This window comes from Heterocephalus glaber, unplaced genomic scaffold (assembly GCF_053883595.1).
Source record: "Heterocephalus glaber isolate CG9 unplaced genomic scaffold, H.glaber_assembly_v1.0 deba00001555, whole genome shotgun sequence".
Taxonomy (NCBI): domain Eukaryota; kingdom Metazoa; phylum Chordata; class Mammalia; order Rodentia; family Bathyergidae; genus Heterocephalus; species Heterocephalus glaber.
This window is the reverse complement of record NW_028258346.1, coordinates 3,049,210-3,193,388: the sequence shown is the minus strand read 5'-3', so window position 1 is coordinate 3,193,388 and position 144,179 is coordinate 3,049,210. Positions and strand designations below refer to the sequence as shown.

The 144,179-nt window shown below is 38.6% G+C and overlaps 1 long non-coding RNA gene across 5 annotated transcripts; it reads left to right on the top strand.

The window, feature by feature from the left end:
* Positions 1-41,246: 41,246 nt before the first annotated feature.
* On the top strand, positions 41,247-134,707 carry LOC147824065 (uncharacterized). 5 transcript variants are annotated; one of them, XR_015442842.1, is made up of 6 exons: positions 41,247-41,328; positions 50,863-50,944; positions 94,828-95,072; positions 131,134-131,222; positions 132,282-132,382; positions 133,232-134,707. It is a non-coding gene; the product is annotated as an uncharacterized LOC147824065 (long non-coding RNA). The 5 variants fall into 5 exon arrangements; XR_015442840.1 differs by lacking the exon at positions 94,828-95,072 and having other exon boundaries at positions 133,249-134,707; XR_015442839.1 differs by lacking the exon at positions 94,828-95,072.
* The last annotated feature ends 9,472 nt before the right edge of the window (positions 134,708-144,179 follow it).

The window sequence follows — 144,179 nt, the reverse complement described above, 5'->3', positions numbered from 1 at the left end:
ACATCGGGTGCAAAGTGTTCTCCTTTGCTAACACCCTACTCAGGCCAAATGGAGTTTGACTCCCCCTACCCCCTGCCAGCACTTTCCCACCCCAACCCCCAGCTTGGACCTTCCCCTCTGGCCAGACATCTTGGTCTCTGTTCTTCCTTTACCATGGGAAGGATGTTTATGTTGTTCAGCCCCCTAAAAGAAGGCTTTAGGACTGAATTGCTCTGAAAAGAAACTGAGAAAAAGAGAAAACAAGCATTTCTTATACAAATGAATAAAAAATAGTCCCAAGTTTCTTCAGAACAGAATGTTTAACAGCATTGCACAAAGATTGTTGTGGTGTCCATAACAAGGAGATCTACTTTGAACTGAAGTACAAGTCACAAGTCATATCTCTCCCCGAAGAGCTTTAAAAATATCCGTCCATAATCACAGTTCTCTGTAGATAGGTGGCTAACCTGTGTGTTTGAGTCCATACCTGCTCCAGCTGCTGAGTTCCCTAGGCCAGGGTCAGGATCTCCGGACCATAGGAGGTGATTAGACATGTAAGCCCTAGGTTCCTGCATTGGAGCAGGGAATGTTAAAGGATATTGCACAGGAAGTATTGGCTGCTATGTTACTAGGGATCCATTTTCAGCTCATACTCCATGCAGGAAGTGCCTTTTCCTGTCAAAAGGATTTCTAAATTTCTCCTTCGTTATAGTATATGTGACACCAATGAGGCAAGAGAGGGAAGAGGGCCTATAATGATCATTAAGGGGCTGGATCACTGCACAGCCTCATTGGTTAGCAGGTATAGTATGCAGCAGACAGTGTGCAGGACAGAGAGGAGGTCAAAAAACCTTGGATGGATGTTATGGTTTAGATTTAGAATGTCTCCCCCAAAGGCTCATATATTTTGAGGGGAGCTTTTGGAAGGTGATTGGATCATGAGTGTACTGTATTATCAGTGCATTAATCCATGGATGAGTTCAGAGTTGAATGTGCTGTTAGGAGGTGGGGCCTGGTCGGGAGAGGTGGGTCCCTGGGGATGTGACCTGGGAGGCTGTATCTCCCTCCCCGGCTCCTCCCTTTACTCCTTGCTTCCTGGCTGCCATGGGTTAAGCACCTTTTCTTCCACCATGCTCCTCTGCCATCCTGTTTCTGTCTTGAAGCCAGCCAAACATGGACTGAAACCGTGAGCTAACATAAGCCTTTACTCCTTGGGTGGAAAGGTTTTGTGTCCAAAGATGGGAAAGTGATTAAGACAATGGAGATCCCAGTGAGTATTTACAGGCTCACTTTGAGCAACGGGAAATCACAGTTTGTAAACTTAAAAAGAAATTATAATATAATAATAAAATAAAATAGAATCAACTGTACTCAGGTGGAAAAATCTAGACCCTGCTAGAACTATTCCTGTAGTCACACTAGATGAGTGGAATCACTGATTCATAACTCCAAAGTCAAGACTGTCTCTCAGGAACTCAACACTGTTTTCTCTTTCTATATTATGTCCTCTAATAGATGAGTCAGCTGCTTGAAAATCTCTGTCAATAAATTCTAGATTTCAGTTTCTTCAATGAGAGGCACTGTATTAAAATGTTAGTTTTAAAAATTACTCAGTTATGGTGAGAGAAACAAATCAAGAAATAGTTGTCACTGCAAAGATAGCTGTATTGTATTTATTATGGAGGGGCATGCTATGCCACGGGAGCTCCAGGGGGAAGCAGACAGAAGGCAGGTAGAGTGGGTGAAAAGTGAACAAGATCCTTTACTGTGAATTCTGTGGGAAGAAACAGATGGGGCAGAGTAAGCGGGTGTAGGATTGGCTAGTTTGAACAATTTCAGCAACTCTGAGTAGGAGCTCTCCTTAGTTGTTTGATTTCTGGGCCTGGAGTGATGGTGGCAGGTGGACAGTGGCCCAGAGCATGGGAGGGTGTTTATTAAATAAGTTAGTTAGGGACTGGGCTCTGGATTTGTCTGATTTGCACATGAAAGGTGCACTCAGGGACAATTTGTTTGCATCACTAGGAATTAGCCAGTCCTTTGGAGTCAGCAAGGGACCAAGTTACCAAAGTATCAGAAAATGAAGGCATGGTTGATACAGACACTCACGTGGGACCGGGAAGGCTGGGCAGGGGATGAAGTCAAAAACAATAAGCAGATGCATAGGCTTTGGTGAATGTTTGGGCAACTGCAGAGACATTTCTTGCCAAATGCCCAGCACAGCGATGTGATCATTGCCTGTAGTTTCTTGGTGTTTCTGCAGTTTGTTGCCATCCCTAAAGCTAGCAACACCCCTGAGCTGTAGTGGTGGTCGTCTCTGACCTTCTTTTTGCCACTTTTATCAGTGGTATTTTAAGTATCCAATTCTCCAAATAAAAATCTTCCTTTTAGAAATACCTAGAGTGATTTGCTTTTCTGATCTAATCCAGAACGATAGCACCAGAAAGTTATGAAAATTATTGTGCATCTTTTATAATTCACTATTGGTAAGTATGCTTGTGCTAATTATACTTCCATTGAGATCCTGGTGCCTAGAAAGGGAAAAACTTGCATGCAGTTGCCTTTCTGGGATTTGGCTTTAGGGTTTATTCCTCTCTGTATTCCCAAAGCACTGCCTCTATTTTCATAGTATAATAACTTAGTAACGTAATAATTTATGTTCATGACCATCCTTTCTGCAAGATCTATAGGACAGGGACCTTGTTCCTCACTGTTACCACTTCAGAATTTTGTCCAGTTCTTATCACACTGCCAGTGAATGGTTATACTTCACAGGAATCAGGCATGTCCAGCCTGGCTACCAGCAAGAAGCACATATGAATAATCATAAAATGGCTATTGTTCACTGGTTGTACTCTATACTCAGTGCTTTCAATTGTTACTCTGTTTAATCCTCACCAAAACTTTGTAAATATCTGAAATTGAAGCTTAGAGAGGTTTGCTTTTGTTCAAAGTCACTGCTGAGAGATAAACCAAGTTCTGACCATCTCCAAGGCCTTGCTTTTCCACTATACTATTTGCCCTCCCTGAGAACAAGGTAAGGGTCTAGTACTAAGGAAGTGGCAGTAAATATAAAGGTCAGAGAAATCTGAATGGCAGAAGAAGGTGCAGATTCTGTTATATGTCTTCCTCCATAATGAGAACGAGGGGAGGCTGACTAGCAGAGTAACTGACCGATGTCTGAACAAAAGAACTCACAGTCCAGGAGCTGTCAGTGAATGCGGGAAGAGCGTAGTGGGAACAGTTGCAGGAGATGGTGTTAAATGGAGCAAGACTTGATAGCCAAGGCAGTTTGCTGATAGGGCTCTTTCTCTCTTATTCTGTAAAAGATCCCAGGAGGAGAGTGGAGGCAGTCCCCCATTACCAGGCAAAATTCTTTAAAGAGACCCAACCCTCATTATCTCCCTTCAATATTGAAAAACAAAACAAAACAAAACAAAAACCAAAACCCTAAGAATTCCCTAAAATCAGTTGAAATACCAACATGCTTTGAAGAGGGGTTTTGGGCAGAGCAAACTCTGTTACCTGCTCTTGATGTAAGAATGAGGATGAACATGAAGAACTTGGCTTGCAAGGATTTACAAAGTTGCACAGAAAAATAAATTCCCAGTTGAATGGGGATTTGTTTTCCCTACTTATCTGAGATCAGAGATACCTGTTCCATGGTCCTGAGAGTCCTGTTTCTTTCCATTGGGGTGGAGCTGTTTGGCCTATTTGGAACTGGATGAGCCTTTTGTAAACCATTTTAGGTCTCAGTGGTTGCCACCTGGCTCCCTGAGAGCTCTTTGGAGGAATAGGTAGATTCTCCTCACATTTCAATCACTCAGCACAGTTCCTGACTTGTGCTAGTTGAAGAAATGAATAACCTTACATGAATAAATAAACACAAATAAACAAATGCAAATGAAGTCATTTCCCTGAGATAGATCTTAATTTGTTTTGTATAAAAAGACTTAAACAAAATACTGTGTCTTAAGTTTATAAATTATAAATGTAAATGTTGGACAGATTTTGTAAAATATTCCTGGCCAGTAAGGTTTAGGGACTGATGGCTTCAAAAACTTGATCTGCAAAACTATTTCCTATTTGGTGGTCTGGTGAGACTGTCACAGGCAGATAACATGAAGTTTTCTCCTCTGGCATTAAAGTACAAATGAAATTCAATCTTAGGGAGATGATGAGCACTGACAATCAACAAGAGGGAAAATTGTGCATGCAGTGGATTTTAAAACTGCGAGTATTACTTCTTCTTACTTTTTCTGCCAGTTTCTCACAGAGCATTACACCCACATTACCAAGGTGTACAATAATGTGTATTTGTTTTCCAGGAGAGGGTATCAAAGGCTCTCAACAGGAAAGAAAAGATTTTTGTAGAATGACACTGGATACTCTAAACATTCTTATGTTCTCTGCCTTCTAAAACTGGAGCTCTTGTTTGATCTGATTTTACATTTGAATATTTTGAATATAAGACATTCAGGGCAGAACAGTGTCCTCATTTTGCTAACACTTTGATGTGTTTTAGGAAAAGGAAGGAAATAAGAAAACCTCATGGGAAAAAAGAAATCTCCCAAAACAACCAGGAAGGAATTTCTTATACGTCAGACAGCAATCTTGCCTTTACCTTGCTCATCTCCTATACTACTCTAGATCAACTCTGACAGTGACTCATCTTACTCTGTTTAAAATTATGTAAGTAATTTACAACAGAATCATTTCTACCTTTCCTGTGGGGACTGAGACAGAAACAAATACTAGGCTTGAGGTTTAGGACTTTTAAAAAAATTTGACTAGTGTAACAGGTTAAACTGAAATAATTTGAAGTTATGCAAATTGACTTGTGAATTCCATTACTGAGTTCAATTGACTTATTTTTGAAGAGTGAATACTAAGGTGACAATTTCCAACGTAGCTCTTATGAATAAGATTGTTTCATTAACATTAGAAATCTTTTGCTCTATTGGCTAGAAGTACTCTCCTTGTTACTTCCTTTCCAGTAAGCTCTCAGAATCATCTATTCAGAAGAGAAGAGTCCCAGAAATAAGGTCTGGTAGAGCACTGGCATTCTGTAGGACCGTTATTCTCAAAGGAGACTTCCCAGATGTGAATTGAGAGCACTAATCAGTAATCATTAGGTCAGAACACGAATGTCCCCTTAATTAATAAGTGTTCATGAATGTTAAAATCAAAGACTTTGAAATTGAGAGCAGCCTGTTTCAGCCTTTCAACTAAATCCATAAATAACCTTTCTCCACTCATGTGTATTTGTTTTAGAATGCTTCAGCCTCCAGAAGAATTTAAGAGCATGAGTTTTGAAAATGAGATGACTTCAGATGACTGAATAGTCAAGTGAGGAAATTAATGAGTGCTGACTTTCTTGAATATTCTATGCATCTAGCGATATTTTTACCAATCCATAATATTTTGTCAATTCTCCTATCTATGTCACTCCTCTAATCTCCCTACTCCTGACAGTCAGTGTCCCCCAAAGTGGTCCAACTCTTAAAGGAAACAAAAGATTTTATGCAAATAGAAAAATTATTTTTAGCGATTCTTAATTTTCTTATTTTCTATCTTATACACAGAAAATATTTGCTAAAATAGGAATCCAAAAGAAAATCCGTTTTAGAGTTTCCTATCATGAAGGTAACTCTAATTAAACAGGGAAATTAATGAGTGTTCTTCTTGGCCTTTGCTCTCTGGAGCCTATAGCCCAGTGGCCATGAACTGTGAATGTGCAGCACCAGGCTGACATGACAAGTAGCAGTGAAGAGAAGGGAAAGTGTCCCGCAGATGCTGTGGAGGAGACCATAGCATATTATAGTGGAATCGGGCGTGAAGTCTTCACAGAAGGGCTGAAATTCAAATTGGTTTCTCAGTAACAGTGTATTTATGACCTGCAACAAAAATGCCAAAAGCTGGGAGGCTAGAGACTAGAAATCAAAGTGTCACTAGGGCCATGGTCACCCTGAACCCTCCCAGGGAGAATCTTTCCTTATCTATTCCTGGTGTCTGGTATTTGCTACCAATCCTCAGAGGTCCCTTTTTGTGGCAACCATAACTGTAATCTCTGCTGCTGTCATAACACCAAGACTTTCTTCTGTGTGTTGTTGTCTGTCTCTGTGCCTCCTCTCTTCTGAAGACACAGTCCATTGGTTTTAGATCCTTCCAAAGCCAATACGGACTTATCTTAAATTGATTGCATCTATAGAGACCCTATTAAAGGTCACATTCATGGGTTCCAGATGAGCAGGTCTTTTTGAGGGACACAATTTAATCCAAAACACACAGGTTTCCTCAATCAAGTTTCCTAGAAGCAGAGCCTGAAGTGGGGAATCTTGAGAAGGTGAGTTTTGGAGAAGGTGTCTCAGGAGATGGAATGAGGTAAGCCAACTACAGCAGGGCAGGGAGCCAGCCAAGAAAGTGGGTTCAGCAGGAGTCCAGTCTCAGCCTGGTCCCAGGAGGAGCTCTGGGGCACAAATGACACCACAGAGTTGTCTCACCTCGAGGTAAAGGAGCCAGACTTTACCCCTATGTTTATCAGTCCCTGGTCCCTTGCTGTGGTCCCCCAGTCCCTGGGGAAGGGGAATTAGTAACTTTCTGGTAAGGCAGCTCCCATTTGGTTCAAGTTAATTCCCTGGAGAAGGAGACGGCTGTGAGCTGTTAGTGGCCAGCACACACTGGGACTTGGAGGCATCAGCCTGGTGAAGAGAAGCTGACAGGACTCCAGCATGGCTTCAATCCTCAGATCTGCTTACTTGTCACATTAAGTTCCCTCCATGCAGTCAGTTTCCTCTAGATTCAGTACAGTATTTTATAGGAAAGCTTATAACAAGAGGATTAGTAGTTCGAAGCTGTGGCAGTGGGTCCTGAGGATACAGCTGACTCCCTTTATCTCCTTCCCTTCTACACTCCCCTGACTTCTGGTCTTGACCTCCTTTTAGTCTAAATGGCTTGCCTGGGTATAGGGCAGGATCTGAGCATCTTTCTGTCAGGCTTCCATCGATGTACTTGGTTACCTACAGTGAAGGCCTAGCTTGGAGTACTAAGAATGACAGAGTAGGTCCTGGGGCCCAACATATTTCTTCTGCCTCCCTAAGGTAGCAGAAGTCCTGCCTCCTCCTCATGGTTAGAATTAATGACTCAGGCTGGTGAGGTGATTCCTTTCTGCACCTGCCAGTCCACTGGCACAAGCAGCCCAAAGGGATGAGGCAGCAGGTTTAGCTGTAAGTTTAGCAGAACTTTTGCTTTATCCCCAGATAGGCACATCTTTTCTCTAGGAGAGAGAAGTTCCAGACACATATAACCTAAAGTTGTGATATGGGAAGCACAAATTCCTCAAGTAGCTCCCTTGGAGAAATGGTCAGTTGTGCCATCTGTACTTCCTTGTCTTGGTTCTCAGACCTATGCATTCTTCCCACTGAGGACACTGCACCATATGAGGACAATGGTTAAGATATACACCACATCTTTAAGGATGCCATTCTCCCACAGCAGGGACAGCTCCAAGCAGAAGCCTTGCCTTCCCCTTCAACAGGCCATTCCAATAAAGCTGATGGTTTCTGGATGGTGCCTTATGTGGAGAGGCTAATATATCCCACTGTCATGTGTCCTCCTCTGCCATCTCTCCTTTCTTCTATAGTTGGTCTTCACTCTGAGGCAACATTGTGAGTGGTCCCATGCCAAGATAGACACTGTGTGAGCCCTTACAGAGTGATGGTGGCTGAGGCAGTGCAGCAGGAAGGACAAACCCAAAACCAGAGCATGTGTCTGTTTCTGTTAGGATAAAACATTTTGCTTCCCTTCCAAGATGGAAGGTTCCTGACATAGTCAACTTGTCACCAACTGGATGATTCACCTCTTCAAAGAATAGTACCATATCACAGATCAGCTTAGTTTCTGTTCCTGGTGTTTTAGATGTTCAGTTATGGTAGTAAGTATTCAAATTTGGTGAAAGGAGTATCTTCTAACATCCCAAAAAACCCTAAGGAAAGTTGCTTAAGCAAAGACCACTGCAAATTTTTGAACAGTGAAAAAGAGGAACTGATGAGTTGTTTTTAGGAAGATTAACCTGGATATATCTTGCATGTATGTTAGTTGCTTACCCACATAGCTCTTTCTCCCTTATTAGTAGTCAAATCCCAATTTAGTTCAGAGCTACCCTCTTGCCCATTTCTAGTCTTGGGTCATGGTTGTCTAAGCCAGCCAGGAAAATCCTGACTCACATACAGTCGCTTTACAGATCTGGCCAATGAAAAATAATGAAAATACTGGGAACGTTCCTAGGAATATTTTTGTTTTGTTAGAAGTTTACAGGTGCATCTGCCCATGTCACTCTTCATGCTTTCTACTTTGAATATGGATCTGATGGCTGTAACTGTAGTAGCTGTTTTGCTATTATATAGGAAAGTTTAAGAGATAAAACAAGAATGTCAGTTTTAACATTGTCTGTTAAATTAAATCTGGCAATTGACTACCTCTGAACTTTATATAGAAGAAAAATAAGCCTGTATTTGTTCAAGTCAGTATGATCAATTTGAAGCTAATTTGATTCTTAAATATTAGTTTTGTTTAGAGTAGGAGTAAGTCATTAGAACTATTTAAAGGACTAGTGGGGTTGAGGTTAAGACGCTGGTAAGGTAATGATAAATGCAAGAGAAAATTCAAAGAAAGTATTCAGAGGATTAGTACAAATTCATAGATACCTGTAACTGATAATGAATTTATTATTATCCCACCATGCCATAATAAAACTAACAACAATTCTTCAATATCACATAACACTCTTTCCATATTCACATTTCTGCAGTTGCTTCACACACCCACCCTGCAGGCTGATTAGTTTGAGTCGGGATTCAAAATCCACACATTGCATACAAATTTCCCTTAAAGTACAATAGTTTCTTTACTACCTTTTTTCCAAGTTGTTGATTTGTTGGAGAAACCAGGTCATTTGTACAATTGACTGTCTGTATTGTGGATTTGGTTCATTACTTCCTTCTGCTGTTGTTTACCTTGATTCTTCTATTTCCCCTATTTCTTTCAAATTTATAGTTAGAAAAAAAATTTATAGTTAGAATGAGGACTTATTAGATTCAGTTTTAAGTTTTTATGCAAACAGTTGTGTACCATATTCCCTACAACATCGTGTTATGACATATATAATGATCCTTCCATAATCAAATTTCACTTAGTGGTTTTAACATCCATTGAGGCTCATCGGCTGGAACCATGATTTTCTTAGCAGTGATCCAAGTGAAATTCTCTAATTCCATTATTTTTTTCTCTTTTTTTGGCTCAAATTCCTCTATAAAGAATTATAAAGAAGAACATTATCTTGACTTGTTTTTGACAATACCAAAGCCTAGCTTGTATAGGAAAGGTTAAATAAATGTTTGATACTTTTCCTTTATAAGGTCTCACAGCAAATCACTGATGTCCCAGCACTCTAAATAATGACCAATTAAGGTTCTTGGTTTGTATGTTTATTTGTTTTCTTGCTTGTTTGCTTGCATGTTGTTTGCAAAGTAACATTACCAGCTTCTAGAATTTTATGTATTTTGTATGTTAAAATCCATTGTAGTCATTATTCTTTGTGAATCGTTTTTGTCAGTGGAAATTCCCTCAAGGTGCCCTTTTGACATGACCCCCATTAGTCTTCAGTAGTTTTCTTCCTTTCTAGCACAAAAAGTTCCACAAACAAGGAGTCATTCATTTCCTTAGAGATCTCTTGTTTCTCCTTGTTGGAAATGGTATTACAGGTTAAACTGGTTGTTAAGGATCTTCATTGCTATTGGCTTATCAATCCTTCTGAGTCTTTTCAGTGTACAGCACTAAGATATATCTTTTTTTCTTACAGAGAAAAAAATCACGAGATAATTTTAATATTTTTCATCCAAATTTAATATTGTACCTGTTATACTGTTTACATATAGTACATTTTTAGAACAGGATTAAAACGTCTATCATATGTTGGAAAGAGTTAGATGACATAGTGGAAAAAAATAATGACCAGAAGCCATGAGACTTTAACTCTATGCCTCAACATAGCAAAGCTAAGATGGGTTTGCTTCTTCTCACTTAGGTTTAAACTTCTCTGCACTGAGGAACTTAGACTCTACAAATAGAATAAGCATTTTTATTCACTTCAGCATTTATTGAAGGAATAAAAAATGGACATTGGGGCTGAGGATTTAGCTCAGTGGTTCCGCCACCTGTCTCGCAAGTGCGAGGACCCGAGCTTGATCCTCAGTACCAAAAAAAAAAAAAAATGGACACTGTATTTTAAAAATCAATACTTTTATTAAACTCATTTATTTTTAATGTTTTGTGACTTACATTTGTTGAATGATTTCTTCGAATTATTAAATGTACTGCATTATTTTAGGTACTCTGAGAAATGCAAATAATAGAAAGAATCCATCTCAGGGAAATTTGGGCCTGGGACAGGAAATATGACATGTACCGGCTGAGGCCGTGGCTGTGTGTTAGTCAGGGGGCTGGCTCCGTAATGGGTGTAGCTGGAGAGCACAGGGTTTGGAGTCAGATAGACACGACACATTTCCGTTTACTAATAGCTGCCAGATCTGTAGTGCTCAATAGGTAATGGGTGCTAGACAGTTAGAACAAGACACAGAAGAGGAGCCTTCCAGCATCGTAAGAGATGTTGTGCAGAGAGAGAGAGAGAAAGGAGCTAAACTGAGGCTTAGGTAAGGGAGTCAAAACTGTGACTCAGTAGGGTCTTTGAACTCAAAAGAAGAAGCTGACAGAGCTAGGCTAGGGGTGATTTACTGTGGCATCCAGTTGAAATATGTGACCCACTGCTGTGCCCTATCACCATGCTTCCTCTCCCCAATTAAGGGAAATACCATTTCCCTTCACCAAGTGGTGCATGGCATCCCCATGATCCCACAGTTGGGGAGACTCTATGGGGGTCAAAGGACCAAGATCAAGGTCAAGTGGTCAAAAGTTATTTACAACCCATTTGTCACCTTTCATGTCAGCCAGGCATATCCTGTGTAGCTTTCCTAAATGAAGTCGATATGTCAGACCTCAGGTTTTCAGCATGGATCTGTGGCCAGATACATTTATAAGTGAGCCAGGAAATGAAAATAGCAACAGCAAAAAGTGCTAGATTGCAACGCTCCAGACACATGGTTAGGAAGCACCCACACCTTATTACTGACTAAGGGTCTTAATTTTTTCAGAGAATTCATCAAATGTTAATTCTGGAAGAGGCCTTAGTCAAATGCAGTCACAAACTGACACCTGTCAAAGCAGGAAGATGTATCCAAGGTCACACAGGCCATTACTGTCAGAGGCTAGGTTTAAAAATATGACATTTTGTCATTTCCTTACTAGTGTTACTTTAGAAAATGTGGAGATCCAAGATTACTTAATAAGTGCCATTGGAATAACTGAATATTAAGTCAAGGTAAATCCTTTTCATTTTTATCTAAAAACATAAAATAAACTCCCAATTTCAAGAAATAGTAGAAAATGTATTTATTTTATTGGTAGATGCATGATATTATTATGTCATATTAAAACAATAAGATAATATATTTGACCACATGAAAATGTAAAGCTACATAGTAAAATGGCAGAATATAATCAAAAGAAATGTAATAGATTAGAAAGCCATTTAATGATATCACAAAATGTAATAGATAACAGGAAAGATACAGAGAATTTTCCCTGGTAGGATATAATTATTAAACACATAGGAAAATGTTAAACATCATTAGTAAGCAAAGTATATGTTAACTAAAGTGAGATATGATTATATACAGTAAAGCTTCACATAACACTGAGAATACATTCTGAGAAATGTACAGTTAGGAGATTTTTGTCACTGTGTACATCAAAGAGTATATGTGCACAAATTTACCTGGGGTAGCCTACTACACACCTGGGTAGTGTGGCATAGCCCCTGTCACATATGTGGTTCATCATTATACACATCATCTTTATGTATGTAAAACCTGTCACAAAATTTTGTTATTTCAAAATATTACTGGTCTCTCCTTCTTCATGTATTTCTGTCTGTGTCCCCTTTGGTTCATTGTCTGATTCCCATATTTCTCTCTTTCCTCAAACACACCATGACAGTATAATCCCAATTTATCAGTATTGATTAGAGATCATTGCTGTAAGCAACAGAAAGCAATTCTGGCCAATTTAAGGAGTAAAAAAGGATTTGTTGGAAAATTTCAAGGGAGTTCATAGAATGGGAGGAAAAATTGATGAACCAAGTATCAGAAAGTTGAGAAACTGAGGATGCTCTCTGGATTTCTGCAACATGGATTTGCATTCAGATGATGATCTCCCAGTGCTTCTTAGAACAGTAATTATTTCCTTAGGGTTTGAGATATCGTGCTTTCCTATAGTATTAGGAGCCAAGCAGCAAGGATTGTGTAACTTATTTCACAGCTTTACATAGTATTGACCACCCACAGGACAGTGAGAGGAAAGAAAAATGAGCTGGGCTTTTGGAAGAGTGTGGGGCAGGACACTGGGGAAAAGCGACTCCAATGGGAAGACTTCAAATCCCAGATTGCCGATCCTAACCCACATCTACTAAAACTATTAGAGAAAGAAAGATTCTGAAAGAAAACTCCATCTGTTATTACTAGTTAACTCTGGGTTCATATCACTTTCTAGCCTTCTGCTCCAATGAACAGAGCTATATTGTATGTGAGATGGGAGAATTGTTTGATCCTGTCAGCCAGGAGCAGGCCTAGGAAACCTGTATCACATATTTCCTCCTTGCAGCAACTATTGTGCTCCTCAGAAGACTTGTGAACACAGCATCATCCCGTAAAGAAGAACAGGAAGAAAAGATCCCCATCAAACAACTCAGCAGGAAAGGCTTCCAGAAAGGTGAGAAGGTGACCCTCTAAAAGGCAATCACAGTGGAAGTTAAAGCTTTTTATTGATTCATATTTTTTCCATTCCCCTCCCCTCCCTTTTACCCCTCTTCCCCTTCTTGTTTATAAGATCTTTGTTTCCATTTTATCTTTCTTTTCTCATTTTTTCCCTTTTCCTATCCTTCCTTTCTCTCTCCTCCTTCCCTTGTGCCTTTTTCCATTTGAACATTTTCTTCCTATTTCACAATATCTATTATACATTTTGGTTCTTAGTTACACTTTCAGTTTCTCACTCCAGAGAGACAATGCAATGTTTACACATGTGTGTCCAATTTATTTCACTGAAGAGTATGGTCTCATGTGCATCCATTTACTATGAATGTCTCAAATGTATCCTTCTTTATGGCTGAGTAGTACTCCATTGTATAAAAAAATCACATCTCCTTTATCCATTTTTCAGCATTTGGGTTGTTTCCAAGATTTAGCTATTACAAACTATGCTGCTATTAACCTGGGTGTGCATATATCACTGTAGTTGATACTTTTTAATTTGGAGGGAAGATATCAAGAAGGAGGATAGCAGGGTCAAGTGGAACCTCTAATCCTAGTTCTCTGAGGAATCTCTACACTGATTTCCACAGTGGTTGCACCAGTCTACACTCTCACCAACAGTGGAGAAGTGTTCCCTTTCTCCCACAGCCCCTCCAGCATTTGTTATTGGTTGATTTCTTTCTTTCTTTTTTTTTTTTTTTTTGGTACCGGAGATCAAACTCCGGACCTTGTGCTTATGAGGCAGGTGGCAGAACCACTGAGCTAAATCCCTGGCCTAATGGTTGATTTCTTGATAGCAACCATTCTTTCTGGAGTGAGATGGAATCTCAGCATTGTTTTAATTTACATCTCTTGAATGATCAGTGATGTAGAACATTTTTTCATATATTTATTTGTTGTCTCTACTTTTTCATCCAAGAAGTGTCTTTTCATCTCAGATGCCCATTTTTGGATTGTGTCTTTAAATTTGGGGGTTTTGCCTTCTTCATTTCTTTATATATTCTAGATATCAGTCTTTTGTCTGAGAAAGAGCTGGCAAAATTTTCTTCCCAATTTGTTGGTTGTTGTTTTACTCTGTTGATGATTTCTTTTGCTGCCCAAAGCTTTTTAATAAGATGAAATCCCGGTTGTTGATTCTTTGTAACATTTCTCCAGCGATTGGGAGTTTTGTTCATAAAGCCTTTGCCTGCACCATATCTTCAAGAGTTCCACCTATTCTCTCTTCTAGAAGATTTAGTGTTTCTATTTTAATATTTAGATCTGTAATCTATTTTGATATTAGTTTAGTGCATTGTGAAAGACAGAGGTTTAGTTTTAATCTTCGGCAAGTAGAAAGCCAGTTTTTCCAGCACTATTTATTAAAGAGGCTATCTTTCCTCCAGTGAAGGTGTTTGGCCCCTTTGTTGAAGATGAGGTGGCTGATGGAACAGAATAGAAGATGCAGAAACAACTCCAAAGATTTTTTTTTCTCTTTGCTCCTATCAAAGATTCCCACCCATTGCCTTGGTGGAACTGAGAGACTTTAATGCATGTTAATGCTTCTCTTCCTGGAGAAAAGTTTTACTGATCTTACTTTTCCCGGGACAATGGTTCTCCAAAGGGCTGTGCATAAGAATTACTCACAAAGAACAGTAGGATATGTGCTCTTTTCCTGGTAGAATTCTGGGGATGGACCTACCAGCCATATGATAAGAAGTTCCCCAAATGATTTTTAGACAGCCAAACCAGAATTAGCACTTGGGTTTGGAGAACTACTTCCTGGAATTAGGACAGTACCATGGTATTCTACCTTCTATATTTTCATGGGTCAACACAAAGACAACTGGGTTCCATGCCTAATCAGATTTGTGAGTTGTTTTTTATTAAAAGGATTATCAGAAAATTACTGCATACAACATTGTGAGTACACTTTTTCCTTACTGTTGATCTTATGTGTTCTGCAATAAACAATGAATCTAGAATATCACTAGAAATTATTAGTTCTTGGTGGATTCCAGAATATAGTTAATATATTTACATGAGGAAAATACATTTTATTTATGAAACAAATTTAATTTCCAAGATGTGTATTGAAAGTATTTGTGTTTTTCTCCAAAATAATTTATTTGTAAAACTGAAATACATTTCCTAACAAAACAATTTATTTAATCATATTCAAACTTTATCTTTCCTCAGCTTTTGATTTTCTGTGCATATGATACAATTGCAGATTATATTTAATGAGCATTTGCTATGAATCAGACACTATTCTAGTTGCCTTAAATGTTCTAACTACTTTAATTCTTACAAAACTCCACAAAGTTTATATAATTTATTCTTGTATAGATAAGGACATTGAGACAAAGAGAAGTTAATAATCACTCTGTTAGTCAACAGTGATGCTAAAATTCAAATTCTAGTGGCCCTGGGGCCCAGGTTCCTATTAGTTAAATTATGCTCTTTTTGAAAGCTTTCACATGTCAGTATCAACACTGATATTTCTTCCTGGAAATGTCTCTTTTCACGTTAAAACAGAGTCTATCTGTTCCTTTTGGAGTAATAGTTTCATTTCATAGTCTCAGGATTTGTAGTCAGTTAAAAAGAAGAAGGAACATTGAGAAAGCAAATTCCATGCTGTCCACTAAACCAAGAGCCTGCAGCTAACTGTGCCTGGAAGCTACGACTGAGCTCTTATTAATGCTAAGACCAAGTCCTGCTGATTTTTATGAGCTATCACCTAACAGTCCCAGCAGCTGCACTTACAGGTAGAGAATCCGGGTTAATAGCAGACTCCGTCTTTTAAAGTCTCCCCACAATTTTTCTGGAACTTCGCTCCTGTGAAGGCAATTTGTTTTGGCTCCAGAATGAATGACTATCCCCTCTGACACCAGATTACTTCCACTAGACCCTCTCCCAGTGCAAGAGTCTTGATTCCCACCTGGGAATTTGCTGAAGAAGTTGAGCTGTTATTGCAGCATGAAGCCCCCAAGTGGACCTTCGCCCGGATTCTCATTCCTCATGTCGAACATTCACTCCGACCTGCTGATCCATGCCAGAGACTCTTCATGATGAATGAGACAAGCCTCCCAGACCTGGAAATCCTCAGCCAGCTGCCTTCAATGGGTTTCAGTGGAAATGTACAAGAGGGGTTAGACAGACAAATGAACATTTTTGTATAGCCAAAATTTACCTGCAGACCATGTAGTTTGGATGGAAAACACTGTTGTGTTTCAGAAACAAACTTAAAGCCACCAGTAAATTAAAATGGAGTTCCGGTCTTTAGGTTCCAATGCACGTTCACGGAGACTGGGGAAACACTTGTTTGAATCCCCTTGGCTTTTGTCTGTGCAGCTTCTCCCAGTTTTTCTCCATCCCAGTCTTCCCTTTGCCTCCTCCAGTCCTGCACCTCCTTTTGACTGCAGCTCCTTAAGGAGATCAACTTAGCTTTGGTCCCAAGAAGAGAGACGCCTCCCTCTGTAAGAGTGGACCTGAGGTGTTGGAAATGCAGCTGACAAATAAAGGCTTTTCTTGACTCCTTGCCTTTGAGGATTGAATCTCTGAACTCTGCTCTCAATATTATCACCTCATGAATTATTAATTGGAACATTTTACAAAATAACTGTATGTAAATAACCCTCTCCTCATTAGCTAGTTTGGATCACAGTTGAGCTATGGAGACTCATTTTGTCTCAGTCTCCACAGCAGCTAGATGGGCAGAAAGAGAAAGAAAAGCGAGTCAATTCTTAGAAATGGTTTTTCTAAGAAAGTTAAGAGATCAAGGGAGATTTTGAAAAGAGAAAGACCCTGTAGTGGGCACCCAAAGGCAGGAAGAAGAGTTCTGAAGCTCCTTGCTCTTCCCGCCAAATGCCCAATCTACTTGCCTTGCTCCAATTTGTATTTTTGTTTTGTTTTATTTTGTTTTGTTGGTACCGGGGATCGAACTTAGGTCCTTGCGCTTGCAAGGCAGGCGGTAGAATTACTGAGCTAAATCCCTGGCCCTCCAATTTGTATTTTTGACCTACAAATCACAATGGAACTTCTTCTTCGGGGCTTCAGGGTCTGAACTCTGTCTAGAGGCTGAAGAATGCCAGTAAGAGAAAATCATTTGTGTGTGTGTACATATATACACCTACGCACAAATGTAATGTATATGTGTGCATATAAATATCAGCCGCAGCTGGAAAAAAGTCAGCTTGAAGAACTATGAGAATAATAAAGAAGCTGTAACTTAGTCTAGCCCAATAAATCAAAAAAGGCTTCATAGGTAAGGTAACAGAAGCAGTTAGTGAGTGGTTTAATGAGTATATGATACTGCTCTAGTTTATATCTGAATGTACACGTTTTCTTATTGTGCATGTTTGAAGGTGCACATAAACTATAGTCTCCATTCTGTTTGGGGCATTAGACATCTCTTGATTCTCTTTCTGGAATGTCTCTAGGGTTTTCTTTACCATTCTCCTTCTAATCTGGCTGATTTTGTGCAAGAATGCGTGGCTTCCTGGGATACTGTGTATGATTGCAGTCCCTTGGGCTCTCTGCTGGACAGGTACAACTTCAATTGATGCTTGCAATCTTCCAAAGAGTTTGAAGTCTCCAAATAGGACCAAATATTTTGAAATAGGATAATGAGAGAGGAAGAAGCAAACTGAAATCTATCTCCTGCCCATACTTCCTCCATATTAGCTTTAAACAAAGCCATGTTTAGAAATGAGGAGCCACCCAACAAGAAATGCAGGGTGGTTCTTTTCTTCCATGATGTGGGAAATAATGGATTTGCTTTGAATGCTGTGTGCTGGATGTGGGTGATTGTCAAGGAATTAAACCACTTCCCAGGTTGTTTTTAACTAAACTGTTGCCCCAGGGTTTAAGAAATCTCCCTCTCTAATTGATGTCTTTCGTCAGGGGTGCTTATAATCAAGAAAATTGCACTTGAAAGGTATAGAGGCTGATCTTGTTACTGGCATTAGAAGGTTTTGCTTTGTAATTACAAGCCAGAGAGTCTAGAACCAGTGCCTAGGCTGTTAGGCTTCAGATCTCATGCAGAGATGATGGTATGTATCTTTGGGTAAACTGTTCATCCTCATCAAGAAAAACTTTCCTGTGCTATGCTATTTCTAGCAAAAAGCACCATTGATGTTTCATCATCCAAGCTTCTATTATCTTATCCTTATAATGAAATGATTGGTTATAGTCATTAAGAATCTGGTATGAGAGTTTGTATCTCAATCTATGTTAAGAATCTACTATGTTCCAGGCACTATATAAGAAGCTTTATAAGCAAAGAGCTGAGGATACAGGCCCAGGCAAATAAAACAACTGTTCTTGAATTTAAGACAATATGATCTGGAAGGCTTGGGGAGGATACATATCAGAGGTCAGCAAAGTTTTCCACTAAAGGCAAGATAAGAAGTATTTTAGGCTTTGTGGACCATGTGGTCTCTGTTACAACTGCTCAGCTCTGCTCTGATGATGTGAAATCAACCATAGACAACACATACATGGATGAGCATGGCTGTTTTCCAAGAAAACTTCATTTTATCTATGGACATTGAAATGTGGATTTCATATAATTTTCATGTGTCACAAAATAGTACTCTATTGATTTTTTTCAACCACCAAAAAATGTAAAATCCATTGTTGGATTATACAAACAGGCAATGGGACAGATTCGGCCCGTGTGTTGGGTTGTGATTTGCTGAGCCCTGACACAGCCTGTTCTTTAGGACTCTCTTGCCACTCTTTGGGAGTACCTGATCCAGTGGACGAAAGAGAAACTCTCAAATTCCTTTTTTTCAGGTGTGAACATTTGCCAACCCCTCGGGGAATTGTTAGACTTGGAAAAATGTCAAAAGATACTTAACAGAAAGACAGTCTCCGTGCTCCACCTCATCCCATGGTAACTTTGCAAGGTGTAAAATCCTTCCTGTGAGGAAATTCTTCCCAAGGGCCAATCTTAATTCACAGTGCTAGAGGCAAAGCTTTGTCACTCAAATGAAGTAAAACTCTAATGCTTGTGAATTATTCCTCTATAGACTTGATCCCATGGGAACAACTCAGCTATACATATGGATATAAATGGGACAGCATTGCTGTGGCTTGGGCTTTGGTGAGCACAGGCTTAGGCAACAACACATGAGCCTTACTGCAGCCACATGGAAAGAAGCTCCGGCCCATTTAAAGTCTATCTCACACCGTGATGTGAAGATGGAATGAATTACTTTTACAGGTAGTGAGTTTCCTCTACTGGAAGTAAGTAGGAATGGACAGAGTAGAGACCACTTTGTGATAATGGGGAGAAGACCATGTGCAATCTGTAATTTAAATGTATAAATTCAAAGGTGATCCCACATGTTGACTTTCTGGTGCATATCATCTTGTCTCAACTAGAGAAATGCCATGAAGAGAAGAGAAATTAAAATGTAATATTTTATCACCCACACTATTTTACTAACTCGGCAGACATGACTACCAAGAGTTCGTTGGGTCCTTGAGATGAGTAAAAAAATCGCTCAACGGGTGAGTATTGTACATCCAGGTTGGGTTTCTCTTAGCCTCATGAACAAAACACCACACATTTTAGTAAAAGAGGATGAAAAAGTGGAGGCATTTCATTTCATTTTATAACCCAGACTAACATCTTCTCCCCTGTTGATTTCTGATCTTAGAAACCAAATATCTGCTAGGGGGGATGAAGTCTGAAAAGGGAAAAATTAAGTTGAGTTTTAGTTAAGTATGTCCCAGTGGTAAGCACTTAAATTAGAGCTCAAGAAAAAAGTCTTATAAAGCAAGTGGTGAAGCCCCCCCAGCTCCCGCCCTGGCTCTGGACTCTTGGGGTTCAAGCCTGAGGCAAAGGGCAGGTCCCCATGGCAGCTTGCTCTTCCACTGGCTGGATGAACTGCTGTGTCAGCAGCTCCATGCATCATTAGCCGACCTGGAAAAGCTCCAGCTGCCTTCCTCTTAGACTCTCTTTGTACCTCTCACTTTAAAAAAGCTTTCATCAACATCATCCCAAACATCTTTTGTTTTCCCAGCTGGAGAAGACTTTCTTTCTGTTTGCATCCCATCTGTAGCTAACTAAGTTTTTTTTGCCCTTAAGATCTGCAGTCATGAATCAGAGGAAATCATCACCTAAAAACTCTAAAGTGAATCGGAGCACTTGGGATTCCACATCCCATCTATCTTCTTGGAGCTGCCATATTTAGCTACATTTTCCTATCTATTGGTGGTCATTGTCTCTCCTTCTTTCCATCCTCCATATAAGAGACAACATAGGAAGATCCTCCTAGCAATTTTTTTTTCTGAGACTTAGCTGTAATACAACATAATCTTGTTTTTGCTTGGTGGGTTTTCCAATCCCTCTGTAAGGTGGGGTTGATATGCATGTTGGGCTTATGATTCAAGTTATTTACTACATAAAATGCACTCCTGTTCCAGAATTTCCCCCAACTTTCTCTGCAAATGGGTTTGTAATAAACTTAGGAATGAAAGTTGAAGATTTCCTTCTCCTCTCCTTTCTTTCCTCTTCTTTTTCCCCTTCTCCATCTCCCTCCTCTTTCTCCTCCTCCTCTTTCTTCTTCCTCCCTCCCCCATCTCTCTTTCTCTCTCCAGTATAGGGGACTGAACCCAGGGTCTTTGCACAGTGCTACATCCCCACCTCCTTTTAAATGTTTATTTATTTACTTCTTTTGAGACAGAGTCTTGCTAAGTCACCAACTTCCTAGAGTTGGGCTTGAACTTGCGATTCTCCTGTCTCAGCCTTCCAGAGTAGCTGAGGTTAACATTGTTTCTTGTTAATTTGGATTAAAGTAGAAATAGGGAGTAGATTATGTTTTCTGGTGGGGGCAGATGCAACTTGAAGTGATGAAAATATTTTCTAGGTGAGCTGCTGCTAAGCTGGAGAGTGCTGATATTTAGCCCAATCAATTCAGCTAGGCTGTAATACCATCCCTTTCCTTTGTCACCTGTTTCTTCTTTTTAAATTTGGGAAATACAATGCCCAGCTCATAAGATGAAGAAACTCAGGAGCTTGAGCAAAGTTTAAGATAGGCGCATAAAAAATGGTCAGAGCTCAATTTGTTGCTAAGATAGTTTATTTGTCCATGTATATGAATCTTGTCTTGAAAGATATTGTAAGCCTTTCCTCGTCCATGAAGAGCTCTCTGGATTTTTATTTTTAAATCATCAACTGATCACTTTCAAAAGCTAATCTCATAGTCACAAGCTAAAAATAGTGGTTCTGATTATGGAAAAAAGACCTCCAGTATCCTTCCAGATAATTTCTGAGTGGCAGAAATGGGAAGGGAAAAGGAAAGAAAGTGGATGAAAATTGATGCCTTCTTGCCCCCTGGGAGGTTGGCCTTTTATACTAGTAAACGTTAGGGAAAACTACTAATATAGTAATGTCAATATCTTGAACCTTCGAGCACCCAAGGCTCACAGACATGCAGCTTTCATACAGATTACAATACTTAAAGCCTGAAGAGATAACATTACTAAACAATATGAGGTGTGATCAAACAATATGGTGAATGTTTAAATTAAAAAAAAATTATTACAGTAAAAGACACATTGACATTAACCCCCCTTAAAGTATTCCCTCTCACTTCAAACACAGTTATCTATCATTCTTGATACTTTCTGGAAGTCTCTTTTCAGTCTTGTGCTGTCGTGACTGCTTTAATATTTTGAATTTATTCACAATGTTTACCTTTCATGGTCATTTGACTTTGGGAGAAGAGAGAAGTTACAAGGTGCCAAATCTGGTTAATAAGGTGGATAAAGACACACTATGGTGTTTTTATTTGACAGAAATTGCTATACCAGAAGTGACATGTGACAGAGTATTGTCATGATGGAAAATGAAACCATTTGCACATTTCCCAGGTTTCTATCCACATTGTTTCTTAAACATTCTATAATCCCTTATATTCAGAGTTCATTGTATTGTTCCTGGGTGCAAACTCAGCTTGCACCATTACATCAAAGTAGAAAAGTACAATCAACATCATCATGAAGCTGGATCTTGACTGACATGCTTTTCTTCTCATGAGAACTGGGTGATGTCCATTGAGAACTCTGAGTCTTTGTTTCAGGAGCATAACTCTAGGCCCAAATTTCATCTCCTGTGGTAATATTTCTTAAGCAGCTAGAATCTGACCCTCTATGCAACTGACAACATTTTATGATACTATATTGTGATCCATGATTTATGGCACACTTCAAAGCACATCTTCTCTCAGCCATCTCTCACAACTGACCGACTGCACCAAACAAGCTGAAACTGGTCACACTGTTACTAAGGTCTGATGTATTTCTCCTTATATTGAAAATCCCTGCCTTTCTGTTGGATGGCATGCAGCAGCAGCATTCACCGTATGTTTTGATCATTCCATGTATGTCTAATTCCTATATAGCTAGGAATGCACAAGACCCAATTCTCATGGCTTGTATTAATAGCTGATATACAGCTGCTACTCACAGGTGTAGTTGTAGTGGTGGTGTTATGTTTTAGATCAAGAATGTCCCCTGAAGGCTTATGGGCTCACAGGCAGGGCTTGTGGAAAGTGACGGGTGCTGCACTCATTAGTGGAATCATCAACTGGTGAGTTCTGTAGCTCAGCGTGCTGTTGGATGATGAGGCCTGGCCAAACAGGGCAGGTCACTGGGGGAGAGGTATCTCGCTCCCTGGCTCTTCCTTCACTCTCTGCTTCCTGGCTGCCATGACATGAGCACTTTTCCTCACCCAGACCTTTCCACTATGTTGTTTCTGTGTTTAAGCCTGCAGAACATAAACTGAAACTTCTAGAACTGGGAGCCATAATAAGCCTCTTCCTTTAAGTTACAGGTGTTGGGTATTTTGTCCCAGTGATAAGGAAAATAACTAACTCGAGTGGTTAAAACATTGTAAGACTCCTACACAGTTAGTAAATAACTGTTTCCTTGAATCCCAGAATACCCCTGCTGCCCTCATTTCTCCAGCTTTTCCCTGGACCTAACCTTATCAGTAAGCCTTATGCATTATTTTTAAGTAAAGGTTAGCCCTGAACATAGCATGAAACCTCCCACACCCCGTTCCAGCTCAGTGGCTCATATTTGTGCTACTTTGTCAGTGCCCATAGCATTTCAGCTAAATAGTTTAAACATTAATTTCATTCTTAATTGTGAAACATTGCTTTACAAAGCTTTACAATGGCTGTGAAACTTGGTATTGGTCTGTGAGCACTGCCTCAAATGACCTCTGCCTGGTGAGTTTGAGAATCTAATGTAAGCTTGGAATTCTTGATTTATTTTGAAGGGCTCAGCCATTTTTGGGTGCATAACCTGCCTTTATAAATCATTGGTCTTTGTTTAGGGATCAGTGGGCTGCAGTATGGGCTGAATTGTGTTTTCTGAAAATCCATATGCTGATATCTCAGAATATGACTATTTGCAGACAGGGTCTTTAAAAGAGTTGATCGAAGTGAAACGAGCACACTAAGGTGGGTCCTAATCCAATGTGGCTGATGTCCATAAAAGAAGAGGACATTGAGATACAGACAGGCACCAAGGAGACTATGGAAAAGTTGAACATGGCCACTGAAAGCCACGGAGAGCAGCTTCAAAAGAAATCAACCCTGTCGGTGCTTTGATCTTAGTGTTCCAGGCCCCAGAAGTGTGAAAAAATAAGTTTCCGTCGTTGAATTCACCTCGTCTATGGTACTTTGTTATGCTAATCCCTCCAAATCTAATACAGTACCTCTTCCTGACTTTGTCATTAATTTATGCCTTTAATAGACACATTTTTTGCAGCATTAAATTCTTTTGCCAAAAAATATTACGGTTAGGGTACCTATACATCCTAAATTGAGAGGATAGCTTCAGCTTATGCCATATATCATGGCATAATGTTTATAGTAGTTCTCTTATTCCTCACAAGTATCTCAGTTTGGACAATAAAGTAAATGGCCACTCTATTTAACTCTTTGTTCCTATATTTGCAATTTTCTCACACTTTCTCAGTCTCTTCCTTATTAAATACTTGTCACTTCTGTCTTCAGTCTGTAAAATGGTTTGCTTCATGCCATGGTCTACCAGGTAATAATATTATTCAGTGAATACACGCTGTGAGTAGAGTGTTGACAAGTTTCTAAGAAGAAATATATGGAATTAAGACTTCATTTCATTCCTGAAAAAGCAGGGACTTTGCATAAAACATACATAAATCAGAGTCATCCTGTGTCATCTTATTTCTGTCCTAAATAAACCACTATTCTATATTCAAGTAATTTATTGGAAAATGTTCTTAAATGCTGTTTAATCTCCCCATCCAGATTCACTGCAGTGAATTTATGGCAGGCTTCAGAGTACAATTAATGTACACTTCTATCCCATCCCATCTTGTCACTGGCTGTGGCAGTAATGCTTTTGGCAAGATGACAGGAGGAGAGAGGAGAGGCTTTGTTCTTAAGGAACACACTAGCGATAAGTGAATTGGCGATATTTCAGATGACACTGGGAAGCTATTTTATGGTACTACAAATGTGGCTTAATCCCAACATCTTCACTGAATCATTGCAATGCCTTGTCTTCCTTGCCTCCCATGTTAAATTAAAAGAAATTGCATTTACAGCTCAAGAAGACATGAGCCTACCAGGACAAAACAACATCACATGTAAAGTTTGAAAATTGTGACCAAATGTAGAAGGACCAGAAGCCACACAATTCCTCTTTCTCTTTTTCCATGATTGATCTTTTTCTGCATTTGAATAGCTACAAGAGATACGGGGTGGTAGGCAGGGCTTAGGAGGCTCTATTCTAAATCAAGTTCAAGGTTTCTCAGTGGGATGTTTCTCTGGAGGTAGGGATCTGCTCCAAAGATCCATTTGGCTAATGAGAATATGGCCCACGACTGAGTTTCCTTAGCTCCATATCTAAATAGCTTGTTTGGACCTGGATATCTGAACTTATCTTTTTGACCCTGTGTCTCACTGTCAGCCTAGTGGGTACAATAGAATCCAATGACCCATTCAATGGAAATGTGTAATCTGGGTCCTACTGAGATCTGCTGTACCCATCCATATGGACCAGGGGCCCTGGAATGCCCTACAGACACCAATTCTCTTGGCCAGTTTCCTACTGATAGCATTTTCTTTGACTGTCCACACATATATTTGGAAAACAGGCATGGAAATACAAAGATTGGTGAAATTATGATGAGTAACATAATTATGATGAGAGAAATGAACAAAATTAAGATGGTTACCAAACACAGGATGGTTTGCAGTTTTCATGTCTCACATTTTGTCGTGAGACATTCTGGCAAGCTTACATTTTTGTAACATCTGTGTTAGAGAATCTTTCAAAAGCATTTGGAAAGAGACACTATGGTTAGACACCATCACTCTTTTGTCAATCATCTTGGGTTAAAAGTGGGAGCCAGACCATTAAAATGGGAGAGAACTGAACATATACTGCTTGTGGACAAAATGCTTTCTGTTTTCCTGGTGTGACTCTTGAGGAGATATGTAATAAAATTAAGGGAGAAATTCTCGAAGCACTGCTCACAGGGTAGAAACATTTCAGAGTACCAGTGGAGGGCTGAGAAAACCAATATGGTAAATACTGTTGTTCCTCAACATTGTGAGTTAAATAAAAAGAAAAGAGAAGAAAAATGAGGCTTGATTCATCCAGAAAATCCTTTAGACTTTTATATATTCTTAGAGCTTTGTATCTTTTACCTGCAGATTTATTTTTAAAATCTACTTATAACTTTGAAAAATGATAGGAATAAATTCGTCACTGATTTATATATTTATTTGACAAACACCCTGAAACACCACTGCTTGATTATCAGTGCAGACTCCAAGAAATCATTCTTTCACAAGGGCATGTGAATAGGCCCTGTTATAGACCCTTTTGGCTTTGAGGAAGAAATAGCCATTTTTCTGAAGAGGTCCAACTCTTTTCTTCAATGAATGCCAGCTGCTCATACACTGGGAGAGTCCTCAGGCCTCAAACCATGGAGACTTGGAGTCAGGCTAAGGATAGAAGTGTCATGATCTCCCCAAGTGCTGTCAGGATTCAGCCTTCCCCCTCCCTCACATCCGTGAAGGGGCACTGGGCTGTGCCTGACCTGCTTCCACCTGGGACCCTTGGGGTTCCTTGGCAGGTGAGGGGAAGCAGTCTTGTCTTCATCTCAGCTAAGCCTATTCTACTCTTCTTTTCCTTGTCTGGAAATGAGCTGCCAGTGTAATTGACCCTAATCACTGCTCATTCAAAAATTGTAACTGGTTCCTTTCTGTGGGGCAGATGCACCATTAGATCTCAATGAATGGGCCAGAACTTGGGTTTTTCAGTTCCTCTTTTAGCCTTAAATTTAGAGTCCTCTTCCCAGAGCAGCCTTTGACATTATATTCCATGGAAGAAACTGGAAAGGCTCTGGAACAGGGAATGTAGTCTTTCGGCCAAAACAAGGAGCTGTAAACTGCCTGTGGCTCCTCAGGATTAGGGCTGGTGCTTTGAGATGTATGTGGTGATGGTCCAAGGAGACTGTTATGGGGGAGACCAGAGCGATGGCACTTGAACCTCTCAGGCTACACTCTTTCAATAATAAACTGATTTTAAAAAGCTGAGGAGAGGATGTGAAGTGTTGTGTCTTCAATGGTGAAAGAGCAATAGTTTCTTTTCTTTCCCCTTAAATTCTTTTATTGGTACATTTTAGGTATACAATACATTTACATTATCACTGGGTACTTGTACCTGTACATGATGTATCTTGGTTCTTATTTTTTTCCCATTTCCAGTCCTCCCTTCCCTATTTACAAAGACTGTTTCCATTTTTTCTTTTTCCCATAATTTTTCCTTTCCCTTCTTTCCTTTCCCCTACCCCTCCCACTTCCCCTACCCCCTTGGACCTTTTCTTCCTATTTCACATTATCAATTATTTGTTTTAGTCCTTACTTACATTTTCAGTTTCTCACACCAGAGAAACTATTCGGTATTTACACATGTGTGTCCTATTTATTGCACTTAAAGAGTATCGCCTCAATATGCATCCACTTAGCTATAAATGTCTCTAGTTTCTCATTCTTTATGGCTGAGTGGTACTCCCTTTTATAAAAAATCCACATCTTCTTTATCCAGTTTCTAGTTGATGGGCACTTGGACTGTTTTCACGCTTTGAGAGTAATAGTTTCTGACTCTAGGAGTGAGTATATCATCTCTGAAATTCTGCATTCTTGGAACAGAGCTACAATCTAATTCTTGATAGTACAGATTATTCCATGGCTTCTCCTCCTATTCCTTCATGTTCTCCTCCTCCTCTTTCTCCTCCTCCTTCTCCTTCTCCTTTTCCTCTTCCTCTTCTTTTTTTAATGTAGACCCACAGAGTTTTCTAGAAAAAGAGAATGTGGAAGTTGAGATTCACATGAAATTGGTGGCTCAAAAAAAGCTGCATAGAACTCTTGTTGTTGATATCTCTGTGTATGAGTCAGTGTTCTCTAAAGAAACAGAACCAATAGGATGTAATTATATGCAGAAAGGGAGTTATCATATTATAAGGAATTGGTGCATGCAATCATGGAGACTGTAAGTTCAAATCTTCAATGTGCACTGGCAGCCAATGATGCAGATGAGGTCCAATGGCTGTCTACAGAAGAACTGCCTCTGACTCAGGAGGCTGGTCTTTTTGATCTCCTAAAGCCTTTAACTGATTGGATAAAACACACTCACATTATGGAGGACAGTCTGCTTGCTCAAAGCTTGTCCAAAAACACCTTCTATGTTGACCGATAAAATTAACCACCACACCCTCATGGTCTGAAACAAAAGGAAAATTTCCAGAGAGAAGTTGGTGTCAGCCAGAGAAGGCTGTGGTGTCTGGATAACCTTGAGAAACCAGGGTGGAATGGGGGATGGAGGCATGGAGATAGGACACATGTGTCCAAGTGACACACGCCATGTACACATGCTCAGTGTTACTGTGGGGCTCTCAGTGTCTGTGAAATACTCAGCTTCCACCTTGGGGGAAGACCTGGGAACCAGTTATTGAGACCGATGGCAAATACCACTGCTTGTTCCTGAGAAAGAGGATGAGCCTTAACTCAGCTACTACTCCATTCTTGAATTCCTAGGAGTTGGGAGGACAACAGGCAGATATCTTAGCTCTTAGTCGAAGACGGCTGGGGTGAATTCTTGGTGACAATCACCTCAGGTCACCTTTGCAGTATCTCAGAGGAAATATTCAATTTATGTAAATATATCGGACATGGGTTTCCCTTTATCAATCCATGATGACTGACCTTTAATGAATTAGAGAGAAATCCATTCCACATTGCTTGGATAAAGATGTAAGGCTAATGCATAAATCTTGACTTTAAGAGGAGGTAAATTCAAACCAGAGTTAGGAGCTTGTGCCTTTTGAGATCAACACAAGGATATTAATGACTCACAGTTACGTAATTATTTGAGTCTATTTATATCTCAGGAACCCTAAATGCTATTTCCCTTGCTCGCATGGAATCCTCTCTGATTCTCTGAGCTTGGAATCTCGGTGAAACCCACTGCCTCTCATCTCTGTCCCCATCAGAGTTCTTTATTGCATTCCTTTGTTGGACAGAAAACTTTGGATTCTTTTTCTCCTTTGTTTATTTGTGCTCATTTGGTGGAAGAATAACTCATTCATCTCTCCCTGAGCCAGGCTGATTGAAAAAAGAAATTCAGAACTTGTTTTCAGTCTGTTCCTTTTAAAACTGTCCCCTTCATCCCAATTTTCTCTCAAGAGATATGACCATAGTGGAAATTAAATTATAATTAGGGTCAAACACTTTGGAACAATGACCCCCAGACTGACCTCTCTGTCTGTACTCTTAAATGTCTCCTGTCGGTGTACCCAGCATTGGGTTCTGGGCCATTTTAAACCTGTTTCCAAAATCGCCACCTGACACTTAACCGTTGCACAATGCTTTGCCTTAGTAAATGCATCTGTTATATGGTACAGCACTAAATGCTTTCCTGAAATCCAGATAAATTATGTCTGCTGATTTGGTAATGTGGCCCAAGAATTCAATTTAGGTGAATTTATCAGACATGGCCTTTCCTTTATCAATCCATGCTGACCGACCTTTAATAAATTAGAGATAAATCCATTCCGTATTGGTGGATGCATAAGCTGAGTGGAAGAGTAATCGGCACCGGATCTGCAAACATGCCCTTGCCTAATTTCCTGCCCTTAATGTGCTCCAGTCTGTGACAGGGCACATGGTGGCTCATTGGAATCGCTTTAGACTCCTGAAGAGCTAAGTGAGATGTGAGGCTGGCTGGAGAAACTGTGAGTTTCTTTAGGTATAAGAATGCAGAGAAGGGGCATGGTTTAGTCCTCTGGGTGGCTTTGCAAGGATTGGCTTCCATGAGAAGTGGTTGTGTAGCTTTGAGGCCAGTCTCTCCCCATCTTGAGCCTCAGTTTCCTCAGCTGTGAACTTAAGTTGCTGGGAGAAGTGATCTCTCAGGCCCCTTTCAGCTCTAATAACTTTCAGGCTACAGGGAAACAAAGCAGGGAACAATTACTTGTACACCAAGGTCAAATGAGTCTGGCATTAAGGCTGGCCTGAAGCTCCACTGGGATCCCGAATGGGGTCAAACTAACTAGGCCACAATTAAATGCATCCATTTCTGAACATCAGAGGGCTTAAGAAGCAAGCAACGTTAAGACTTTTTTTATCCCATAAATCTTAACAGAAAAAATAATCTTTGAAAAGAGTGCCAGAGGTGTGCTCTATAATCACCGTTGAAGCTCAGTGTTCTTGAGATATTGACACCTGCTGAGTTAACAGAGAAAAATCCAAGTTAACTAGTACCTACGCTTGGCAAAGTGATCAATGATAAAATGATCCCTTTGTGATTGGTCTTTACAATGGCACAATAGTAAATTGTACTCCTCCAAACTAACTCCCAATACCATTCAGATTCCATAAAGGATCTCAAAAGTCCTGCAAGAAAGGAATCCATTTAACTTTTTATAACCCAACACTTTGCAAATGCAGTTGATGTTGGAATCTATGTTGTTTGCTTGGTTTTTTCATGCAATACCTCTTAGAATGACTCACAATTTAATAATCTAGAGAGCACGCTTTGCAGAATGCTGGTCTAATCTTCCTAGAGATCCTCCTGTCTGCATGTGTATCATGATGCTAAGGCTTATTTTTTAAAGTCTCTAATGTGATCTGCAAGTTGTGTTCATCCTCAGTTCTCTTGAAAAGATATTTTCCAATTGGGTTCCACATTCTCCTCTTGGTAAAATCTATAAAACCTTGCAAAGTGTGAGAGTCATTGCTTAAACTACTATTGTTGCCCCTGAAAGCTCTTCATATTTAAAGATATCCATAAGGAACAAAAATAAATGACCAGGTAAACATTTGTTCATTTAAATCCAAGAGCTGTTTAATAAAATGTTTCCCATAGCCCTAACTTCCTTAGAGAAGAAGAGGGTAGGGAAACATCTCTGGAGGGATGACACATAGAGGAATTCTGGATATGTTGTGTTTTGAAGTAGGTGAGCAGTAGAAATGCTGGCTGCAACCTGGGGTTGCCAGGCTGGCAGGCGCTGCATTGAGGTGGAAACACAACCCAGTGCTCATGGAGAAGGTGAGAGTTATTCTTTCAAGCTGGCCCTGGCATCTGCAATAATTGCTAACAGACTACATTTTTCCTTGCTTCTTTTCACCCCCGCCCCCAGTTCCTAGCATGCTAGCAGCACTCTTTATTTCTGAGTTATTAAAAATTATATCTTTCTTATATTGATCCTTGACAGTTGCCAGCTGATCCCTAATTGTTTCCAGGTCTGAGGTTTCAAATTTACTGATTTCCTTTTTGATATTTTAATCATTCTCTGTCCCCTGCTCATTCTCTCCCCTGCTGATTTGCCCTGTCTTCAGAATTTCTCAAACTTTAATTCTATTTTTTTTTCTTGTCAAATATTTTCTTTTACATTCTGAAGGGCACAGGCCAATCAGGTAGATGGGCATTGAAGTCTCTGCATTTCTGTGGCTTGTCTTGAACAACTGCTGTTTAAAGATTTCCCCACAGGACACAACTGAGCTCAGCCTCCTCTGGACACAATTCTGCCACCCTTTCCCGAATATTTGTGAGCATGGTTTTTCTTCTTGTGCTCAGGTCATGCTTGGTAACTATTAGGCATGCACTATAGTCCCTCAAAAAGTTATAATATATAAAGTTATAATAATAAAATGATAAATTATGGAATGGCATGCATATAATTAATCCATTTGGGGCATTTAGGGAAGGATGGACTTGCGGTTGACATGTACCAAGTTTTAATTCAGTAAAGCTGTAAGCATTGAGATGACAGTAAGCTCCAAGAGGTCAGGGAATGTGTGTTTGTTTAACACCGTGTCCTCAGTGCCTGGAACAACTTGTGTCTAATACCAGGCACTAAGTAAGTATTTGATGAGTTAAGTATGGGTTTTATTCTTCTTCTTCATGATTTTGACCAGCAACTAAAGTGTGGGACAAATTAAATAACATCTTGCAGGAAACACCCATGTTTCTGCTGAGTGACTTTCTCACTCTTAGCAGTTTCCCTTTATGGTAAAAGAATATATTTCAGAAATCATATCATAAAACCTCCCTTTAAGAAGTATGTACAGACAGATACATATATATTGGAATATACAGATCCATAGAGTATTTGAAAATGGAAGGAACCTTGGTGTCCATTGGGTTCAACACTTGAATTTCACAGTGCCACAGTGGAATACTTGGAAGTGAAATGACTCTTCCCAAAGGAATCCTGGACTGTACATCATCCTTGGACTAATATTCACTGAGGGTATGATTGCTAATTCCTTGGCATCTCTGGTTTCCTCACATACAAGTAGAGTAGCTTTTTCTAATTCTGAGAAAAGTTCCCTTGCCACAGAAAGGCACATATTGGTAGGTGAAATTATCTGGAGCAGAATGAAAAACTTAAGGGCCATGAAAGGGACCCACTAGCACCTGTTACATAGGGCTTCATGTGGGGACAATAAGCACCTCTTCTGGAGAATGTGGCAAAGTGGATGACAGATGTGGGAGGGGAGCAGGTAGTGTTTTTTTTTTCTGGTCTCAGCGTGGAAACTGCAAAGAATGCATTGCCTCTCTGAAACTCACAGGTTAGGGTGCGAGCGCTCTGGGAGAGTGTGATCCGTGTGGTGGGGTACAAGTGCTAATGTGCTCTTCCCTTGGACGATTCAAAGGCATCAGCATCAGTGTCAGAAAGGGGGTACCAAAGCAGAAGAATAATGAGGGAAGTTTTTGTGCGATCATGTCTGAATCTCTGAGGGACTCTCAGATTGACTTGGAGAAGTTTCTGAAGTGAGTCTTAACATTCCACCAATAGGAGTACAGCCAGTGAAGTTAGAGTTGCTATGACTCATATGGCTTCATCTCTACACACAGACTAGTGGGATCAAAAACTTCAAATAGGAGATCAAATGGAATGGAAGGTGAGGAGATGAAAATTAATACTCCATGGGATCCACTGCTATCCAAGACCAGGACCAGGACCAGGACCAGACCAGGACTTGAAGAACAGATTGGTTTGCTGGTTCCCAATTCTTCATACATGATTTTGTTAGAATTACATGTCTGTGCTCTTTGCCATGTAACTTTCCTTCCTCTCCCAAGAGGAGAGGTACATTTATTTTTCTGCCCCTTGACTGAGTTTGGCCATGTTGCCTGCTTTGACCAATGTAGAAAGCAGAAGTTTGGATGGTGTAATTGGTTTGCTGTCTGTAGTTGGTTTGTCTTCTTGAGCTTCTTGAAGACAGCCCATAAGTTAGCTGCTGGTCCCAGTAGGATGAGGGGCCTGTGGAGAACACTTGAACTCAATCCAAACCCTGGAACCAACCCAACATCCTGCACCCTAAAGCACAGCTGCTCCACCACACTGTAGTCTACCTACCAACTTCTGAGACCCTGAGATTTTTTGAGGTTGTTGTTATGCAGCATAAACTGATACTACAGAGGAATCGTGGGTAAAATGTATGCACGAGTTAAAATCCAAGGAAAAAGGAGAATCCTAAACCACATCATTGTACAGAGTGACCAAACTTTACCACCCCAAATCTTTGACCACATGATTAGCAGAGGCTTTGAGAGGAATCAAAACTTGAATAAAAGTTCAAATGAACCAGCACTATGGGTAGAAGTGGGTCCAAAATTTGAAAGAAAGGAAATAGGGCTTTGCAACCCTTACAGCAATCAAAATAAACAGTTGTGAAACCAGAAAAAGGCAATCTGCTGCTCAGGGGTCTGCTGCTGGGCTGCCTCAGCTTTGGTACATTTAATCTACTGCATTAACACAGCTTTTAGAGTTACAGTCCCTCAAAAGGATTTGGACTCCACTTCTGTTGCAGTTGCCAGGGCCTAAAACTGTCAATTAGAAAACCATTTACCCAAGTAAACCCCTCCACTTGCTGTCAGGTGAAAGTTATTACTCCAACCTTCATCTTGGCCCTTTCTTTACATGCAGATCCAAATTCTCCAACTCTGCTTCACTATCCAAATCACATTCCCACAGCATGTTCCAGAGAGGAACGATCTTTGAAACAGTACGCTATACAGGCATGCAAAAGCTAGCCCACATGGCTTTGTCTCAGAGTAGGCGTGACACAGTGGTTTGATTTGACGTGGAGTCAGGCAAACCTTTTCCATGACTGCTTCTCTTGACATTAAAAAAAAAACACCTTTCAGCTCTAGTTTCTTGTTTGAATAAAGTAAGTTGAAATAAGCTGCCCGTGCCTCTAGTCCTATTACCTTCAAATGTCTCATGGAAGAGTGATACATAAATATATAGGTGATTTCTGAACATGACCCTTTCTGGTCTGGGAAGCATGTGAGAAAAGTGGCTCCTTGTACCATGTCCTTAAGAGATGCCATGTACAGGACAAGGGAAGTTAATATTTCCTCAGTGCTTCTGCTCATACTTTCTCATTTCATTTGCCCAGGACTCCTAAGAGGAGGGCCCATTAGTTCCACTTCACAGAAAAGAAAACCGAGGATAGAGAGGTGATGTGATGGGGCTGGGATTCTAATGCAAGTTTGTCTTATTTAAAAGCCTGTTTCCTTCTCTTTATACAGTGTAGTTTGGAGGGAGAAAGATCCTATAGGAAATGATGCTGAAATCTGTTCCTCTATCAGTTGTAAGATAAGTCCCTCCCCATGTAGACTTGTCTAAGTATAGCAAACTCGGCTATACATGCTTCCCTTCTGAAAATGGTTGAGCCATTGAACTGGACAAGAATTATGTAATGCCTCATACCTACACATACACAACCTCCCTCATTATCGACATCCCTCACCAGAGTGGTGCATGTCATAACTGATGAACACATCATTGTCACTCATGGTGTTGCACATCCTATAGGTCTAGACAAATAAATGTGCCATCACATCACATATATCTACCATTACATTATCATAGACTATTTTCACTGCTCCCCAAATCCTTGCTCTGCCTATACATAGCCTCCCATTCCCTCCCCACCCCAGGGGGCACTGATTTTTCACTACCTCTATAGTTTTTGCCTTTTCCTGAATGGGAATATTTGGAATCATACAATATTAGCCTTGTCACATTGGCTCTTTAATTTAGTAATAGGTATTTAAGTTTCTGCCCTGTCTTTACGTGGCTTGATAGTTCATTTCTTGTTATCACTTAATAATATTCCATTGTCTGCATGTATTGCAATTTATTTATCCATTTACCTACTGAAGGGCATCTTGGTTATTCCAAGTTTGGGGAATTATAAATAAAGCTACTATAAATATCCATATGTGGGGTTTTGTGTGCCCATCATATTTTTATTCCTCTGGGTGTATATCAAGTAGTATGATTGGAGGAATGTATAATAATAAGAGAATGTGGGCTGGGAATTTAGCTCAGTGGTGCCACACTGGCCTTGCAAGTACAAGGTCCTGAGTTGGAGCCCCAGTACAAAAACAAAAACAAAAAACCCCAAAAAACTAAGAGAATGTTTAGTTTGGTTAAAAAAAAAACAACCCTTGCCAAACCCTCTTCCAAACTAGGTGTACCATTTTGCATCTCTACCAGTAGTGAATGAGAGTTTCTGTTGCTTCACATCTTTATCAGGATTTGGTGTTATTAGTGCTTTGGATTTTGGCCATTCTAATGTACAAAGTACTATCATATTCTTTTAAACTTGCATTTCCACAATGACATTCAATGTGGAGCATTTTTTTATATGCTATTTGCCATCTATGTATCTTCTTGGTGAGATGTCTGGTAAGATAGTGGCCTGTTTTTAAATTGAGTAGTTTGCTCTTATTGTTGAGTTTTAAGAGTTCTTTGTGTATTGTGGACAACAGTTCTTTATCAGATATGTATTTTGCAAATATTTTCCTATTGTTTTTCCTGTCTTCTTGTTCTCTTGATACTGCATTTCTCAGGGCAGAAACTTCTAAGTTTATCAGTTCTTTGTTTTCATGGGTTATGCCTTTGATATTGTCTAGAAGTCATCACTACATCCCAAATCATGCAGGTTTTCTCCTATGTTATCTTCTAGAAGTTTTACAGTTTTTCATTTCACATTTAGGCCTATGACTCATTTTGAGTTCATTTTTGTCAAACAGGTAGAGTCTGTCTAAATTCATTATTTTGTACATGAATATCCAGTGGTCCCAACATCATTTGTGAAAACACATTTACTTCATTATATTTCTTTTGATTCTTTGTCAAAGATGAGTTGACTACATTATCTTGATTTATTCCTAGGCTCTCTATTCTCTTCCATAAATCTATTTGTCATTTCTTTGTCAATACCACACTGTCTTATTTGCTTTAGTTTCATAGCAAGTTTTGATGTTAGGTTGGGTCAGTCCTCCAATTTGGCTCTTCTCCTTCAATGTTATGTTAGTTATTTTGGATCTTTTGGCTCTCTATATAAACTTTAGGATCAATTTGTTGAGATTCACAAATTAACTTGCTAGGATTGGGATTGCATTGAATCTATACATCAAATTTGGTAACTGAAATATGTTGATTCTTCCTTGCCATGAACATGGACTGTCCATTTATTTAGTTTTTCAATTTCTTTCATTAGAGTTTTATAGCTTTCCTCACATAGACCTCTTAACATTTTGTTAGGTTTATATGTATTTAGTTGGGGGTATGATATTGTGTTTTTAACTTCAATTTCCACTTGTTCATTGCTGGTATATGAAAAATAAGTTTATTTTTGTTAGCCTAAACTTTATATCTACAACTTTACTATAATCACTTATTAATTCCAGAGGGTTTTTTTATTTGGTTGTTGACTCTTTCATATTTTCTACATAGACAATCATGTCATCTAAGAACCAATATAGTTTCATTTCTCTTTTCCAATTTGAGTGCATTTTATTTCCTTTAATTACATAACTGCATTGCCATGTCTTTCAGTGTGATGTTAAACAGCACTGGTGGGAGGAGATATCTTTGCCTTGTTCCTGATCTCAGTGGAAAAGATTTGAATTTCTCACCATTAAATACTATGTTAGTTGTAGTTTTATTTTTATAGATATTTTTATTAAGTTGAATTCCCCACTGTTGCTAGTTTACTAAGATTTTTTAAAAATCATACATAGGTAATTTATCATCAAATACTCTTTCTGCATCTATTGATATGCTCATGTGATTTTTCTTTTGTAGCTCTCGAACTTGATAGATTATATTGATTTTCAAATGTTGAATATATGGAATACATTTCACTTGGTGATAGTGCATAATTCTTTTTATATGTTGTTGGACTTGATGTGTTACACTTTGTTGAGGAATTTTGCATCTATGTTTATAAGATGTATTGGTCTGTAGTATTCTAATAATGCTTTTTGTCTGATTTTGTTATGAGGGTAATGCTGACCTCATATAATCACTTAGAAAATATTCCATCTGCTCTGTCTCCGGAAAGATTGGAGGGAATTGATGTAATTTCTTCCTTAAATGCTTGATATAATTCGCCAGTAAGCCCATCTGATACTCTTTCTGTTTGGGAAAATTATTAATTATTGATTCCTTTCAGTTGTTTATTAGAGGGAAGTTTTCAACTTGTACCTTAGATTCCTCCATCCCTACCCTCACTTAAAACCTTGAAGACAATTCTCATATCATTTAGGGTCAAATCCAAGACCTTTCCACCCTCTAACTCATTTTCTACTGCTTACTCATCATTCACTAGGCACTTGCCATTCTTTAGAGACTTTTAGACTTCAGAACATGCCAAACTGTCTGGACTGAAAACCTTTTATCACTGTTGTTCTCTAGGTCCAGAACATTCCTCCCCCAGATTCTTGCAGAGGAGTATTTCTCTTTGGAGAGGGTTTCTTCTACTGTGCTGAACAAGTAGAGCTTCCTGCTTGTTCTCTTCTAGTCAGTCTCGGTCTCAGAATATGATTTTATTTCTTCCATAGCTCTTACCACTCTCTGCATTATCATATTCACTCACCTGTGTACTTTTATATCATTTGTCTCTTCTAACTAGACTACAGGTTATTGAGGGAGAACTTTTGCCAAACTTGTTCATTGCTATATCCAGTACAAGTGACAGTGCTTAGAGAGTAGTCATGTAGATATGTTAAATTGAAGGATGTGTTTGAATGTGGTTTATATTTAGCTGATTCTCTTATTTATTTTAGATTTTAAAGCTGATTCCTGCTATCATCTGAACTAGACACATGGCAATCATGCTTTTCAAAGTATTATGGAGAATATGGATTTTACAGAACAACTCTGTGGCCTCCAAGCTTTTCTTATCCCCTTCCCTGGAGTAGTTCTGAAGTCCCATGAGGACACATCCTCAGCTGCCTTTCCCATCATCATACTCCATGTACCTAGCACAGTGCCTGGCACACATATGCTAAGAGAATAAGGAAGAGGCCAAAGATAAGAAAAATTCTTAATGGTCACTGAACATTAGCCAGGAGAGGAATTTTAAGGAAAAGAATAAAAGGATTATCAATACACATGAATGAATGCAGTATCTATCTTTTATCTTTCAGTGCTTTCTTTTATCTTCCATTTCATGATGTTGGGGGAAAATAATGCTGAATCAAGAGGGTCCACTCAGCTTAGAAGTCAAGGCAAAGCCAATGAGGATCCCACGAAAAGGAAACCTGAGACATATTTCTTTCTTTTGCCTCTGATCTAGGACAAATCCTAATGGAATGAGAGGGGTCTTTGAGAACCCCACACCATAAAAAACCAGAGAGAACGGAGCTCCTATCTGGTAGACATTCACATGGAATATCTTTCAATATATAGTTCCAAAAGCCTGGGGTTAGGGGTTGGAGATTATATAAGAATTTAGGGTTTGGAAGTAGTGGCCATAGCTCTTCACCTCTGTCCACTGGCAATGATGATACATGAGAGCCACCAGTGTGAACTAACTGAAATACTCTTTCCCATGGAGAACAGACCTATCCATTGCATTAATAGATAGCATGGGATGAGAAGCAAAATTTTAAAAATATAATGGGAAATTGATTGAATTAGCAATCTTTTAATGTGTGTGTGTGTGTGTGTTTGTGTGAAAATTGTTCCAACGAGAGAATATGAAATAAGCTTTCAAATTCTATGGAGTTTTTTACTTTAACAAATATGCAAATTTATGAGTAGATGAATAAAAAACTCAGGAACATGTATTTATTTCTTATTTCTTCTGTTAAAAAAGCATGCTTGTATGAGGGAGAGACACATTAGATGGATTTTGACTGGAATGATTAAACTGTCAAAATCTGGCTGAATAATTTACAAGGATTGGGATAAGCTTACTTATAAACATAGTATTAATTTTACCATACTCATATATTAAATGTGAGATAAAATAGAATCAAATTAGTAATAGTTTTCATCTAATATAGTGAATATAACAGTGAACAATTTGAATAAATTACCACTAAATAAAAGTGGGTTAATTTAGAAACTACAGAAGATAAAATATTCATATTAAATCAAAGATAATTGAGCAATATCAGTTATTTAAAAAGATGCAATGTTAACAGAACATGCCAGTTCTTACAATATATTAAAAGTGATTTTTCGTGGTATTGTGATGGCTTAATCTTTAACAATCCCATATGACAAGTGCATATTAAAACTGAAATATACTAGTCCTTGACTCTTTCTGGCATAGGTTGCTAAATATTTGGGAGTGAATTTCTCAAATATCCCGAATGAGTCAATTGAAGTAGTGGACTGACAAGTGGGATGAAGGAAGATTTTCTATTATTGGACATACAGGTAAGAGTTGGACCATAGTAACCTGCTAAAGACAAACTTGTGGAGGTATATTTTGACCAATGGATAATCTTTACTGTATAATTTTGTTAATGATGCGTCATCTTGGCTGTACTATAACATTATTTAGTAGCTGAATATGATATAGGTAGCAAGATCTTGAGTTATATCCTAGTCTTAAGTCCTGACCTTATTATCTCTTCTCCATATAGGCCAGTCAAAACAATAGCCCAAAGATGAAAAAATTAGAGGACTCACACTTATTTCCAAGTATACCACAAAGCTATAGTAATAAAAAAGTAGCATGATACCGGTATGAGAATGCCTTTATAGAACATTGGAATAAAATTAAGAGTCAGAAATAAACCAATATATCTGTGACCAATTGGTTTATTTTACAAGGTGGCAAATCTATTCGATAAGTAAAGAATAGTCTTTTAAACAGATGATTTGGGGATAATGGATTCTTATATACAAAAGAATAAGACTGGATCCCTACATCACAGCATATGTAAAATTTTGACTAAAAAATTGACTAACAGAATAAACATAAGGACTAAAACCACAAACTTATTAGAAGAAAATGAGTATAAATCTTGATTGTGGATTTGGTAATAGATTCTCAGGTAAGGCGCCAAAAGCACAAAGAAAAAAAGAAGAAATAAATTGGACTTCATAAAACATTTTCAGCATTAAAGGACATTATCAGGAAAGTAAAAAGACAACCTACAAAATGGAAGAAAATATTTTCAAATCACAAATATATTAAAAGTTAAGTATCCAGAATATATCAATAACTCTTACAATTCTACAATAGAAAATCCAATTAAAATGAACAAAAAAGTTGAATTTCTTGAAAGAAGACATAGAAATGGCTTGCAAGAATTAGTCATTAGGGAAATGTTACTCAATATAACAATAATATACTACTTTGCAACCACTAAAATGGCATTAATAATAATGGTAAAAACAGAAAATAACAAGTGATCAGGCTGGGGATTTAGCTCAGTGGTTCTGCTGCCTGCCTCGCAAGCACAAGGACCCGAGTTCAATCCCCAGTACCAAAACAAAACAAAACAAAACAAACAAGTGATGGTGAATGTAGAAAAATTGGAATACACTTACATTGTTACTGGAAATATGAAGTGATTCAGCCATTATTGAAAACATTTTGGTGATTCCTCAAAATATTAAAACAGAATCACCATATTACTCTATAATTCTATTTCTACATGTATACCCTCAAAGAACTGAAAACAGGTATTCAAAGAAATAGTTTCTTTTCAAAGAAATAGTTTTATGTGAAAGCTATCAAAGCACTATGTGCAACAGACAAAAGGTAGAAACAACCCAAAAACCTTTAAGTGGGTGAATAGATAAACAAAATGTGGCAATACATAAAATGGAATATTACTCACCCACAGAAAGGAATGAAGTGTGATACATGTCACAATTTATCAGTAACCTCAAAAAATGTTATGATGTAGAAGAAGCCAGACACAAAAATCTAATATCGTATGATTTCATTTACATGAAATATTTAGAAATACATAAAACTATACAGACAAAAGGCAGACTAAGTTACCAGAGACTGGGGCCTGTGGAGAAAGTAGGGAGAGAATGCGTAAGAGTGTGGGGTTTCCTTTTTGGGGTGATGAAAATAGTTTGGAACTAGTCAGAGGTGTTAGTTGTACAACATTATGAACATACTAAATGTCACTGAATTTTATAAAGTGGTTAACTATGCATTATAGGGATTTTACCTAGGAGAAGAGATAACATAAAATAACAACAGGTGGAGTGTAGAACATAGTCCACAGGTCAGAGTGCCTTGTCTTTCCTTCAGATACAGTGGAAGGTAAAAAAGAAATAGAATACATCTTTCCTATTCCCTGGAACTTTCCAGCCTTAGAATTACTCATCAACGTAGACAACTATAAACTATCATACAAATGAATAGAAATGAAAATGATGCAAATGGGCCAGAAAATTGCTAAGGGAGTAGGACGTGAGCAAATCATTCACGATGGCTGCTGAAGTCTAGAAGAGATGGATTAATTAATTACAATAATTCAATCATTTACTCGCTCATGGGGTTAGGCTTTAGATTTAGACCTCAAGGGATAAAGGACAGATTGCAAATGACAGCAGGAAGAGATATTTCGTGATTGTACAAAAAACCTGGAGGTAAGGACAAAAGCTTCCTTGAGAACAGTGGTAAAGGGGATGAAGGGGGAAAGTGGGTTGATGGTAGATGGATAGCCCAGTAGAAGGCAACTGATTCTGGGGTCAAGGAAGAATAATTAATATGGATTAAACATCAGAAGACAATCTAGGTGTTTTTTTTTTTCTGAGTTGCATATGTTCCTATTTCATTCCATCTTATTTTTATTTTTGCATATATGTTATTTATATCTTCTACTTAGAAAAATAGGGCTCAGCACTTTTTGTACTTGTTTTCTATGAATAGCTGGTCTCTGCATTGAAACATTTGTCTAGCCAACTGCAACAGGAATTAAATTAATTGTAATAATTATTTAAGGTGATTAAAATGAATATTCTTTTGAATTTGCCTGGATGTCTTTTTTTCTAATTTGTACATTGTCAACCCACCAGGAGCATCACATTTACAATTCTCAACAATCCGATAAATCACAAATTGGAAGACCACCCAATCTCTTGGTTGCTCGGCTTCTGCCTTCTTTCCAGCCACAAATCTGTCCTTTAGCTTACTGTTCTGAGCCTGGTGTTTTATCTAACAAGGTACTTTACCCAGAGTCCAAGATCTGAGCTAATGATCTCTGAGATGTTACCAAAACCTTTTTGGAATTCCAAGTATATAGTGTCAGTCTTTCCATGGTCACTATGGAAACTATAGCCTAGAAAAATCCAGTCACTTATTTCAGTATGACCTACCCCTTATAAAACTAAATTGGCCATTTCTAATAAACTTAAGCTTTTAAAATTGTTCCCTTACTAAATCATTGTAATTGTATTCATTAATATTCTTACCATGACCAATAGCACAATTAATATGAAACTAAGTCAAATATCAAGACGGCTCTGGTGAAGTAGGAAAACTTTTGGACTTGAAATTGGGACATCTGCTATTACAATAGATGCTGCCTTTTATTTCCCTGACCTTGGTGGACCTTTCTGAGCCTCGGTTTCTCCAAATGTAATATGGGCTAATACACCTACCTCAACAAAACCATTGAGTGATAATGAGAGATAATTAGCCCATGGAAGTTACAAAACATATATTCATTATTGTAATTATGTCTCTCACTGATTTTCTGCCCCTATGATTTATTCATGATAAGGCTGATTCTATTACAATTAAGTAAAGAAAATCAATAGATAATTTCTTAGTTTAACTGACTATAACTTCTGAAGTATTCCTCCCACAGAATATTTATCAGAGCTAGTAAATTGCTATATCACAAAGCTACATTTAAATTTTCTCTTCTTTTGTCTTAATATGTCTCTTCTTTGGAACTGATATTGACTGTTAGGTATGTATGGAATGGAGACAAAGAATATAGAGGTAGCTCGCAAAATGAATTCTCAGTCCCAGACTGAGAATTAAATGGATTTCAACTTCCTGTTTGCATTTATTCACTACAATTTAGAAAAATCAAATAAGCATTTGGAGCAATTCACTGTAGCATAAAGCTAGCACACATCCATGTACAGAAGGGAGGGAAGTAGTTTAGCTCACTGGTTCACCCATCAAACTTCCTCTCTGTAAATATTCATCTCTCTACACTGCTATGAGATTACTGATGAACTATTTAGGATTCTAGTTAACTTGTGTCATTCTGAATCACTACATTTACTCTTCTTCAATTAGATATATGTATAGAACACCCTACCTACTTTGGTAGAAGAATGAGATTTCTTCCTCCAATAACTGCTGTCAATCAACATCTGGGTCTGATTAACATTGCTATGATTTTTAATGTTAAAGCAGATTCCTTCTGACATTGAGACTCAGGTTTATCCACTTTAAAATATCACAGTAGTTCCTGGGCCTGTGTGCAGGTTATACATTTAGTTCCAGCAGTTTGGAATTAGTGAAACAGAGGCATTTTCAATAGCTAAGTAGTATAAACTTATTTACATCTGTTTTGTTTTGTGCATCTATAACAGTCATACTCTTATACTACCTCCTTATGATGATTATCTTCTTGTATTAGTCAGGGAAGTAGAAGAAAAAAAACCTCTTTACTCTCCTGATTGTGTGAGATACCTGACTCAAGAACTCCAACCCAAGCTTTGGTGGTTACTTAGGAGAGTCACAAACCTTCCCCTGTGATATTACAGAGTACACAGGCTTCTTTGCATATTATCACAATCCCTAATAAAACTACAGTACCCAGTCCTTCACAATTCTAACTCTGGTGCCTGCAGGCAAGGATGTGCTGATGAGTATTTAACAACTTGTTTACTGCAAGAAAAAAACATGATTCATCGTCAACACGTATTTCCATGGTATAACTACTCCTACAACCTATGAGAAATAACTGGAAGTGGAGTTTGGAAAGAGATGCACAATGTAGTAAACCAGGGAACGAAGAATACAGCAATATTTTTTTATAATAACCACTCCTATTTAAGTGGGGTTCTCACTTGGGAAGTTGTAAGAGATGGATAAAACAAAAGAGGTGTGAATAGGCCTGTGTCAGTTAGCTATCGAAAATGCCTCAACTTTTTGCTCCCCTTTGCTACAGGGAAAATAAATTCATAGCAGATAAGTTAATTTAGGTTCTAAACTTTTATCATTTCTACTCTTTTTTAAGCCTAATTTCCCATTCCTTTTCCCACTGTCAACCTATACTAATAGTATACTATTGTATTCACAATATTTTAAATGCTTTATTTCACGACTCATTGGATTTTCATGAGCAACTCCCAGTCTTTTTAATGTCCTTCTGCCTGAAGAATAAATGAACCTCAAAACTAAGGCTGCAGATTTTCTGTGACACTTTGTTCCTAACTATTCATCTATATATCTATTTCATAAGTAATTGTTGAGCTTCTATCATGTCACAGAACTGACCTTCCTACTGCATTAGTTTTTATTAGAGCAATTGAAACCACAAATAACTACAAGGGCTCAGATTTTTATTTGTACACATAAGTGTGCAACAGATAACATAACGTACATGGTAGCATAAAGTAACCCACTTTCCTTTTCTCTGGAAAGGTTTTTCTCTATTCTGACAACATGCATTCTATATTTTTTAATGCTCAGTATATTTTCTTGCTTCTGTCTCCAGAAGGTATGTGGTAGACTGGTACATTCCACAATAAGAAAAGACCATGTACAGTTTTTAAATCATATTTTAAAAAATTCTCAGAGAGTTGTGGGAGAAATAAGGATTAGATGAACTAAAATTTAAAAGCAGAAGGCATTTTCTAGTCTGGGAAAATTTGCTGATTATGGGTTGTGCTCATCACAACTGGGATTGGTCTTTGCCTACAGAGTGAATCTCTGCAGGAGGAGAAGAAGAAACTAGCAAAGATTTCAGTACTCTTAAAGACCGGGGTAACAAAATTGAAGCCTCTTTCATATCTAGTCATCTTGTTTATAATGGGGGGGCAGGAAAGTCTGAAATTAAAGGGCTGACTAACCCTTTAATCTCAGACAGGAGTTGATGCTATAGTCTTGATGCCAAAATTCTTCTCTGGAAAATCTCAGTATTTGCTCTTAAGGACTTTCAACTGACTGAATGAAGCATCTCCTTTATTGAAAGTCAACTGATTGTAGATGTTAACTGCATCTGCAAAATACCTTCAAAATAACACCTACATTAGTGCTTGATTAAATTGATGTAAAAATAACTATTAGGGATGGAAATTTAAAAAGCTTCATAAAAAGAGTAAAATCATCCTCTATTGAATACTTTTAGGGAAAAGAGACCTAGCAGGGAAAAGGACCATATAGGGCCATGCTGGGAATTAGAATTAGCCTGAATCTAATTCTGCAACTCAGTACCGTCCTGGCTTAGCTTCCAGTTGGGAGAAAGTGATCAGGCCTTCATCCCTCTCCTCTAACAGAGGAAAGAGGAAGCCTTCTTGGTAGAAAATAATATTATTTAGACCTCTACAGTGTTTTCGTATGCAAGTCTGGCATACTTTAAAATATTTGTTGTGAAAAATATGAAAATATGGTTGATTATCCACAAATATTTCAGTTACTCATTTTGGCATACAAAGAATAAAGATTAATAAGTTAAACAAATGAAGAAATTAAATAAAAATTAATTAATTAATTAAAGAGAATTTCAAAAGAAAATTATAATTTATGAAAAGGAAACAGTGAGATCTTTCCTAAATAATTTTTAAAAAATGAATAGATTAATTCATCTGAATGATATCATATCCCTAAATCTGATACCTATTGTGGCTTATGTTTTTACAATATTTTAAGAAACATTTGGCAAAACTAATATGAGAAGTAAATAAGAAATCATAATAGACGATTTTAATATAGTTAAGTCAATAGCTGATAAAACAAGCAAACTCAGAATGGTACAAAGATCAGAATCACAAAATTGACAAACTTGGCTTATTTGATGAATTTGGAATACTTATCCAAAAATTACATTCTTTTCAAATTCACATGGACTGTTTACAAAAATTGACCATATCCTGGCCATTATTAAAATCTCAAAGAATTTCAAAGATTGATATTATATAGAATATGCTCTGACCATAATCAAGAAAAAAAAATCAGTAACAAAAAGGCAATTAGAAAAATTTCAATTACTTGAAAACTAAATATCAAATTTATAAATGATTCATACATCAAAAGGAAACTGAAAATTAAATATTTTGAACTGATAGATATAACACATTAAAACTTGCAGCATGCAGTTAGTGCACTGCTTAGAGTGACCTTAAATAGAGAGAAATAAATAAAATCAAGCAATCAATGATTTAACTTTCCATCTCAAGAAATGAGTAAAAAGCCCATCAATTCAAACTTGGGAATAAGTAGGAATTCATAATGAAGATTAAAGAGAAATCAATGCAAGTTTAAATATACACATGCAACAGAGAAAATCATCAAAACAATGTGGGCTGTTTGCATGTGTGGAAATATCACATTGAATTCCATTCATATGTACAATTAGTGCAAGCTAATAAAAAAATAAAAAGCAAACAAAAACTAAAAAGTTAGCTCCTTGAAAAGATTTATAAAATGAATAAATGTCTAGCAAAAGTGATCAGGAAATAATCAAGATTGAAAAGGAGAATATTACTATAGATCCTATAGGCATTGAATAATAGTAAAAAAGTATTATGAAAAACTTTATAACACATATGTAATTTGGATAAAATGTACAAATTGTACAAGTAAATATTATTTATCCCAATTGATAAAAGAATAAAAAAATCTGAATAGATTAAGATAAGGTTTATTTAAGAAATGAGATTAAGTATCAAAATTCTCATAAATGTACATGCGCAAAAATTTTTAACAAAATGTTAGAGAACTAAGACCACTGAAATATAAAAAGGCTAATATAATATAAGCAATGAATTTTATTCTAGTTATGAAAGGTAGATTTAACAGGTTTTTTTGGTACCAGGGTTTGAACTCAGGACCTTGAGCTTTCGAGGCAGGTGCTGGAACCACTGAGCTAAATCCCTGCCCCACGGTAGATTTAACATTAGAAAAGACAGCCAATGTAGCCTACTATATATTAAGAGCAAAAAAAGCTGATCATTTCAATTGAATGAGACATTATTTGACAAAATTTTATATATATTCATGATGAAAATATATGACAATGTAGAAATAGAAGGTTACTCCCTTAATCAAATGAAGAATATCTACAAAGGCTTATATGATATATCTTATTCAATGGTATAATGCTAAAAATTCATTCCTTGGGATCAGAAGTGTATTTGACATGATTCTGTCTTAATAAGTCACAAAATGAGGCTAGTTAACCTATATATGTTAGAACCAGAATGGTAGGTACTTTCTGGATGAAGAGAACCACAAGGCAGTTTCTAGAGTGCTGGCAATGTTCTAGCTCTTGATCTGGTGACAACTATATGTTTATATTTACTTTTTGAGCACTTATTGCCCTAGTCACTTACAGTACATGTGATTTTCTGTATACTTATAATATGTCAATAAGAAATTAATTTCTGATGAAATTTAAAAATTCAATTTGGGCTTAAAATAACTGGCACTTTCTCATGAGATAATTAGTTGGATTTTTTGATAGTCATAAAGTTGTTTTCTATCATATTGAGCATGTGCTCACTTTAGCAGCACATATTCTATCACTTTGAGCAAATTTTAGGGGGTGGGGAAATGAAAAAGATCAAGATGTGATTATGTGTATGTACCAGTTTCCCATGATAAATATATTCATTATGCATTGCAAACATATAATTTTACAAGGTAAAGGATCTAAACAAGAAAGAAAGGAGGTGAATGATGGACAGTTTGGGACCTATTTAGAGAATGAGTTTCCCAAACAAAACTTAGACGCTGGATGGGTCTATCATCAGTTTCCCCATAGCTAAAGGGTTTACCCAGCATCTTTTCCAAGCCGCAGACAGTGTAATCCTATTTCAAGAAACTGTCCTCGTGTGTGCAGCTGTTCAGCAACTCTTCAAGGAAAGGCCTGCTCAGCCGTCATAGATCTACTTCTAACTGTGCTGTCCTTGATGGGGTAAAAGGCAGGTGGGAAGGCCAAGTCTCTCAGGGCTCAACCCATATTTTGGGTTACGGCAGGAATGGAAGTAAACAATAGTCTCCTGTTTCCTCTGAGCAAAAAGCACAGTGCTAGGGCCCCCACACCAGCAGCCGTGTGCCAAGGATGCTAACTCTTAAAGCTGGCATCCAAAAAGTATTCTCCAAGGAAGTTTCACATCTGCTCCCTAGACCCAAACAAAAAAGTTCCTCTCCAAATTTCATTGTGCTTTAGCATATATTCAGGAACCCCCATGGCTTTGCAAATGCCCAGTGAGTCCAGTGTTGTGACTGCATCTTTGCCATGTTTGTTATTGACTTCTTATTTCCTTAGGATGAAAATCCACTCATGCAGTTTTAACAAAAGAAATTGCCTGGCTTTTCATCTCATTCTTCTCATTCTTCCAAGACAATCTCTTGGACTTCATTCAGTTTAGAGTCTTTTCTTCCTTCTCTGAAATCTGAAAGCATAGAGGAGTGATGTTCAGCTTATAGACAGCTGCTTTTACACACACACACACACACACACACACACACACGATATTTAGGTTTATAGTTTGAAACCCTGCACTTTGTAAAGATGTAATATTTGTACCCATACAAATAGCTTCTTAGGACTTTCCCAGAAACTTCTCTAATGTAAGTGGATCCAAAAATTTTGCATATGTGGTAGGATGGAAACCTTTGTATTTTCACAGTGGCATTTAGCAGCAGATGCAAGTCTTCTGAGCTCTATCTTGACCTATCTTTGGAGATAGAGTACTGTCTCTCTGCTGTAAACTCCTTTCTGTGACTGTTGGACTCCTGTCTATTCCTCTGATAGCCTTGCTCATTCTATTTCTTCTCTTTTTCATGATTCTTCAACTATACCGGTCTTTCTTTTCCCAAATATATCACAATAGTTCCAGTCTCAGCCCATTGTACAGTACTTGCTGTTTCCTCCACCTAAGATCTTTACTTGAGCAGCTCTTTCTCATCATCCAGGTGTCAGATTAAACATCATATCCCCGAGAAGATCCTCCTAGACTACCCATTCAATCTGTAGCAATTCATTCTTCAGTGTTTTATTTATTTTAATTCATTTACTTATTCTCTTGTTTATGGGATATCTATCCCTACTTTAATGCAAGCTCCATGAATGCAGGGATTTTGTCTATTTTATCCATCTTAAGTCCTCAGCACTGAGACAGTACCTAATACATAATCTATGCACTTGGAGCAATATGAGTCCTCTAAGTAGCAGATGCCAAGATGAGATCAGACACACAAGAAACTTATCAGGGGAAACAACTTATGAAGAATAAAGAAGAGGGAGCTGTTGTAGACCTGAAGAACTTTCAGACTGTGATAGAGGTCTTCACCCTGCGAAAGAAGGTGGAGAAGGAAGTTTGAGAAGCAAGTGCCTCAGGCCCCAGTTAGTTCCGAGACAGTCTTGGCCATGTAAAGGTTGCCCATGGCCAAGTAGCATGTTGGGCAAGAACAGCCTGGCTCCAGGGGCCTCACTATGCCGACAGTGACTAAGAGTGTTCCTGGGGAAGCTGGCTCCACAGTGGACCCAACATGACAGACTTTGGGCTACCTAGTGCAGGTTCACTTGAGGATGGATCTCAGTGGTGAACCTCCAAGGCCTTCCTTAGAATTCTAGATATACATTGAAAGAAAGAGGGGCTAAATGCTCAAGTGAATTTATTAATTCCATGTGGGAGCCACTTGCATGGCCTAATTGGATACACTTTTTTGTTGGGTCTCATGAGTAGATCTGCAGGTCTAGCTCTTCCTGGACATCACTTCAAGAATGGATTATACACTAGTGGTGGTATAGGTCAGGGATCACTTCTGTGCTTGATACCTTACAGTTAAGACCTTATTTGATCCATAAAGTAGTTATATTATTCTTGTTGCTTCTTTCTCTAACCAGAAGATAAATAGAAATGTTTACAAATGCTTTTTACTTACTTCCTACAGTATTTAACACATTGCTACGTGCATTATAGTTCTAAAGTAAGGATCTCAAAGGTCTACAAGAGCTAGGCTTGTTTTAGAAATAAGTGATTCTGGCGTGGTGGGGAGTGATAGGGATGTTGATGAGCTCGGTTGGGTTTCTCCTGTCTAGATGGGTGACTACTAAGTAGCTATAGCAGGTTATTGCCAGGCAGGAATACAGACTCTGTGCTACCAAGTCAAGTGATGCCAAAAATCTGGATTTTTATGTGAAATCTCCTGATTTTTAAGGTTTGGGAACTAATAAAATATTTTTTCAACACCCACGGGCCAACACTAGCACAGCCAAACAAAACATGCCTGTAGGATGATTTGGCCACTAGTTTATAGTCTCCATTCTAACCAGTTGATGGACAACATCCTAGATCTTTAAAACTCATAGTTGACTTAAAAGCTTTGTAGCAGTTATTCTTGGAAGTCTTCTCAGAAGGAGCCAATGACTGGCCATTTATGTCACTCCTCAGTATCCTGGATCCAGAGAGCGTGGAGGACAGTAAACCATAAATGTCTGAGTCACATATGTCATGGGATTCATGAGACAGAGGTGAAGTTCTCCATGAAATGTAAGGTGACAGATATCTTTTGCCATTGTGTAAGTGGGTCTGTCACCAAGGGCAAAGCTAAAGTTAAACAGATAGACCTCACTCCCTGCTCAGGGAGCACACAGAGTGCCCTGGAATTGGAGGATGAAATGAATTCCAAGGCAGAGTTCACTGTAAGCAAATGTTATGCTCTGGAGGTTGGAAAACCCAGACTTGTTGTTTATTTTTGGCACAAGCCACATAATTTGAAATCCTAAAGGGTAAAGATATGAACAAAAACAGAAAAGCTCATTAGTAATCCAAAATCATGGAGGTGGGTTAAAACTGTTAAGTTCCTTCAAATAACAGTTTTATTCCTACACGTATGAAGTATATATCCCAGTACAACTATGATCCCTTTGAACATGTTGATGAAAATACTGATGTTTAAAATAATGAATCATTTCTAATTTTCAGATAGGAATCACATCCTAATTCATCATTTGTGACAGCTTGATGATTCTCTGCTTGCCTTTTCAGAAGCATGAAGAGTTACAAGGTATTGTAACAGATCCAGGAGGATCCAGACATTTTCCGGGAATTGACACATAGTAGGAATAATAGTCCTTGGATTCATATATTTATCAACAAAATTGTTGGTGGTTAACTGCTTTGCCTTTAGGTCTAAAAAAGGCTTTTCAATTGTGCTACCATTTCAGAGTATATCCTTGTTCATATTTTGAATTTATGATTCCAACCCAACAAACTTGACAAATTGCCTCTGAAATTGCGACTGTTTCATCAATAGTTCTACAATCCTGAAGGATTTAAAAAATTGCATTCTGATTGCCTTCTTCATAAAGTATCCATCCAGTTTTAACAGAGACAACCACAATTCCGAAACAGCTATGCTTTGGACTTGTTTCTCTTGAAATTTTGGGTTCCATGTATTTTTACATTTTGTCAAATTGCATGACAGCATCATCCTGTCAATAGCAAGCACCCTGACAAGTTGAGTTTCTTAGTCCTTCAGTTCCCAAAGTACTTGATCTTAGGAGACAGCTTAGTAAATATCACCAAATTTTCCCATCTTACAGCATAAATATAAATGACCGCTGCCCATGCTGCTTTGACTGCTTCCAAGTATCTAACTGGTGATGACTGTGGAGATTGACTGGAAGAATAGTCACAATTGGAATGCTTTGCGCAACACATCACATGAGGGACCAGCCCATAGAGGTCAGGGTCCCAACCCCTGAAGGATGAGGCAATGGCAGCCCGCATGCTAGCCTGTGCTACTAACTGCATAAGCTATCAAAGCGTCTCATCCCCTTTGAATGCAGGTGCCCCGATGGCACGTGAAATCATCGTTTCTGAGTTTAGACGGAACTTCTCATATTCATTACTGGCATTAGTTAGTATTTACTGGCTCATGTATGTCAGATGATTCCACATACATATGCACATGCTTATGTCAGAATTGATACCTCTGCCTTTGAAAAGCTTTTATAACTCCCTACACATGACACAGTCCAGAAGGCGTCCTACAACCTAAACTCCTAGACTCCCTTTGTCCTTTCATTCATTTGACAAATATTTAATGAGAACATACTATACCCTAATGCCTAAATTTACCCTGTACTTGTTTTCAATTGTCAACTCCAATCTCTTTTCCATAACAGCAAAAAATAAGACAAATGGGTTTATTTTCCTATGGCCTTGGCAGAAATCAATGGAGCAATTATCTTCCCTAGAAGAATCCCCTGCTATTTCTTCAGTTTACTAACTTGTGTGCATTGAAGTGAGGGAGCTGCCAAGTGCAGCATTCTTTTTGGGGAAAAAAGTAAATCTCAGTTTGAAATCCTCTACATAATCATATTCTGCTTCACTTGGCAAAATTCTTTAATCTTTTAATTGAGACATCAATTGTTCTTTTTGAAGCTTTCAAATGGTAAATCTGGCATTTCTAAATGCTTCTTGCAATTGTATTTACCGTACATGTTCTACCATAGGTAGTATTTGTATAATCCTTTACCAAAATATTTTCTGGCTTGACTGCATTTAGCTGTCTGCAAACTACCTTTTAGTTACATCTGCTTGCTGCTGAACAGCTTGCCTTTGCTGTAACTTTGTGTTAAACATGACAAGCTATTATTGTGCTTGCTATTTGCTGCCATTTGCAATTGTCATCTTTTAAGACATGCTGTCTCCCCAGACCATTTTGAGCATTTGTACAACATGAAATGAAATGACTGCAAAATATAAATTGTTCAAATGTTATCCCTGTTGTGGCTTTAAGTGAAACATCTGGGTTCATTCAAAGCTCAGTTACTTTTGATGTGACTTTCTTTGCAATGACTAATGAAAGCAGAAGGTTTGGTCAGGTGGCATTTCCCACAAGTTCCTGGGAAAAGAGGGAATTCTTCCTCCAAGGGTTGTGTTTCTGTGCTCTCAAGGCTTTTAGGAAGACATAAGGGTGTCTCATGTTATTCTCCCCAATCTGTCCTAACCTACTGATAACTGAGGAGAAAAATGTCTATTGACAGAGAAGATAGGAAAGGGCTGTCTGAGGATGAGACAGAGTGGATGGAAGAGGAGGACCTTGGGGAAGATCTGGCCACCATCTTTGAAACTGTGCAAGGGGAATAGGTTTGCTCTGACTGATTTCAGGGTGTGGAAGAAAAGGTGTAAGATAAAAGAAGGAGATGCCACTTCAACAAAGTAACAGCACATACTGTGGGTCTTGGGTCAGAGATGACTTCCAAGGAGAAAATTTCTCTGCCACCCAAACTGGAGCAGACCTTCTTCCTTTGATGTTCTTTAAAAAAACTTTTGTTTTATTTTTTATCTTTTGATGTTCTTAGTCATGTCACCTTGCTGCTGCCTCAAGTAGTTATGAGACAGTGAGATTTTCTTGTTTATTATTTTTTATTGTCCTCCTTAATGGAAAATAAGCTCCATGCAGGAAAGGACCCTGTCTGTTTTGTTCATCCGCTTATCTCCAGAACAAGTCTAGCTACATAGTAGCCCGAGAGGCCCAGTGCAAGGTGAAAATGTGGGGTGCCTTCCTGAAAATGCAGGAGAAAATTCCTGCTAATGGTGCTAATGTATAAAACCTCATTTCCTGAATACGTTTTCTCTTCCAGCTGTGTTTTTTTTATTTGTTACTTAATGATATTCCATATTAAAATTTTAATTTTAATTTATTATTATTATGAAGTTTACTATTTGTCTTTATATTGTAAAATGCCAATTTAAATGTAAAGATAAGAGCATTAACTCAGATGCATAATCCAAAATTACACAATTCATATTTTGTAGTTCATACATACATACATATTTCATTCTTACCAGAACTGCAGAAATGTGTTGTGAGACTAATACAACAATTTTTATTCTACTGCTTTCTACATACTACCAACATTCCCTTCAGCTTATGAACAGTAGAGAAGGATTGAAAAGAACAGAAACTATGTGTTACCTATTGTTCTCTTTCCTTTGTCATTGTTGGGGAGCTTATGGTGGTTTGCAAATACAAGGAAGTAACATGAATAAGAGAGGATGTGAAAGGGTCTCTTGGTTCTCTAACTGGTTTTAATTTTTAAAAGTATGGCCTCTAGGATAGCAGCACCTTCCTCCTGCTTTCCTTTCTCAGTAGGAGCCCTAACTCCACTGCCTTTTACTTGCTTTTAGTCTAACCAAATGACCATGTATTGTGGGTCCCCAAACTGTGTTCATGGCTATGACTGAAAATGCTGTAAGTAAATGAGAAGGCAAAAGAAGTGGGAATATCTCCTCTCCCCATATGTATCTTTTGTCATCCCATTGGACTTTCTTACAAAACATAAATTCAGTGAAATTACCCAGGATTTCAGGATAGTGACAGTAGTGCACTAAACCAAATGTGGGCCACTTGCTTGCAAGGTTTGTACCCATGAGTCCAGTGCTGGTGTATGATCTATTTTCATGGAGCAGACAATGAGCACCATGAGCACAGAGGATGAGCACACACACCCCTACTGGATAGTTGAATGGGTGAACAATTCAGAGCTATGTATGAATAAATGAGGCTTTGAAATAAGACACCTCATGGTTCAGGAAAGAGAGGTGGAAAGAATGGGTCCAGTCTCCATTCCTGATAGAATTCCTATTCTTAAGCCTTCTTCAACTTCATCAATGAAACATTCCTATCTCCTTATAATATATCTCCCTTAATTTGGCTGATTCAGAAAGTACCAGGATTCTGAAGCTACCAGGCAAAAAAATTCATTTTGTGCCCTGGTCATCTATGATTCTTTCTGAATACTCTGAGCTACACATCCCTCTAAGCACACCATGATTCTTCTACCCATGCCTTTGCCCATCAGACCCATCCTTTTTAGAATTTCAGTGTTGTTCTCTTTCCTAATGAGCCAACTCCTCCTTCCTCCTTCAAAGCTAGCTTTCCTGTAGCATTTTTCTAAGTCACAGTTAGGTTAGCTGCTTAAATGCCATGGTATTGAGAAAAGTTGTTGACATTTCTGTCCTTGAGACCTTCCCGGGGACAGGATGAAACCTTTTCTTTTCTGTATTTCTGTTGCCTGGAACCTCCTTTAGTTCCCTGTTCTCTTCTGTATTTTTGTTGCCTGGGACTTCATATAGTTCCCTTGATCCTTAGCAGATGTCCCTGCCTGTTGCATGAGAATTTATTGTTGACTTACCCAATTACCATATGTGGTTAGGCCTGGGGAATGTTGTGTTAAGACTATTTTCAGAGTACCTCAGATACAACTTAAGTCACCACGATCCAGCTCTTAATACTCTTCTTCAAAGATGGTTCTTCATTGAAAGCTCTTTCTTACCATTGCAGGAATTACTGAAGGTAATAGTAGTAAGACAGAGAATGGACAGTATAAAGAAGTATATTGAAATGAGCTTGGAATTAAGGCACTCAAAGGATTATCTAGGCTCAGCTGTGCCCAGAGCACTTTTGGAACAAGTTATTTGTGAGTTATAGACAACAGATTACCGGCCATGACACCCACATTCATTCTTGAAAAATATGACTTAGTTCTAAGCCCTACACATGCATGAGGCAAAATCTGATGGGGAAGAAATATCTATCTATTGCAGATGCTGTTTGCAAGGTCCCCAGACGATCTCCTAAGCCGTCTGCATTGTCTGCTTTGCATCCTACCGGGAAATTATCCAAGGTGTTTAACATTATCTCTCAACATGGTGGTCTCCCTCCCCTGGCATGGTGTTTTGGAGGGGGTTCTTCCAGTGGGTCATTGTTTATCATGTATTTTTCATATCACGTAGAAGTTACTATAGAAATGAGTCCCACTGTCATCTAGGATACGGGTTTATTAGAAAGATATCTGAAATATAGCAGATATTGTTATGATTTTGGAAGAAAACAGAGACAAAAACCCCATATTCTTACAAGATGGGAATGCTTAATTGAGTGGTCACAATTTTTATTGGGATTTTTTTTCTTATTGTTATCAGGAGTTGCCCAAAAGGGATAGGATATTAGATCATGTGACGATGATGAAGACTCAAGTGAAAAGGCAAAAGATGAAAACTCTTTAGGAGGCAGAAGTAAGCCCTGGAATTTCTATATTTTTTTGAGACAGTCTTGCTACATAGTTCAGTCTGGCTTTAAACTCACTATGTAGCTCAGGCTGACCTGGAACTTGAAGTGATCCTCCTGCCTTGGCCTTCTGAGTGCTGAGATTACAGGTGTGTACTACCATGTACAGCTTGGCTTTTCTATCTCTTTGTTTCCCCATTGAAAACACAAAGTGATTCCATACTAAATGGCAAGAGAGGCAGGTAAGGCTTGCTTTCATTCAAATGATTGGTGGAAGTGCCTGTGGTGCATTAGATTTAAAAGTTATAATGTTCCAATGAATAATAAGGAAGATAGGATCATATATTCTCCTCCTCTTAAGTGGAAAAATGGGGGAATCAGTCCCGTGCTCTGTGGCTCAATGTGAATATAAAAATTAATGTAAAGATTGTGAGCCCATCTCATCACTGGATCATTTTCATTAATTCTGGGCATGTAGCTCCCAATCATACCACACTGACTGACTGGAGTGCATGTCAAATAATGTCTAAACCTTCCCCTGTTGCCTGAAAGTCTGAGCACCAGCTGGATGTAGATGTGTGCCAACACCAGCAGTCACAGTCATGTGAAACCCACCAATTGGGCACACGACCTGTCTATGTCAAAAGGGTGGTCATGCCTCACAATGCCTTCAGAACACGCAATAACTTTATTACTTAAAAAAAAGAAAAAAAAAGGAAAAGAAAATATTTGGCTGAAGGCAAGATTGCTTTTCGGAAGGAAAACTCTTTTTCCCATGCTGTATTGTGCAGACAAAACTTATTGCATCTCTTCTGAAAATGTGTCTGGAGTAGTCTTCCAAGATGATTAATAGAGCAAGTATTTCTCAGAGGGGTCTGACCTTTGAGAGCTCAAGCAGAAAAAAGGCTCTAATGGCTGGAGACGAATGGAGAAGACAGGACCACAGGACACTCTGATCTTCATGCTGACTTCTCAGCAGGACACCTGGCAGACTGCAGCACACCTGCAAGGAAGTCTCCAAGGAGCATGATACCTTTGAAAACCTTTTTGTGTCATCACGAAGCCCTTTACCTGGGAAAGATTTTCTTTCATGTGATGGAAGTGCTGGTCAGTGTGTTGTAAGTACAAACACTAGAAAGATAAAAATGTGAATGAGGTGATTCCTGCACCACACATTCAGCTCAGAGCTATGGGTCACAAGTTCAGAAACAAGCTCCTAAATGCCGTGCACATATTTCACTAGAGAGGAGAGGAGAGGAAAGTAAATATTTTAGGGAAAGGAAGCCAGTGCTTTTAAGGATCTATTTTTAAATTTTTATAACAACTCTATAAAGCAACATTTACGTTCCCATTTTACAGACAGGCAAAGTGGAACCTCAAGAAATTGATGAGTTCGTATACATAGAAGGTGGTAGCTATGTGAGAATTCAGGATTGAATGGGTATAATTTTAAATTCATTCTCGCTCCATTATCCCAAGCCATCCAAAGCTAGGGACGAAAGGTTAAATAGATAAGTCTTGGTAGAAATTCATTTGTTTAAAAAGAAAGCACACACGCCTGTGACCCCAAGGCTCTGAGAAGTTGAGAAAGGAGGATTGCAAGGTGCAGCTCAGCCTGAGCAACCTAGTCATTTACAAGGCCTTGTCTTACATTTTTAAAAAAGGACCAAGAACGTAGCTCAGTGCAAAGATTCTGGATTTGATCCTCAGTACTGAAAAACATCATATTATTTCTGGGCTTAGCCACCTCTGCTGAGTTGGTAAATGTAAACAATGTTGAATTTTGTTTTACTGAATGAGGAATGCTTGTCTCTGCCCTGCTTCCACTCTTACTCCCTACTTTTACAGTTCTTTCTTATGTGCCATTCTTTTATATTTGACTTATTTTTTGACTTATCATTGAGTAACTACTCTCTAAATTATCATGGAATCATGACTCTGTGCCAAGTACTGCACTGGACAATTAAGGTGCAGTGCTTGTCCAAGACTAGGTTTCGCCTAAGATGAAGCCTGAGCCTAAGGCTTACACACAGATGGTTTTTTTGAGAAATGATATCAGAGAGAAGAACCAGGGAGAAGGAAACAGGCACAGAGGAAAGCCAAGATGAAGGTACATTGTAGAGCTGAGCACCAGCACTTCTGGCTGGTGGTCAGTCCAATGAGCATCTTTTAAGGGGTATATAAGAGAGGTCAGAATGAGAAACGTTTACCCATTGGAGTGCAGCCTGCTTTGGTTGAAAGTTTCCACAATGAGCATAAACACTTGCTCACTTCTGGGTTGTACATGCATGATTAACAGCAGGTATCTGCAGCAGGTATCTCAGCCAGGGGAACCAGAGAAGCTGGTAGGCAGAAAGTAGCTCGGAGTGGTATAAACTTGAGACAGTCACTGTCAGTGGAGAACAGTTTGAAGCCTTGTGCAACTGGGCCAGAGCTGTGAGCTGAGGGAGGTGGTGAGCAAGATGTCAGTGTCGTGAGCTAAGTAGCTACAGTCCTGAGGCTCAAGGAAAAGCCTTCAGTTTAGTTAGAGATGCTTGGTGAGCAAATTAACAAACCACATAATTACAAATTTTCATAAGCACCAAGAGAAAGGTCAGGTTTAAGAAGAGAAACCAACAGGTAAACCTACCGCGTGTTGGGATGGCAAGGGAGGCTTCTGGGGATGGGAGCTGTGACATTCAGACTGAGACTTGCGAAGTTAGCAAGAGATGGCCAGGAGAGAGCTGCGGAAGGGCCTGCAGAGCAGACAATCTTTGCACAGCACTGGAGGAAAGGGAGCAACAGACGTGGAAAGAAGCCCAGCAAGACCCACCAGGGAGGAAACGGGACAGAGGTGTGAGATATACTGGAAAGGCAAGCAGCTGGGCCCTGGATTTCACTCTGAAATGGGATGAAAAGCCAGCGGAAGTGTTCTAAGACTTTTGAAAATTCCCTATGGTTTTTGAAATTACAGTCATTCGTGCTGCACAATAGGAAGATCAGGGAAGCTTTTCTGAGGTAGATGGTGTAGTCTGGGGAGGACTCAGACTAGGAGGAGTGACAGTGCCTAGTGTGAGAGTGGCAGAGCGAATTTGGGAAAAAACTTTTTCCTCCAGAGAATGTGGTGGCAGATTGAACACCAGGATGAGGAAAAAGGGGAAGTTAAGGGCAACTCCTAGATTTAAATCTTGAGCATTTATTCAGCCAGTCAACAAATCAGTACTGGACACTCACTAGATGGAGGACTGTCTGCTAGACACAGGAATTCAAAGATTGCTAAGACTCAACCCCTCGAGTGATTCAGTCCAGTAAGGAAGACAGAGTTGTGGACTCTGATATGGAATGGAACGTGCCGTCACAGCTGCACATACCGGATCACATCAGTCGTTCATATAATCAAGGCTACTTCTTTCCACCCATGTCAGGCGCCCTGACATGTATTCTACTAGAAGACTACTTAGCAGTTGTCCAGAACTTCAGGAAATTGATTCCTAGTGAATCAATTGCTCGTATGTTAATATTTAGCCTCTCAGCCATCGAGACATGCAGAGTTTAGTCCTGAGCATTTTCAAAAGCTAAGAGTCCAAGATTATGCACAGTCTCTTATTCTGGCTGGGAAGCCAAGGGAAACTGTATTAACTTCTGTTTCTGAGAAAAATAGCATTATAGTGAATCAGTGATGATGATTGCAGTGTGGATGTAATTGTAGGCATTGATTTTTCTCATAGATATTGTACTCCTATACCTTCTATTCAACATTCTAAAAGTGAGCGATATTCACTTAATATCAGCCAGATGGACTAAAAGTCTTAACAATTGTCCCAAGTCATGATATCATCCTGAAATTAATTTTTCTTCTCATTCAAAGACAAGTTTGGTAGTTTTAAATCCATTGTCACAAATGTACTCAGTACATTTATCTGAAGATAACTTATGAAAAACAAGACTTGAATCACTGCTTTACTGCTGATATTAAGGTCAAATCCAAGGAAAAGGAAAGAAAAGCACCAGAGAAAGTATGTAGGCTTTCTCCAAGCATCCCTGCCAGGGCCTTGTCCTGTGGCCCTGACCCCTGCTCATAGCCCTGATGTCCTCTAGACTTGGCCATTCACAGCGCTCTTTCTCCAGCAGCTGAGTTTGGTTCAGAGAACAGGTGACCCTGTAAAGCCCAGAAGAACCTTTCATAGGGCTTGCTAGGACCATTAGGAAAGGTGCTTTCCCTTTGTCTTTGATCTCATTCAGTGAGAGGTGTAAGCTTAGAGATGTTAGCAATCTCTTTGCTTCCATGTAGTGGAGAAGGGAGGAGAGGAGGGGAGGGGAAGGGAGGAGCCTGAGATCTCAAGGCAAGAGCTGAAACCTGGAGGTAAGGTTGCCTAAAGAGGGCACTTATTTGCGGGACCAATGGACCCATACTTATTTGTGCTTGTATCTCTTAGAACTGAGGAGGACTCCGCACAACTGCAGTGTGTTCATTTGCCATTGCATTTCAGTGAGGATGCGGGCTACCTGAATGCCATGGGAGAGTTTCAGTGTTATAAAAACTTCACCGCCATAAAAAATCAGGTTTTTGGCACATGCTTAATGACATGAGAAAATTTATATGGATGAAAAGTCAAGTAAAAAAAATCAACCTTATGTAGCCCAGGATCAGTTTTTTGAGCATGTGTGAAATATATATTTATATAATTGTATGAAGAGTACACTGGAAAGAAATATACTCAAATTTTATAAATGGTTAGCCCCATAGGCAGAATTTTAAATATTTTATATTAAAATTTCTTCTTTATATTTTTTTATTTCCCACATTTTCTATAGTACACATGAACTGCCATGTAATCTGGAAGAGATATTATATTGATGAAAGTCTGAAAACTCATACTTTAGGGTTAGTTCAAGATGGCTTTATGGAGCTCACAATACATCCTGGATTGTATCAAAGGTTATGTTTCAAAATGCTTGGAAGACTGAGCATTTAACTTCCAAGTGCAATCCTTTGGGTGCTTGTGTATTTTAATTCAATAAATCTTTACCTCTTTGTCAAGTGGACCTAGTCTTGTTGCACATTTAGTTTAAAGTAGAGATGAACATCGAACCTTCCACATGGAGCAAAAGCACCCAGTTATTCCTTCAGATATTAAGATAAGGGAGGAGTTCGTGAATGCTCTACTGATAGGGCAGTTGTATCATCTGGAGGTCATGGCTTCTCAATTTCATTTGACAAAAAGGCTGGTTGTCAAATTCTTAGGTAAACAATACCAAGTTCTTATGGGGGAAGAGCAAGTCAAACAGGAGATAACTTGCTCTTGGCAGAGAAGTATACACTTCAGAATTAGCTTATCGTATTTCCTAGCTCACGGTAAAGTGCAAGGGGTGGGGAGGAAAGGATCAAAGACTGCTCTAATTACTCTCATTTGAACAAGCAGAGTGAAATGAGGTTTCCTGAGGGTAATTCATCAAGTCATAATGAAAAGTGAATACATGATGGACACTTTTTTTTGGTCAGGGATTTAGTGGAAATTACCTCTGCCTAATGAAGGGCACTGTCATTGCCCTGGCAGAAGGTTCTCACTTAGGAAAGAATGTAAAGTAATGCAATGCCCAGCATTCAAAATAAAGCCTTAAGGAAAACAGCAGCAATGATCTGGCATTGCTCTTGCCCAGTCTTGGCTTCAATTCTTGCTGGTAACAGGAGGCTTGCGAGTTTCTCCGGTGTATTGGGTGGAAACAGTCTATGCCTGGTGATTTTCACAAACAAATGAATATACTCCTATTTCCAAGCATGCGATTCAGCCACTTGGACTCCAGCAATAACTGTCACCCATTTCAAAGGAACTGGTGTAATGCAGTCCTTATATCTGAGCTCAGATCTATTACGAAAATCAAGCTGCATGTTTTTCCAGGTGCTACCATCTTGGAAACAAGGCACAAGGGGACCAAAAAATGTGTTTTAGAACCTAATGTGAAAGACTCCAATTAGGCTTTTTAAAAATTCTAGTTATTGCAGGCTGTTTTGGCTAAGACCTGCATGTACTTAAATATCTCCCAACCCTTTATATTTGCTTCTCTTACTACTGATGTGCTATTTTAAAAGTGTTCAAAAATGCCATCATATTAAATATATCTTTGACATTGTAGTCTGGTTTGGCCTTTTTTTTATTCATTTCAGTGTGAAATTAGGCAATGCCTGTTGATTTTCAGTAAAATGAGTACAGTAGAATGACTAAATAGCAAACAGTCCAACTGTCAGAGGCTTTCTGAAACCAGCCCAGGAAAAACAGCAACATGGAATTAAATGCCATTCAGGGACTTTGAATCTCTGTCTATCTGTCTCTTTATGGTGTTCCATATTCCAGCCCAATCCTATTCCACCCCCTGCACACCCCCTCCCAATCAACATGAAAAGCAAAGAACAACTCTCCTGCTGAACACTGTTATTCTGAATTATATTTTTCAAACTTTTTGCCCAGTTAGTCATATGTCTAAAAATGCATAGAGTATGCTCTTAAGCAAGAGTGTGACTCAAAGTCTCACTAAATACTTGAAAAAGAACTTTGGCCTGCCCCGTCTCTGAGGAGGCTGGGAGTTGAGCCTGTATCAAACCGTGGTGGTGGAGTGCCTTCACGGACACAGAGGTCTCTCCTGAGGTCCAGACTGGATGGACTGGAGGGTGGGCGGCCCACTGGACACCAAGGAAGTGGGAGGGGTTGTAGTGTGGGAAAATAGGACACTGAAGAGGAGTCAACTCATGGTTGCTGCCAAGGGTTTCCTCTTCGTCTTCTATGGTAAACTAGGAATCGTTGCTTATCTCTTTTACCTCACCCTCCTGGTCCTTACTGGAGTCTGTGTTTGCTCTCTGTATGCAACCATATTTCATTCCATCTCCCAGACTGTAAGTCAGTGTCTTGATCATAAATCTAGCCCCTTCTATTACATTAGAAACGTTCCAGTTTCTACAGATCTTTTATAATCCTAAAATGATACCCAATTTAAGGCTTTGTCTCCTTTTCAAACCTGGATAGCTTGCCTTTACTTTCCACATTATTCATCAAAATTATCAGTCCCAAATAAGAGGTCATCTGCAGGTTTGCTGTGAAATAATGGGCTCGATCCTTTAAAAAGTGACTAAAAATTACTATATGATGTAAAAGCCCTTGAGTTTATCACATTGAGATCAAGAACCAATATGATAGGAATCACTATAGAAGAATTGAAGGTGAGCTAACTTAGACTTCTGAGTGGCTGTTCTTTTCTAAAGACTATCTTTCATAAATTAGTTCTGGTCTTTAATGATGCACATGAAATAAATGATGATTGTAGAAAAATTAGAATACATGGGTAAAATAAAAGAAGAAACAAATTACTTATAACTCCACCACTGGACCATTGATGTTCTGAGTGTACATCCCTCAGGACTTACTAGTAACACAGTATTTTATATATTTATATACATATGTATATATTTAATGAAGTTATATATACAAACACATATGACAAACTACCCTGAGTAAGCCAGGGCTAAGATTTAAATGGGTTTGGTATACGCTCTTAGGTGTCACCACTACCTGTCCCCAAATATCTATCTGCATTTACATCATTCACATGGAGATTAATGAGCCTTTTAAGAAAGGAATTCAAAACATGTCAAAAATCAAGGCTCATATATATAATTATGTCTAGTAAATTTTGTATATGTGTTGGAGGTAATGTTCACCCCATAAAAGCCAATATCAAAGAGCTTCTATGGGGCCCTGAGAATGAATTCATTCCAAGTGAAGTTCATTGCTTCAAACTCAGAAACTGAGATGGAAGGAAAAATTTGTGGTTCTGGGGTCAGGGTGTAGCTATAATTTCAATCTCCATTCAACCCACTATGGCAAAGGACACAATGAGCAAGCAGAAATAAGTGTTAGAATCTAGGATTCCAAATAACATTGTAGCTGTTGACACATTCCCTTCAAAGAAGCCCTACCTCCTAAATTCTCATTACAGCACCTCCTAGTAATGCCCTCAGATTATGACTCCATCATGGAATAATCCATTGATTCAATCCCTTTCCAAATGCCCCATTTCTTAAAATTGTTACATTGGCAAACAAAGCATTCAAGAGAGCATGCATGACATTGCTGAGTTTATCTTGTCCCCCTCCCCTTCCGCTTGGGTGTGCTCACTCTCTCTCCCTCTCCCTCCCTCCCTCCCTCCCTCCTGGCTGCCATTACATGAGTAGCTCTCCTCTGCCATACCCTCCTCCTTCTGCCATGATGTTTCTTCTTTGCCACAGGCCTAAAGGCAATGACTGTGGGCTAAAACAACTGAAACTGGAAGCCAGCATAACTCTTTCCTCCTTTAAGTTGTTATTCTTAGATATTTTGTTACAGAGAACTGACTAACATAAGTCTGCTTCTTAAAATCTAATGCATTATGACCAGCTGTTGGTATCCATAAACTATATTGTTTATACAGTATAGTTGGTATCCATGAAATATAGTCTATAGTGTGACTCAAAATGGTTTCAGTATATGAATTTTACCACAATTTACTTATAAACAGTGGTTCAGTGAATAATTTGTAAACTTTTTTGCCTATTCTAAATTATTCTATTAGGATGAGTCCCTAGAATTGGGATTGTGGGCCACATGGTGTGTGTATTAGACGTGTACCATATGTGTACTGGGAAATGTATCCTCTAGAGAGGCTGAATCAACTTGCTTTTACCTGCTTAGTGAAAGAGACATAAAATGTTATTTGAAAAATTCCTTTAATCTCTACCTTACATCCTGGATGGAGCACCCACTGTAGATAACATGGTGATATTAAACCAAATGGAGCCATCTACAGTTTGGAACAATGTGGTAAGCACGACTCTATGCATAAATCATTAATTTTGGCTGATTTTGTTCCTCTTCACTCAGCAAGCCAATATCTAACTTGGCTACTCCCTAGTACATATATATTCTTCAAGTACTGCATTTTCCTCCTACTTAGCATCATTTTTTTCTAAAGTATTTTACTTTTCCCAAGATGTATTTCACCTCATGTTTCTAACCTTTCTGAGCATGCCCACTTGCAGTGTGAATTCATTCATATCTGAACCACTGTAAACTAATGTGCTAAATAAAAGCTTGAAAAATAAAACCATTATAATCATGCCCCCAACACTATATTTACTCCTTCTTTGCTCTCCGGTTTTGTTTTTTTTTTTGATAGTTTATTTTTTCTGGTTTCATCAATATTCTCTGTTTTTGCTACCTCTGTTTATTCAATTTTAGAAATATATTTTTAAGAACACACTGTAATTGAAAAGAGGCAGAAAAACAAAATGGGCTGAAGAATACGCTGTGATTGTAAACTTTATCTTCTATCACTTGGCAAGGTTGTAACAAACAACAAAGCTTACATAAAAATAAATAATGTCACTCTTATGGATTGTGAGTATAAATTGATATAATACATGTATATCCTTTAAAAGCATTTTATATGTATAATTCTATCTTTATGAATTTATCTGGAGAAAACAACTGACCAAGAATGCAAAGATTTATGTGAAATTGTGTTTATTGTAGCATTACTTATAAGTAAAAATTAAAATACACAGACCATTGAATAATAGAAAATTGTTTAAATAAAATAGGGTTCTATGTGCATATGGAAATACATGCAGTAATTAAAAATGATGCCTTAAAATTTTATGTTAGCATTAATGAAGGATCACTGACATAAAGAGTCATTGATATAGAGCTATGATGGTGAAATTTTAGAGCTTTCAATGATAGAGTCCACTGTGGCATAAGTGCCATAGGTTTGCCATCACTGGTATAGAGTGATCCCATCTAGAAATGAAGACATTTACATTCATGTACCCTGAGTAGAAAAGGTGGACCCCATTTCTGCTGATACACATGCTTAGCATGGGAGAAAAGGACACCAGAGAGAAGTGTTAGGGACCCTTGTCCCTGGGAAAGGAAAAGGAGAAAACAGAGAAGGTCTCTGCCAGCCCTGGTTAGCCTTGAGGCCTGTAGAGATGAGGACATCCTATTCCATTCCATCTCAAAGCAACATAGGCCTCTGAGTGTGTTGGGAGTGGAAGTTTGGAGTCCACACCTAAGAAGGGACAGCTAGAGAGAGCAAAGCAACACAGGGCTCTGAGGCCTGGAGCCTGTTGTGAGTGGAGGTGCTGAGTCCTCCCAGGAGGAGCTCAGCAGGGGACAGCACTCCAGGAAGAGCAGTGGGGCCCTGAGGAGCACTGAATGCAGACAGCTGGTTGCAGGAAGAGGAGAGGCCCCCGATGAAGCTGCCATAAGGGCATGTCTTTCTTTCACTCTTGGCTCTAGCGGGTCATGTGGCCCCTGTAACAAAGTCAGCAGGAGGGGAAACACACCCCTCTTCTTTAGTGGGCATGTGGCAGGTAATGGCAAATGGCAAAGGACACGGATTTAGAAAAGGGTACAGAACTGAAATCATTATCGCAATTGATCATACCTGCATTTTCTCACATTTTAGACTATAAACACATAATATGTGTGTATTTGTGGTCAGAAAAAAGTAGTGTGGTAGATTGTGACACTAATGATCCCCAAGGAACCAGGTCTCCAGGGGCTTGTGCTTGGGATTTATTATGAGGTGCCACAAACTGGGTGGCTTAAAATTTAAAAAAATTTAAAAAATTATCCTCTTCACAGTTCTGGAGGACAGAAGTCTGAAATCAAGGTGCTGACAGGGCAACACCTACTCTGAAATCTTTAGGGGTCTCCTTCCCTTGTTTCTCCAAGCCTCTGGTAATTCCAGGCAGCTCTTGGTTTGTAGTGGTCTAGCTTTGATCTCTCCCTCCATTTACACATGACCGTCTTTCCTCTGTGTCTGAGTCTGTCCTGCAAAGACACAAGTCATGGGTTTAGGGGCCCACATTACTCCAGTACAATGTCATCTTAACTTGATCATGTCTGCAAAGATTCTATATCCAAATAAGATTACACTCTGAGGTAATGGGGACAGGATCCAAAATTCTCTTTTTTGAAAGACACATGTGAGCCCATAGCAACATCCTTTGTCACTTTCTCCCTCACTGATTCTGGGCCATGTGACTTTCTTTGGCCAAAAGGACAGCAATGGACTTATCACAGGAAGGGATCATCCTGGCATTTGGCTTCCTGAGGTTCTGTCCCCTCTAAGTGAGGAAGCCTGGTGTGTTAGTCAGCTTTCCATCATGACAACGAATCCCTGAGATACTCAATTTAGAATCAGCTCAGGCAAGATTTGCTTTGGCTCAGTTTGGAGGCTCCAGTCAATGATCAATGGCCTTATCACTGTGGGCCTCTGATTGGTGAAGCAAAGCCATTCCCTTCATGACCAGGAAATGAAAAAGAGAAAGAGGAAGACATCGAAGTCCCAATGTTCCTTTCGAGTGCATTCCCCAAATAACCTAAAGACTACCCACTAGATCCTAAATCTTAATGTTTGCCCTATTTCCCAAAAGCACTAAGCGGGGGACCAAGCCTCCAAACCTTTGGAGGATACTTAAGATCCAAAGTATAGCCCAGTATAGCTTCTTTGAACATGAAAGAGCCCCTAAATAAGTAAGGACCAGCTGTCACAGGTGACCCAGCTAAGCCAATGCCTATCCCATTGTCCTGCTGCGTGCACTCACATGAGTGTTGCCAAAACGAAGTCACAGAGCCACCCAGGTGAGTCACAGAGCAGTGAGAAAACATACATTTTTGCTTTATAGGAGTCACTGAGTCTTGAGTTTACAGTAATTGGAAACTGTTAAGGGTACTTGTTTGTTTTCCTAAGGTCTAGACCAGTGACAGTGAACCTTTTAGGCTTTCAGTGATATAAACAGTCCCCTGTGGCACATGTGTGCCATGGGTTTGCCATCATTGTTCTAGACCCGATTAGATTTGTGGTTCCCCACCTCACCAGTTCCAAATAATCGGTTTTATTGGAATTGAAGAGAATTTCACAGATAATGCAGTCTGACGTCATCATCTTGCAGATAAGAAAATTGAGACACAAGAGCTAAGATGTGGTACAAGCAGCACCATTCTGTGGACCTTTAGCTCTATATTTTCTTGACATTTCCACCAGGTGACCTGCTCTAATATAAAACTACTGCTCAGAGGGTGAAGCTGGCTCATCGTCACACAGTGTCAGTATCAGAGATACAAAGCAGATTTCCTAACATCTCATCTGGTATTGTCTTCCTTTGGGGGGTGGTGAGTATACAGTGTGTGTCATTTACTCACACATTTACCTAGCTTTGTCCTATGAAGTGTTATCTTTGTCCCAAGTAGGGCTCAAGGAGAAAAAGATACCATCCCTTATCTTTTCTAGTTCTGAAGCTTTCCTCTTTCTTGTTTTACTCTCCCTTCCTAAATCCCCTAGCCCTGGAAATATGAGTAAGAATTCCTACCCCTCCGCATCAGCCACCACTTCATGCAGGATGGATTAATGAGGTTATGTCTCCAAAGAACTTCGAGTTCCTTGGAAGAAAGGCATCAACATGCAAAGTGGTGGTTGTTATTGCGATTACTTCACTGAGTAGGGTTTCACAGCTGTCCTGATGGAAAAGGGGCCAACAAAACAGAATGCCAGTTTCCCCCAGCAGAGGAGCAGCTGGAATGGATTATAAATGAGACCTGTGTGCCCAGCTCCCTTTTTCATCAAAGCCCATCAGCCTTTCCCAATGCCCAGCTCTGCTCTTGACAGCCCAGCAAGCTCCCTGAGCCAGACAGGTGTGGGCAAAGGCACTATCTCAGTGCCACGTGCATAAGCCTGCTTGGCAAGGCCAGCAGAACCCTATATTCTGAACTGGGGCCAACCCATTACCAGTGCTCCGTAATGCAGTGGATTTCTCCAGTGGTGATTTGGGGTAAGTAAAACATTCTCATTGCTCAAACTTCCCTCCACTTTATAGGGCAGGAGGGATGAGGGAGAGAGAGGGGAGAGGGTGTGCAGACTGAGACAAATGTCACATTGCCAGCACCAGAACACTTCTTCCTACCCTTCTTGGCTCCTTTTTCCTTCCTCTTCCTCTCCTTTCCTGCCTTCTTACCTTCCTTTCCCTTTATCATATATTCATTGAATTGATCGAATATTATGACAGGAATCATGTTAGGTTCTCAAGAAATAGCTAAAGCAAGACGCAGGCCTTGGCGTTTTGAGAAATGGTGATGGTGAATGAAGCAGAGACAGACTAATGGACAAAAACAATCAGAGGCCATTACATCTTTCCAAACCCACATTGCCATGGCAAGTATATGGTGCCGGAGTAATACACAGAAGAGCCACTCATCCAGGTTTGGAAGGGTCTTGGAAGGCCCTTGAAGGACCAACTAGGGATCAGGCTAAGTGTAGGGAAAACGGAAGGGATATTACAAGCATCCAGTGTTCCATTGGTTCTGCAACAGTGTAAAAATTACCAGTTTCATGTGTGTGTAGAAAAAAAGAACAGACTATGAGTACTGTAATAGTATTGACTGTGCTCTAATCATAGTATTATTTCTGCATTTATTCAACACTTTCTATGTGCCAAGTACTACTAAAATCCTTAAATGTATTTTCTTGTTTAATCCTGAGAACCATTTTATTTATTTATTTATTTATTTATTTATTTATTTATTTATTTTTGGTACTGGGGATCAAACTTGGGTCCTTGCGCTTGTGAGACAGGCGGCGAAACCACTGAGCTAAATCCCCAACCCCTCAGAACCATTTTATAAAGCAGGTTTCATTACTACCCTTATTTTACTGAAGAAGAAACTGAGGCCCAAAGTGTAAGAGACTTTCCCAAAGTTGCGGCATTAGTGAGTCAGCCTAACTCCTGCACCCAGGCCTGGAACCAAAACAGCAGCCCCTTCCTCCAGAGACCTGTGACCCCACGTTGGTGGGCTCTGTCTTGACCTGGCTTTTTGAAAACTAGGCCTATCATAGCAAGGGACAGCACTCATAGTGAGCTCTCAGTAACTACTTGCTGCCTAAGAAATATTTTCCCAAGTCTAGGAAATACAGGTTTTCTCTTGCCTTGTGAAGAATGGGTATGCACAATGATATTTTCTTTTGCTCTAATAACTCGGGCACGAAATAGTGTTTTTGTTTTATAGAATCAAATCTCCCTGTATCCATTATTTCAACTTTATTAAGATGTAATTAACAAGTAAAACTGTATAGTACATCATGATACATTGATGCACATAGATATTATAAAATTACTACATAATCAAATTAATTAATATGTTCATCACTTTACATAGTTCAGTTTTGGGCCTGTGTGATGTGAATGAAAAACACTTTTAATCAAAACAAAATTGTATGCACAAATATATTGGTGGCAGAATTAAAGAGTAAATTCAGAAGAAAGTTAAATACATACCTAGGAAAAACTTGGCCCTTCTTAGTTAGAACTTATCTTTAAGATGTCACATCTTTCTGGCCCTTTGTCTTTGCTCTATCCAGATTGTAAATTCCTAGAGGCCAGGGACTTGCTTGTAATCTTGTTCTGTCCTTGCCAGCAGCACATCATCCCACCCTCCCCTTGGGCTCCAAGGATGATCTTGTTGTCTCTTTATTAAGGAACAAATTGCAGCATCCCTTTTGGTTGGTGTATTTGTGTGAAAATCTTATATGAACTCCTGAGGACGCTTATGGGGCCCCAAATAGGTTTCCACTGGATGCTTGTTTTTGAAAACAGTAGACACTTGATCAAAATCTCAGGGCTGGTTGATAAACCACATCAAGCCAGCTCCTAAGATTTCCTCAAAATACACCCTCATGCCTCAGCAGTCCTAGGCCTGAGCAGCCCTTCTTTTCCTCCCAGTCCACCCAGTATTCCTCAGCTGCACATCAAAATCATGTTTCTGTTCTCTTGATTACAATGGTGTTAATAGATTTCCTTTGGGCTTCACTGAATTAGCGGATTTTTTTCCACCTCAACATAATGACCCTTCCAAATACCAATAAAAATAGTTTCCTTTGTTTTTTTGTGTGTATACATGTGTGTGTGTCCATTAATGCCAGGTGTCCTGTTTGCTATGTCCTAATAATATGGCTTGCATATTTTTCTTAATGCCCCCTACTTAAAAAATAAAGAAACTTATTAAATTATCAAAGCCAATGGCTATAGCTCCCTTTTTTCCTAGTATGGGACCAGGTTCAGCATTATTAATACATTTTTTTTCCTTTGAACTTGAAACACTTCTATGAGGTTGAGGTACTACACCACATCCATACGATAAGAATGGATCACAGACTTGGGAGTTATAAATGATTCAAACAGAATTAAAATAGAATGCTGGGGCATTCAAATAAACCCAATTTCCTATTACCTGTAAAGAATAAACTCTTTTGTCTGGCCCTATTTATACAAGATCCCTGACTTCCCAAAGAGCCCTAGGATTGATCCCATCTGCCTTCCACATACACAGGAGAAACTGTGTGTAGGTGCTGTGCCCAAGATCCCACAGACTGTGGGGGCACAGATTCTAGTTTGCTGTTGACACTCCACTATTCCTGCCTGTTTTGAATGAGGAGGTCAGAGAGGCTAAGGATCAAGTTGCTTCTCTTCGGTCTGTACAGACATAGGTCACATTTGAGTGACAGAAGTAAACAGACATTTACGTATGTCTGGGCTGGATGAAAATGAGCTGCAAAAACAGCCTTTGCCTCTGTCAGCTCCCAGGACTGTTCCAGGGAGAGTGAGGCCCGGTGAGAGAGGGGCTGGTTCTGCTGCCCCACGGCTCTCAGCTCTCAGTGGTTACTCTGTGCTGTCCCCAGGCGTCTGTAGCCAATGGCCATCCTCTGGACCTTTCTTCCACACATGGCATTTCCTCTGATGTAAGTGGAGCTCCAGGAGGACAGGGACCTGGCAGGCTGCCCGTGGGTTAGTCAGCCCCACAAAAATAAAGAAATGCAGAGCCGGGACTTGGCGTGTGGTTGGGGCAGATGCCTCTGAGAGTTTTCCAGATTATGAGGCAGGACTGTCCACAACAGGAGGACCAATTCTCCCTCTTCCCATCCTCTGCACACGACCTTCTTTTGAAGTTCTTGTTGGTGGCTGACTTTATAAGCTGATGGTTTCCTACCTACAGGGTATGATGTGAAAAGAAGCAGAACAGCTAAGAAATGCCTGGCAGGTGCCTGAGGAGCTGGTCTCGAGCTCTTTCTGTAGGTCACTGGAGGCTCCAGGCTGCCGACCACCTCCAGCCAGGCCCTTGCTCTGGCTGCTATCTCTGTCTAAAAATCTTTCCTCACTTGTAATACAACAACAACAAAAAGAAGAAACTATGAGCATTTGAAGTCCTAATTAAAGCATTACCTTCTTCACGGAGCCTTCCTATGTACCTTCCCCTTCAACCAAACGTCACTTTGACCATGATTGTCCTGGTGTTCACTGTATCAGGACCCCACAAAGGGTCCATTTCCAGAGGTAAGGGGAACACCTATAACTGCACTGTACTTGCCACTCAATTGTCTGCATCTTCCAGGTGTGGTGTAGCATGCCTGTAATCCCAGGTCTCTGGGAGGCTAAGGCAGGAGGATCACAAGTTGGAGCCCAGTTTGGACAACTTAGCAATTTAGTGACTCTGACTCAAAATTTGAAAAAATTGAAGGGCTGGGAATGTAGATCAGTGTAAAGATGCTGGATCATAAAGAAGTCTATATTCCTTATGAACTAGAACCCTTTGAGAGAAAAAATGTATCTTAATAATCTCAGCTTCCCCAGAATCTAGCAAAATATCTGATATATAATGGATAATCAGTAAGCATTTATTGAAAAGATCAATAAATGAATGAGACTTAATACATCTTCACTTCTAGGAAGTGGTCCACTTCTTTTAGCTGCTTTGGATAAATGATCCTAGAAGAGAGCCTCATATTATAAGCTAAAATATTTTTTGGCAGATTTACTTTATCTCATCTTCAGTTCTATACCATACAGCACTTGGATCAAAATATATCACATGGTAGGTACTTAAGAAATATTTGATGAATGGATAGAAGATCAAAGAAATTTCATTCTTGACTGCAGGATCTTGGTGGCATCCTACAAGGTGAATCCCTGGTATAGAGCCTGGGTGAAGGATGGCAGATGATTTTGAGGGCTAGAAGGAGACCTACTACCCAGCTACTACCCCCTCAAGCCCCTAAAGCCAATCAGAGACATTAGTCATTCAGAAGCACAGCCCACCGAGCAAAGACCCAGGGAAGACATCTCTGTCCCCTCAAGCCAGCCCACTGTTGGTGATTAAGTAACACATAATGACCATATTTTGAATGATATTAATATTTCTCTTGCCTTTTTACATATTCATGATCAGATTTCTGGGCAATACAAAGTAATGTCACAACATAATGGAAAATAAAGGGAAACTACTGTTGAGTCTTGCCATTCAAAAGAAGATTTTTCAGCAAGGCAACAGTCTTGTGTTACTGAGTGAGAGTTTTATAAATCACGCTTGTGTCTATTTTGTTTTTTCTGTTTTTGTTTCTGTTTGTGACAGGGTGTCACTATGTCATTCAGGCTGGCCTCAAACTCATGACAAACCTCTGCCTTAGCCTCTCGAATGCTGGGATTACAGGTGTGCTCCACCATGCCTGGTGCTTGTGTCTATTTGACATATCAAGACTAGTTTTAAAGTAACACATCCTCCAGTTTTATGTAAGGTAGAGAAAATGGGTGTGTAAAAGAAAAGTTTGCTCCTCCCAGAAATAATTGTGGATAGTGGAGATGGGATGAGAGGGCAAAGAGCCAAGAGGGATGAGAAAGAAAATAGTTGAATATCTCCTCGTCGGATCTTCAAAAACCCCTGCAGTGAGGAGGGACAGTGGACAGGTCGGGACCAGAGTGACCACGGCATCCAGTGGCCCACTCCTTATTTTGGATGGAGAAAACTGATCCTAAAACTATATGAGGCTTATGTAATTCACCGTGTGAATGTAATGTCGAGGTTGAAGGAAGCACAAGCTTGCACACCTGAGTTTCCCTTCTCTCCCATAGCATGGACAGCAATGTGACAAGCCACAGAATTGTGGCTTCTGGGATGGAGAGTGAAGTGAGCCTGCAGCCTCAGAACCAGGGTAGACAGGTGGGGCCAGAGGTTGCAGGTTTGGCAAAGACTCAGAGGGGTCTTCCTAGTGAAAGTGGGGTGGGAATGGGGCATGTCTTGAGGGAGAGCCGCCCCCCCCCGCCTGAGCGAGCAAGCCAAGCAGAAATAGACCAAAAGTACATCAGCCACAGATGTCAGCTGCAGGCGCCAGCTGTGGACGCCAGCCATAGGGTGGTGCCAAGCATTCCTAAGCAGACACCAGGCACCTCACACCCAAGCACAAGTGCGGATCCAGGGGCTCCCTTCCCCCAGCACCATGGACCAGGAGACTCAGAGAGAGGAGTAAGAAAGGGAGAAGAGAGCTCTGAAGACATGAGCAGAAAACCTACTCAATGTAAAGATTCTGCATAAATGACTGAATTGGGCTCATTATAGTTATCGATGGACATTTTTCTACTCAAGCAGGTGGAGGGCTAGTGAAAAAAAATCAGATCATATATAAAGAAAGAAAGTAGCTGATTTTCTTTGGGCACACAACTTCTTTGCGTGAGAAATTTTGGAATGCTGCTGCTCACAGGCAGTCTTGATCCCTATCAGCACAGCCATGGAGCTCAGGAAGAATATGGTTTCAAGGTAAAGCTAGAAGTGAGTTCACCCTACTTCACACGATCCCACTGGGCTTTCTGGACTGGGGTTGCTCTGCATGTTTCTCCTGCCTCCATATCTTTTATTTATTCACCTCTCAGCCTTCTCTTTCTCTCTTGTCTTCTCTTCTATCATTTCTTATCCCCCTTTTCTTCCTACCTGAAGAGAAAAAATCCACACAGGTGGGCAAATTGTATCAGAATGGCTCTTTTGTGAGCTTTTTGGACATTTACAAGCAAAAGTAAACCTGAGCTACACAAGCCCACAGGAAGTACCTCTGTGACAGGGTTATAGACGTTCCTAAGGAACTGTGGATGATATTATCAATAAATCATATATTTGCACTTCAAAGTCAAGGAAAAATTATGAAAGAGGAAGACAAAAGCTCTTCAGAAGACTTCTCATTTAGCTGATGAATATGTTAGTGAACTGAAGAAACCCTCAAAAAGTTTAGCAAGTGGAACATTCCTGATGTAGTACGTTAACTCAAGTAACCTAATATAATAACCATAAGGAAAAAACAAGTCATGGTCTCTAAAGACTATCTATAGTCATAGGAAGAAGATGTGGAACTTTAAGTAAATAACTAATTGAAATAATCTGGAATGTTGGTTGGACTAATAGCAGGGTCCCCATTCAGAAATATGAAATGTCCTTGCTTTGAGTTTTTCAAGCACAAAGTAACCCTGTTCCAGTGACATCTCTGAGTGTTTAGTAAGGGACAAAGTCTTGGAAAATATGAAGCAGGATTAAAACCATGCAATTTCAGGTCCCATCTGCAGGACAAAGGCAAGAAAGTAATAAAACTCCCCTGCTCCGCTTTCTCTCTTGTTTGGGTGATCTTTTAACTCAGAAAAGGTTACTTCTCAAATCAAGTTCAGTTTGAGGCAATTTTGAGCCACGCGAGTGGGTGGAGAAGGTTTGTACTAAACAGATGTCTTCCCTTAGAGATCGCTTTCTGCATGTCATAATCCATTGATGGGTGACAGAAATGACAGTCGAGCTCCTCTATGTAAAAGGCACTCCATTAATTATTCCGTGTGATTTATTTCATTTAATCCTCACCACAGTTCTATAACTTCAAATGCTATCTCCGTTTAACAGATAAGAGGTCATTTAGCCCAGGTCCTTGAGTGATTTCCTAAATTACTGCAAAGAGATATTTGTTCTTTTTGCTCCCAAAGCTTCCCAGAAAAGAGATCCCCATTTCTACAGAACTCCTCTGAAAATTAAGAACCTAAGTTCTCATTTACAATCCAAGCCTTCCTCAAATCACTGATGCCTTAGTGATAAAACTGTGAATCCTTTGGACAAGACTACAGGGAGTTTCCTGAACCCCGTTGGTTAAGATCGCATCAGACAGAGGAAGGTCAAAGGACAGAAGGAGTTGTGAGGCTGGCCTTTGTTCTATAACTATGAAACACAAATTATGTTTTTCTTATTGTAAAGTGCCTTATTTTATGCCCCTTATTTTTAAAAGTAAAGTGTTCTACGATAAAGAGAGTGAAATGCCTCTGAAATTTTAACCTGAGCGTGTTACCACGAGCTATTGCTCTTCAAGAGGAAACTGCCTTGGGGGAACCATGGCTTCATCCTTGATCTCTATCACTGTTAACTAACAACAGGACTTAAATTAGTTTGAAGTAGTGAAAAGAGCATGTTCACCTGGATGGGACTCTGCTCTGACCTTGGGCAAGTTCCTTAAATTTTCTGATTTCTGTTTCCTGGTTGTCAAATGTCATGGTAGCACTAATTCATAAGGCTATGGGGTGGCTTGAATATGGCTCACAGCACGGTGCATGGCACAAAGTAGGCATGTGATAACTGTGTCTAATTGAGTATCACAGATATTTGCAAATATGAGGACCCTTCTGTCTGCAGTATACAATTACCAGCTGTTGAGACAATTCCCAACCTCGATGTTATTTTTTTTTTCACTGAGTTAATGGCTGGACTTCAGGCATACAGTTTACAGAAGAAGCTCTTGGTTGAAGTTTGTACAAAGTATGTATAGCAATTTTCTTGTTTGTGTATTCTTGATTGAATGATTGAAACAATCATAATAAACACTCTAGAGTAATAATACTTTATACTTTTCAAACTTTCAAAATAAAATTTACTTTTGTAGTGAAAGCCCACCACCAGCCTCACTTTTGATGACCTGAAACCTGGGAGCTGCCTTCTGTAGTCCTTTGGTGAGGTAGGAGGTGACGCAATGTAAGCCTCACCATGGGGGAAGGCCCTGTCTGCCTAATGAATGCCCTGCCATCCCACTTGGTTTGGTTGAAAAGCAAGACTCAAAATCTCAGACTCTCTGACTGCCAAGATCCTGTCACTCTTAATGTGCTCCTTTCCAGCTGCGGTCCACGATGCCTCTTCAAACAAATTACCCTGGGACGATTGATCGTGCCCCACTCCTTTTTGATGGCCCATAACCACAGTTGAGAGTTAGACAGAAATACTGCCTGACGGATGATCCTCCTCGGGGCCAAAAGGCTTACAGGGCAGCATCGCCTAACAGACTTGCCAGCATGGGACATGCGCGGGGCCCACACCTAACAACTGTGTCGGTGGTAAGGAGGCTGATGTGTCGAAACACTCAGCTGCTTCCTGTGGGCCAGTGACCTCCAGGCTTTAAAGCAATGGCATGTCTGGACTTTTCTTCCTAAGACCCCCCCAAACAAGAAAGCAATTTTGTTAATTGTTTGTCTGCATCTAGCTGGATTATGAGCTTCACAAGGGTTAGACATTTTCGTCTGCTTTGTTTATGGCTGTGTGTCCGGCTCCTACATGTGTACCTGGCAAACAGTGAGTGCTTGATTCATATTTGTCAAGTGAATGGATAAAAGGACTTTCTAACGGTAATATCTTTCCCCTAGTTTTCCTCATGGCAAGAGAAACTGTACCCCATAAATATATGTAATTACGATGTGTCAATCAAAAATAAGAAAATGAAAATAAAACACACAAAAAGCAAGACGGTAGCAGATACGTTGTCTGCAGGAATTTGATTTGTGAAAATCTGACACATCCTGTCTTATCAGTGTGAAAGATGTTCTTTATCCTAAGGTTTAGTTGCAATGTGGCAACTACTGCCTTTTACAGCTTATAAAATAGCATTATAAATGATGAAAAAAGGCTTTTTATTATTTACTTTTACTATTCCTACTCACCAAAAGATTTGGAATGGCCACATGGGTCATTTTACTAAGAAGTGACTTTTAGTAACTGATCTATCAGAAGAAACATGGTTTATCTGATACAATTCAATGAGTTTATTGCTTATATTTTGAAGTATGGGGGTGATTTGGTGGAAGTTATAGAAATATTTTTCCCTCTGATGAAGCCATACGACTAAAATAGTTAATTTTTTTCTTTTTCTTCATCTGTTTAAAAGTATTTCCCTCCTGCAAAATTGAGCCATGGCTGACTATGACCACACTAAAAATCAGTTATTTTTCCCCAACTTGTTGCCACCTGGTTTATATTCAGTGGTTGCTGTTTAGATGAGTATACCTGTCCCCTGGCTAGATTGTAAGCAGGGATTCTTCTCACTTTTGTTGCAGCTGTGTGCCCAGTGCATAGAATAGTGCTTTGAATGTGATCAGTGCTTGATAAGTATTTGTCAAGTAAATGAATTAATTCAAACCTACATTACAGGTCCCAATATCTATTCAAACATATCTTAGAGAGCAAGTGATGGCAACAGTAGGGCTTGGCCCCTAGGAAATCCATCCTAGATAAAGGATGTCTATACTTGGACAGGCATGGGACCAGTCCAGGTCCACTTTCTTTTTTTTTGGTACTGGGGATCCAACTTGGGACCTTGCACATTTGAGGCAGGCGCCGGAACCACTGAGTTAAAACCCTGGCCCCTTTCAGGTCTACTTTCTACAAGTGTCACCCTAAGACATCTAAAATTCCTACAACTCAGTGTTAATATTTGCAAAATAGAAATAATAATAATCACTTAATAAGATAGTTATAGAAAAACATAAATGTACTTTGTAAAAACCACTAAGACAGAAGCAGCATGAGACTCTCGTGTGCTGGGTACACCAGTCTGTGGATGGAAGTGGCTGAGTTGCACTAACTAATCACTGTGTGCTAAAGACACTCCTAATAAATGCTCAGTTGTCACAGCAAGTCCATAAAGAAAGAAACCTTGTCCATGAAATAGGGACCAGAGGGCTCATCAAAATCAGCTAAAGGGACTTTTAAAAATCATATATTCTTAAGGGTAATAAAAGCTATATTTCTTGTTTACAATTATTTGTCTCCTGTGCAGACCTGCCGTATATGCCTTCCTTTCCTATAAATGGGGTTGAGTGTTCACCTCACAAACACTGGGCGAGCCCACAGATTTGCCGTAGTCAGTGAATTATAAGTGGACGTGATGCATGCCACATCAATGTAGAAACCTTAGAAGTGTTGGCATGGTTTAGCTTGGCACCCCTTTAAATTTCTGCCCTCAGTTATGGGAACGGCATGCCCTACTTAGTGTATACTCCTTCAGCCTGGACTCTGGAATGGGAATTCACATGCTTCTAGGTCAAGCCCAGGCAAGCCCAAAAGAGCTGCAGCAGACCACGGCCCTCATGAAATGTGAGCACAAATGTTTGTGCAAACCACTGAGATGTCCAGGTGGTATGTGACTTTACCACATAGTAACCAATACAGCAGGATCCACTCCATGGCCACTGCTGTACATGCTCTGAGGCTCGGGAATCTGTTTTATCAAAGCTCTTTAGGTGATTCTGATAATCAGTCAGGTTTGGGAACCAATCTCCTGGACTCTCTAAACCCTTCCCTTCCCCTTGCCACCTGCCCAGATGAGCAGGGCTTGACTAATGCTTCCACAATTCCCATAACTCAGCCAGAAGAATTCCTGGTTGTCAGGCCAGTAGCGAAAGAAAAGAATGCCCCTCTGCTTTGGAGATGGTGATAAAATGTGGAGCTGCAGAGACTGAATTAAATCAGAGACGTCAGGGTCATCTGACTTCTCCTTTCCAGCACTTTATTGGGAATGTGATAGAATAATTTATTACTAAAAAAGCAAGATAAGACCTATGGAAGGACATACTCTGTTATAGGCCAGATGGTTTGGATTTGTGTGTGGTCATTTTTCTAGTTTTTGACAATCCCTAATAAGCTTGCCTATGTTGGCTACTAAATTATCATTGCCTAATCGATGCCCAGCAGTTCTGCCTGCTGACAAGGTCTTGAGGTCCCCTCAAAGTGGCAAGAGCACAGTGTTTGTGGTCACCAGGCAGACCAAGCCTGTGGTCCATGGAATACTTTTCATTTTGCTCACTAGCATCTCAGTAATAAAACCAGAGTCTGCATGTTTGGATTCTAAAGAACAATGGCCTTTTTGTTCACAGAATACTTGTACCTAAGCCATATACAAGGTCATGGGCAATGTTCACATCACTTTATTTTGCACTTCAATTTGCTGGATGATCTCATAATCATAGTTATCTCTTAATAAAATTTTAACAAGTCTCCATGGGGGACTAGATCTGTAAGAAATTGTCATACTCCTCTCATTGTCAGTGACATTCCTGTAAAGATGCCAGACATGGTTTGATTTATCATTTTTTTTCTATTTCATTGAAGCATAAGTGATGAATGAAAATTGTGTATCTTTACAGTGTACAACATTGATATATGTATATACTTAAAAGGGTCACACAACGTAACTAATTATTATATCATCACCTCATGTAGTTGACAGTTGGTGTGTATGAGAACATTATGGTCCACTCTCTTGGCAAATGTTGAGTATACAATATAATACTTTTAAGATTAGTTAGTGTGCTGTAAATTAGATCTTCAGGACTAATTGATTGTATAACTGAAAGATTGTACCTTTACACCTTTAGACTCACATCTTTCCTCTTACTCAACCTAACACCCTGATAATCCACCATTTCACTCTCTGCTTCCATGAATCAAACATTTTCAGATTTCACATATAGGCGAGATCATCCAATATTGGTTTTTCTGTGCCTGGCTCATTTTACTTAGCATAATACTCGGCAGTTTTGTTCAGGTTGTCAAAAATGACAGGATTTCCTTCTTTTATAAGGCTGAATAATATTCCATTTTGTATGTATGCCACCTTCTCTTTATCCATGTATCCCTAATTAATACTTTATTTACATATTTCGGTTACTGTGAACAACACCACAATGAATATGGGAGTGCACGTATCTCTATGAAGTGCTAATTTCATTTCTGTTGCGTATATTCCCCAAACAGGGTTGCTGAGTCACATAGTAGTTTTATTTTCAATTTTTTGAGGAACTTCCATACTGTTTTGCATATTAGGAATTTATATTCTCATCAATAGTGTGTAAGGATTGGTCAGATGATTGTTTTTGAAGAAGGAATAGGAAAATACTTTAGTTTTTAGTATTTATGATATAAAAGTTGAACCTGAGTTTTTGTCCCTAGTTTGGCTTTGCTGGATTGAATGTAATAGGCTATAACTAACTGTTCTTTTCATGTTCATATTCCCAGAGCCTGAGGATTATAGTCCATAGAATAGAAAAAGCTATTTTATGTGCTCGGCTATGCTCAGGAGGATTTTTTGAAAAGCATATTATTACCTAACTTGGGACTAATCAATTGGAATCCCCCAAGCCTTTCTTTCACTACACAGGTATCCAATAGATTCAGAGGGTACAATCACTCATTTCAAACAATGAATATACGCCAGACGTCCAGTACATTTATTTCATCAGCACAAGAAACTTGGGAATATTCCATATTCAAATACATTGAAATGGAGATATTTAGAGCCAAAAGCCATGTAAATCCCATTATCCCTTGAATATGGAGGTCTACATTCCTTTGAGTCTAGCTTTCCTCAGCTCCTGTCCCCCATGATTCCCTGAAGTTTAAAACTGATAAATATCCAATTACCCCTTGCAGAATAAATTTAACAACCAGAATCCACATTGAATTCACTTATTCTTTTTGAAAAAGTGTAATTGTCTTAAATACTACCTAGACAGTAAAACATCAACCTAAAAACCTGAGGAGAGGATCCAGGATGTTCTATGCTGCTGATAACTTTTGTTTTCCCACTAAGTTTATTGGTACATTTTAGGTATAAAATACAGTTACATTCATCATTGGGATCTTGTACCATTACATGAGTATCTTGGTTCTTATTTTTTTCCCCATTCCCCTGCCCTACCTTCATACCCTCCACCCCTTCCTATTTGGAAAGATTTTGTTTCCATTTTTTTCCCTTTCTCATATTTTTTCTTTTCCCTTTTTTCCTTTCCCCTACCCCTCCCACTTTCCCTACCCCTTTAGACCTTTTCTTCCTATTACACAATATCAATTATACATTTTTAAATTACAATGTCAAGATCTAGGAGACATTACCACAGATGTTACAAAATTTAAAAGGATATAGAAAGCATACTACAAAATCATTTTTGAAATAAATTTGACAACTTCTATGAAGTACCTTGGAAGACAAATTAATGAAACTAACTCTGGAGGAAATATAAAATTTGAATAGCACCTATTAAAGAAAGTATATTCCTAGCCTGAAAACCTACCTATATGACAACAACAGGCTCATATACATTTTAACTGATAAATTATATCAAACATTTAAAGCAGAAAAAAGAAGGAACATTTCTTCCCTCATTTTAGGAAATCAACATTGTGCTAATCCTAAAACTGGATAAAGATAATAGAAGAAAAAAGTATGAACATAGATAGAAATTTGTTTAACAAAACAAACTATTAGAAGTCAGATCTGGCAGGATGTAGAAAGTGGTTTTGTTATAGGGATGGCAGTGTTGATTCAGCCTTGGAAGATCCACCCCCAAAAGTCATCATTTTAACAGAGGAAAGGAAAAAGCCATATGATCCTGCTGTCACTAGTTGCAGAAAAAGTATTAAACAAAATTCTACAGCTGTTCATGGTAAAAGCTATCAGGAGCCTAGAAGTAGAACAGAACCTTCTCAACAGATTAAAGACATGTAGGGCCGGGGATTTAGCTCAGTGGCTCCAGCACCTGCCTCGAAAGCACAAGGACCCGAGTTCAATCCCCAGTACCAAAAAAAAAAAAAAAAAAAAAAAAAAAAGACATGTACTCCATACTTCCAGTGAGAACGCCTTATATGAATGGAGAAGATACAATGCTTTCTCCTTAAGGTGGGGAACAAGGGCAGCTATGCTTATTCTTTATCTGTCCATTAAACTTTGAAACCTAGGCCCAATCAAAATAGTCTGGCAATAAAATGACACAATTAGGATAGGATTGGCAAGGTAGAAGTAAAATCTTTATATGTAGATGAAATGATCATCTACAGAGAAAATACTAAGAAATCTCTAGGAGCCCCTAGAACTTGTACTTGAATTTAGCAGGATTAGAAAACACAAGGTATATATAAAAATTCAGGGCTATGTATACTTGCTATAAATAAGAACTGGATATTGAAATTTAAAAGTTATGTAGGAGTACAAAGGATCTAGAAAAGTTAAAAAAAAAAGACAAAAAATAATGTTGGAAGACATTTAGTACCTAATTTTAAGACTTCTTCTAAAGCTACAGTAATCAAGGCATTGTTGGTGTAAGGAAAGACATATAGATCATTGGAATAAAACAGAGAGTCTAGAAATAGAACCACACATATATGGTCCACTGAGCTTTGAAAGATTATTTAACATTAGCATTTTATAGAATATAAACTCGATTCAAGAACGGAGGAAGAGATAGTGTCTTCAGCAAACAGCACTAGAACACCTGGTATCCGTATATAAAAAATTAACCTGAACCCTTTATTTCCATAGATGAAAATAACTTGAAGGGATCTATGAATCTAAATATGAAAGCCTAAAAGTATAAAACTTTAAGAAGAAATTATAAGGGAAAATGTTTATGAATTTAGGGTAGGCAAGAACTACCTAGGATACAAAAACCATGATGTATAAAAGAAAAAAATTGATAAGTGAGATTCCATCAAAATTTAGAACTTTAAATGACATCATTAAAATGAAAAGTAGTCCTTAAAGACACCATATTTACAAAGCATATAACCTATGACCAGAATATATAAGGAACTCTTACAGCTCATTAATAGACAACCCAATTAAAAAGTAGACATAAGAAGATGATAAATAGCCAGTACAGCACAAGGAAAGGTGTGCAACTCTAGAATCAGAAAAATACTAATCAGTACAATAACAAGATTGAATTATACACTCATTAGGGAGATGAAGCCAAAAGTTTTAAAAGCCTTGTCATGACTTTTTCTTTTTGTTGGATTCTCCCCCTTTGCATTTAATTTGTCATGCCCAGTGGATTCATTCTGCTGCGTTTTCTGGGGTTGTGATCCTCATTGTCTTTTACTAGGGTATTGTCTAAAATTTTTTGGAGTGCCGGTTTGGTATTCATGAAGTTTCTGAGGTGCTCTTCATAATGAAAGTATCTTACTTCTCCATCAATTTTGAGAGATAGTTTTGCAGGGTACATCAATCTGGGTTGGAGGCTGTTTTCCTTTAGGGCTTGAAATACATCACTCCAAGCTCTTCTTGCCTTGAAGGTTTGCATTGAGAAGTCTGCTGTGATTCTAATGGGCTTTCCTTTGTATGTGATTTGTTTCTTTTCTCTCACTGCTTGAAGAATGTTGTTCTTCTGTTGGATTTCTGGAATCCTAACTATTATATGCCTATGTGTAGATTTTTTTTGATCAAGGCTAGCTGGATTCCTATATGCCTCACTTATCTGTATGTCAAGTTCTTTTCCCCTCCTTGGGAAGTTTTCTGCCATTACTTCTGTGAACAGTTTTTATGTCATCTGCACTCTCTCCTCTTTCTTCATTGACTCCAATCAGTCTTATGTTATTCTTCTTTGCATCGTCTAGCAGCTGCTGTATTGATTTCTCGTGTTCCCTTACAATTTTAAAGCAATTTTTCTTTTCCTGGTCACTAATTGCAATCTTATCTTCTATATCTGAAATTCTATCCTCACACTGGTTCATTCTGCTGTGCAGATGGAGTTTTTCATGTCCTGGAAATCTATTTGCATCTGTTTTATGGATTCCATTTGTTTCCTATGTTGGGATTCCATCATGTTCCTCAGATCCTCTATTTTTTATCTGTGTCCTCTCTAGATTTATTAATCATGTCTTGCACTATGAGCACAATCTTGGCTGTTATCTGAGTAATTATTTCTGATTTCATTTTTCCCAGATCCTCTTTTGTTGCCAGTTCAGGGAGTCCAGGTGGTTGAGTAGCAGAGTGTTCCATCTTGTTTCCCTTTGGGGTTGCTGTAGGTGATCTGGATGTCTGTTTTTGAGGCTTGTTTATGTGTCTTCTTGTTTCCATGGGGTGTGGGGGGGGGGAGTGGCACTTCTGTAGCCCACGAGGCTCACCCCTTCTGCCCTAGGAGCATGGGATGGTGGCAGGGGAGCTTCCTTCCAGGTGCTGAGACCAGCTCACCTTCTCTGGCCTAGGAGCATGGGATGGCAGCGGGAGAGCTTCCTTCTGGGTGCTGGGACTCAGCTTCTCTGCCCTAGGAGCATGGGATCCTGATAATAACTTGAAGATACTGGTCTTCAAGATGTGGAGGCAGAGTTGAGCATACTACTTATCTGAATGGAACCTAGGTTTATTTACTTAAGTGTATTTACTTAAGTTTATTTACTTCATATTTGCTATTTCTTCTAAAAAGGACCAAAAATTCTTGGTAGTTAAATTTTCTGTCAATTTGGATTCTATTAGTCTATTTTACAAAGGGATTGAATTCTCTTATAAAGTTATTTTAAAAGATTTGAAAACACTATTAAAAGCAATAGATCCCATCCTCCCTAAATATCTAAATAGAAGGGGTTCATCTGAGATTATGGAGCCCTGGATAAGAACTATAAAATAATATACTATAAAAATCTACAGCTAACATCATACTGAATGGTGAGATACTTGAAATATTTTTACTAGAAGTAGGAATAAGACAAGAATGCCCCTTCTCAACATTCTTTTTCAACATTGTAATAAAAGTTCTAGCTAATGCAATAAGTAAATTAAAAGAAAAGAAATGAGAGATATACAGATTTGGAAGAAAAAAGTCAAACTGTCTTTATTCACATATGACATGATTGTCTAGATAGAAAACCTGAAAGAATAAAAATAAAAGCTCTTGGAAATAAAAGCAGTTATAATAATTTTTCAGGATAGAAGGATATTATTTAAAAGTCAATTACTTTCCTATATAGCAGCAAGCAATTTGAATTTGAAATGAAAATCACAGTACCATTTACATTAGACCACTCTCTAAATGAAATACTTAGGTAAATCTAACAAAATATAAGTAAGAATTACATGAGTAAAACGAAAAACTCTGATGAAAGAAATAAAAAGAAAATTAAGTAAAAGGTGAGATAGCCCATGTTCATGGATGGGAAGGCCCAATATTGTCAAGACTTCAGTTCTTCCAAATTTGATATACAGATTTAGTGTAACTCCAATTAAAATCTCAGCAATCTACTTGGTGGATATCATCAAACTGATTCTAGAATTCATATGGACAGGCAAAAGATCCAGAACAAAACAACGTGGAAGGAAAAGAACCAAAGTGAAGGACTAATATTACCTGACATCAAGATCTATTAAAAAGTAAAGCAAACAAGATAGTGTGGTATTGGTAAAGAACAGGCAAATAGATCAATGGAACAGAGCAGAGAATTAAGAAATACATCCATATTCTACAGTCAATTAATCTTTGACAATGGAGCAAAGGTAATGCAAAAATAGCCTTTTCACAAGTGGTGCTGAAACAACTGGACATCCATAGACAAAACTATAGACACAGACCTTATATCTTTTATTAAAAATTAACTCAAAATGGAACATAGGCATAAGTATAAAATGCAAAATTGTAAAATTTCTAGAAAATAACATAAAGCCTAGATGATCTTGGACATTGTGATGATTTTTAGATACAACATTAAAGGCACAATCCATGAAAGAAAGAACTAATAAGCTGAACTTTATTAAACTTGAAACCTGCTCTGCAAAGAGAATAAGAAAACAAGTTTCCAGTTGGGAAAAAATATTTGTAAAAGTTTCACATGACAAATGACTTTTCCACAACATATTAAGAGCTCCCCAAAATTCAACAATAAGAAAACAAACAACCTGATTTAAAGATAGGTCAATACCTTAACAGATAACATACCAAGAAAGATGTACAGATGGCAAATAAGCATATATAAAGATGTTCTACATCATGTATCATAAGGGAAACACAAATTTAAAAAACAGTAAGATAACACTACACACTAATTAGAATGCCCAAAATCTGAATCAGTAATGGCACCAAATACTGCTAAGAATGTGGGGAAGCAGGAACTCTTATTCACTGCTGGTGAGAATGAAAAACTGTATAGCTATTTGGGAAGACAGTTTGATAGGATATTTTTAAAATCTTAAAATAAAAATTGTGTATATTCAAGATGATAATTTGATGTATGTATGATGGTTACCAACATTCAAATTAATTAGCACATCCATCATCAACCATAGTTATCATATCAGTGTGTGTACTAATTATAGCCATGCTACAGATTAGATAACCAGAATTTATTCATCTTCTAATTTAAAGTTCATAACTTGTGACCAATATTTTCTCCATATTTCTAACATCCTCAGTCCCTGGAAAATAGTATTTCACTCTCTGCTTCTATATATTCAATTCATTCATTATATTTATTTTTCTGTGTCTGACTTATTTCACTTAGCATGACATCCTCCAGGTTCATCCATATTGTATATACCAGGATTTCCCTTTTTAAGGCTGAAGAATATTCTATTGTGTATATGTACATCATATTTTCTTTATGCATTCATCCACTGATGGATACTCAGGTTATTTCTATAGCTGGGCTATTGAGAGTAATGCTTCAATCAACATGGCAGTGCAGCTATCTTATCAAAGTACTGATTTAATTTCCTTTGGATATATATACCAAGGAGTGGAATTGCTAGATTATAGAAAGGGTGGTCGAAACACACGGTGAACATTCAAATTTTTTAAAAAGCTCATTACAGTAAAAGATACATTTCCTGAAATGACAGGATAACTGTGCTCAAAGTGAGGTTATTTTGATTATTCTAGGGGGGGAGGTAATGGCATTGTGTCTTTTACCATAATAAATATTTTTAATTTAAGTATTCAACTTTATAATTTGATCACACAAAGCCAAAATGTTTATGAAAATTAACTGCTTTGAATAGATTCAACACATAGAGGCAGCCAACACAGCACAGCTAAGGACACCCATGAAAGGGAACTTCCAGAACTGCTTCAGAACAAAGCAAGAACAATGGGAGGTGTGTGTTTGAAGTGAGGAGGAATATTTTGAGGGGGATTAATGGCAACATGATTTTTAGTGCAATAAAACATTTTAATTTAACTATTCACTGTGCATTTCAATCACATCTCATATGTTGTTTCCATTTTTAACTTTTTGAGGAACTGTTTTCTATAATGACTGTACCAATTTACATTCCCACCAACAGGGCACAAATATTTCTTTTTCTCTACACCTTCACCAACACTTATCTCTTGTATTTTTGTGATAGCTATCCTAATATATGTGAGCAGATACTGTATGTCATTGTGGTTTTGATTTGTATTTTCCTGATGATGAATGATATTAAGAATGTTTTCATATTCTTTTTGGTCATTGGTGTGTCTTTTTTAAAAAAAAGATATTCAGGGCCTTTGCCCACTTTTTTATTGGTTTATTTTGTATTGTTTTGCTGCAGAGTTGAATGAATTTCTTAAATATTTTGCATTTTAATCTTTTCTGAGATATGTGGTTTGCAAATATTTCTGCTATTTGTTAGGTTGATTTTCATTTTATTGATTATTTCCTTTGCTGAGTAAGAGCTTTTTAGCTTAGAGTAGTCTCATTTATTTATTTTTTATTTTTATTTTCTGTGCTTTTGTGTCATATCAGAAAATTACTAAGACTAATTCAAAGGGCTATTTTCTTTGTTTTTTTTAAGTTGTACAATTTTGGATATTAAATTTCAGTCTTTAAATCATTTTAAGTCAGTTTTACATATGGTATAAGACAAGGGTCCATTTTCATACTTTTGTATGTGTATAATCAGTTTTCCCAACACCATTTATTGAAAACATTATTTTTTTCCACTGGGTATTTTTGGTGTCTTTGTCAAAGAGGAGTTGGTGATATATTTCTGGATTTATTTCTGGACTCTCTATTTTGTTCCATTGACTTATGTAACTGTTTTTCTGACAGTACCATACTGTTCCAGTTACTATAGCTTTGTCAAGTAGTTTGAAATCAACTGTCTCCAGTTGTGGTGTTCTTTCTCAAGATTGCTTTGGCTGCTCAGGATCATTTGTGGTTCCATATAAATTTTAGTAATATTTTGTCTATCATTGTGAAGAATGTCATTGGGATTTTGATAGAGATTGCATTGAATCAATAGATTTATTTGGGTAAGATATATATTATAAAAATATTATTAAAATATTTAATTTTTATAATCCATGAAATTTTTTCCATTTTTTTCATCAATGTTTTATCATTGATCAGATGTACAGTTGTACAGATTTTTCACCTCCTTGGTTAAATTTATGTCTAAGTATTTCTTAATTGTTTTGTAAATGGAATTGTTTTCTTTATTTCATTTTTTAGGTCATTTGTTATTAATGTATAGAAATATACTGGGTTTTGAATGTTGGTTCTGTATCCTGCAACTTTTCTGAGTTTGTTAGCTATAAAAGATTTTTGTGGAATCCTTAGGGTTTTCTAACTGTAAGATAATATCATCTAGATAGAGATAACTTCATTTTGCCCTTTCCAATGTGGGTGCCTTTTATTTCTCTTTCTTGTGTTTCTTTCATTCTGCTTAGGAGCTCCACTGCCATACTGCATAAAAGTAACAAGAGTGGGCATGCTTGTCTTGTTCCTGAACTTAAAAGAAATACTGTCCACTGTTCAGTATGTTAGCTGTGGGCTTATCATATATGGCTATTATTATGCTGTAATACCTTCCTTCTATACCTAATTAATGAAGCATTTTTGTCAAGAAGGAATTTTGAGTTCCATCAAATAGTTTTTCTGTATCTGAAATGATCATATGATTTTTATCTTTTATTCTGTTAATGTGGTATAGAATATTTATTGATTTGGATATATTGAACAGTCTTCATCCTAAGAAACATTCCCCTTGTTAATGGTGTATAAATCTTTTAATACATAGTTGAATTTGATTTGCTAGTATTTTTTGAGGATTTTTGCATGTATATTCATTGGAAATATTGGCCTTTAATCTTCTTATTGTGTAGTGTCTTTATCTGTCTTTGTAATATGGGTAATGTTGGCTTTGTAAAATGAGTGTGGAAAGATTCCTTCCTCTTCAATTTTTAGGACAGTTTAAGAAGGGTTAGCATTTAATTCTTCATTTAAATGATTGATAAAATTCACTTGTGAAGCTGGTCCTGGGATTCTTTTTGTTGTGAGATTTTTTTTATTACGAATTCAGTTTCCTTACTCATTATTGTTCTGTTTTGATTCTGTGGTTTTCATGATTCATTCTTGCTAGGTTGTATTTTTTTAGGAATTTGTCAAATTCTTCTAGGTTATCCCACTTGTTGATGCATACTTGTCCATAGTAGTCTCTTATGATTCTTTGTATTTGTGTCTTAAGTGTGGAAGTTTCTTACAAAACTAAACATACATTATAAAATCCAGCAGCCATATTCTTTAGTATTCACTCAAAGAATGTGAAAATGTGTTAATACACAAAAACCTGCACAAAGATATTTATAGCAACTTTACTTATAATTGCCTAAACTAAGAAGCAACAAAAATATCCTTTAGTAAGTGAATAGAAAAATAAACTGTAAGATATCTAGAAAATTGAATATTACTCAGCCTGAAAAAATAAATTATCTCTGAAGCCAGGAAAAAACATGGAGAAAACTTAAATGTATATTACTAAGTAAAGGAAGACAATTTTTAAAAGCTATATATAGTATGACATTCTAGCTAAATGGCATTTTGAAAGAGGCAAAACTATGGAGACAGTAAAAAAAATGGTTGCCTAAAGTTGAACGAGGAGAAAGGAAGGAAAAGGCACAACAGGGAAAACTTTCAGGACAGTTAAAATAGTCTATGTGATGGATACCTATCATTGTACTTTTGTCCACACCAATGGAATAACATCAAGAGTCAACCTAGTATAAACTAAGGACTTTGGGTGATTATGTGTTATGTTTTCATCAATTGTAATAAATATTCCATTCTTATGGGAGATATTGATAAAGTGGAATGTTATGCATGTGGCAGAAGGTATAGAGCCTCACCAATACTTGTTACTCTTTTCAAAAAAACAATTATTGCCACCCTATTGGGTAAGAAGTGGTAACTCATGTAGTTTTGCTTTGAATTCTGTAATGATTAGTGTGCATTGACCATTTGTATATCTTATTTGAAGAAGTATCTATTCAAGTCTTTTCTCATTAATTGGATTATTTCCCTTGTTTTTGTTGAGATGGAAGAATTTTTATATATTTTGAATACTGGACCCTTATATATATAACTTGGAAATATTTTCTCTCATTTTGTAGGTGTCACTGCTTCCTTTTTTATTAAATTAGTCTTATTGGTGCATTTTAGGTATAAAATAAAATGACATTCATCACTGGAAATTTGTACCTTTACCTAATATACCTTGGTTCTTATTTTTTCCCCATTCCCCTGCCCTCCCTTCAACCCCTCCACCCCTCCCTATTTACAAAGACTTTGTTTCCATTTTTTCCTTTTCTCATATTAATTCCATTTCCTTCTTTCCTTTCCCCAACCACTCCCACTTCCCCTTCCTCTTTGGACCTTTTCTTCTTATTTCACATTATCTATTATACCTTTTGATCCTTATTTACACTTTCAGTTTCTCACACTAGAGAAACTATTCAGTATTTACACATCTGTCCTATTTATTTCACTTAAGAGTATCACCTCAATATGCATCCATTTAGATATAAATGTCTGTAATTTATTATTCTTTATGGCTGAGTAGTACCCTATTTTATAAAAAATACATGTTGATGCACAAAGGCTTTTTTTTTATTTTCATGAGGTCCAATTTATTTTTTCTTTTGTTCTTCATGCTTTTAGTGTCATACCTGTAAACCTGTGGCTAAATCTAAGATCATAAAAGTTTTTCTTCTAATATGTTATTATGGCTTTAGTGCTTAAAGTTATACTATTAACCTATTTTGAGTAAACTTTGTATATGGTCAAAGATGGCCACTCCTACAACTGGAAATCCAGTTGTGTCAGCGGCATCTGTTGAAGAAATCATTCTTTCTTCATTGAGTGAACTTGACACTCTTGTAAAAATTAATTGGCATAGATGTGTGGGTTTATTTCTGGATTCTTAATTCTATTTCATTGGTTTACATGTCTGTCTTTATGTCAGCACTGCCCTGTTAGTGAGTTTTGAAATTAGAAAGTATGAATCTTCCAACATTTTCATACTTTTAAAAGATTGCTTTGGCTCTGCTATTTAAGGTTCCTTTGGTTATTTGAGGACCATGTTTTCTATTTCTGCAAACAAAAACAAAAACAAACAAAGAAAAAAATCCTTGTAATTTTTATAGAGATTGTCTTAAATTTGTAGAGAACTTCAGCAACTATTCCCATTTTAATAATATTAAATCTTTCAGTCCATGAACAGAGGATAACTTCCTGTTTATTTAGGCCTTTTAAAAATGTTTTATCATTTTCAGCATATAACTCTTTTACTTTGATTAAATTTATTACCAGATATATTACTCTTCTCATCACTATTATACTGCTTGGCTTTTTTTGGGGGGGGGGGGTGTTTGGTACCAGGCATTGAACTCAGGACCTTTGTGCATGTGAGGCAGGTGCTGGAACCACTGAGCTAAATCCCAAGCCCTTCATCACTGTTATAAATGGAATTTTTTAAATTTTTTTTTTCAAATTGTTTTTGGTGTTCAGAAACACAAATTTTAAAACAACGTGTTAATCTTGTACATTGCAACTTTGCTGAATTCATTTATTCATTCCAGTGGCTTTCTTATGGAGTCTTTGGGCTTTTATATACACTAGGTCATCTCATCTGCAAATAGAGATTATTCAAATTTTCTTTCCAGTTTGGATAGCTTGTATTTATTTTTCTTGCCTAATTGCTCTGGCTAGAACTTTCAGTACAATATTGGATAATAATGGTGAAAAGAAGCATCTTTGTTTTAGAGGGAAGGCTTTTATTCTGTCATCACTGAATATTACGTTAGCTGTGGTGTTTTTATAAATGCCCTTTATCATGTTTAAGAAATTCCCTTCTATTCCTAAATTTAATTATGGAAAGGTGTAGCTTTACTCCACCAATTAAGTAGGTTAGGTAGGATTTTACTTCTTTTCTTCTAGTAATATGATGCATTATATTGATTGTTTCTCTTTTATTGAAGTACACATATTCATGAGACAAATGTCATGTGGTCTTGAAATATACAGTAATCCTTTTAATGTGCCATTGGGTGTGATTTACTAGCGTTTTTTGAAGTGATGGTTTTTAAATCTAATTTTTTTAGGACTGAGAATAAGGAACTGTGGAATCGTTCAGTAAGGTGATTAAACAGTCAGTGCAAAGAAAGCTGATTAATGGGCCCGCGTTAACAGTAAGGAAGTCTTCAACAGTGGGCTCCTCTGTTCTGCGGTTCTGACTGGTTCTCTTCAACATTTTATCAATGGCTTGGAGACAAAGAAGATAAGCTTATCACACTTGCAGCTGACAGAGCTGAGAGGGAGAACTAACATTTGAAGGAGTAAAATAAAGATTGCAAAAAATTCTGACAGCCTAAAATATTCAGGCCAAACACGATGCATTTAAAACTTGGGATCAATAATTTGGGTTCAAAAGGAGGTTAGGGAAGGGGGGTGTTGCTGTATTTGCAACTGTTCCCATGAAGAAAGTTAGGATTAGGCTGACTGCAGAGCTGCTCTGAGCTGAACATTTTGAGGCTCCAGATGAGGAGTGCAGGCCGGGATTGCACTGAAACTCTGTTGTGTCCACAGTGTACATGTGCACATGTGTGTGGTGTGTGAGGCTTTCTTAGTGCTGCTCTTGGCTCTGCAGGCCCAGCCACATCTGGAACATTTATTGCCTCTAGTTCTGGGTGCCAATTTTTAAGTGACAAACTGGAGTCCATCCAGAGGAGAGTGACCAGGACAAAGAAAGGGCTCAAAATCATGTCAGGCTAGGAAGTGTTGAAGGAACCAGGGTTGTTTAGCCTGGGGGAGAGGAGATTAAGTGGGGGTTTTTGATAGTTGTTTTCCAATCACGTAAGAGAAATAGGCTTAGTCTGTATATTTCCAGAGTGAAGAAAATGTCCTAAAGGTAGGGGTTAAGCAAAGGGAGAAGTCAGCTTTCTGCAATGAAGACAGTTCCAACAGTGAGTGGGAGCTGATACACATGCATGCGCTGGACACATTGTGGGTACCAAAAAAACGTGCTTTAGCATTTTAGCTTCTTCATCCCTACTCCTGGGACATCATTCCCCACACCTTCATGATTATCACAGGAATACACTGGAGGTTGCACTCAGAACAAGTCTGGCCTATGGGTCTTCCCCTGGGATTTTTGGAATTGAAAGTGAGGAAGAGTCAGGCTGCCTATGGCTGAAGCAGGGGTAGAGAACTAGGGAAGAGTTTCTCATCAAGAGGAGAAGACTGATTTATAATAAGAAAGAAAAACGGAGGGGTGGGGGAGGAAGGAAAGGGAAAAATGAGAAGGATATTGAAGTCCTGAGTTCCAGAATTTCCTGAAGCTCACTATCATCTTATTCTCTTACAACTTGGTCACTCAACTTTTTTTTGATTTTGTGAAATACACGAGTATCATCCAAAAGGTGGTCTCTCTTACTTCAATTAGAATTTCAGTTTTGTCGCTTTAAAATTAAAGGACTCTAATATCAGCTGTCTCAGGAGGCAGTGAGCTCTCTATTTCTGCAGGTGTTTAAGAGAAATAGGACTGCCAGAATCTGTGAAGAATTCTAGGAGTGAGTGAAATAGAAATGAAACAGAATTGGTCATGAGCTGATGATATTTTAAGCTGGGTGATGGGTTTATTGTTTTACTCTCTGCTTTTTTTTTTTTTTTTTGGAACAGGGATTGAACTCGGGACCTTGCACTTTTGAGGAAGGCGGCAGCACCACTGAGCTAAATCACTGGCCCTCTCTGCTTCTTTTGTACATTTGACGTTTTCACTAGATGAAATGATATGGAAAGAATTCCAGCACAGAAGGAAGTTAAACTCAATCAGTGGTTCTCAAACATATCAAACTCTTCCAAGCAGATTTCAATGATGGAATTCAAGGCTTCCCTTCTGGAAATTTTGACTCAGTTGACCTTGGGTAAAGAGCAGGATTTTATATCTTTTGTAAATTCTCCAGATGGGTTCTGAGCATCATCTAGGTGAAATCATTGTTGAATAAGATGATATTTAAGGCATCTTCCAAATCTAAAATCCCTAAGTTCAAGGGAATCAAAGACTAGAAGTCACCAACACCTTCAATTTTAAAATGTGGAAACTGAAGCCCAAAGTTGTAAGTCAAATGCAATAGAGAAAAGTCTAAAATACATGCTATCCCTTGTTTATGTTTTCTGTGTTGTTCTTGTTGATTTTAGAAAATTGTGAAAACCTTTTTGATCAACAAGAGGATACAAATACATCCAAGCTTAGATGTCCGAATTTTTTACTTACTTGGGCCATATTGAATGAAGAGAAATTGTCTTAGGCTGTACATAAAGTGATTTTATATGTGTGTGTGTGTGTGTAATAAGACTTTCTTTTTAAAAATATTCTTATAACATTGAAAAAAAGAGGGCTGCAGGTTGGACAAGACTTATCCTAGTTCTGCCACTTCCTGAATTCCCTGTAAATCAATTTCCTCATCTGTATCCACTTCACAGGGTTTATGTCATAAATTAAATAACTCAATATATGCACAGACCTTAAAACAATGATTAGCACATGATAAACAAGTATTTGCTATTGTTATATTTATTACTTGCGTTACACTGTGAGGAAACTCTCCACTGAAGATCCCAGGAAGAGTGTGGATGGTTCTTAATTGTTAGCAATGGAGAGCAGGCATGGATTACTTCCAGCCCACACCCAGTATCTGGCTTATTGCTTTACGTCATCCTATTCAGTATAAGAAGTCACAAAGGCTGAAACATAACTCACCCTCTGGTATAGTCTAAAAAGAGCAAGAGCCAGAATGATGATGATAACAGCAGGAAAAAAAGTTAATTTAATCCAGACACATTCTTACTTCATTATTATCAGTAGTAGTCTTCTCTCTATACTCAGTCATTAAACAAGCAAAATATATCTGACTTTAATTAAAACGACAACAATACAGCAAAGAGAGATGTAATAGCTTTCAAGGTAATTGTTAGATACTGTGAACTAGACATCCCTAAATTCCTAAAGAATTAAGGCAGGAGAATAAGAATGTCAGCTCCAGGCGGGCAGGTGTTTTCTCTGCTCTGTTCCTTGTCCTATTCCTGGCAGCCAGTGTGGCATCCCACACTCGGCAGATGTTCAGTAAACATTCATTCAATGGATGATCTTTCAGGGAATGGCTCTTAAAGTTAACAATTTAGATAATGGAGGGTTCAAAGCATAAATCTATAACTAGTTACTCCTCCCAAAATTTCAAACTTAAAAAAATTCTGTTGGTAGATGCCAAATTAAAAAAAAAACCCATATAAAAGACTTGAAATTTTCATGACAAATAGTTAAAAAGAAAATTTGAAGTTAAACGTAAAGAAGATTAGATATCTCCTGTGGCCTAAGTGGATATTTCTAACTAAAGGGAGAATTAATTTTCAGGAGCAGCTGTGGGAAAGCAAAGCTGTGAGGAAAGATCTTCTATCCTGATGTCTTTTTTCTTTCCTATGTTTTGTCCTCTTCATTTAGCCTCTCTCCCAATCTCCCAATCCATCCCCTGTTTTAAAAAGACTGTTCCCTTCTTTCCCCTCCTCTCCCTTCTTTTCCCTTACCTTTCTCTTCTTTTTCCCTCCCTTTCCCTCCCCTCCTCTCTTCTCTGCTCCTCCTCACTCTTTCCTCTCTTTTCTTCTCCTTTATTCCCTTCTATTTTTTCCATTCCTTCTCTAATCTAATCTCTTTTCTTTTGGTGGTAACATAGGGGCTGAAATATTAACTAATTAATTGATTTTGTTAGTCAATATTTAGGATGTTCATTCTATGTGCCAAGCAATTTTACTACAATGAATTTTTTTCCATTAAGTTTATTGGTGCATTTTAGGCATACAATATGATGACATTCCTCATTGGGAATTTGTAACTTTACATGACGTATCTTGGTTCTTATTTTTTCTCCATTCCCCTGCCCTCCCTTCAACCCCTCCACCTTTTCTTGTTTACAAAGACTTTATTTCCATTTTTTCCTTTTCTCACATTTTTTCCTTTCCCTTCTTTCTTTTCCTCTACTCTTCCCACTTCCCCTTCCATCTTAGACCTTTTCGTCCTGTTTCACATCATCTATTATACATTTTGATACTATGATGAGTTTTTTGCTAATGCATAATTTACAAACATCAAAGTGCACACATCTCAAGTGTCCAGCTTGAAAAACTTTCACATACACACACACCTGTGTAATTGACACCAGGTCAAGACAAGACATTTCTGGTCACCCTTCAGGGCCTCTCTTGCCCCCTCCCAATCAATACTTTCTGAAATTAATCACTGTTCTTACGCCTATCACCAGAAATTAGTTTTAAACCTCATCTGATTAGAATCATGCATATGTTCTTTGCATCTAACTCTTTTGTTCAACATCATGTGTGTAGGAATTATCTATGCTGTTGGTAATAGCAGATACTATTCTTTTCAAAGTGATATTTTATGTCCCAAAGAGAAATAAATTTTTTTCTTTCTAAAATTATCAACCAAATTAAATTGCCTTGTACAAAGGATTGCTTCAAGATGGATTTTTTTTCTCCCATCCAACTCCAACTCTCATTCTCTAATCCCTGTGGGTCAATGGTATCTGATGAGGAAAAACGTTTCCCATGCTGGGTTTGAACATCCACCGCTCAAGGGATCTGGGAGTTGCAGCATGAGGTCCCTCAGACTAGGTTCTCACAGGTTTTCCATTTGTCCTGCCATATCCATTTCCAAAATTAGATACCTCTGCACCAGGATCTCACAGGACCCATGGATCACAGGAACCTCTTTTGGTTAAGAATTCAGATACCCCATTGCTCTTCTCGCTAATTTTTTCCTACCACTAGAGGTCAGGGTTCAGTTACTACTACAGAGGGCTGAACCAGCTTGAAGGGCCAATTAGCAATCAAAAGGACCTGAGGTGGGGCAGTCTGGGTTGCCATGGGTGGTGTGTCAAGCTGACACCGGGCAGACAGTTTGTTGCTCCACCATATGACAGTTTGTTGCTCCACCATATGAAAAATTGACCTCTAACATCAAAAATTCTATTTTTATTTATTTACTTATTTAACACAAAAATTGATGTTTCTCATATTTTCTTTTGGTAGAAGAATGGTTCTAGTTCTAGAAAAAAATTTTAGCATTCTCACCTGGAAGTACCAAAATTCTTGGTTTCCAGATTTAACAACAATAAAAAATGTTCACCTAGGGGGACTGGGGGAACTTCTTGAGCAGATGCAATATTTTTTTCCAAGAACTAAAAATATTTTTTAGGTAAACAGCACTATTTTGTGGACCACATTTATATGAGAATTCTGAAACTTTGCTATTTAAAACCCAGTTATTGAATGCTTCTTCATTCTCTGTTCCATCACCCTAAATGCACCCTGACCTCACAGGGTCTATACCAATGAGGTATAACAAAGACAATAATTTATTTTTTAATCAGTTTCTTAAAAATTTAATTCAAGAAGGGAAAAATTTAGAGATAATAAAGGCCAGTGGTTTTCAAAGAAATATTTAAACTATGAAACTTGTGGTTAATAAATTTAAATCTAACCCAGAAGCTCAATATATAAAACAATTAAAAAGTAGATTTCCTCTGAGTAAAGTAGGGGTGTGAAGTTTGACTCCTGCCCACTGGGCTCCCCAAATCTCCCTATCTTACTCTATGGTCATTAAGGATATGTTTATGACATCTGGTAACTCCAGGAATATTGTTTGGAAATCACTGATGGAGTCCAAACCTCCCACTTTATGACTGAAGAAACTGAGATCCAGTACTCACCTGGCTAAGTATAATATGTTAACAAGGCTCTCTGGCAAGAAAAATGGCTGAAGACTAATTATTTTACTTTTAGGGATCTTTTTCAAAAGCATACTATATATTTCTCATCCCAACATACACATACCTATGTAAAACTAGGTAACATAAGTCAGCTCCGTTTTGCTAGACATTTGGATTGGTGAAACAGCAACCTGACATATGTGGAATCAATAGGTTCGATCATGTTCTGGTAAATTTGAAATTGCACCAAGAAAAGGAGTTGGATCCCTTCAAAGCAGAAAACCATTTCAAACTTTGGGTCTGAACTGGAGTTTGTTGCTGTGGAGAGCGCTTACTTATACTGATGCTGGGAAGCAAGAGAGAAGTTTCCACATAATTGAGGAGGAGTGGCTTCTGTGTGGAGAGAAGAAAACTACAATTCATTGCACTTGTGGGAGAAGGCACTGGGCAACCAGTGTAAGGAGGGAAGTAAGGACAAGCCGAGAATGGAGGATTCAGGTAGAATCATCTTTAATTGCCTATACTACCACACATACAAGTGACTTAGTCATATGCCAATGAGGAAAAGAAAGCAATGAAAACCTGAGAGCAACTTCCAACAAAGGCTTTTAATATCATATTGCTCTTCAATCTTCAAGATCTAACTATTTGGCCCAGTAACCCTTTGCCCTCACTTTAGAGAGTTTAACTGAGATGACTAATGTTATACTCAAGTTCAGGAAAAATCAGGACAATTAATAACACACAAAGATTAATGAATAAGGAATTTGCTCATACTTAGGTGTTTCAAGTTCATTAGGTCTTGTTCTAAATTGTGCTTCACTTTTAACTTAAAAAATTGGTAGTTATGTTCTGTTCCTTTAAATTTTAAAAAGTTTCTTGGAGTCCTGTGATGCCAGAGGTAAAAAGAGTTGCTATCATTTTTCTCTCATATGATTAAGATTGAGGAGCATCTACATTTTCAGAGTATGTGTGGGCAACAATAGAACATTCTGTGGCAACATATACTAATATTAGCTATTGGGCCTAGAAAGAAATAATTAACTTCTTGCAAAGCTAGAGTGTGGGCTAGGTCTCGTTCTTCTAATGGCACATCCCTGCATTCTTTCAGTGGAACTTGGAGAAGACTTGGAATTTGATCCTTCTTAAGGTCATGTCTTTTTCATATCTATGAATTTAAAGTTCCTGAGTCACCTAAGTGTGCTGTGCTGATGTGTGCATAGGATGACAATGGAGATGTTTGCTGTACAATGGAATTACTAACAGCAAGTGTTCAACTCCTAACATTTTGGGGGTGGGAGGCAGAAGATGGTTAGAGTGAAGGTATGCAGTCCAGTGTGCTACCTAAGTAAAGGGTGTCAAGTTCTGCTTTTTCACTGCCTATCAGCTGCTGTTGTGCAAAGTTGGAAGCCAAGAAACAGAAGACTGGTCAACTGAAAGCTGTAAATTCCGAGAAATTTGATCCAAGGTGCTGCTCTGATCATTCCACATTCCTAGTGGATTCATACTTACTATCAGAATGAGATATTTCCCTCAACACATCCAAACTTGGGGTCACCAAACAGTCAAAATAGGGAACCAAATGTTAACCAAACTTAAGGACAGAGGGTCAATTAAAAGTTTCTTCTTCTGTCCATGGATTATAATAAAAACATACACTTCTTGCTCTCTTTTTTGGAATCTCCAGGCTTAAAATTCTTGATGGCTGAGTGGAACCCTGTCTAGTAAGCAATGAGTGTTCATTATATGTGCCATGCTGAGACTTTTGTCTTCATTGCCTCATTAATGGGGGATCTAAGCCAAACCACTAGTCTGACTTATAACCTCCTTGGTTTATTCCAAGTCAAACCCTGGTTTCCTCTCCCCACTGTGAAGGAAGGTTTAACCTGCACTGCTCTTGTGAATATCTTCTGAGGTCTGCAGAGACCCTGCCACTAACTTCTCATCTACTGACATAAACAGAAAGGGACATATGGGACTGGGAATAGGATCAAACAGATGTGAACCAAATTCTAGGTTTATGAACTGATTAAGGGCTGGGACTATATCCATACTTATGCCTGAGGTCTCTTGAGGAGTCCAACTGGTGAACCTGAAGCCTAAGCTGACTCAGCCAGGCAGGCACACCAAGCCATAGAATTGATGGAAAACAGCAGCTTAGATAGCCAAGGACAAGAAATGGGAGTTCTTGCCTCTCGTCCAGGGGAAGAGGAAAGGCTTGAAAGGAGCTTCAGTTCCAGATCCTCCTCCCAGAAGAGGAGGCAGACTGGGCAGCTACAAGCCCAGACTGGGAGAGCAGGCTCCATGGTGATCGCAGCTATTCACCAGCCAGCGTATGAAATAACAAGGCTTGCATTAATATCGGCAGTCTGCTCCACATGTGAATGTGGAGCAGAAAGAGTCCCCTCTGTGGAGAATGGGAAGTTTATCCTGCAGTAAGCTATATAGATGTGCAAGTTGCATTCAGGGAGAATTTGTTCCTCAAGATATGTATGGAATACCTACCACGTGGTAGATACTCCTCTGGGTGTGATCAATATAGTAATGCGCAAATAGATTCTCTGCTTTCATGGAATTTATGTCTAGTGGAATAAGCCAACATTAATCCCTTTAATGCATCAGCATATAATTAAAAACTGAAAATTTTGGCCAACAGAAATCCATTTAATATATTTTTTTGCAGGAGGGCCTTGTCTGATTACACATCCTGTACCTCTCCCTTCTCTGCCCTTACCAACCTCTTGAAATAGCCTTCTGCTTTTCTTGCTTTTCTCTTGAGTTATATGCTCCCCCGTGGTGTTAGAGAATTTCTCATTAAACAATGGCAAAGACTTTTCCCCTAAATAAAGCAAAACAAAATCTTTTGCCTCCCTTGATCACAAGCTGGGAAATCTCCGCTTCATTTTAATCAGGCTGCATAAGAGCATCTACTTACAGAGGAATAGAAAAATTGCCCTGTACTATAGCAGGGCACAAGTGGGAAGAGTGGGGTGGAGAGACATTCTAAGCCTTGTTATATGAAGGCTTCATAGTTAGTCATTGGTACCAAATTCCAGAAAACTTGCACTGGAGCTGTAACCCAGCTGGAGCACATGAAAAGTTGGCAGGAGATTTCAAGCTTCTCTGGGGAAGCAGATACATGGATCAGTTTTAGGGACTGGGTTGTCTCCCAAACAGTAATTAGATTCCTGTCTCGCATCCCACAATCCCACAGGTGTAAACCACATGAACAAATATGTGCTTGGGGTGAGGGTAGGGCCGGTGGGGAGGTGATGACAGCTCTGAATTCATAATGCATCATCTCAGGTGGCAGCCATGCATCTGTTACATATTTTGAAACTTCCCTCCCGTACCAGTAGAGCTGTTTCGGCAGATAATATCTAGGATTGACTAAGGAAAAGTCATATGTTACCCAATGTCCTGAAATGGCTCAAGAAGATGGATAAGGGGAAGGTGTTGGGGCTGAAACTTGTATTTTACCTCCTGACTCAAAATCATTTGGATGGCAGCTTTGATTCAGTTTTGGAAACTGGACTTAATTAGTGGAAAACGACCCTCTATGTGGGAGCTCTGGGACAAGCACTTTGGGTCCTTGCTTCCCCAAGCTCCCTCTCAAGGAGAGGGATTTGAACAGTTGCAGCCTGTGGGGCTCCTACAAAGTACTTCCAGCCCATATGTGGCTAAAAGCGATAATCCCAACACGTTTTGCAGGAAGAAAAATTGTGCTGGGAACAGCCAGTCAAGCATTTGCTGAGTTTTAGTAGGAGGTGTGAAAGATATGTAACTCTACTCAGGGTCATCCTTGCTGGCCTCACTGCTAGCCACAACGTGTGGGAAGGGGAGTGGAGGCTTCGCCCAGCTAACATCCATCTTTCTGTGGCCCCATTAATCTCCGCTCTTCCTGAAAGCCAACTTATCTTGCAATTGGTTTAAAAACCTCCCAGGGCTACAAATAGGATGGCTGCTAGCACTGACTAGAGTCTGTGCTAATTAGAAAAAGACAGTCTCTCCCTCAGGGTGGGAGAATTGCCGAAAGACGCCCCCCATCTGGGCAGAACAATTAGAGAAGAGGAGCCTTCTTTCAGACAGATGTAGGCCTGAGCCAGGACTCACTGATCAGCAGTTAGAAGAGAGGCTGGATTTCAGGTCCCCATGAGCATCCTCGTGGGACCTCGCTGCACCCAGCAGCCAGCCAGGTGACAAAGCATCCTGTGTGGCTCACCAAATTGGCTCTGAGCGGCTTTCACCATGGAATGCACTTTCTTCTAACCAAGTACCCTTGCCGATGCCTGCATTCTTAACCCTTTGTGCTTCACACTGAACTCTCAGAATCTCCTCAGAGATGTGGATGAACATCAAGATGGATCTGAGTATGAACAGCAACACCACTGACTTCAGATGCACTGTCCTATTTAATGAGATCAATCCTGGCTCTTTGCATACAAGTTTTAGACACAAACACTTGCCTAGGTACTGTACCCTCTCCCATAAGATTTTCCCCCTCAACATTTTCTTTTAACCTGGGAAGTGATCTGCATATTTTTCCTAATATTGAGGACAATTTTTTGTCACTTTTTCTTAGACATTGGTTTGAGGTTCTTCTGTTATTTATAAGCCATTTCATAAATCTTAAAAAAAATTTTTGACCTTACATATGCCTGCTGCCTTAAGACTTTATCTATCCATATTCATAACTATAATAACAATAGTTTATTGAGCAGAGGTAATTATCACAGAAGCTTCATGACATTAATGACATTATTATTGTTGTTGTTGTTGTTTTAAGGTGTATTAACGGAGCTAAAATTAAGTAATCTCCCAAAGGCACACAGCTAGTAGTCAATGAAGCCAGGATTTGAGCCTAAGCAATCTGGCTCTAGAGTTTACACACTTAACCACTATGCTATACCATCTTCATCTATTCATGAATACTCCTACTATCCTCTACTCATCCCCTTATCCATTATTCCAAATACTCACTTGTCCTACAAACAAGGACTGAATACCCACATACCACCCTCATGCAAAGTGTTCAAGGTGAAGCCATGAGTGAGCTACATGCTCTTAAAATAAAGACATGTTTAAAATACGGACTGAGCAGACAAGGACGCAGGCAATTAAGGTTCATATAGTCTCAGATGGACTTGTCTTAGCAGTCTGTCTTGCCAATAATGTCCTACACTAGGAATATTCCTTTCCCATTGCTCCTGTCATATTTATAACATATCACTAACTACTGGCCTCAGATGATCAGAACAGAGTGGATATATGACTTACAGCCTATCAATACCATGGATACAAAACATCCAGTTAACTCTTACAAGAATTTGAAGTAGGCACACAGTGGAAGTAGAACCTTGACCATGAAGAGAAAGGATGAAGTTGGCACTGGAGCAGATACACACGGTGAGGAGGTCCTGACCTAGCAAAGGTTCTGCCATGGGCCCGAGCATGTGGCCTGTTGACCTGGAAGGACCTGCTTTATTGCTGGGGACATAGCCTCGGGGCTGAGCGTAATGAGACATGATGTTGTTAGATATGGCCCAAAATATTACAAATAATTCCCACGAGCCACAGGAATAACAATCTTATGACTGTGTCACGATTAACGACTGTGGGAAAGGGTTGTGATAAGCAAGGGCCACAAGCAGATGTCTGTACACAGAGTAGGAGGATGACGCCTTCAGACAGTTCTTTTTTCAAACTGAATCTCACAAAGTGCCTCAATACACAGAGCAGATAAAAGACAGTCGTTCTGTTATAATAAGGGTCAAAGCCATGGTGCCTTCCTTGCTGCAGCCCTAAAAGGTGGCTGACCTGTGCTCGAGTTGTGTGATTAGAAGGAGATTTTGATCAGAAGAGCATAGGTTAAGAGGAAGGTTTGCAGAAAGGGCTCAGAGTTCCTGAGGGCCCAGACTGGGGACAGAATAACGTCTAGGGCTCTGACAGTGGCCCAGGGGTGAGAGGATGAGGGCAGAGGAAGGGCAGGGAAAGGCTAAGCTGCTGGTTACTGTGAAGGATAGACTGGGAAGTTTGTTATCTGCATCCAGTTACTCCCAGAGGTTAGTGTGAACCTCTGCTCTTTATCATCCAGTTGGAAGATCATCTGAACATTCCAGATGACACAGTTGGCCTTAATATTTATTTCACATGATTTGAGCCATGCAATTGCACATAATGGATTTTGACACCATTCTTAACCTCAATTTGATTCTTAGAGTTTGCGCACTGAAAATAAAGGTGAAATGTTTATTGAAATATTGAACTTAATTGAAATACTGTAACTATAATGAAGTAACTGGTTACCACAATTATTACAGAATAAGATCAGAATGTTGTTAGATAGTAGGAGCAGGAGAGAAGCCAATTCTTCTGCTGAGAAGTTCTAGGCACGAAATTTATTTAAGTAAAGGACTGGATTAAAAACTACAACTATGTTTCTTACACCTCATATCTGGAAACAAATAGACCATGGCCTTTGGCATTGAATAGATATGGCTTGAATGAATACTGGAATTTTAGAATTCTAGTTTAGTATGATTGATAACCATAAATGCTACATAAATTCCCTTTGTGTCAGTTTCTAAAATAAAGGGAGCTAGAATGGTTCTGTGCATCACAGAAGAAAACATGGGCTATGCAGTAATTTTCAGTGATTGGCATGCATAGGTACAAGATACATATTCAATTAAATGAACAAATGCAAGCTCTTTCACCTCCTCTATGTTTTATTATCTAAAATTAATAGAATTGTATATCTTTGACAGGTTTTTGAAGGGTCAAATGAGATAATGCACATAAGCATCCTTCACACTCATGATGTTGATATTAAATATAAGTGGTTTGGAATGGATGACCTGAAGTGTAAGAAATGGGACAAAATTGAAATTTGAAAAGTAGGTAAAAGGAGCATTTTCTATCTCTTTATAAATTTGAAAGACAAAACAAAACAAAAAGCCAATTTTACAGCACAGTCAATGCACAGGGGAACTCAGTGGTTAACAGAAAAGAAGAGGGGATCTGTGGGTTTGGGGTTTTCAGGGACACTGGAGCCCTGGCACTCACCCATCCAGGTGCTGGGGCAGCTGATTCAGGAGAAGCGATCCCTCCCATGTGTAGCTGACTCAGAATTGTCTCTCTGTCTGTGTTGGTTTGCCTACTGGGACAACATAGACCTTGTCTGTATAATTTTTTCTTTACAGTAAATATTATTTTAGTGCTGCCTACCAAAGTGAGTCCAAGAGGGATTCATTCCAATATCGGATCTTAACATTTCTCCTTTTCTTGAATGAGGCTATTACTCATTTTATTTGTAGGTTCATTTACTTATTTTAATTGGCATGGTGCAGAGTTAGAGTTTTTCCTTGAGTATTTGAAACAGCCCCATACAAAAAACACATATTGGAAGAAACTATTGAAATAAATATTAAAAATATGTTGATGAATATGGGAATTGGTAGAGAATGAGAATGCAATGAATGATACTAAATATTTTTGAGTATGTGAGTGTCAAAGTCATAAATCACTATGAAAATATTATTTACAAAGATCAGCAATTTTGAATTCTAGTACATCGTTATGTGATTTTTGCACACTTTGCTAATACCATCTTTTTATTTTAGAGAATTAGAATTTTTTGGCCTTAACATCGTAAGGTTTACAGCTACTACAGCAGATATGTACAAAGAATGCAGGAAACTCAAGACAAAGAAATAGGATAAGTAAATCAGTATGAAAGAAGGAAACATCATAATAAGGAGTATCTTATTTATTCTTGTCTGGTCACAAATGAATTATTAAAATAATGAGTTGGTTGGTGAAATTGTCAACTAACTATTTCAGATGATCTAGACATTAGAATGCAGGAAAGGCTCAGCAGCTTTTGTCTGGTCAAGCACTAAATGGACACCAGGCACGGTGATAAAAGACATTATCTCCTCTGGTCTTTAGAGCTATGCTGAGTAAGATAGCCACATGTGCTAGCTAAATTTAAATGTATTAACATTAAATATCAAAAATTTATTTCCTTGCATTAGTCACATTAGGTATCTACTACAATCAGTGAACAGAGAAAATTAATTTTATTGCTTTTTAAAATTAAATTATGAGAGGCAGTTTGGTAATGAAAAAACTACAGACAGCTATATGTGGGCAATATTTGGACTTGAATTCTGGCTCTGTCACTTATCAACAATGTTACCTTGACTTATTCAAGTTAGACCCTCTGAGCCTCAGTTTGCTCCTCTATAAAACGAATATACAGTATCTACATTGTTAGTGAGGATTGCTGTGAAGATTATAATATACTCCATGTTTGTAGTCATCTGGCTGTCTGGCACGCAGCAGATGATGATGGTGTTGGTGGTAGTGGTGGTAAAGTAGGAGGAGAAAGTTCAAATTCTTCCCTCAAAAAGCTTCTTGTGTGATTCTCACAGCATTTTGGTCATCTCCCATAAAATAAATGTGTTTTCAATATTATGACTCTGGTACAAACCTCTCCTTCACAACCCTTTTCTACCATCTCCTGACACAGAGTGCTTCACCAACAACATGCACTTAGGCCACTGTCCCACCAATCCTTGTTTTGTCAAGACAGGACTGAAGACTTTTCAGATGACTTTTAAGTATTGAAGACACTGCAGCCCAAGAGTTAAAGGTTGTAATGGGATCTTCTAAAGCTGGCTTATCCATGAGAGGGCAATGTTAATTGACAGTGCCCGATCTCCGGTTGGAAATTTAAGAACCAGCCATCAGATACTGGAAATGACTTGAGGACATGAGCAAAGCTGCTATTCCTAAGACTACCTCAAATCACATCATTTTTCTTTGTCTGATTTCTTTCAGACAAGACACGGCTTGCAATCCCCCTTGGTGTTAGAAGGGCCAAAGCATCCACTCCTTCAGAGACCAACACACCTGCCCTTGTTCTGTTTTTTCTGTCACACTGACCATTTGCAACATCTGGATAAGTAGCTACAGTGCAGCATCTCTTCCTGTCTTGGGGCTCAGCCTCCCATAGACTACAGGGTCAAGTGTTTGGTTTAATTCCATGGCCCATCTGCCATCTCTTGAATCAGTGCTGTCATTTCCCCAGTTGGATGGGTCAATGACCAGACTGGACAGTAGGTCTGCTACAAGCAGTCTTTGCCTGGGGTATAGATGACTCATAAATCATTTCTTTATAACAGTAATAACATTCCTTGTTGTCTTTCAGGTGTGTTGCCTAGTGGTTTGTGATCTGTCTGGACAGTCAGTCTTCTGTCAAATGCATGTTTGTGGACTCTTGTAGCACACGTATCACTGCCAATATTTTTTCTTTCTTTCTCAAGCAGACCTTTTTCTTCTAGCCAAAGCCAGCATTAGAGATGTGCAAATAATGATTAAACAATCCAATTGCTTGCTGAGAATTTCAATATAACTCTCCATGACTTTGTACATAATTGGATGATTATTACAGCAATGTCAAAGCACTTTCAATGGCAGAGAAAAGAAACTTGCAATGGTTAAGCATGTGCCATACTCCAAGCACTGTGCTAGCTGCCTCATTGGTGATATCTTAATCTTCCCAAAAAACTCAGGAGGTAGGTAGTATCTTTAACTCCACTTCATAGGTAAGGAACCTGAGGCTATAAGAATTTTAAGGACAATACTAACTAGTTATTAAGCTCTGATTATAGACACAGTGATAAAGGACACTATCTCCTTTACTCTCTAGAGCTGTCCAATAAGATAACCACTAGCCACTTGCATCTATTTAAATTCAAAGCAATAAAATTCAAAACTCAGTTCCTTAATCATTAGCAACATTTCAAGCACTCAACAGTTATGTGTGGCTAGTGGCTACTGTCTTGGATTATGTAGATATAGGATATCATCGCCAGGACTGAAATCTCTCCTCATCGGTGCTGCCCTAGAGCAATGCTTATAAGATAGGTACAGGTACAGCATTATGATACCCATATTTCGGGTGAGAAAATGGAGGCTTTGCTTGGCTATATAACTTGCTGAATAAAGGTAACAGAGTTAGTGAATTTGATGCAGGCTTGAATCTAGTTCTAGAAGATTGCTCTTAACATCTGTCCTGTATGCTCAGTGATTGATCTAATGTCCCCCCGCCCCCCATCCCCTGCTGGTAAGTGACCACATGAATTCTCCTTGAGACTGTTGTAGTCTTGCACTAGACCCTTTCCAACAAGCCTTATCTCCAGTGCTAGGCATGCAACACACATTCCTGGGATTGTCTTGATCCTGTTTCACTCCTCACCCCTACTGGGTATCAGAGCTCTTGTAAGGATCTCTTAAGTTATGTGTGAGCCCATCTCCCAGTCACTATAGTAGAGGGTCCCTGTTTTATGACCTCCCAACCTGCCCCGGTCATCTGTCAGGACTGGCATGCTTATTCTTGGGGACTCCCCCAAAGCCTTTATTATTTACTCTGAGTGATCTTGGAGGCTAACTCAAACCCAAATTGTAGTCTAAATCTGAGACTTTGGCATGTCCCTGTGGAACATGCACGATGCAGACTAAATGGTTTTTTTGTGTGCTGGTGTGCAAAGCTTATTTGCTAGCCCGGGACCCCAGACCTCTCCTATGGCCTATAGAAGAGTGTGGCAGGGGGCCAGTTTTCTCCTCTCCTTCCAGCCTTGAGCCTCTAATTCTTTTCTCAGCACCACTGAGTGGAGCCAGAACTTCCACTTACTGTAAGATAAAAGATGTTTTCTGTGATTAGAGTTGCAGAGGATGTGCAGCAGGAGCACACGGTGTATTGAGTGGCATGGGCCTATCCAGATTCCACACTCGGTAGTTTGGGGAGAATAACTAACACTTTGTCAGTCCTTACTGTGTGTTCGTGTCTCTGATGAGTGATTCATAGGCATTATTTCACTGATTCTGCAAACTCCTTACACTGCATTACTTTGTTACCTCATTTCACAGACTAGAAAATCAAAACACAGAAAAGTAATTTGTTTACAGGAATATGGCTATTTGGGAATCAGTTGGGATTAATACTTTTAAACACCACACTATATTGTCTCTTTTTATTTGCTCTAATTCTGTACGTTAAAAATCATCATCCATGACTGGCTAATGAGAAAAACAAGTCTCTTAGACATTAAGGATTGTTGTTTAGGATACAAGTAATAAGTGGCTACATTGGAAATCATCACAATAACACAAATATGTATTAACCTATTTTTAAAAGTCTAATTTTAAACAACACAGGTTGAAAACAAGTATGTATTTTAAGAAAAATAATGGAAGTGGTTTTGTGAAGTTTAAATCACTCTATAAATTTAAGGTAATCCTTTTTCATGCAACAAACTCATAATTCTGTTAAATATTATTTTTGATCATATTCTTGAAGTTAGAACCATCCACAGCTTTTACTCTTGTAAGAATTCAAAATCTAGCAAGGACCTGAGTTCGATCCCTGGTACCAAAAAAAAAAAAAAATTCAAAATCTAGGAAATGAAAACAAATTCATCAATAAAGATTAAGTTAAGATACATTAATAGAACAAACAACATGGCTTAAACTCAACAGAAGTTTATTGTTCTCTCTTGTGTAAGTTCAAAAGTTAAGTCCAGAGCTGGTATGAATGTGTCCTTTGTTCTTCTTACTTTTATGGGCTAAGATGAAGGCATGTTGAGGTCTGTTTTATGGAGAAAGAAGAAAAGCAGAATAGATATCTTTCCTGTTAAGACTGCTTTATTTCTATTTATTCTTATATTTTAGTCAGCTTTTCATCACTGTGACAAAATAACTAAGAAAATCATCTTAATGAAGGAAAGTTTTTTTGGCTCATGGTTTTAGAGGTTTTAGTCCATGGTTTGCTGGCTTCATTGCTTTTAGGCCTATGCTGAGACAGAAACATCATGGTGGGAGGGCATGGCAGAGGGAATCTGCTTGCTTCAGTGGAGACCAGGAAGCAGAGAAAGGGAAAGAGTCAGTATTAGCAGATTTCCTCTTTGTATTTTTTTCCATCCAAACCCCCACCTTAATGAATTGTGTCTCCTACATTCAGGGTAGGTAGCCCCCATAGTTTGCTGTCCCACATAGTGATCATCTTTGGAAACACCCCCACAGATACACCAAGAAGTGTGTTTTCTAATTTCCTAGGTGTCTCTAAATCCAATCAAGTAGACAATCAAGATTAACCATCACAATCCATTATATCACCAGGAGGCTTGGAAATGGATTCTTTTGGCCATGTAGTACTATGTCCAGCTAAAGGCCAGGGATCTGTTTCTAAGGAAGAATGGAAAAATATATGTGGGGTAGACAACTAGACATGAAACTACTATCCGCAATAGCCTAGAAAAAATTATGCTAATCTACTAGTCAGTTTAGGATAACACCCCCAGCTTTTGGTTTACTTTCTGGCCTGATGTTTATGGATAAACTAATAGAAAAGTCTTCGGTATTGCACGGAATGCTCTCTTTTGATTCTTGGTATCCCAGAAGCAACAACTACAACAACAACAAAAGTCACAGGTTGTTTTACCTTTTCCTTACTCAACAGGCATTTGCAAGACTATATTCCTCTACTGATGAAGTTGGGAAATTATATTATCCCACCGTACTTCCTAATCTGTGAAGTATACCCCAGCTTCCGGTGTCTAGATTACTAGCATTAGATTTGAGTTTGGCAGTATTTGAGTCTGGGTGAGATGTTAACTCCAGAGGAAGCTATGACCTTAAACCATAAATACAAAATAACTAGTAGCAGAAACTGCTGAGTAGAAAAAAGTGCTTTTCAATGTAAGACAGTGCTTTAATTATGTTTAGTTAAAACATCAATTGAGGCTCATTTTTCTCATCTTTCATGGAAGGGATTTGGGAGCTCAGTTAGACTATACATAAAGATCCCTTCAGCCCTGAGCTCTACAACCCCTTGGTCTATATGTGGGGACCTAGGAGAGTCACAGTGTGAGTGATGGGGCAAGAAACAAAAGCATGAGACTGAAAGGGAGGTTGGAAGAGATCCAACCTCTTTTTGATTTTCATCAAGGTTCAAACCTTCTCTCTCTGAATATGGATCAATTCATTCCTCCAGGAAAGAAAAGAGGGCACACCCTTTCCTTCCCCTGAGATGTGGCAATTCTTGGAGGGCCAGCATGCACGAGTATCCCAGTGTATGAGCAAGATGAGGAACACACCTCTGGGTCCCCTGTGTCCATCTGCCTGCTTTCCCTTAATCTTTATCCCTGCCATTTCTTGCTGCACCCTTGTGTTTGAATATTCTCCAGGAGTCTATAATTCACCTCTTTTCCCCTGTGACTCAATCCAGTCTCATTTGTCCATTTTATCCATATACATGTATATCTGTATTATATCTGTTGTGTTCCACATTCATAAAGTATACTGCACAGATGTTGCAAAATAATCCACCTACAAGGTAACCCATTCTTTCATCACAAAACATACTTAAATTCTAATATTCCAGTTTCAAAACTCTACTCCATCATCTATCAACAGCTTAATCCCAAAATATGGAGTCATTTGAGATTCCTCTCTCTACCAATCACTTACCTGTCACTGGAACAAAATATCCTATATCTGCAATTTAAAAGAGGACAGGTTTATTTTGGCTCACAGTTTTAGTGGGTTTAGTCCATTGTTGGCCAGCTCCAAGGCAGAAATCACAGGCAGAAAGTCCTGGTAGAAGAAAGCTGCTCATGTCATGGAGACCAGGCAGCAAAAAGAGGGTAAGATCTGGGTACAAAAATACATGCTTCCATGTCATGCCCTGAGTAACCCACCTCTTCTGACCAAGCTGTATCTCAAGTAGTACAGTCAGCTATGAACTTATCAATGGATTAGTCCACTGTCCAGTATAGTGTCTCCAGGACCTTCCAAAATTCCTATCTCTGAACACAAGACTTTACGGGGGACATTTTAGATCTAAACCATAACATTCTGTTCCTTGGGCCCCAAAAGGCTCATGTTCACCTCATTATGCAAAATGCATTTAGTCTATCTGTAAGAGATGCCAATTCTTAACAGTTCCAGCATTGCTGACAAGCACAAATTCAAGTTCAAAAGTCTCTGAGACTCAAGGCAAAATATTAGCTGTGAGCCCTAGTAATGTTAAATACTTTCAACATACAATAGCACAGGTTAAATGTTCCCATTTCAGAAGGGAAGAACAGAGAAATGGGAAAAAATCAGACCTCAGAAAGACTGAAACTGAGCAGGGAAAACATTAAATCATGTAGCTCAATGTCCAGCACCCATGGCAGGTTGTGGTGAGATATGAGCTTCAAAGGGCTTATGCAACTCCACACCTATGGCCTCGTAGTCCACATGGCCTCTCTTGGGGGATAAATCTGGGTGGAAGTCTCCCACAACTCTTGGATGTGCATATCTTGAAAATCAGCACCACATGGATGATGTCAAAGTCTGCTGCCAGTGTGAGCAGTAGTCTGACCCCTTTAGACCATGGCCACAGCAACCTTTGAGTTCCTAGATGGCTAAACTCTGGGAAACACTTTCCTATGTGGCCCTGAATGAGCAGACATCCAAGGGATTCTCTTCTCAAGTAAAAGGTTTACAGTTTTCCTTTGAGTCTGTGATGGGCCTGATGTTGCTGTTTTTTATATGCCCTCAAGTCATCTTTTTAATTAATGCCCTGTATAAAGTACTTGGGTTCTTTTTAATGCTAATATTTTAATTAACCATGCTGTCCTTTGCCTCAGTTTTTCAGGTGCTCCCCTTCTGGCCAAGTTTCACATCGTTCAGCTCCACTTTTTGCTCCTGATTCTTCCTGTAAATCTGGCTGAAAGCATTCAGCAGTGTCCATGCCACTTTCTGAATGTTAGGGTGCCTTAAAATTTCCTTTACCAGATTAATTAGCCTAACAATCTTAGACTCCTGCAACATCTCAGGACATGGGAAAAATCTTGACATGTTTTCTGCCAGAGCATAACACACATGGCATGTAATCCAACTGTCAACAGAGTCCTCATTGCCAAATGAGATATCCTGAGCCTGGCCTTTACTGCCTACATTCTACTCAGCATTCTGGTCTTCTGAGCTCTAACTAGTACTGCACATAAAGCATTGCTTACAATATTCTAAGGCTTCTCCAGACTGTATCTCCAAACTTTTTCAAACTCTTCCCACAAACCTGTTCCAAAGGCTTCTAAACAGTATGGTAAGGTACAATCACAACAGTAATCCTACTTGTATTACTGAAATCTGTATTAGTCACTTTCCTGTTGGTAAAATAAAATACCCAACACCTTCAATTTAAGAGAGGCAAGTTTATATTGGTTCACAGTTTCAATGGGTTCAGTCCATGGATGGCCAACTCCAAGGCAGAAAACACATGGGAGAAGGGCCTGACAGAGGAAAACTGCTCATGCCATGTCAGTCAGGAAGGGGAGGGGGAGAGAGAAAGAGAAAGAGAAAGAGAAAGAGAGAGAGACAGACAGAGAGAGAGAGAGGAGATAGGAATAAGAATATAACCTTCTGGTTCACACCTAAGTGACCTGCATCTTCCAACTTGTTCCCACCTCTGAAGAGCAGTCAACTATGAACTCATGGATGGACAAATCCACTGGAGAGCATAGCACTGACAATATCTAATCACCTTCAAAAACCCTACAACACTGCCTTTACTTTTCCAGGCCTCTTCCCTTGGCCTGTTGGTTAGAAAACTCTTTCACTTTTCTAACCTAACTCCCAAACTTTCTCCCTAACTCCAAGGGCTACCATTTCATTATTAATATAATAAAATTCAAGTCTTCAGATTCTCTAATCTTCTCACAATGAAAGAAACTTTTTTAAAAATTAGTTTAAACTTTTTAAAAAACAGTAACAATAATAGCCAAAATGATCACTTCCACTTACTTTTCCCCATGGGATGGAAGTATTTTGTACTTATTATCTTCAATACTCACAACAACCTTGCCTTGTATTTATTGTCTTATGCATTCTATAGGTGTGGAAACCAAGGCTTAGAGAGGCTAAACATTATCTCCAATGCCCCCAAGCTTAATAGTAGCAGAAGCAGGATTTGAATTCTCTCCAACTTCAGATCCTGTTTGGTCTTGTCACTTGTTCTTGACCTGCCAGTATTCCTTTCCCAGTAGCTTCAAGGAGTATCGGGCCGAGGATTTGACTCAGTGGTGTGGCAGCCTGGCTCACAAGCACAAGGTCCTGAGTTCAATTCCCAGTACCAAAAAAAAAAAAGAAGTGTCAACCTTCTCAGCATAGTATCCATGGGTCTTGACAATCTGCATACTGCTGTCTCTAAACTTAGCCTCCTGCCATATCCACTTCTTATATAAAATTTATTCAGAACTACCATCAGCTTCAACATCTCTCCTTGACCTCTTGCAGTTATCATTTTTGTAAATGTTCTTCTTTGCCTGGAAAAAGTTTTTACCCATGGATCACAGTACTCTGGATCCAAACATTCACCTCAAACATTCAAATGTCACTTCCTCTTCAAAGCCACCTGACCTTCCAAGGCTGTTCCTTCTTCTGCTAACTGATCTAACCATTGTCATAGGATTGAATTACCCCAACTTTTTATGTATCTCCTCTCTTCCATACACCAGGGATTCCCATTTTTCCCTTTTTATATTTCCCTCGACCCCAGCACAATTGTGCTAAAACAATTTATGTTTAATAAATGATGATGATATTCATGATAATTTTCATGATAGTGATGAGGAAGAAGATTGGAAGAAAAGAGCTTATACTAGGACTCAGTTGTCCATAAGGTCTTCCTATGTCACTTTATCCTATCACACGGCTTTTTATACTCACTTTATATCGATGGCTCCAAAAGTTTTGATCTCCAGGCATGCCTTCTCTCTTGACTTCCAGATGACTCTATCCAACTGTTTTCCATTAGTAAAGCTAATAGACACAGATTTACTTTAACATAGCCAGAGTTCTGGAATATTTCCTTCCCACATTATTACTGTTCCAGTCTTCTCCATTGCATTTAATGGACTCCAATTTTTACAGACTTACTTACACCACCAAGTGAGAGGTAACCACTCCATCTTCCTACCCTACATCTAGTTCATTAGCTAGTCCTCTTGGCTTTACTACTCACCAAAGTACCTCCCATCTTACCATTTCTCTCCTTATCACTACCTCTGTCCAAATCTAAGTCAAAGTCACCTTTCAATAGCAGACTTCTAATAGGTCTTTCTGTTATCTTTCTTTTCACTTGATTATCCATTCTCCACATAGCAGCCAGAATGAACTTGGAATAACAGAATCAAATCATCTCATTGTCCTTGTTTAAAATCACCCAATCACATCTTATCACATTTGAGACTGAAAGGCATTATGTTCCCTACCAGAATCTGTAAGATCGTGCTGCCTACTTCTCTGCCCTGAGCTCCATCTCTCTCCGTCTTCCACCAGGCTCTAGCCACACTGACCATCTTTCTGTCCCTTAAAACAGATCAGGCTGGTTCTGCATCAGGCCTGAGCACCTTCTAGTTCTTGGTCTAGAATTCTCCTTCCCCCAGATAAGTACTTGGCCAGCTGCTGCTCCCTATTCTCTGCTCAGATACCCCCTCCTCAGCACACACTACCTAAATAGCACCCTACCTAAATAGCCCCAATTCCATTATCACTATTTTTCTGCATCACTATTTTTATTAGCTTCTTAGTGTTGATCACTATCTGAAATTACTTTTTCCTTCAGTACTAAGAATTGAACCCAGGATCTTCCCATTGAGCTACATTCCCAGCCTCTTCTCCTGTATTTTATTTGAGACAAGGTCTTGCTAAGTCATTAAGTTGCCCAAGCTGGCCTCAAACCTGAGATCCTTCCTCCTCAGCCTCCCAGAGTACTGGAATTATAGGCATTTCCAGCTTGAAATGATATTTATTCATTAATTATCTCAATTAGTTTTTATTGTCTACCCTCCCAACTAGAATATAAGCTCCTCAAGAATAGGGATCTTGGGCCGATGATTTAGCTCAGTGGTTCCGGTGGTGCCTGCCTCATAAACTCAAGGTCCCAAGTTCGATCCCCAGTACCAAAAAAAAAAAAATAGGGATCTTACTGCTGCATTTACTGCTGAGTGCACAGTGCTTAGAACAATCCCTGGCCTACAGAAGAGGCTCAACAAATGTTTATCAAATGTCTGAATATGCGAGGAATTTATGGTTAAAAGAATTAATGGAAGTTTTAGCCTATGCAAGTTTCTCAACTGCAATGATGTTCAGGTTGATAGTGGTAAATATTCTGTGACACCCTTGTTCATAATGCCCCATTTCTTCAAATATAAGACCTAACTGGAAAATAAGCAGCCTTGAAAACTGGAGATCACAACTTCTAGCCCCAATCAGCCTGTCCTTGCCTTACCTAACATCTTTATTCTCTTTCTCTGTGGATACACTATTAGCCAGGTTAAGCAAGGTTAGGCTGATTGGGGTTGACATTTTTGATATCTAGTCTTCAAGGGCGATTATTTTCCAGTTACATCTTACTTTGGCGGAAACATGGTGAATATAGCCAGAATAATTTCAAAATTCCATTTAGTATATCCTTTGCAGGTTGGACTGCTCACATTCTAATGTCTGACCCTATTATTATTTTTTTCTTTTTTTGGTACTGGGGATCAAACTTGGGTCCTTGTGCTTGCGAGGCAGGCGGTGGAACCACTGAGCTAAATCCCTGGCCTGACCCCATTATTTTGATCCAATCATGGAGGAATTTTTTCACATGAAGCCCTGTAAAATTTGCTAATTAGTTCTGAGTTTGACTTCCTGGGAAATTACTTGGATGATATTTTGTTGAAACATGAATACGTTTTGTATATGCATGTGCATATGTTTTATATGTGTATATTTATATATAAGTGTATGTACATATATGTATATATGTACATAAACCTTTATTAGATTTTAGATGTTCACATCCACCCATATATATATATTCAAAATACCCCTTGAACTACTTTATGATATTAACACAGTAAGACCAACAACATAGACAACTATATAAGAATTTTTTAAAATTGGTTTTTACTTTAGCATTACCTTTAAAGAATATTTTCAGAATAATAAAATATTTTTTAGAAGAGTGATATAGTAGATTCAACAACTATAGTAAAACTCAAAATTGTCATTCTGAGTAAAATAAATCAGTCAGAAAAGACTATGTATAATTCCACTGACATAAAATTCAAAAACAGACAAACTGAACTATGGATGACAGAAATTAAGAGAGAGGCTATTTTGGCAAGATTTGACTGAGAAAGGGCTGAGAAATTTCCAGGTGCTAAAATACAGAGGTAAGATGGGCATATACTTGGGCATAACATGTACAAAACTTTATCAACCCCTACATTTATGATTTGTGAAAGTTGCTCTTCTCAAATTATAACTCAAGCTGTACCTTAACCAATCAACCAATAAAAGCACTAGCATTAGCCATTTAGCCACAAGGAAACCAGAAGCCATAAAGGTTCTGCTATAAACTTTTAGGCAAAAATATATTTTTAAGATTCAGTGCAAGCAAAAATTTCTTGGAAATGTGAGGAGAGGATGGTTCAGCATGTGTAGTTGTACCCTCCCTGTTAAAAGGAAAAGTCTACTTAAGCCTTTACATTTACTCATTCCCTTCCCTGTAGCTCTCAAGTACAATAGTGAATGTAAGTTACAATAAAAAGGTCATTTTCTTCTTTCAGCAACAGTAACACAAGTGGCTACATTTCCTGATTCTGGATTAAGTTCAAGATTTCAAATACAACTAGACTCGTTTCTGATTAGAAAGTTTGATATTTATCATAGACTTCCCTGTCTTCCATAACCAGTATGAGAGCGATTGCAACAAAGTACACTGAAAGGGACCATTCTTTTATCTAACAATTAACCCCATCTGGGTAAATAATACGGAGCGGTGCACTTGAGCCATTGCGTCGGGCTCTGAGTTCAGAACTCAACACGGCTTCAAAGCGGCGTCCATGAGACGATGACAAGATGCTACAGAAATGGCTTTTTATGTGGAATATAATGCGCATCTAGTGTTACACAGTACAGTAATGAGGAGAAGAGGGCTGTAAAGACAGAGGGGATAGAGTGTCTGGAAGTACTTACCTGAGGGAAACACAATCTTGGTTTAGCTCGGGACCTTAGGCTGAGAAGCACAGTATATGGTGTAAAAACTCAAATATTCCAAAACAATATGAGCAAGGGTTGTAAGGTTTCCATCATAGGCAAATAAAAACAAAATTCCCTGGCAGTTACCAGAGCAGCCAGGAGCTGAGATGCTTCTGAAAACCTGAGCTTCATTCCCTCTTTTATCAGATAATTTCATTATACAAAGGGGCATATGTCTTTTAAAAGTATCAAACAGCACATTAGACCCATGAAAGCCCATCAGTCAACAAATCCTTTTGATAAAGATCGATCGCTCCCTGAATAAGAGGAAAACATAGTCCAGGTCAATCTGTCAGCAAACGCATTCAAAAATCTATACTTTGAATTGAGACAAGGAACTCTAATAAACTGAGATTACTTTCCAAGAAAATATTTGGGTATCCCTACAAGCCCCGGCCCCACACTCGACTGCATTTGGCATCCCCAGGAAGAATGGGCTGAGTGACACACAGAGGTGTGCGGGCATCTTCAGTTACTGCTGAGAAGCAGGCCTCCCCTGACTTCCACCCACCTGTATCGCTTTTAGTAAATGGCACAGGGGTGGAAAAAAATGGAGGAACCAGCTCGAGACTTGGTCAGCTCCGATTTCTCAAGTGGATTTTCTATTGTAACACAGGTAGTCTGAAGACCACAGGAAAAACCCAGGGCTGGGACCTGCTTCAACAGCAAACTGTTTGCAGAGCCAGAGCCCGCCCCCGCTCCCCGAACAAAAAGAACTTGTGCATCTACTTTGTTACTATCTGTAACATCACAAAGTAGATGTTACAGATATTTCTAGAGAGATCCATAAAGAAAATAAAACATGGAGAAAGTGGTTTGAGTCATCTTTATGACTTAGGAAAAATGACTGAATTTGTCAGTTAATTGAGGTGCCGGCTCCGTCTCCTGGGGGCACAAGGGGTTGAGATGTTAATACTTACTGAGCTCCTACTATGTATGATTTGCAGCTTGCAAGCATTATTGCATTTACTCATGCACCAATGCTGCAAGGCAGGTGTCATTACCCCATTGCACATGGTGTAGTAGGGCGCTAGTCTCTCTTACTCAAGATAATGACACACCATGTCACTCCACCAGAGTGGCTGCAGACCTCTGGATTCCCCATAAATTCTGTGGCCCAGGGCCACCCACTCACCTCAGTGATTAGGTTGACATCTGGGTCTTTTGCCATATAACCAAGTGGGCTGTCTCAAAATGTCAGCCAGGTAAGGACCAATGGGAGGAAGAGAGACCTCTGTTCAAGCTAGATACTTGGGAAAACTGTAGAGTCTAGACAGTGTAGACCAAAGTCCATTTCAGAAGCACAGCAGCAGAATAGCCTCCATCCCGGTAGCCAGAAGGGTCCACTTGCTGCGTGAATGGTCAGAAGCCAGGGGAGAAAAGAGGAACAGAAGGCAGAGACTCTATGCTGGGCTCATATAGACTGGCCACACCAGCCTGCCATGCAGCTTCCACCTGTTTTCACAGTAGGGGAAAATGATAAACTTGATTTTGAAAAACATTGGCCTCAAAATAGAGCTTTGCTTCAATTGCAATGGTGGGACTTGGGGCAAAGCAATCTACCCCATGGAAAGCCAATTTCATCATCTGTAGATTCAAGGTGATGGCACCACCTGATGGAAGAAATGTGAAGATAGATGGGAAGCAGAATGCACAGGAAACACCCAGCCGGGTGCTGTAACATGATCAGCCCTCAGAAATCTCAGATCTCTCCATATCTCTCTTTAACCTCTTCAACAAGAACCTGTTGCACAGTGACATTGGCCCTGATATAAGAAAATAAATCTTGTTCAGTTGAGGTGAGGAATTTGGTGTGATGCAGCCTACAGTGGAGGCAGTTCTGAGCAGCAGCCACTTCCCTGTTCCTGCAAAGCCTGGGTCATCATTGCTTGAGCACCTGCTGTGGGCAACCAGGACATGATCGTTTTGATCATTTTGCTTCCCTACCACCACTTTATGCAACAGCATGGAGCAAAGCTCTGATAGTCACCTTGGGCAAAAGCCTCCCATGGTATCTGCCTAGGCCCCAACCTTAAACCCACCAGTCACCTGAGGCCCACCCATCCTGAACAACAGCTCCCTATCACACTCCACCCACCAGTCCCTCGTAGTCTCAGTGTTCTGGCTATTTTTCCTTAGTTTCAGCCTGAATTTCCAGTTGGCTTTTCAGTGGCATGGTTCTGTTAAGTGTATGAGCTCATCAACCCAAGACCACAGAATGAAGAGTTGGGGTGAGAGGGCATACACATGAAAGTGGAGAAGAGAACCACTCCTTATAAATGAAAAATGTGGTCATTTCACCCTTTTTTCTTATTTTGTAGAGAAGTGATTGAAGTTGGAGTCCTTGGTCTACCCTTCTCCTTATGTGGCTGTGCTAAGTTGGGAGACATCAGGTTCCTATTAGGAAAATATAGAGGTTTGAGATACCATCTCTGAGGTTCTTTCTAGTGAAGCATTCCATGAGTCTGTTATTCTGTTTCATAGAGGTATCATCCATCGTTAAAGGAGTTGAAAGAAGCAAAAATAAGCTTTAGAAGGCTGATAAGTGGTGGCACTAGACTTACAGCACTGAGTTCAAGACTTAAAGTCTGTTGCTAAGTCAACATGTTCTGAACTGTGATCCTTCCCTTTTTGTGCCTCCTTTTCTCCAACTATAAAGGGATAATTGTTATCAGGTAACTCTGAAGGATTCTTCAAATTACAATACTCTGCAATAGATTCAGTGAATCCTCATTTTAAGGCAAACCCCACATTTCAGAGCCTTTGTCAGGTGTGGAAATATAAACTATAGCAGGGATGGATTTTTAAAAAACTCCTTAATAGCCCTGGCAGACAATACAGGGCACTCTTATCGTGTGTACATATAAAGTGTCCCCAGCAACCTTTGGTATGAGCTGCCACTGCATATCTTTTCATTTTGGGGGGGTCTAGTGTTTTTATGGTATGTTACTATAAAAGCTGTCTCTGTCCTGCCTAACGGCCTCCTCCTTACAGAGCATATTTAATCTCCTCCGTTCGGTCCTCTGTTCTCCTTCCATGAATTGACTGAACTTGGATATTCACCAGGAATTCATCTGGGCTCTGGTTCTCATATATTCAGATTTTCCTGCAAATGTCTACATAGATCTGATGTTCATCTCTCTACTATTCCCTCTACCCTAAACATTCTCACTTCCTGTCTTACTTTTACCAGTCTTCAAACTATTTTATTAGTTTAGAAGACTGAAAGTGAGATGATATATGAGAAAGAGTTTTAAGATCAGACAAGTAAAGAAGCTTAGATACTACATGAATACCATGTAAGTCATCATTACCATGGCAATATTTTAAAGGAGAACTTTAGCACAGGTACATTCTTCCCTCTCAAAACCTCAGTTCAGAATTATAGAACATTATGGAAATTCAACTCACCTATAAAGAAAATTTGAAAATCAATCAATATGCACACATATGTGATAGTTTGGAAGTTTGGGGAGCAACAAGATTTAGCAAAGTAATGTTATTTGGAGTTAACAGGACACCTGTCTTAAACCTGTGCACATCTATGGATGGTGGGAGTTGAGTGGTTGCCTAGTTTAGGGGAAGGGCACACCTTTGAAGTGGGACAGAGTGAGTGCAAAACTCTGCTTTGCCGCTAAGATCAGGACTGGGGAGAGTTGCTTACATCCCTAATCTCAGTTTTCATATTTTCAAAGTGGAGATAAACTCACCTATCTTTTGAGTTTTTCCTGGGGGTGTGATGAGCTGGCCTCTGGAGGGCCAAGCACATGTAGAAAATGGCTAGTGCATGTTAATTCTCTTCCCTTTCTCCTCTGTTATGGAGTCTAACTTTGGTTCTTGGCCACCTGGGTGTTCTGGCAGAGCCAACCACTCATCTTTGTGCATCTAAGGTGTGCGTGCAAGGAACTGAGGTCAGGATAACATTTAAACTCAATGCCCTGGGCTCTCTGGAGGAGAGTCCGGTGGGGTTTTGAAGATTTAATTCAGAAGTTGGAGTCTTTAGTGAACCAGGCAGGAGATAGTTGGGGAAGTCATTGCCCAACAAGCATCTGTGGCCCTCTGCTGTTCTACAAGCCTGGTCTAGTTTGCTTGATGAATCCCTTTGAATAAGAAGGGGACAGAAATTTGGGGAGTGAAAACTGAAAGTAGATTCCAGCAGAGTTTTAGAGTATTTCAACTTCACATACAAATAGCTTTTATTTAGGAACTTCACTTGATCTCCAAAATAATAAATCTAAATTGTAAGCATAAAGCAGCAACAGAAAAAAGAAAAACTAAGTTCGATTTTTTTTTTTTAGTGGAGCAGGTATAATCTGCCTGGCATGTGGCATTTGCTTTGATGACAAAAAAAAGCGCAATGGAAAATTATTTACCGAGTTTTGAAACATTTATCTCTGATGTAGCAACCATGCCCCTTTTAAGTAGGCATCATGTGATCTAATTTTTCTATCTTATGACTTTGGAAGGTGCCCAAAATTACACACAGGAAGTCTCATTTTCTATCAAATCTTGACCTTTCCACAGAACTAGAACTAATAGCCACTTACAAGTTAGAATGCACTTGACCAATAAAATATAACTAGCATTTATGACAATTTCAGCTATGTGTCTACAAAAGTGTCACACTTTAAGATAAAATGTTCTGACAAATCCTGCCTTATTTTCAGGAAAACAGTGTGGCAGATTCAATCAGGGTTACTATGAAGTTAAAACGCAGCAACATTCAAAAGAAGTGTGACTATAGACCTCAACCAGGTGTCCTAATATACCAGACAGAAATTCAATGATCTTTTTCTTTTTTTGAGGTTGATATGATCCTAGTATTTTTGTTCTCTGTGATTCCAAGAGGAAATGCTTATAATTATTGGCTCTCCATGTAATGATTATCACATTTTTTATTTCAGAGCAAACACCCCTGGAAACATTCCTTGTGGTAACCTGAAACCCCTCATTTGTGCAAGATTCTGATTGATTTTAGCAGAACAAAGGGACAATTGCATCTCATTTGAAACCCAGATGAGGAGCTCCATATTTCATTTTAAATTGGGAGTGGTCATGATTGGGTGGTCAATACTTCAAGGGGTAAGGGGGGAAAAACAACAATGTTGAACAATGCTAGTATACAGTGGCTATTTTTCTGGGCTGGAACTGGTTAACTAAGAAATGAAAAGTCATCCTCTGGTAGCCTGAACAGGAATCTACAGTCTGCAAACACTTACTCCCATCAACACTGCTCCAAGGAGGTGCCGAAATGCAGGGTCCCTCATTTTGATCTGTGCCTGTCCTGGTATGAATTAACAGAGGGGAACAGGAAATGGATCGACACTGTTCGTAAGTAAGGAAGCCAATCAGGAGGGGGGTCCTTCTGCTTTCAATCAAGAGAGAGGGTACAATCTGAGGCGTCATCAGTGCATCTCAACCATTGGTAAACTCCAGGCTTCTACAGGGAGCTGGCATTCTTTATGGATGGAATTACACACTTTGTGAGTGAGAATTATTTCTTGTAGGGAATACGTGTTAGCTTTCAGCAAAAATATGGGTGGAAGGAAACAAATGGGAATGGTGATTTGGGCGCTAGACCTGACAGAGAATCATTAAAATCACCATTATCATATTCTTAAGAGTGATATTTTTCCCAATTCCCTAATCCTGAATGCCCAGAAGAAAAAGGTAAAAAAACAGAACAAAACAAAAAACATTGCCTTTCACAGAGATCTTTTGAATCCAGGAACTTACAAGCAATTTACTCCCTGACACTGAATTAATCATATTGTAGTAAACACTGCTAGCTTTGCTTCCAGTATTAAAGACACTGATCCTTTCTGTGCTGGGTAAGTACCATTAAGAGTTGGGAACTAATTTGCTTAATTTCAATTTACTAATCCAATAAACTTCCCTGTTTACTTTGCTTGCACAGCAGGCCTTTGAAAAACAGGCATTTAAGCCACTTCCTACTCCAGGAAAAATTTCTATGTGGGCAGTTGGTCTTAATCAGAGAGAGGATGGACTTGGCCCAGGGTGGATGTGGTTGAAGATGCTGCTGAACAGGGTCAGAAGTAGGAAACTGGAAAACTGTCAGCTTCCTCCTGAGTCACATCTTCAATTGTGGCTGCAGGGTTTCATTTGAAATACATTCCCTAAACTAAAACCCACCAATATGTAAATGTGAGTACAAAACCAGAAGACACATTACTTTGTGTTATTTTCCATGTTATTAGCCACATCTCAATTTTTCTCCTTTTGTGCAAATCAGTGCATATTTTAAAGAACGTGTTAGATGTGAGCAATTTCTTTGGACCTTGTTTTTGTTCAGCAATCTGATATTTTTACACCATGGCACTAGCCATCTTGTTGCTATAAGTCAGGTATATTTTTGAAACTGTATTATTTCTTAAACAACTAAGGCTATTTATGAAAAAGACCTATGATTTTTCCTTTAAAAATATAACACAGCAATTTACTTAGAAACAACATGTATGTACCCATCAGAGTATAGAGGGAGTATGACTTCATCAAGATACTCCTCAGGCTTAGCCCAATGTCCTCCTGATGCGTACTGAGAATTCAACAAATATTTGACACATGAATGAATTGTGTGCACTGCTAATACAACACTCCGTTGGCTCAAAACAAATGCTTCAGACACCCGAAAAGTATCTTATCACCATAACTGAGCCTAGATGAAGCCAAAACTGCATTTAAAAATTATTCCCACCAATTCTTTATGCAATATTTATGCAAAATTGATGGACTATTTGTTTCTCGACAAGCCCTCAGCCTTAGTTTCCAGTGTTTGTATCTATGACACAGGCTGGGATAGGATTCCCCACTATTCCTTTATATTTTGTTTGTTTGTTTGTTTGTTTTATCAGGAGAATGTTTCTCGTATAGTCCAAATGAAGGATGGTCCATTTCATTTTCAACTAATCATAACAGTATGATTGGAGAAGAATATCCAGGCAGGTTTTATATTATAGGCTGAAAGACCAGTCCAACATAAAGAACTTTTGTGATTCTGGGACCACAAATCTATGGGGGAACTCTTGGATGTAAGTCATAACCCAGCGGAGAAGGATGAAAGGAATTTAAAGGTGAATTGGGGACTCGGGAAATTTAATACTGTGATTTGGTATCAGATTTAAATTCCTTCCAAAGCCACTGAGAAGTGAAGGTGGGGGAGGGGTCACTCGCAGAAAGTTGAATGCTATTAAAATATATATTATCTATCTATCTATATATATAGTCCTTTTTGCTCCCCTCAATCAATATAATTTTCACAACTTCCATATTCGTTCTCCATATTAGTTGTTCTTGTATTTCTTTGAGCTGTATGTTCTAACAATATAAATGACTATTGTGTCTGATATTAAAGGTAAAAGTACATACAAATGCATAAATTTCAGGGTCAAAGAAGATATTGGAGTACAATTTTATAAATCTGCAGATCTAGCACAATTTGAGAAGATAAAATACCCACAAAACTAAGAGTTGATTCAATTCTTCCACAGCAAAAAATAATCAGATATACCAGGAAATAAATTCCTACATGAGCAACTGGATGGATGGCTTAAACGTGAGCATTCTTCCACAGCCTGGACACTTCTGCCTCTGCTGTCATGACAGTTGTAAAGACCATCCCTATATTCCCAATGGGAGAACTAAGAGATAGAGAAAATGAAGGGGAATGGCTGCTACATGCTATAGAAATACCTTCAACAAAGTGGCAGATAAAGAGTGCTTTTTTGAGAGAGAGAGAGAGAGAGAGAGAGAGAGGGCTTCGCAATGTGTAATATGTTTGTCCCCAGCATGTCCAGCTGGTCATGGTAATTGTTCAGGACTGATAGGGCTGCTGGTTTCACTGAGAGTTGTGGGAATGGACTATGGTACTAAATGATTACCAGCCTGGTCCTCCTTCAATTCAAGCCACCAGGGGTCATGCTTCTTATAGTGACTTCCAGTGGCAAGATAGCATGCTGCTATTGGGGTTAAAACTGCACTGGCTTCAAAATTAAACTGAGGCTTGAATCCTCACTCTTACACTCTTTTAAAGCCTTTATGCCTTTCTCTTAAAATGGAGATTATAGCTCTAATTTCCCTGGCTTACTGTAAGGGAAAATGAGATAAGTGTGGAAAGTTTTGGATATAGAAGCTGGTTTTTTTTTATTTTTTTTTTAATTTTTAAAAAAATTCTTTTATTGGTACACTTTAGGTATACAATACATTTGCATTTATCATTGGGTGCTTGTACCTGTACATGATGTATCTTGCTTCTTATTTTTCCCCCCATTATCTGTGTGCCCTTCACCCTCTCCACCCTTCCCTATTTACATAGACTTTGTTTCCATCTTTTTTCTTTTCCCATAATTTTTCCTTTCCCTTTTTTTCCTTTCGCCTTCCCCTCCCACCACCCCTACACCTTTGGACCTTTTCCTATTTCAAATTATCAATTATTCATTTTAATCATTTTAATCCTTATTTACACTTTCAGTTTCACCCACTAGAGATACTATTCGGTATTTACACGTGTTCCCTATTTATTTCACTTAAGAGTATCGCCTCAATATGCATCCATTTAGCTATAAATGTCTCTAGTTTTTCATTCTTTATGGCTGAATAGTACTCCATTTTATTTAAAAAAACCACATCTTCTTTATCCATTTTCCAGTTGATGGGCACTTGGGCTGTTTCCAAGCTTTAGCTACTACAAACTGTGCCACTATAAACATGGGTGCACATATTTCACTCATATGATTCTTTTAATTCTTTGGGGGAAGATACCAGCAGGGGAATAGCTGGATCAAATGGGACCTCTAGCCCTAGTTCTTTGAGATATCTCCACACTGATTTCCACAGTGGTTGCACCAGTCTGCACTCCTACCAACAATGGAGAAGGATTCCTTTCTCCACACAACCCTGCTATCATTTGTTATTGGTTGATTTCTTGATAGCAGTCCATCCTTTCTGGGGTGAGGTGGAATCTCAGTGTTGTTTTCATCTGCATCTCTTGAATGACCAGTGATGCTGAACATTTTTTTCATATGTTTATTTGCTGCTTTTACTTCTTTGTCTGAGAAATGTCTGTTCATTTCAGATGCCCATTTTTGAATTGGGTCTTTGAATTTGGGGGTTCTGATTTTTTTCAGTTCTTTATATATTCTAGATAGTAGTCCTTTGTCTGAGGTACAGCTGTGAAATTTTTTTTTCCCACATTGTAGATTGTCTCTTAGCTCTGTTGGTGGTTTCTCTTGCAGTGCAGAATCTTTTTAGTAAAGATGAGATCCCAGTTGTTGATTCTTTGTGCTAGTTCACTTGCTACTGAGGTTTTATTCATAAAGTCTTTTCCTATGCCAATGTAGAAGCTGGTTTATTAAGCACTCAGTGCCTGGCAGCCCAGTATCATCCATTTAAATTCTCAGGAATAAGAAGGATTTGAACTTAATACTTTATGTAAGAAATTCTCAATCAAATGGGTATCAGGTTTATGCTACATTATGCTAGGAAAATTAAAAATAAAACAAGCAAGGAAAAATGTTTATGAAGTTTTCTTAATTACTTTTATTTAGTTTTTCACATTTGTTGTGAATTCTTTCTGTATGTGTGTATTTCTGTTGATTTGCATTTTGCTGAAATATTTTAATAATTCCAACTTGATTAATTCATATAATGGTATATATTCTATCATTGAACTGGCTCACCCATTTAAAAATACAGGGGATTATGCCTTTGCAGTAACCAACATTAAATTTAGTAATTTTTTTCAAAGCTATATCCTTTGACCAGAAGATTAAAATTGTTTTCTCTTGCAATTTAAGAAACTTTCCCATTGGAAAGTTTTGTTTGTCTGTTTTGCTTTTTTTTTTTTTTACTATGACTTCTCTCCAGTTGTTCCAGTATCTTCTCTAACACCTGTCATTCTGAATTTAACTCTTTTGTTTTCTGTCTTCCATACCTAACAGGTTCTTTGATTCTTTTCAATATATTTTTAGAAGAAATTGTTAAGCCTAGCACCATGTAAAAACTAGGAAAATGATATACCACTGAGCTACATCCCCAACCTCCCATCTTTTGGTTTGTTTTGAGATAGGCTGTAGGTGAGTTACCCAGACTGACCTCAAACTTGAGATCCTCCTGCCTCGGCCTCCTCAAACTTGAGTAGCTTGGATTACAGGCATGCACCAATGTGCCTGGGGAATTATTTCAGTCTTTATCCTTTGTAATTTCAGGTTTTTCTCCTTTGGATTACCAATTTTTATTCCTGCTTTGCCCCCATTGGTAGAGGTCACAAATCCACTTAGAAATATATTTATGTACTTTTCTGAATTGAATTCATTGTAGACTGCAATGGAACACATATTTCAGAGCACAGTACCTCCTGTTAAAGGGATGTCTGTGTCAATGTAAATGAATGAATGGGTGGATAAATAATAAAACTCAACAAGAGTTTAGGATAAGTAGATGCTTTTATCTTAAGCATCACTAGAATTGGAAGCATCCCTCGGTTAGTGTAGCATAGATTCAGAATGGCAACTACAGATATGCATCCAGCACAAGGCTTTGGTCACGGCCACACAATTCTTTATCATGGATCCAGTGTGAAACATCACAGGCTTTCTGCGCAGCTCTCTCAGCGGCTACATTTAATCAGCTGGAATTGGTCATGACAAGTAATGTATTTGCCACTGCAAGCCTGTCAAAGTATTTTTTATTCAACAATACCAAAATACCAGCATGTGATGCAAAAATTTTTAAATTTAAGCTTCCAGTGGGATTTTTGAGCACCTCCATTCTGTTTGCCAGAACCTAACTTGCTTTTTGCAGTTTTTCTGTGTTTTGCTTTGGAAGGTAGGCAATGATTAGTACCCCTCAAATTACTCTTCCTGATGATGTCCCTGCAGTTGAGATTGATTTCTCCTTGGCTGCTAATCCTATAGGTATAGCAGTTTTTAGTTTCATCTTCATCTTTTTTTCCCAGAATAATTGCTCTGTGAGGCAATGTTGAAAACAATTTCACACACATCATGGGTTTATTGAGCATTTGATATTAAATAAATATGTGGACAGGTAAGAGACACAGGCATAAACACTGCAGGAAAACTGCATTTGTGAATACATTTGACAACTTGTAAGAGCCATGTTGAGTGTTAATTATGCACCAATATTTCTTCTACCACATCTTATTCAAAATCTGTAGCAGCCCTATAAAGTAAATCGAATCATTATTTCCATTTGATAGGTGAGGATATGAAGGCCCAGCAAAATCTAAGTAAACTGTCGAAGGTCACATAATTGCTAGATGCCAGAGCCTGGATTCAGCCCAAATCTGCCTGGTTTCAGAACCCCATTCTTAACCACTATGCTTTCCAGCCCATGACGTCAATAAAAATACTTTAGTCAATGAAAACAAACTGAAGTTTTTCTTTTAAGGCATTAAGCCAATGATAATGTCATTCTATATAACAAGTCAACTTCTGCTGTGAAAATGGACAGTCAGATTGGTGTACATGATAAGGCTGTGAAAAAAAAAAAAGAAAAGAAACCCTGCAGGAAAAGAAACCCTACTACTCACTGAACAGAAACATTAAAGAGAACAAAGAAAGCATGGAGTGGGTGGTTTCATACTTTACATTGAAAACAGATTACAAATGTGTGTGTGTGTGTGTGTGTGTGTGTGTGTGTGTGTGTGTGGTCAGGTAACCTCTGTGGCCCCTACCCCCAAGGATTTTGTCTGTTCTACTACCCCAGGAGGGGATTTGGGAAATTCCCCCCACCGCCACAAAATTGTTAGTTTCGGGAAGGTCCTGCCTATGTTTTTCCTAGGTGTTCTCAAGACCTAGCACAGTGTCTGGTACACAGCTGGCACTGGATAAATGTTTGCTGTAGGTATGAAAGCTTAAATGCAAGGGATGGAAGGGATAAGGGAAAGGGGAGAGAAAGAAGGATGAGGGAAATAAAGGGAAGAGAAGGAAGAAATAAAGAAAGATAATGATGTCCCTTAAGACCCTATCCTGGCACTGTGTCACAGTGGACCCTTACTGTCTATTACTCCTTCTGTCTGCTTCTATAGATCTACTACTTGGACCGCCATCTATCATGGACTACCAAACTCCTGCATGCCTTTTCCTCTGGAATTTTTTCCTTCCATCTTATTCTCAGGTAAGACCTTCTATTATTCACTGTCACTTTTCTGGGGTGGGATTAAATAAGGCCTCATCCTTTATTTAGGGAGGGAGCAAATGGGAGAAGGTATGCCCTCCTGATCTTTGCCAGGTTGTTCTGTCTCACTCTTAATCAAGCTGCTGTCAGTACAGTGTCAAGAAACTTAGACAATAAGGCCTGCACCCAGAGATCTACCTCATTCAAACTCAATAATGTCTAGGATCCAATGGTCAGTCTTGGCTACCTTGGTCAAAGGGACCTATCTACCTCATAGTGACATCATCCTATCTAAGAGTCACAGCCCAAATGTGCCTTGCTCAATATAAAGTAGGCCATTCTCGGGCCCACACAAGACCATCTGTGATTCTTCATCCTCAGTGAATTAGCTTTACCTTGAAAAGAAGGCATTCTGCTTTCCAGACAGACCTGAGACTTACATATGAAGTACATTTTGGATTTCACCACAGCCCTTGGAGTCCTCAAACTAGCTGTCTTGCCATTGTGTTTCTTCTGGAAAGTTCTTTTTCTGTAATGGCACCTACTAGCTCAAGTACCATTCTTGACTTCTCATCTCCCATATCTAATCCATCATCAATCCTTTCACCTCTGCACTCTATGTGTATTCCAAATCAGGCCCCTTTCCGCAAGGTCGGCTCATTACACTTCCCTAATCAAAACAAACAGTGGTATCTCCCCTCACATTCAGAGCAAAATCCAAAGTGCTTCACTTGTCCGAAAGAGCCCACATGAGTTGGTCTCTAGTTACTTCCCTAACCTTATCCCCTGCCACTGTCCCACACACTCACCTGCTCCACCACAAAGAATGCTTGCTGTCTGGGAACATTCTAGAACCTTCCAACTCAGGTCGCTACAGAGGTACTTGTTCTTCCCTCTGTGGGGGAATATTCTTCCCCAATATCTTCACAGAGTAGTGTTCTACTTCCACCAAGTCTCTGCTGTACTCACTTCAGGAGGACTTTCTGCTCCCTCATCCCACTGTTTCCTTCACAGTTTTCACCATCTGGTGTGTTAAATACGTGTGTGTTCACTTACTAGGCACACATTATCTCTTCCTGAGAGTGGGAACTGATGTTGGGTGTTAGGCCACCACAACCTAGTGCCAGAAGCAGAGGATATGCGCAACAAATCTTTGTTGAGTAAGTAAAGGAAGAAATATCCAGAGAGCTTTCTTGTGGGATTGGATGGAGGGATGGGGGAGGGGGTGTTTCAGAGCATCAGGACCCAGATCTAATCTAGAAAGAAGCTAGGTTGGGAGCTCTTTTTACCAACAGTGCATCCCCACGCTGCTGCTCTGCCCCTTGCCTGCACCCCCACTGGCTATACTAAAGACTTTGCTGAGCAAATCATGGTTTGGAGCATAGAAACTCAAATCCTCATCTATACCACTGCCCCATCTCCACATCTAGGGCCTGTGATTCCTGCCTAAATCTAACACCTCCATATCATCCTGAATAAAGGAGTTCCCTCTCCCAAGTAGGCTCCGTAAAGTTAACCTGAGGCATAATGATTAGCCCAAGGTCACACAGGCAATTGGTCAAGAGATTAGGATTAAGATCTAGACCACATCCCTTCTTCTTTTGGGTATAGGCTATCGGAAACATTATTCTTGGAGCTGGTCCACGTTTCATGGATGTTTCATTCAAACACAAATGAAAAGAGTCCCTAAAAAATAGACTAGTTAACTTTCCAAAGCTGTGGTCATAGTGTGTGATAGGGCAGATGAGTTTAGGTGATCAGAACATTAACAAGTCTCCCTTTGGGTTTCTCTGACTGCTTCCCTCTGTTTGCAGACATAATATTCAGTTTCTCCAAAACATCTCTGGTTACTGAAAGTCAGTTTTGTGAGAAAATTGTGAGGACGGTCAAACAAAGAGTTAACACAACCAAAGCAAAAAATCCAGTTTGAAATATTTTTACAACGTTCTTTACACTAGAGAGCGGCAGAGAAAAAACAGCATTTTAAGTGCTGCTCTTTTTCCCATTAGGTTGTCTGCTTTTACAGGTGGCAAGTTTCAGCAAGATCTGAAGGCGAAAGGCCCATGCTGAGATGGTCTGCAGCAGAAAAGCTTGACCTGCCTGACCTCCTGCCCATGCATACAACATAATCACTCACAAAATAGATACTAAAATAATGTTAGCAGCCGCCTGGCCTAAACTAATAAAACCAAGCACGTTGAGAGTTAAGGCAGAAAGCCTGTCCTTAACTCACCCCCTTGGGCCTCTGCATTACCTCTTCCCTGGCCTGAATTAAAAGAGCTCAAACCAAATGGCTTTTTGCACCTCCTTCTTTTCCTGGTGTCATTCTGACCCTGTTGATTTTCCCCCCCCTCACAGGGCCTGACTCAGTGAGTTTAAATGTCCTTCTCTTTCTCACTCACCACATGCAAACTTTAATTAAGTCTGTCTCTACATAACACCAGCATAACTTGGGGAGAACTGAAACATTCTCAAATCACTGAGTTTGGGGCCATAAAAGGGGGAGAGGGGAATGTCACTGAAGGTCACATAGAATAGCAAAAAATACTCCATGTGTTTAGACAGCTCCCTTTTCCATACATTCCCTCTCTTTCAGGCTGCAAGCACCAAACCTCTTCTTCACATTCTAGAGAACAAACATTTCATTCCTAAAGTCAGCCTATATTTCTCCTGAGCCACCCTGCTTTCCTCCATGCTGCACATCTCTGCGTCATCCACCTGGGCAGGGAGAGTGTTGATCTTATTATCCCCATTCTCTCAAGAGAGATCTGAAGCTCAAAAAGTTAACACCAACTCCACAGTCTCAATATTAATAATATATCAAGAAAATATCAATAAAGTGTCAATAAAATATTAATTTTTAAAAATTAAATAATACAAATTGAAAATTGGATTTAAAAAATCAATTGAACAACAAAAAAGAGTAAGCAGGAAACTAAACTTGTACTTCTCAACTTAAAAATTTCAAAGGAATGAGTACTGGTGCTAATAATAAGCTAGATTGTATACACCACACTAAACAAATGAATAAAGAGTGAAAAAAAGGGTAGAACATTAAGTATCTAAGTGTATGTTAAAAAGTTAGAGTGAGTTGTAAAGAATAAACAATAGTGCTTTCTCTCGATGGGAAGGAAGTATATTTTCATGTACTTTTTATTTATCTGTTGTTTGATGTTTTTATATCAAGAAATGAGAGAAGTCAAGTGTAATGGTACATGTCTATAATTCTAGCACTCTTGGTGGCTGAGGTAGGAGGATCACAAGTACAAACCCAGGCAACTTGGCAAATTTGGTGAATTAGCAAGATCCTGTCTGAAAACAAACAAAAAATTAAAGATAGTTGAGGATGTAGCTCAGTGTTAAGGTCCTGGGTTCAATCCTCAGTAACACACACACACACACGAAACCTAACTGACCACAGCCATGTAAAAATGTGTATAAAGATAAGGACTAGGGAGGAATACAGAGAAACAAAAATGGCAATTCTTGAGGTCAGAGGTATTTTATTCTATTTTTTCTACTTTGCAAAAATATTCTAAATATATTACCTTCAAATATCCTAAGAAATAGACTTTCAAAAAAAGAGAAAATTTATTTTCTATAATCTTCCCATAAGAATATAAATTATAAACTTTATAATGAGAAGAAAATTCATTATGAAAGTTATAGACATTCCTTATATAAATTTTGGAAAATACAGAAAATGAATTTTAAAATAAAATGTAGAAAATGTGCTACATTTAGAAGATTTTCTACCATTTTCAAAAAAACCCTTTAGTCACAATTCTATTACAATGTTATCTAGAAAAAGTTTACACAGAAATGCAGCTAGGATGGAATCAAAATTTATAGTTAGAAGACTGAAGAAATGTTATAAAGTTAACTAAAATCATGTCAAATCTACCACAAAGAAATATAGATCATCAATCTCCCTTCAAATGGATATTAACTGCTTGTTATTATGCTGGGCCAAACTGGAAGCTCCCTGAAGCCAGCAACTTTATTCTGGTCCTTTTGCTACATTTAAAAAAGTGCTAATTACAGAGCCTGGAACATTGTGAACACTCAAGTTAATTTTAAATAAATGAATAATATTTTTATTTTTGAGACAGGTGCTCACTGTGTAGTCCAGGTTGACCTGAAACTCATGATCTCCTGCCTCAGCCTCCCGTGTGCTGGGATTACCAGAGTAAGCCACTATGCTTGGCTCCTGAATAGATTCTCTTTTAACATACAAGAAAAAATTTAAAGAGAGAGCAGAAAAAAGCTAGGGTAAAAGAAAAGAGAAAGAGAGAGAGAGAGAGGGAGGAAGAGGGAGGAAGGAAAAGAGGGAGAGAGAAAAAAAGGAAGGAAAGAAATACTAGAGTCAGAAAGAGAAAAAGAGAAAGAATGAGTCAGAAATTGCCCTTCTGTCTCCTTCTTCTCTCCTCTAGGATTATAGCAGTCAAACAAGAAATCATGTACACTAGGTCTTTTTCAGAGGCTGACTTCAGTAGCAGCTATGGCAACACTTTCAGAATTTATTAGCTTTTGGAAAAAAAGGATGAAACTGGAAGAGAGAGCCTATAACAACGTTTATTCTGGACCTCAGTCTAATCTGAAGCTACACATCTGGGAAGGTAGCAGGTCAAAAGGCATACACAGCCTTTCAGTTGTAGCAAAGGGCACATGGCTTCTTTACATATATAACAGGAACAAAAAAAGACAATAGCTAGGTGAACCCTATTTCTTAACAGCTAAGTAAAATATGGAGATAAATCATGCCCTGAATGAATGAAAATAAGCAACAGGTTATTGGTCATAAATGTAATCACACATTCTAAAATGGTTCTTTTTTTTTTTATTTGAAGAATGGGCACAGGGAGGTAAAAGAGAAGGAGGGAGGAAAATAATGTACTCTCTTTGAGGCCTTTAGATCTTTGTCCATTTTCATCTTTCTCTAAGATCTTTGGTAAATCCCTTTTAGTTGGACATGAAGTGTTTTAAAGTAAGCATGGCTCTTTAATCCAACAAAGCTAAAGAAATCATACTCTCATCAATCTGTACTTTCATCTTAAATAGAAGAGGCCCAAGAGAACTCTAGGTATGTATGTGGGTGCATGCCTGATGAGATGAGATGAGATGAGTAGGTGGGGTTTGCTGAAGGGACTAGAGTGAAATCTATAGACGATGGATTGTCATGATAATCCTTCTAGGTAAATTCCACCTCCTTTACAATCTGGCTTCTGCTTGTTTATCTAGCCTCATTCTTTATTTCCATCTAAATATATTTATACTGACCTTCTCACTACCCTTCTAGGAAGCCATGTTATTCCTGCTTTATATCTTCAAACATGCTGTTCCCTCTGTGTGAAATGCTCTTTCCAGCCTATCACTATGTATAACTCAAGAACTCTTCAGGAAACACTTGCTATGGAACCACCCCCAAACTCCCCAAGTGTAGAGAACAGGGAAAGGAGATGCCACTATAACCTCTGCAGTAAGTCCTAGTCTCCTGTGAGCCATGACAGCACAAGCTGAATTAATTTATTAGATGGAAAAGATAGAAAAATGAGACTTAGAGGAGAAGCTGAACTTTGGGCCTGATCAATGCTGCTCTGAGCTACAAAGACAAAAGACCCTGCAAAGATGAAAGCCCCAGAGCTTGTCACACCTTTATTTGGTACATCCGGAGTAACAAACGTGGCAGATGACTTAGAGGACAGAGAGCTCAGTGCATCGGCAGAGTAACAAATGTAATAGATGACTCAGAGGGCAGAGGCAGTGAAAATCCAAGAACAATGAGGAACTATGCAGATGAAGATTTTGTTCCTCATCAGGATGTCCTCAGCTGGTGTAATCTTGTCCTGGAGCATCACAGCATGACCAGCATTGAGGTTTTAGCTGCAACTGGAGGTGAAAATGGAGCTGGCCTGTAAGCAGGAAAACTAGGCCTAATCATAATTTTAGTTGTGAAATGATTTTTCCCAAAAATTATGTAGAACTGCTCCTTACGCCCAAGTAGGATTAATTGCAGAATTAGTTGTTTCCTCCTCTATGACCTCACAGCTAAAGAGCTACCTACCACAGGGTTTTCTCAGCTACTTATGTATATTTACATATATTTGTTTCCCATTAGATCCTGAAATTCTCAAGCACAGCAGCAATCTTATTTTATCCTCCAAATCTAGGTAATGTATGGCCTAAAGGAGACAATAGATATGTTATATAAACCACATTGAGAACTGTTCACATTCTGATCAATCCAAGGAAAAGGGCTTCATGCCATTTGAGCTCTTAAGATGATAGGATGACTATGAGAGAAATACCCAGGTTTATCTAAAATCTTGCCAAATGATTGTGAAAACACTGAGAAGAAAGTGTAAAATCAAAGATGTGATAGGGCATGGCATAGGAAATTTGCACTATATAAATTAAAAATGGAGTTTGAGGGGCAATGGAGTCTAATTCGAAGTAAAGAGCAGTGGATTTAAAACCAACTGTTGGCCCTTGGAATTAAGTGAAATAACACATTTGGATGTGATCACAGTTGGTCATGAGCTTGTGAAAAGAATCTTTGAATCTGTGTGCCAGTGTTCTTAACATATGAACAGGCATAAGTGTAGTGGTTCCAGGGATGGAGATACACAATGTCATAACTTACTGCATCAGTGAAGTTCTGAAAAATTCAAGGTGGCCTAGGTGGGGAGTGGAATCCTGCTGAAGGAGAAAGTTCAACAATCTCTCCCAAGTTGGAGCCTCTCTGCTTGTCCTCTTTGGGATGGCATAGACTTAAGCTGTGGGACAACTAAGCTCCAAAAGGTGAATTCATTGCCCTAAAAAATTGTATTCTAGAAAATGAAACTTTCTGGGAAAGAGTAGGTAATATGATCTGTCAGTGCTTTGTGAAATTTAATGAGTGCTGTAAGTGTAAAATAAACTGTGGGTGTGTGTTATATGCCTGGGAGGATTCTGTGATCCAGATGATACTGCTGAGGAAAATGGTGGTGAATGTTTCCCAGCCAATGAGAGAATTGCTTTTGTTTCCCCTGATACACAAATTGAACTCAAGGTAGACAGAGTTGACGTATTGAAGGAAGTTCTGCACTGCTTCAAAATGGGTTTGTGTTTACACTTCATTGTGAGATTTTTAATGGTTTGAAATGACTCAGAGGAAGTTATGTAATATTTATGGAGACACGTGCTGGAAAATAAACCAGAAACCATGATTTTAGTGTTAGAGGTAGCTCCTGAATAAGTTCTCGTTTATTTGCAAAGTGTGTTTTAAATAACAATCAAGTAATTAGAGGTTTTATAGTTCTGGTAATGGCTGAGTAGCTTCTATTACACAAACCCTCTTGCCAATGACATCTATAAATTCTTATTCAAAGAAAGACAAAATGAATGAAAGGAAAGAAGGAAAGAAAAGAGGAAAAAGAAAAGGAGGAAGAGAAAAAAGAGAAAGAAAAAATGTCTTGAAAGGCACTGGGAAGAACCCCCAAAAGCGTGCAGAAACTGAAGGAACATGACCTTTGAAAGATGGGATGCAAATTAGGTGAGTCTCACAGTTAACCATCTTTCTTCTAAGGTAACAGCCTAGTTTACATGGAAATAAGGCATGGAGCTCAGACAGAAAGTATCAGTCTTATTGCACAAAGATGTCAAAGGCTGGATCCTAGGCTGCTAGGATTAATTCAGTTGAGGATTCAGTTGGGCTAGGGATGTCTTGGAAAGGAGGTATTCATGGAGATTTATCTAAATACAGATTCCTCTCAAATTCTTGGCTGGCTCTAAACTATGAGTGTACCAAGTGAGACTCCAGGGAAAAACCAGCAGAATGAGCAACTGGCACCTCAGAAGCTGAGCATAGATGTCTCCAGGTGAGGTGCTGAAGAGTCAAAAGTTCAGAGTTCAAGTTCTACCATGTTAGAATGAATTAGTAAATACCTCAGGCTTTCCATTAAGACCTCTGAAGAGTCATTCCTTAAAAGTAAGGCCATAACTGAGAACTAAGCGTTGTATCGTTATGACTAAAGGCAGAACCAAACTAAACTTTCCACAATTAAACCCTAAAATGAAGGATCTATGAACATGATACAATTGGTAGTAATTTAGCATTTGGCAAGACCTAACAACATTGTAAAGAAAAATGACAAAATCCATAATATCTGTGGCATATCTTCTACATTAAACACATTGTCCAACTTAAAAAGTTATTAGACGAAAAACAAGAAAAGAGAGCTATATTTCAAGAAAAATACAGTCTATAGAAAGAAACACACAGATAACACAAAAGTTGGCATTAAGGGACCTGGGATTTAGCTCAGTGCTTCTGGTGCCTGCCTCGCAAGCGCAAAGTCCCCAGTTCAATCCCCAGTACCAAAAAAAAAAAAAGTTGGCATTATGAGATAAGCACTTGGGCAGGGGATTTAGCTCAGTGGTTTCACCGCTTGCTGTGCAAGCACAAGAACCCGAGTTTGATCCCCGGTACCAAAAAAAAGAGAGAAAAGCACTTTAAAACCATTCAGATAAAAATGTTAAGGAATTTAGAGGAAAACATGTATTTAGTGAATTAAGACACAGAGAGACATGAAAATTCTGAAAACAGCCAGATAAAATGACCAGAACTGAAAAATAAAATATTAGAAAACAAAACTTTGCCAATGGCTTAGTAGTAAATCACAACCTCCACTAGAAAATAGTAGTGAACTTAAGGTCAGATAGATATTATTCCAATCTAAATTTACAGAGAAAAACCTTGTAAGTGAAGTTTCAATAATCTGCAAGATAATATCAAACATTTGTGTGATTAGAATCTCAGAAGGAATGCAGAAATATATTTAAATATTCCTCAGATTTGATGAAAGCAAAAATTCACTGATCCAGGAAATTAAATGAACATCAAGCAGAATAAATAAAGAAAACCATGACTACACATATCATGATAAAATGGCTGAAAATCCAAAACATAGAATAAAATCTTAAAAGAAAAATTATAAAGGAAAAATGATAAGCGTGATGGCTGACTTCTCATAAGAAATTACAGAAGCCAAAAGACACTGGTATATTATCTTTAAAATGTTAATGGAAAAAAAGAAACAAAACCAAAAAAGAAAAAAATATAGTATTGCTACAAATCTGTAACCAGTTAAACAGTCTTTCAAAAATTAAAACTGGAAGTTAGTTGCAGTAGCACATATCTGTAATCCCAGTTACTCAGGAGGTTGAGGCAGGGAGATCGTAAGTTCAAGGACGACATGAGCAATTTAGGGAGATGCTGTCACAAAATAAAAAGGGCTGGGGAGTTGGATATTACAATGGTAGAGTGACTCTGGATTCAATCCCTGTTACAATAAAAAAATAATAAAATTGGGGCTGGGTGTGTAGTGCAGGGCTAGAATGTTTGCCTGATATGCATGAGGACCTGGATTCAAACCCCAGTACCACACACAAAACATTTTAATTAAATAATGACAACTTCAGATCAAAGGATGTAGAGAAAATTTATTTCCGATTTTGTAGATAGAAGAGAATAATACCAGATGGGAATGTGAATCTATAGGAGTAAATAAAAATACTAAAAATAGAAAATATGTAAATATGAAAGACTTTTCTTTTACTGGTGCTTTTAAAAAGATATTTTAAGGTAAAAATAACAGTATATTGTGGGATGATAGAACAACAATAGCACAAAGAATTACAGGCACAGCAATGAAATTATGTTGTTTTAATGGTCTTATATATAAAGTAGTTCATTGTTGTCTAGAATAAACACTCCTAAAAAGCTAGTAAGCAAGGTTAAATGACACTAAAATATATTTGATTAATTCAAAAGAAGACAAGAAAGGAGGAATCAAGAAATAAAGAATAATGAGACAAATAGAAAACAAATAGCAAGATGGAATTATCACAATTACATAATAAAAATTAAATGTCCATTCAACATAGTGACATAATAATTCTAAGTGTGAATATGCCTAATAATATAGCTATAATATATTATCAGCAAAAACTAACAACTAAATAGACAAATCCATAGTCATCATAGAAAGTCTTAATAACTTTTTCTCAGTAATTGACAAAACAAGTAGGAAAAATATTTAGCCATGATATGGAAGATTTACACAACACTATAACCATCTGTACTTATTTGATACTTATAGAACATGCTGATAATAAAATACACATATTTCTCTAGTAAACACTAACTGTTCATCAAAAATGTCTTTTGAAACAACAAATAAAAGTACTTTCTTTAACTACAATGGAATTTAATTAGAATCAATAACAATAAGATATCCAAGAATTCTCCATATAGTTGGTAATTAAGGAATACATGTAAATAGTCCATGTAAAAAAGAAGGAATCACAAGGGAAATTTGAAAATGTTTTAAAATGAAAGGTAATGAAAACACAATAAGAGGGGGCAAAGGGTGCACAAGTAATGGGGAAAAAAATAAGAACCAAGATACATCATGTACAGGTACAAGTGTCCAATGATAAATGTAAATGTATTTTATACCTAAAATGTACCAATAAAAGCAATTAAAAAAAAGAAAACACAATAAAGCACAACTTATGACATCAAGTTAAAACAATACTTTTAAAAAGTATGGCTTTCACTGCATACATTAAAAAAAAGAAAAACTTATCAAGAGAGGGTGAGAGTGAATTAAACTGAAATTTTAAAAAGGGAATAATAAAATTCAAATTACAATTGCTGAATTATAAAATATCTCCTCCCACAAATAGAGAAAATCTTGAGGTTAAAGGTGTTTCCTTGAAAAGATTGGTAAGTTTAGTAAAATCTACCAAGAATAACTTAGATACAGAGAAAGAAAAAAATATAAATTACCAATATGAAGAATAAAAGTATGTGACATTACTATTCATACTACAGAAATCTAAAAATATTAAAGGAAACTTAAGAACAACTTTGTAAATGAACTTGGCAATAAGGTGAAATGGGAAATTTCTAGAAAAATATAACCAACACAAGAGAATACAGAAAATCTGAATAGCCTTGTATTATTAAAGAAATTAATTTTATAATTGAGAACATTTCCTCAAGATAACTTTAGACACAGATGGCTTCATTGGGGAATTCAACCAGACAATTAAATAAGAAATCATAGCAATTCTGCATCAAAAATAGAAGAGGAGTGTTGATGTTTATATGTACATGTTCCCAGTAGACTTCTGTGCTCCTAGGCAAGGCTTGGGAAGGTGGTTGCATTATGGAGGTGGTATAGCTGACTTGCTGTTACAAGGTGGGGTCATGTTGGAAGAGACAAATCACTGTGAGTGTGATAAATCCCACCTGGCTCCTGCTTCTCTTCTCTCTCTCTGCTTCCTGGCTGCCATGACATGAGCAGCTTCCATTTATGTGCCTCTGCCTTGCCAATTCTGCCCTGGAACCAGCTCACTATGAACTGTAAATATGAACACAAGTAAGCCTCTCCTCCTTTAAGTTGTATGAGGTATTGGGTCCCAGTGACAAGAAAGTAACTAAGACAAGGAGTGAAGACCTCCTAACTTATCAGCCCAGTATAATTCTTTAACAAAACACTAAAAAACACAATATAGGAAATTAAATTACAAGCATTATTTTTCATCAGCATATATGCAAAAATCTTTAATTAGCAAATCAAACTCTACAATGTATAAACTGTGCACAACATATTAGCAAATCAATTTCAGCAATATGTAAAAAATATAATAATACATTAACCTAAACATGCAAATTGGCTTAACATTTGACAACTTTCCACATTACCAGAATAAAATAGAATACTATATCATCAACTTAACTGAGGCAGAAAAATAAATATAAAAATTCAACACTTAAACTTTCTCAACCTCATAAAGAACATTTATTAAAAACCTACAAATGACATCATATTTAATTGTGAAATTGATTGTTTACCTCTGAATTGGGAGAAAGACAAGGATATCTACTCTCAGTATGCCTATACACCATTGTCCTAAAAGTCCTAGCCTGCCTGAAGTATAAGGAATAAGAAATTAAAAATACAAAAAAGAAAAAGAAAAAACATTGTGTTGTTAATTATAGACAACATGCCCCAAATAATTATAAAGAAGTGACTATAACTATTAATTTAGCAAAGTTACAGGATCTTGGATCAATTTACAAAATTTTGCTATACTAGCCAGAAAATGAAATTTTCTATATTTGATAGTCTATATTTTTAATATCATTGACAATCACATGGAAAATATAAAATAATTAGAAACAAATTAAAGAAATCTTTTGTAAAATATCTGCACTGGAAATTATAAAACGGGGCAAAGGTTTTTTTCTAAAAAACTAAATAATTGAAGAGACATAGAGACATTAAAAATTCATTGATAGAGGTCGTGAGTCGCTCAGGACACGCTGAATCAGCCCTGGCAACAATCCACTGGACAGCCCCCCCCCCGCTATTCTGTACAGCCACCTGGTTCCACACTACAAAGATGAAGAAGACACTGGACCACTAGACCAAGGTACTGAGTCCCGCCACTCCTGGCCCAGACGTAGGGGCTTCTGAGCCACCATCCCACTGCTCCTGGACCAGAGGAATGGGCTTCCTGGCCACCATCCCTCCCGCTGCTCCCAGACCAGAGGAAAGGGCTTTTGGGCCACGCTCTGTCCCGCTGCTCCTGGCCCAGAGGAAGGGGCTTCTGGGCCACCATCCCACTGCTCCTGGTCCAGAGGAAGGGGCTTCTCAGGCACCATCCCTCCCACTGCTCCCAGCCCAGAGGAAAGGGCTTTATGGCCACCACCCTACCACTGCTCCCATCCCCTATCCCACCTCTCCCAGCTCAGAGGAGGTAATCTGTGCAGGCACTAACAGCCCCCTGCCCCAGTCGAAATGAGAAAACACATAAGTAAGTCTCAAAACCAGACTTCCAGATCACCTACGGCAACCCCAAAGGGAAATGAGATGGAACACTCTGATACTCAACTACCTGGAC